Source organism: Phascolarctos cinereus, unplaced genomic scaffold (genome assembly GCF_003287225.1).
Source record: "Phascolarctos cinereus isolate Bilbo 61053 unplaced genomic scaffold, phaCin_HiC Scaffold_5;HRSCAF=322, whole genome shotgun sequence".
Classification (NCBI taxonomy): domain Eukaryota; kingdom Metazoa; phylum Chordata; class Mammalia; order Diprotodontia; family Phascolarctidae; genus Phascolarctos; species Phascolarctos cinereus.
In genome coordinates, this window is record NW_027555958.1 from 142,852,918 (window position 1) to 142,991,362 (window position 138,445).

At 38.1% G+C, this 138,445-nt stretch overlaps 4 protein-coding genes and 1 long non-coding RNA gene across 7 annotated transcripts in view; 2 read left to right on the plus strand and 3 right to left on the minus strand.

The window, feature by feature from the left end:
* Window positions 1-23,956: 23,956 nt before the first annotated feature.
* On the minus strand, window positions 23,957-27,313 carry CALHM4 (calcium homeostasis modulator family member 4). Its single transcript, XM_020971625.1, has 2 exons — window positions 26,753-27,313; window positions 23,957-24,343 (listed from the first exon to the last, which is right to left on the minus strand). Exons 1-2 carry the CDS (start codon window positions 27,311-27,313, stop codon window positions 23,957-23,959), a joined length of 948 nt encoding a protein of 315 aa, XP_020827284.1.
* A 10,511-nt stretch (window positions 27,314-37,824) lies between these two features.
* TRAPPC3L (trafficking protein particle complex subunit 3L) lies at window positions 37,825-94,554 on the plus strand. The gene is made up of 5 exons (XM_078155575.1): window positions 37,825-37,974; window positions 39,105-39,202; window positions 41,221-41,320; window positions 92,363-92,548; window positions 94,099-94,554. The coding sequence occupies exons 1-5, from the start codon at window positions 37,825-37,827 to the stop codon at window positions 94,216-94,218; spliced, it is 654 nt and encodes a 217-aa protein (XP_078011701.1). The 3' UTR covers window positions 94,219-94,554.
* Window positions 79,737-89,452, minus strand: CALHM5 (calcium homeostasis modulator family member 5). Its single transcript, XM_020971623.2, is given in 3 exon segments — window positions 79,737-80,796; window positions 88,359-88,579; window positions 88,582-89,452. Coding segments are annotated over 3 exon segments (1,020 nt in total). The 5' UTR covers window positions 88,898-89,452; the 3' UTR covers window positions 79,737-80,313.
* Window positions 94,555-110,655: 16,101 nt separating the features above from the next.
* LOC110197589 (calcium homeostasis modulator protein 6-like) lies at window positions 110,656-114,769 on the plus strand. Its single transcript, XM_020971624.2, has 2 exons — window positions 110,656-111,395; window positions 112,760-114,769. Exons 1-2 carry the CDS (start codon window positions 110,823-110,825, stop codon window positions 113,123-113,125), a joined length of 939 nt encoding a protein of 312 aa, XP_020827283.1. The 5' UTR covers window positions 110,656-110,822; the 3' UTR covers window positions 113,126-114,769.
* LOC144457555 (uncharacterized) overlaps window positions 112,776-138,445 on the minus strand; it is a 28,140-nt gene continuing 2,470 nt past the window's right edge. The window contains exons 2-5 of one of the 3 annotated variants that reach the window (XR_013486962.1): window positions 136,677-136,832; window positions 130,041-130,271; window positions 128,480-128,938; window positions 112,776-112,869 (exon numbers count right to left, since the gene is read on the minus strand). This is a non-coding gene — a long non-coding RNA (uncharacterized LOC144457555). Of the gene's footprint in view, window positions 112,870-128,479; window positions 128,939-130,040; window positions 130,365-136,676; window positions 136,833-138,445 lie in introns of all 3 variants that reach the window. The other 2 variants (XR_013486964.1, XR_013486963.1) reach the window with 2 other exon arrangements.

Consider the following 138,445-nt stretch of genomic DNA (forward strand, 5'->3'; position numbering starts at 1 on the left):
TAATTTAAAACAGCGAGGCAACACTAATTTAAAACAAATATGTAAGCTATTTGATTTATTATCCTTATATGAAAATCTACAAAAGAGTGGATTTCCTGTATAGAGTTATTTGTGAAGAATCCAGCCTATACATCCCAAACAAAAAAAGGGGGAGAAGGGGCTGACATAAGAGCATAAAGATGAAAAACACCACTACTCTCTATGTGCTTAAGCATGCATACACATACACCCTTGATACTAGGGTTATTTTCTGATCTCTCATAAATTCATATTCTCAATAGGTAGAGAGGAAAAGACAACAAAAAGGACTATATTTGAAATGTAATTCGCAGAGAACAGATAATTTTTTAAAAAAATTAAGATGGTTGCAATTTACTTTCTTGTTTCATAAATGAAAATATAGTCCTCAATAACTTTGCCAGCCGTTTCATGAAGGAAGATACAGTAGAAAATTACTTCATTTACAGGCCCTATTATCTGCAGCCTGAAACACGTTTCCAGTCTAAGTAAGAAGGAGCACATATACCTGGGACATTTCAATCTCCTGGCAAGAAATTAAAAAAAAATATTGATATTATACATCTCTCTAAGTTTGAAGAGCTTACTTGCAGCTTCTTCCAAGAATTCTACACGTTTTTAAGAATAAATGAGCCAGTATGTGTACTGCTGAAGGATGAGTGGAGAAAAAGTATTTAACAAACAAAAAGCCAGGAAAACAGTGATAGCTCTGAGAGCGATTAAAATCCAGCCAGATAGCTAGGGGTTATTAAAGGAGAAGTTATTACAGAATTTATGTTTAAAGCAATTCAATACTTTATAAATATAAGATCATCTGTTTTACAGTTTTCTGTAGTGCCCTACTCTTTGTGACCTTATTTGGAGTTTTCTTGGCAAAGATACAGGAGTGGCTAGATGGGGAAACTGAGGCAAACAGGGTTAGGTGTCTTAGGCTGGATATAAACTCAAGTCTTCCTGACTTCCAGGTCTGGCGCTCTATCCACTGTGCCACTTAGCTGCCCTATCAGAAACATAGAGAGGTTTAATAGGAATAGGGAATGGACTTAGGATTTTGTTGGTATAAGGAACTCCAAGATGAGGAAACACCATCTATCAGTGCATATTGGCACCTTATTTTCTCTGAAAGTTATAAATCTATTTATATCTATTTATCTATTTATATCTCTATTAGACTTCACTACCTTTCAAAAATGTTTAATATAGCTATTAAACAGCTTTAAGATTGGATATGGTTCTAATCCTCATAGTTAGTAAAGTCTTTTGCTTTAATAAATCTCTATCCTTACCTCCAGCTAACACAATACTAAATTGTTCAGTGAGTGTTAACTAAAGAGAACAGACATTCTAGGCTTATAGTCCTAGAGTTATAAGGAACTTTAACCATCTAGTCCAGCTCACATCTTACAGAGGAGAAACTGAGTCCCAAAGATGTTAAGAAACTTACCCAAGGTCACACACACATAGTGAGTGGCAGAGGCAGGATTCAAACTCAGGTCCTGTGACTCCTGAGCAGGTAGGTGGTGCAGTGGATGGAGAGACTCAGGAAGAATCTTCCTGAGTTCCAGTCCAGCCTCAGATACTTCTCATAGTGTGACTCTGGGCAAGTCACTTAACCCTGTTTGTCTCAGTTTCCTCATCTGTAAAATGAGCTGGAGAAGAGAAACCGCTCTAGTGTCTTTGCCAAGAAAACCCCAAATGGTGTCACGAAGAGGCAGACGTGACTGAACTACAACAACCTGTGACTCTAAGTTCAGTGTTTTACATACTGGATCACCAGTACCTCATTTATAACCTTTTTAAATGTGTTACCCATGACATTTTGTAGGAGGATAACTACTTTGTCTTTTACCTCCATCAGGCCAGAAGATAATACTGTATCACAAGGAACTGCAGCAAGGATCTCTTTGGGGGAATCTATACTGATGTTATCCAAGGTCTGGTATTGATCCATTGAAACAAACTGACTCATACAAACAAAGCAAGTCCCATGCAGAATAGCAAATGCTACCTAAGTCACAGACGCCACCAGAGCCGTCCTGGTGATAGAATAAGACTTCAGACATAAGGTTTTCCACATAGACATGCACGATTTACACCTTAATGCAAGAGGGGAAGGTTTTTTTTTTTTAAAGGCAATTGGGGTTAAGTGACTTGCCCAGGGTCACACAGCTAGTAAGTGTCAAGTGTTTGGTCTGAGGCTAGATTTGAACTCAGGTCCTCCTGACTTCAGGGCCGGTGCTCAATCCATTGCGCCACCTAGCTGCCCTAATTGGCAACTTTTGATGAAAGATAAAATTCAGGAAGCAAACATATTGTTCCCTTGTTTTTATGCTCTACTGTCTGCATCTGGGATTCTTTTCTTCTTTCTTTGGGCATCAAAGTTGTAAGAAACAGATGCAGACTTCAGTAGAGAATTAATTTACTAACAATTCACCTTATTTAAAGGAGCCTAACATTTTTTCTCTCTCCTCCTCTCCCACTGTTTAAGAAAAGCTAAAAAAAAAAAACCATTAAAACCCTGTGGTGTCCTATTTTGCTATTGACTGCCTATAGTATTTTATAAACTTGATTCTCTTTTAATAAATAAGTTCTTTCCCATTGTTTATGGGCATTTTATTACTTGAGATCAGAGTGAGCCTGGAGGGACTCTCTTGAGCAGAACCCTAAAATTTGAACTCAGGAACACTGAGATTTTCCCTAGAAGAATGAGCCGTTGGAGCATGGAACTGGTGAGCTCAGTTCCCTTGAGCAGGCCCTGAGGCTAAACTCCTCCTAAGGGATGGAAAGGAGAGCACAGACTCTACATTTAAAAGGAAAAGAGAGCTACAGAGATTCATGGTTTCGTATACAATCCACCTCCCTCCCCATTCTTTATATAATTTTGCTCATTGTATTTGATTCTGATAAGTTTAGAATAAAAGTAAATAAAATAAAAAAAAAATAAAGGGACCTAAAAATAAAGCCAACAAAAAGCACCCAAGATAAGTCTTATGTTCCCTCCCTCACCTTCCCCAAAAGCTAATGTTGTACTTAATGATCAAATCAATCTCTTTAAAGAGGTATTTCATTTTAAAATAGCTCTGACAGATCATTTAATTTATAGCTCTTTTTAAAAAGCATTGTTGTTTGCCTGGCATTGTCAAAAAAGCTTTTGAGCTACCTACCAGATATATTTGATATGTCATGGATTGGATGTTAGTTATTTTAACTAATTGGCATTGATGTTTTTCTCATTATGTTTCCATAATTAAAAATGCCTTGAGAAAGTAGATATACTCTACAAAGAATGTAATTACATTCAGTCCAAGTGGTGAAACTAAAACTAAAAACACCATAATGCCTAGAAAATATTTTCCTGTGGCAATCTAGTTAGTAGTTCAGTATCAATCATCTTTTGAGAAGCACATCAGACCTTCCGACATTGGCAGTGTTGAGTAATGAAAAGTGTGAATTTTAGTTTCAAGCATTAGTCCAATCAATATATATTTTGCTTTTTCTGTTGTCATTTTTCAGTTGTAGCCAGCTCTTCATGACTCCATTTGGGTTTTTTCCCCCCACTTAATGGTATTTTATTTTCTCTAACTATATGTAAAGATAGTTTTCAACATTCACTTTTATAAGATTTTGAGTTCCAATTTTTTTTTCCTCTCTCCCTCCTTTCCCTCCCACCCCCCAAGATGGCAAGCAATGTTATGAAAGAAGAATCAGAACAAAAGGGGAAAATCATGAGAAAGAAAAAACAAACAAACAAACAAACAAACCAAACAAAAAAAGGAGCAAATAGTATGGTTGGTTCTTCATTCAGACTCCATAGTTCTTTCTCTGGATGTGGATAGCATTTTCCATCATGAGTCTTTTGGAATTGTCTTAGATCATTGTATTGCTAAGAAGAGCTAAATCTATCAAAGTCAATCATTGCACAACATTGCTGTTACTGTGCACTGCGTTCTTTTGGTTCTAACATCAGTTCGTGTAAGTCTTTCCAGGTTTTTCTGAAATCTGACTGTGTATAATGTTCTCCTGGTTCTGCTCATTTCACTTGCATCAATTCACATGAGTCTTTCCAGGTTTTTCTGAAGTCTGCCTGCTCATCATTTCTTATAGCACGATTGTATTCTATTACATTCATACACCATAACTTGTTCAGTCATTCCCCAATTGTATTTGGGGTTTCTTGGCAGAGATACTGGAGTGGTTTGCCATTTCCTTCTCCAGGTCATTTTACAGATGAAGAACTGAGGCAAATAGAGTTAAGTGACCCATCCAGGGTCACATAGCTAGTAAGTATTTGAGGCTGGGAACTCAGAAAGATGTGTCTGATTCCAAGCCCAGCATTCTATCCACTGTACCACCTAGGTATCCCCTGGGATTATTTTTTGTTGTTTATTTGTTTGTTTGTTTTTGCTGCATTACATTATTAGAATAGCATCCTTGGTCAATCCTTCATATATCATGTTCTGGATTCACTCTTAAGTATTGAAAAGCCCCCAATACTAACTCTAATTCTTTTAAACTAGAGAAGAGATAAAAATACATTCACCCACAAAATCCAGGTGCCACTTATGAAATCAAAGTTTGCCCCAGTTCTTTATTTTGCTACATCTGCAAAGGGGTCAGTGATCACTGTAGCTTGATTTATAATCTCCCTCTATGTGAAAGTAAGGAAACTTCATGTGGGAAAGGAGAGTCTAGGATATTATTAAGCAGCATTCTTACAAGGCAAACAGGCTTTTTTATTTGTAGCATTAGGTTCTTAATAACATAGGTAATTTTTAATGGAGCATTTGTGGTTGCCGAATATTCTAGGAGTAGTTCTGTTATTTTCCCATATGAAATGCTTTTGTTTTCTATTGCTTTTAGTCATTTGGTCTGCTTATGAGCAATGTGACTAAACTTTAAAACTATCTCTGTGAGGCTATGGTTCCCTAATCTATAAAAGAAGAGAGTTAGTTAAGGTTATCTCTTCAGCTCTCTATTTCTAGTGAATTTTGTTTAGTACTAAAATCATGAAAATCAAGGAGTTTTAGTTTGATGATAGAGTCTTCTGAGTGTCAGCTATTTTTTTTTAAAGCAAAATGAAAGGATGGGAGACAAGAAGCTAAGATAAAATACAACAAACACAACTGGTGAGCTCAGTACTTTTGATTTAAGTGATTGCACAATCAATAAAGCATTATTGTAGGGCTGAGTTAGCTTTTGTTTTGCTTTAGGGTTATTTTTGTTTGTTTTTTTACTTCTTATTTTGTTCACTTCCTATACTGGAATATGTCCCTATTGAATGAGCTTTTGAATAACGTCATTCTGATGATCCTGATGGGCAGCCACAGAGGGAAAAATATTTTAAATAGTTTTCGTTTTCCAAAGAAAATTTTTTTTCAAAAAGAATCCCATTAGTGTCAATATTTCTAACTTTTTAACTGCCAGTTTTTTTTCTCATTCCAGAACTTCATTTTATGTGTACTTCTGAGATGAAATCTTTGATTATGTCTTCTGAATAGTTATTTCTCAGAAGTAAATAAAACTGTTTTGTATATTCCTATTCAGGACTTGAAATGGTATGGAAGGAGAGGGAGCACCCCAGGTTTTCCTCAGAAAGAATACCTGGCACCAATCTGAAGCACCCTCTTTTTTCCCCCCCCTTTTATGTCTCCTCTGGTGAGGGATAAGAAAATGTGAGTATATTTTTAGAGTGAGGTTGGACCCTATATGAGGTATAAGGGGAAAGGAAAGGCAAAGTGTTACTGTTCTTATTCCTTCTTTCCTTCTGTTCTCCACTCAATATCAAGCTCTATTTGCATAATCATATGCAACTAGAACATATTTCTCCTTTTCACCTCATAATTTTCAGGAGCTTAGCTGAGCCAACACCAAGAACTTGACAATAGGTTTATGTCAAGTATGCTTTTTTTAACAGTAAAGTACATGTATCATAAAATAAGATTATTAATAATTGTGCTATTTTTATTCTTCTCTGATTTCCTTTTTTACACTTTTGTTTTGTTTTTACACTGAGTTGAGGCCAAGAGAGAAAATAATATAGCAGAAAGAGCAATAATCTGAAAATTAAGAGCTCTGGATACTTGTCCTAGCTCTTGCAATGAAACTTTTGCCCACTCATGCCACTTTCTGGATCCCCGTTTTCTTTTACCTTCTTTTTTTTTTGGCTAGGCAATGAGGTTAAGTGACTTGCCCAGGGTCACACAGCTAGTAAGTGTTATGTGTCTGAGGCCAGATTTGAACTCAGGTCCTTCTGAATTCAGGGCTGGTGCTCTATCCACTGTGCCACCTAGCTGCCCCCAGGATCCCTGTTTTCTTAGCTGTGAAGTGGTGGGATTGGACTTAGATGTCATCTGATATCCTGTGGCTCTTCCTTGACATTTAATAGCCCTAATTTGGTAATACACTTAATCATTCTCTAGGCTCAGCACATCAGCTATATCTTGGGCCATTTTATTCCTTTTTGGAGCTAAGCCAGCTCACAGAGTTAGGAGCCTTACACTTGTAATACCAAAGGAACTGCAATGGGGAACATGGAGATTTAGAATCACATTAATGGTAGGGGAAATGGGAACTCAACATTACAGCCAAGGGTTTCTTTTTTTTTTAATATAAATTTATTTATTTTTAGTTTTCAACATTCACTTCCACAAGTTTTTGAGTTCCAAATTTTTGCCCCGTCTCACCCCTCCCCCCACCCCAAGATGGCATGCATTCTGAATATCCCTTCCTCTAGTCTGTCCTCTCTTCTATCTCTGCCCCCTTCTCTTACCCCTTCCCCTTCTATTTTCCTGTAGGGCAGGATAGTCTTCTGTGCCCCATTTCCTGTATTTCTTATTTCCCAGTAGCATGTGAAAACTTTTTTTTTAAGCATGTTTTTAAAACTTTAGGTTTCAAATTTTCTCTCTTCCTCCCTCCCCACCCACCCTCATTGAAAAGGCAAGCAATTCAATATAGATTGTACGTGTGCAGTTATGCAAAACACTTCCATAGTAGTCATGTTGTGAAAAATGAACTCTATTTCCCTTAATCCTGTCCTGCCCTCCCATTTATTCTATTCTTTCTTTTGACCCTGTCCCTCCTCAGAAGTATTTACTTCTGATTACCCTCTTTCCCAGTCTGCCCTCCTCTCTATCATCCCCCTGCTCTCTTGTCCCCTTCTCCCCCTATTTTCCTGTAGGGTAAGACAGATTTCCATACCCAATTGAATGTGTATGTTATTCCCTCCTTAAGCCAAATCCTATGAGAATAAGATTCCCTCATTCCCTCTCACCTTCCCCCATTTCCTTTTCCACTGTAAGAGACTTTTCTTTTCTGTTTTTTTTGTGAGATAATTTACCCCATTCTACCTCTCCCTTTCTTCTTCTCCGAGTATCATCCTCTCTCATCCCTTAATTTTATTCTCCAGATATGACCCCTTAATCTTCAACTCACCCTGTGCCCTCTATCTATCTATCTATCTATCTATCTATCTATCTATCTATCTATCTACATACATATAATTTTTTTCCTCCAACTACCCTAATACTGACAAAGGTTTCATGAGTTATAAATATCATCTTTCTGTGCAGGAATGTAAACAGTTCAATCTTAATAAGTCTCTTATGATTTCTCTTTCCTGTTTACCTCTTCATGTTCCACTTGAGTCCTGTATTTGAAAATCAAATTTGAAAGTCCTCTATTTCACTGAATAACCATTTTTTCCCCTGAAGGATTATACTCAGTTTTGCTGGGTAGGTGATTCTTAGTTGTAATCCTATCTCCTTTGCCCCCAGAATGTTATATTCCATGCCCTGTGGTCCTTTAATGTTGAAGCTGCTAAATCTTGTGGTATCCTGATTGTGTTTCCACAGTACTTCAATTGTTTCCTTCTGGCAGCTTGTAATATTTTCTCCTTGACCTGGGAACTCTGGAATTTGGCTATAATATTCCTAGGAGTTTTCCTTTGGAGATCTCTTTCAGGAGGAGATCTGTGGATTCTTTCAATTTCTATTTTGCCCTCTGGTTCTAATATATCAGGGCAGTTTTCCTTGATAATTTCTTGAAAGATAAAGATGATGTCTAGGCTCCTTTTTTGATCATGGCTTTCAGATAGTCCAATAATTTTTAAATCCTTTCTCCTGGATCTATTTTCCAGGTCAATTGTTTTTCCAATGAGATATTTCACATTGTTTTCTAATTTTTCATTCTTTTGGATTTGTTTTACAGTGTCTTGATTTCTCATAAAGTCACTAGCTTCCAATTGCTCTATCCTAATTTTTAAGGAAGTGTTTTCTTCAGTAATCTTTTGGACTTCCTTTTCCATTTGGCCAATTTTTCTTTTTAGGGCATTTTTCTCCTCATTGGCTTTTTGGACCTCTTTTGCCATTTGGGTTAGGCTATTTTTTAAGGTGTTATTTTCTTCAGTATATTTTTGGGTCTCCTTTAGCAAGCTGTTGACTTGTTTTTCATGATTTTCTTGCATCACTCTCATTTCTCTTCCCAGTTTTTCCTTTACTTCTCTTACTTGCTTCTCAAAATCCCTTTTGAGCTCTTGCAAGGCCTGGGACTGATTCATATTTTTCTTGGAGGCTTTGTATGTAGGAGCTTTGACTTTGTTGTCTTCTTCTGGTTGTATATTTTGATCTTCCTTTTCGCCAAAGTAAGATAATATAGTCTGACTCTTTTTACGCTGCTTGCTTATGATCGCAGCCAATTACTTGAGTTTTAAACTTTTTGTTAAGGTAAGAGTCTGCTTCCAATGTGGAGAGTGTACTGTCCCAAGCTTCAGGGATTTGTATGGCTGTTTTCAGAGATACTTGTAGGGACCTGTAAATTTTCAGTTCTTGCAAGGTGGTATGTTAAGGGGCAAGGTGTTTACTCCTTTCCTGCCCTTTGACCATGAGTACTCCCTTTTGTCCTGTACCTGTGAGGAGGGGTTCCTCTTCACAGCCATTACGAGCTCCACCAAGCCAGCGCTCCTCCTCAACCCAGCACCACCGCCCAGAACTGGGACGCAGATCCAAACATGGGCAAAGCAAGAGATTCCTGCCTCAGCACTGGCAAAGAGATCCCTGCAATCCCTCTCTAATCAGCCACTGGATTCCCCCTCAGTCTGTGGGCCAGAAGCTCGGGATGCAGCTGCATAAACCAGGGCCACGCTCTTGGGGAATAGAGCTGAAACCACACCTTCCTGTCTCAGCACCGACAGAAACAGACTTTTCCCACTGACTTTCTAAGTTTTCTTTGGCATTGGTGGATTGAGGAGTCTGGAAACCTCCACAGCTGCCCGCGATTCAGTCCTCTGAGGCCTGCTCCAGGTTCACTGTGGCCTGCGCGCCCACCCCGCGCTGTGCTGCACTCCCAGCCCAGTGTGATACACCTTTCTTATCAATCAACCAGGTTGTCTTGGGCTGGAAATTTGTTTCACTCTGTCTCTTTGTGGGTTCTGCTGCTTCAGAATTTGTTTAGAGCCATTTTTTATGAGTATTTGGAGGGGTTTGGGGGAGAGCTCAAGCAAGTCACTGCTTTCACTCTGCCATCTTGGCTCCGCCCCCCCCAAGGGTTTCTAAAAAACATGTAACCCAATATCACCATTTAAGGTCCTCAAGGATGTATCTACAGTAAAATGGAGAATTAAGGCATATAATTCAAGGAAACTGGCATCTTCCCTTCCCCCCAAAAAATATCAATTATGTCAAGACAAAGGTACAGCAGCGATGATTTAGAGTCAGAGTGTTGCCGGCTGAGAGGTTGAGAGGTTGTGACTCCTCAAAGACTGAAGTACATGGGTCATCTGGAATGAATTCACAGACTCGAGTATTCTTTAAGCTAAGGTGGCAAAGTTTATTGTTATGCTTTTCAGCGGGCAAGGATTCTTAAAGGATCCTGCAACCCTAGAGAGGTACAGTTAAAGTTTATATAGGATAAAATACAATAAAACATGTGCCAAATATGCTAACTAGGGGATTCAGGGTGGCATTAGGGAGTGGTCAGTTCTTAAAAAATATGCACTTCTTGTACCTACTGCACAGGCGTTTTACCCAGAGTTCACTAGGAAAAGCCCACAAAGCCACATGGAGAAGTGGCTTTAGGCCTGCTACGTCACTTAGTCAACCAGAGTTCAGGGTAACTGAGAGTTGTCCAGTCTGCCACCAATCAATGTCTCGTTTGACAAGATCGATGTAGGGAGTAAACACGTGTCTTAAGTCTAGAATACAGTTAATGAGGAGCCCAGGATGTAGATAATAGGGTGGGGCTGTAGGATAGTATATCAGTGGGTAAGAATGTCTTTACGACCCAGTGCAAAGCCAGTTTAAACTAATAAATCCTTCAGGGGCTGTTTGGAACTGCACCAGGGAGAGAGATAAGGGTCTTGCTGGGGCCCACTCATGAGTAATTGCTAAGCACAGGGTCCTTGGGCTGAGGAGAAACTGTCAGGGACAGTGCTTCTGAGGCTAGGGAGAAATTGGGGTCCAAGTACAAGCACCCAAACATAAGCACCACATCAAGAGCACCTGGGTTCAAATCCTGGCAATGTACATAACACCTGACTTAATCACTTAACTACTATGGGCCTCAGTTTCCTCACCTGTAAAATGAGAAGTTGGCATAGGTGGTTTCTGAGAACTCTTCTACCTCTAAATCTATAATCTTAATTCAACAAAACAGCAAGGATGAATATTAAAGCATAGCTGATTTTGTTCAGAGTACTTTGTTTTAATATAAGAATTCTCATATCCTTTGAATATTTATCTATTGGGGAATGATTCTTGTTTGTATATATTTGATTTGTTCCATATTTACCTTGAATATCAGACTTTTATCAGAGAATCTGATTTTTTTTCCAGTTAACTAGATTCTTTCTAATTTTAACTATATTAATTTTGTTTGTATATAAGCTTTTCAGTTTTATGTAATCAAAATTGTCTATTTTGTCTTCTGTAATCCTATTTATTTTGTCATGAACTCTTCCCCTAGCCACTTCCATACTCAAAAGTATTTCCTTCCTTGCTAATTTATGTAATTTCTTCTTTCTAATTTGTCTATGATGTTATCTTTTATGCCTGTCATATCAGCCAATCAACAGAAATTTATTAAGTGTTTACTAGGTATCAGCTATCATGCTAAGAGCTGGAGATACAAAGAAAGGCAAAAGCATGGTCTCTGTCCTCAAGGAGCTCAAATTCTAATAGGGGAGATAATATGCCAAAAAAGAAAGTTGTACATACAAGATATATAACTACTCCCTTTTGCTCTAGGGTTTCTTTTTCCTCCTTCCTTTCCTTTCTTGTTTCAAGGTCATTAAAATATTACAAAGGATTCCCAAGCCTTCAGTCTTATTGAACTTCTTCTATGATCTGTGATGACATTAAGGTTCTTCTTCTTCTTCTTTTTTTTTTTTCGCTAGGCAATGGGGTTAAGTGACTTGCCCAGGGTCACACAGCTAGTAAGTGTTATGTGTCTGAGGCTGGATTTGAATTCAGGTCCTCCTGAATCTAGGGTCGGTGCTCTATCTACTGCACCATCTAGCCGCCCCTGGCATTAAGGTTCTGATGGGACCCTTATATCATCTTCCTCCTGGATTGGAATCTAAATATTTAATTACCTTTTTATATTTCTCTTGATTCCTATGTTTATATTTCAGAGTTTCTATTAAGCTTTTAGTTTCATCAGGATTCTTCAAAGTCCCTTATTGAAGATCCAACTCCCTACAGTACAAGTTTTTCTGAGTAAGTTATTCTTGGTTGTAGACTTTTTTTTTCTGCTGGATTATTGCTTTTCTTGCTCTCTACTTCTTAGTAGAGGTAGTGGCTAAATCTTGTGTGATCCCTGCTGTGAGTCCTTGATAATTGAATTCTTTTTTTTTTCTTTTTTCTAGTTGCTTCCAACATTTTTTTCATCCTGGAAGCTCTGAAGGCTCTTTTTATCTAGGTTCAAGTTCCAGATTCCTCCTCTGGGGCCAGAGTGACCACAGTAAGGTAACCCTCCTTGCCTCAAGGGCTAAGCCCAATTCTGCTCTCCATTGGAATAGAATGATAAGGTTGTAGCCACTGTCAAGGGGACTGAGTCATATAATGGTGAGAGAGTTGAGTTGTCTTGCTTCTTTTAACTCTAACATCTTGACTGGGTTCCTGGTCTAGGCATTTGAACTGATTCTAGACAAGAATAGATATATGCATTGCAAATGGGGCTCCACTTCTATTCCATCTTGGACTCCTGAGCTCTAAAATCCAAATACAATAGGAAGTTCTGTCGTTTCTGATCCCTGCATCATCTAGTCTAAGTGTGCAGTCTCTAAACATAGTGAGATTCCCTCACTACCTCTGTTCTTCAGAGCATGCTTAGGTAATGCTTGTGGCTAAGTCTAAATCCATTTCTGAAGCTCAGATCCAGTGCTAATTCTGTCCATTTATTGAATCACCAAGTTTAGGCATACCTTGGGTTAACTTTTATGGCCTTCCTTCCAAGGAATGGCTAAGCTCAACCCTGCTTTATAAGAAATGAGACAGATGTAGCATAGGGGGTGCTCCAGGAAAGTTGCACTTTTGTTGATATGCCCCCCCTCACACATGCCAAATGTCACATTTCTATTATGCATAAAAGTTGTGGTAGTTATATGTTTTCAATGGGCTAATGAATCTTCACTAAACATGACTTGACACTTTCTATTCAGTTGCAATAATTAAAGTGAGTATGCCATTGATGAAATGAGTTTTGCCTGAAAACTAGTTTTCTTTTGCCAAAATATTTTCACTTTAACTCATTGTGTATTCTTATGGTAACCAAAATCTGTGCCCCTGAGCCCCACAGATGCTGCTTTGTTATAAATTTTTCATTTGAAACAGATGAGAATGTACTTTCTATTTCACTAGAAAAACATAGCTTCTGAAAAATTAAGTTAAAACCTAATTTCTCTCTCTTTTTGGCTTGAAATCTTCCTATGGCTTTGAGTAAAATAAACTCAAATTGCATTTGTAGCCAAAATTAGTATGAGGTTGCAGAATCAGATAATGGTTACACTATGCCTATTAAGTTTGGTTGGCTCTAGTTTCATTTAATTGTATAAAGCCCAGATAAACATTAATGCAAATATTTTCTAAGTCTACCAACATCATTAGCTTTTCTTATTCATTTTAAAAAAGAATTTTCATAAAAACCAAAATGTTAAAATTGTGAACCAGTACTTTGTTCTCTTTCAAGTGAAAGAAGCATTCCAAGTTTTAACCTTGGTAAAAGAAAAGAAACAGAGGTACCGCCTGCTCAGAACCGTACGGCTACAGGGTGGGGGGGTGCGGCTTGGTGATGCTCCCCCACCCGGAAGCTCACAGCACTTCTGGCCTTGTTGGCTGCCAGGAAAGGACTGAGAAATATAGGCCCAGAGGCCCCTTTAAGTGCAATGAAAATGTTTATTTACCAAAATCTCTCCCTTTTAAAATTCTGTTTGTAAAAAAATTTTATAAATAAAAACTAAAATGTTGAAGTTGTATACCAACCTTGCATGAAGATTCAGTGCATCCTTCACTTGCAGGATCATTGGTTCTGCTGGTTCCACAGCCAATTAGATTTTGTCTCACATTAAGCTAACCCCTTTAACTGCTCAAGACTGGAAGAACCAAGGTTCCCAAAGTTCTATATGTTGGATTGGAAAACAGGCGGGCAATATCTACGCATGATCTGCACAACCCACCAAGAAGGACAAATCTGAGCATCCTCTTAGGGCTAGGACCTCAATGGCCAGGCCTCATATCACATGTAAAATGGGCATGATAAGAATTTTATTATGTGCCACACATCATTATTATGAGGAAAGTGCTTTGTAAAGTATAAGACACTATACTGTATATATTATTGCACTAAATTATAGATGTAGATATTTCTCTATGTATGTATATATAACATACTATATTGTGTGTGTACACCCATATATACATATGTAAATTATTATAAAGGAAACTTTCAGTCAACTAGAAGTCAGTATTCCCAGTAGTTGTAACCTTAGCCAGGAAACACAAGTTTTGGTTCCATGATCTTAGCAAATGATTTAACCTCTTTTAAACCCAGTCTCTATGCCTACAAAATAAGAAAATTTGACTAGATCTAGAAAGTTCTTTCCAGGTTTCGTATAGCTCACATTGACTTTACAACTAACAGTAGCACTTTTCTCACCAGTTTTTGAGGCAAGTAGTGAGCAAGTGAATTATGAATTTATTGAAACACTTACTAAGTTCCAGTTAATAATAATATGTTAAATTGTTTTTCAGGCACGTCCTATTCTCTGTGACCCCTTTGGGGGTTTTCTCGGCAGAGATTTTGGAGTGGATTGCCCTTTCCTTCTCCAGTTCATTTTGCAGGTGAGGAACTGAGACAAACAGGGTTAAGTGACTTGCTCAAGGTCACACACTACTAAGTGCCTGAGGCTGGATTTGAACCCAAGTCTTCTTGATTCCAAGTCCAGAACTCTATCCACTGTGCCACCTAGCTACTTTTGTGTTAGTGCTACTATACAAATACAGCATAAAAAGGAGACACTATCTGCTCTCAAGAAGGTTTCATTGTAATAAGGAGAGACAAGACAAATAGGGAAGTGGTGGCCAGGGAAAGGTGTTTTCTTTTGGGAAGTCTCAGGCGTAATGAGTGGAACAACAGGGCAGTCCATAGATATGCTCTTTCCACAGATGATGGAAAATAGCCAGCATATAAGAAAGTATGTGGTCAAAAGGAATTCAAAGCTTGTTAGCTCCTGGTTATCATCTGTTAAAATCCAGTTTGGAGGATGGAGCAGTGAAAGAAAGGTGGAAAGTGCGAGCATTCTTATGTTCATTTAATAGATAAGGAAACTGAGGTTCAAAAACTTCTCTAGCTGACATCCTTGTCTCTCAAGGATGTTACCCTTTATTCTCTGACTTTAATCCATCTGAGAAAGAAGGATTTATTTCCACTTGGAAATACTGTGATCTATTTGTATCTTCTGACATGCATTTGTTGGACCAACCTATATCCAAAAGAACAACCACCTGACTAGTGGACTATTTTCTTCATACACATTGTATGAACCATCACACAACCTGGCGCAGACTCCTTCCTCATCACTACTAAACCCTGGGTTAGATCTCTTTCAGCAACTTGCTTCCTTGTCTCCTGCAGACTTAACAACTCAAAATGATCATAACTGGTTGTTAAGTAATTCTTGGGGTAGCACTATATGCTTCATCCCAATGAGGACACAGACCATATACCATAAATAGGTACACAGTTATTGTAGGATTTCTGGAGTATTACAGAGTTATTATTACCTTGTCTTCTGCTTTCAAATCCCTTGCCCTATAGATACTCATACCTTGCCAAACTCTAACTTTGCAATAGTCCCTATATCCATTTCTTTTATTTCTCCTTACATTCATTGGAAGAATGTTGGAGGCAACCACTCAACCAAACCAATTTATGTCTTCTACAGTTACTTGGGCCCTTATTGAAGAAAAGCAATCCTTTTACTCCTCCCTAATTGATTCTCTATGCCAGCTTCCCATGGAAGCTGTTCCAAACTTTCTTTTCTCTCTTTTACCTTCCCCACAGCCTCAGCTGAGGACCTCGACTCGTGGTATTGTGTTTTTTTGGCAGAGTTGGAAGATTTATTCTCTTTAAAAATCAACACAACTGACCATGAAGATAGGTGCATAACTTAAAATGACATATATGAACCTTGTATAGTGAAAGAAACAAAGTATTACTTAACAGCTATGATAAACTCTCAGTAGAGTGGTTGGAATACTATTTCTAAGCGTTAGGAGCAAAGCTAAGTATTTAATAGTGCTAACTACAGAACTTATCTTCCCAGAATTATAGATACTAGGTCATGGGAGCAAGAAGATGGAAGACTGGATACTTTCTCCAATCTTCATGGCCTCTCAGACTTCTTTTTTGAAAAATTTTTTATTAGTTTATTTTGATTTAACAACAATCACTTCCATAAGCTTTTGAGCTTGAAATTTTTCTCCCCCTTCCTCCCCACTTCCCTCCCCAAGACAGCTTGCAATCTCATATAGGCTGTACATATACATTCCTATTAACCATATTTTCACATTAATGATGTTGTAAGGAAGAATTAGAACCAATAGGAGGAACCACCAGAAAGAGGAAACAAGACACAGCAAAAGAAAAAAATAGCAAATAGTATGCTTCGATCTGCATTCAGACTCCATAGTTCTTTCTTCAGGATAGCATTTTCCATCATGAGACCTTTGGAGATTTGATTTATGTTTTACTGAGAAAATAAAAACCATTCACCATGAATTCCCTTTTCTCTCTTACTCTCCATCTCACAATCTCATGACATTATCAGACATTTATTCCAGTCTCAGATAAAAAGGTGAAAAAACTTCTCTTCATCAAGGGCAATCCCTATATGTATGTACTTAATCTCATTCCCTCCCATCTACACTAGTGGATTGTCCATGGAATCATCCCCACTCTCTAACTTTCAATCTTTTCCTATCTATTGGTTCCTTCACTTATGCCTGCAAATATACCCAAGTCTCTTCCATTCTTTAAAAAAACTCACTAGACCCTACCATCCCCCTCAAACTGTCTTGCTATATTCCTCCTTTTTATAGCCAAATTCCTAGAAAAGAATGACTATACTCCTTGCCTTCACTTCACCTCTTCTCATTCCCTTCTCAAACCTTTGAAATCTCACTTCTAACCTCATACCAATGATCTCTTTAATGCCAAGTGAGTATCCTTTCTCAATCCTCACTCACCTTGACATTTTTGTAGCATTTGATAATGTTCACCACCGTCTCCTCCTGCATACTCTCTCCTCTCTGAGTGTGAAACTACTTTCTTTTGGTTGTCTTCTCTTCCTACTCCTACTCAGTTCATTTGCTGGTTCATCATTCATATCATACTCCTAAACTGTGATCATACCCCAACCCTCTGACCTGGGCTGTCTTCTCTCTCTACTCCATCACTTAAATGAGTTCCTCAGTTTGTATGGTTTTAATTGTCATCTCTATGCAGATTACTTCTCAATCTATATATTCAGCCCTGTTCTTTCTCATGAGTTCCTGTTCCATATCTCCAATTGCTTATTGGATATTTCAAACTGGATGTACTGTGGTAATCTCAACAATATGTCCCAAAACAGAACTCATTATCTTCCCCTTGTCCTGTACTTCTCTAATGCTGTTGAGGGCATTGTCATCTCTATAGTCATCCAAGTTCCATCTGTCTTATCTTCAACTCCTTACACTCACTGTGCCACATGATCAGTTGTCAAATCTTATCATTACCACCTCCACCACATCTCTCATATCCATCCCTTTCACTCTCTCTTCATACAGTTACCATCCTAGTTCAGAGCCTCATCACCTCTCACTTGAACTACTGCAATGGCTTCCTAATTGGTCTCTCAGTCTCAAGTCTTTCTCTCCCTTCCCACCCCCATCCGTTGTTCTCACAGATGTCAAGGTGATTTTCCCAAGGTGTAGATCTAGCCATGTCACTCCTCTGTTCAATAAACTCTAATGACTCCCTATTGCTTTAGTATCAAATGCAGACTTCTTTGGTTGCCCTTCACAACTTAACCCCAGCCTACTCTTCCAGCTGTGTAAAAAATTATTCCCTTTTGCATACTCTGCAGTCCAGCCAGACTGGCCTTCTTGCTATTCCTCACCCATGACACTCATCTCCAATCTCTGTATCTTTTCAGTGTTTGTCCCCCACGTCTATAATGGTCTTCCTCCCCACCTTTGCCTCTTAGAATCCCTTCTTTCCTTCAAAACTCAGCTCACACGCCACTTTCTATATAAAACCTTTTTTGATCTTCCCAGCTGCTAGCCCTTTCCTCCCAAATTATCTTCTTGTATTTATTTTGTGTGTAATTTTGTATCTTTGTATGTTTGTGTAGCATAATCTTTCTTCATAGAATGTAAGCTTCTACAAGACAGCAGCTATTCATTTTTTGTTGTCTTTGTATCACCACTGCCTAGCATAAGACTTAGAAGGTAGCATGGGCTTAATAAATGCTTGTTGATTAATTAATTGATTGAGATTAATTGATTGATGGTGAAAGTACTACCTATTACACCAGATGACATGCATTTGCAGCACCAATTTTATTTTAAGTAACTGGTTTTTCTGCAGAGATGGTACATGTAACTAGAAGGGAAGTCATCTAGGAAATCAAAGGAAGGATAACTATTGTATTATAAAAGCAAATTTAAATTCACAGTAATAATGGGCAGTACTATTTCACTTGAAAATGTAGGGTAGGAAAAGTTATTAGACTTTCACACTCCCAACAGAAACAGGACTTTAGAGAATTGGGAAGTGGGAGCTCCTCTGCTCTTAAACAGGTTCTATGTGCCTATTTCCAAATGTATTGGTTTTCACATGAGGACTTTTCACTTGGAGATATCTGAAAAGAGTGGCTATAATGGAAAGAACTCTAGAATATAAATCAAGAGACCTACCTGGATTCCCATCTCAGCTTTGCCATTAATTCACTTTGTGACCTTTATGATATTACTTCATTTATCTGGGCTTCAGTTTCCTCATCTTTAAAATGAAGAGTATTAGAGTAGATTATGTCTGAGATTCCTTCCACCTCTAATATTCTATGTATTGTAATATCAATAGGCAGCAAAATGATGCAGCAGCCGTGTGAATTCACATACTGAAATGACTAGATTACCAGAATGGAGTGAATATTTTCCCTTGGTTATCCTCCATTCCTGGGAAGCTCTCACTCCTCACTTCCTTGTTGTCTTTCAAGTTTTTTCCAAAACCCCTTTCTGCAAAAAGACTTTCCCAGCATCCTTTAATACCAGTGGGAGTGTCTCCAATTTACCTTGTATACTATATCTTCTTTGGGCATAGTCATTGTATGTTGTTTCCCTCATTTGATTGATAACTCATTGAGGACAAGGACATTTTTGCCTTTCTTTGTATCTCCAGCATTAATATAGTGTCTGACACATAGTAAGGACTTAATAAGTACCTGTTGACTGACTTACTGAATGACTGATTGAGAATTAAACTGTTTGTGTGTCAATGAAGTAATCAGGTACACTGTCAAATCTTGAAGAGCCCCCAGAGCCATTTTCAAAACTTCATTCTTTTAATAACTTGGCTATTATGAATACGTTCTTGAACTTCTAGGAAAAAGAAATTGAGAAAATGTGTTTAATCAGCTAAATTCTGAATTTGATAAATTCTGAAAACTATTCTGAAGAGGTTTTTTTCCCTATGCCTGTTTGAGTTCCCAAGTTTAATTCTCAAGGAGGATGTGAGAATAGCAAGGGAAGACAAATACTTAGGATTAGGAATCTTCTTTTACCATGTTAAGGCAAAGGAAAAAAATATACCAAAGTACCCTTCAATTCCCTTAATCGTTGTTCAGTGCTGTTTGCTTCCTGTGGAAGTTAAGTAATGTCCCTATGCCAACTATTTGTTGAGGCAGCCAAAATGCTTTGGTAGCAAAATGAATAGTAGTATTGACACAGAAATGATTGTAATTAGACTTCATAATTAAAACTCTATTAAGTACAAATAAGGAGGATGCCTACTCTTCATTATACATGTTCTGTCTAACTGGTTGCAAAATAGAGAAAGCAGGTTTTGTGGTTCAACATTTAGAAAAACTTCTTTAAAATGAGTGCTGCTCTAAGGAAGAATAGACCACTTCATGAGGTGTAGTGGGATCTCTATCACTGTATTCACGCAGAATTTGGATAATAATTTCTCAGTGTTGTAAAGAGAATTTATCCATTGTTCAAAGAATCAGACTAGACAGTTTTAAGCCTCATTCCAAGTCTAGGTTTCCTAGTCTTTGTCAAAAGGCATTTCAACTTTCAACTGAAAGAATGCACTAAAAATCACAAGGAAAATATTTTATTTTAACTTTCAAGGCACCGTTTCATGTTTCTGCTATAGAACAGTGCAGAAAACTTTATATTCCCTGCATTAGTAGAAGTTGGGAGACACTTTATAAGTGTTGTTGTAAGTGTTTTTTCATGAAAGCAATTTGGGCAAGTTATATGTCTCAGAACTTTCAAAGATCTATGGTTTCACAAGTGTGGGGATTTTTTTCCCCCTTGGTACAGTGAAAAGAACACTGGCTTCGGAGTCAGAGGACCTGCATTCACTCTGCTACTTACTACCTGTGTAATCCTGGGCAAGATATTTCACTTCCAAAACCTTCAATTTCCTCATCTGTATGTTAAGGACGTTGAAATAATTGAAGCCTCTGAGATTCCTGGTAGCTCTAAATCTATGATCCTATGATCTGCTGACCCAGAGCATGACCCATCTATGCTTTAATGTAGTAAATTCTTCAGTTGCTGTGACCAAGATACCTCATTATTTGGGGATGAGTCTCACTGAATTTAGCTAGGTTGGTCTTCAAAAGACACATACACAGGCTATAGCTGGACTTTCTAGCTTGGTAGTACCTGCCAAAGCTTGTGATTTTCTGGCATAGATTCTAAGAACCCAGGGTCACCTATCTGGCTTTGGAGTCAGAATTTAATGGAGAATTGGAAAGTTATACCATCCTAAATTAACTGGATCAATCTATAAAGAGCATGCCACTGCTTTAAAGGAGTTTGATGTGGAAAAGGCTTCCAGAAGCTACTGAAAATGTTTCCTGGCGTTAGGGTGTAAATAGCTATTAGGCATATTTCTGATGATGTAATGCTTTGAACTTGTTTCATTCATTGATTTTGCTGTTACTCTTTTAGGAGATTCTTTGCAGTAGCATTTTCCATGGATGCCAACTTTAAGTGCAGCTCATGGTGTTGATTTAACCTCCATATCCTAATTCAGGATCTCAGATCCATTTGAACCATAAAACATTAGATGTTGGAAGGAATCTCCAAAGTTATTTGGTGCAACCCTTTCATTTCACAGATCAGAAATCTTCAAAGACATCTTGTTTTGATGGTTCTGCAAGACTGTCGAGCTAGGTGACAGGACAAGGCAACTTTTATTTCCCCAACTTAAAAAAAAAAGTACAACAAAAAGCATCTCTCTGCTTCTGTCTCTATCTCTCTGTTGTATGTGCAGATAGTAAGTAGATATGGATATAGAGACAGGTGGGTACATTCTCTCTGTATATAGAGAATAAATATATATTTATCTATCCATCCATTCTGTAAATAGAGAGAACATGTACTATCTATCTATTCATTCATCATCTCTCCATCTCCCTGCTGATTTAGCTTTATATCCGTATCTACCTATTACATATTGGAATGTCAATCATAGATAGATAGTAGATAGATAGAATATTCAACTATCTATATTTCTATGCCTATCTATTTAGCTCTGTATCTATATCTACATACTACATGTTGGATTGTCAATGAAAGATTAAAGAAGGCTAAATAAAGTTCAATAAAATGACCATATTTCACTGGCAGCAGAGGGCAGCTGTCCATCGTTGAGTCTACCAGCTCACTCAGAATCAGATTGGAGTACTTTACGTAGATTATACATATATACACAGGTCAATAAATCCACACACATTTACTAGGCACCTACTATGTGTCAGGCACTTGCGAGGTGAAGGGAATATGAATACAAAGAATCAAGCAATGTCTTTTCTCAAGGACCTAGAGTCATAGCTCCTAGAGACCTGGAAGAGACCTCAGTAGATCTGGGATAGCCTCATCTGGCTTCAGTATAAGAGGTATTGATATCTCCATTTTATAAATAATGTAGAAAGAGATTAAATTATGTGTCCAAGGTTATTATAGCTAGTGGGTAGGGGTAGGTGTGGGTAGAGTGGGAGAGTGTGCAGCGCTCAAGTCTGTGATTTAGAAATAATTTCTCCTGCCTCTTAGCACAGTGTTGGTTGTTTGCTTGTTTGTTTTTGGTAAACGATATCACTTTCTAACCCCACTAAATAAATACTTTATTTCTCTAAATTTCATTTTCTAGTTGATATCTTGAAGTATGAGGCACAGAAAAGTCATATAAAAAGGAGCAATCAAGGGGCAGCTAGGTGGTGCAGTGGATAGAGCACCGGCCCTGAAGTCGGGAGGACCTGAGTTCAAATCCAGTCTCAGACCAAACACTTGACACTTACTAGCTGTGTGACCCTGGGCAAGTCACTTAACCCCAATTGCCAAAAAAAAAAAAGAGGAGCAATCATGCATGAAAAATATATAAATTATCCCATGTTAATTGCTACCCACAGCTGATCGAAAATTTTAAGTCACTGATCTTGTTGCTCGTTTGTCTTAATGCCTGAAATAGCTGACTTACATTTGCTGTAGAATATGCCATATCAGATTTTACACTTTTTATGACCCACTGCTCAATTGTCAAATATTGAGACTGGAGGGGGGAAGAAGAAAGAGAACAAATTTACTAGTTGATACAGTCATGCATGTATTCATGACCCAAGTCAGGTAAGACACAGGTCAGACACTAATGTCAGGAGTCAATAAGACAAGACAAAAACACATCAGATGCCAGAGGTTACAGGTGACAAGACAAAGCAAGTGAGAAGTCAGGCAGTGACAACTCCTTTTTAGGAGCTGTAGAAGTAGGGAAGCAGAAAGCAAGTGAGGATCTAAGTTTCTCAAGTGGAAGGTGAGCATACAACCTGTGATCTGGTCAAGAATCAGAAGACTATAGGTAATATCAGTATAGGGAAGCCCAGAGCAAAGGTTTTATGGAATGAGGGGGCTTGGTACACCCTGCCTAGAACAAGGCACCCTAGCACACAGGTGCCACATTAATAAAATTTAACAATAATGATGATGATGTAATACATCCTTTTATTGGAGAAGCAGTGTGACTCAGTTTCCTGTATGAGTTTTTCTCTCTTGCAGTTAGTTTAAAGAGGGTTGTCTGTCCTGGTTCTTGAGAGATCTGAGTTTCAAAGATAATTAACAGATAGGAAATAGGAATGATAATAATAGCCCACTTTTTTATAGTATTTTACAGTTTACAAAGAACTTTCCTCACAATGACTGTGTGTAGTGGGCACCTAAACATTATTATTCCTGTTTTACAGATAAGTGAACTGAAATTCATAGTTCTGAAATGACTTGTCCAAGTCACTTATGCTAAGTCACTTGATGTTTGCTGGCCAAGTAATCATCTGAGCCAGAGCTTGAAACAGGTGTTCAGAACCCAAGCCCGGTGTTCTTTCCATGGAGTAAGCTATGGAATAAAGTTTGAAGAAGCAGGAAGAGAAAACAACTGTAGGGACAGGTAATGGGCCTAGAGTCAGGGGTAGGGAACCTCCGGCCTCGAGACCTCATGTGGCCCTCTAGGTCTTCAAGTGTGGCCCTTTGACTGAATCCAAACATCACAGAATAGTTGGATTCAGTCAAAGGGCTGCACTTGAGGACCTAGAAGGCCACATGTGACCTCAAAGCTTCAGGTTCCCCGTCACTGATATTGTACACACACACATGTGTGTATGCCTCTTCCATTATTAACATGGCAGTTCCTTGAGGATAGAGACTTTTTTTGCATTTCTTTGCATCCCAGTGCTTGGCACATAGTAAGTGCTCAATAAATGCTTCTTGACTGACTGAATTTTGGAGAGTGGGAGTTGTATGGGAGAAATTGCCTAACAATGAAATGAGATTGGAAAATATAGAAAATGGTGGTAGAAGAGTCTTGAATATGAACAAAAAGTTTAAATACAAAGAATTGAGTAAGAAGTTAGAGAAGGTAGGGGGCAGTGGGAAGGGAGTTTGAATGAAAGAAAAGTTTTGAATAGGATGTTGAAGAAATGACATTTATGGTGAGGAAATTTGGAGAGGGCAGTGAGTTTTGGCATAATAGTCACTTTAAATCAATTTTGACAGCACCACTTGGGATAGACTTATATAAGTAATCTCAGATAAGGGGAAAAGCAATGAAGAGGTTGAATTACCCATATCATCATCATGACAGTAATGAATTCTTTATTAACCCAACATCATGGAAGATATTTTAGTCAGGATGTCAGTTCAATAGCTTCTGATTTTCCTTCCTCAAAATTCACATCTAATCTCTCCCCAAGGAAATTGTAGCAACCTTGCTGATTATCAGTAATGCACACAACGCTGGGTCTTGAAATGTCCTTCCAGTCCTGACAAGAAGGAATCCGAATTTGCCTGACATCTTCACTCCCAGGCATGAAACCAAACAATTCTTTGATGCGTTGCATGATAAGGATTCTGGAGTGCTGTTCTGCAGCCTGCTCGAACAGTTGCCTCTCATTTCGGATGTGAGTGGACCAATAGTAATGCTGCAAGGAAGTAAGTGGGGAACAGCATCTTGCCAGGCAGCAGGATAGGAAGGCCACTAGAGCTGCCACTGCAATTAAAGTCCAGCCCAACATCTACAAAGCATTATTTAAGAGAAGATAAGGAAGTTAATTAAATGTTGATCAGGATGGAATGAAATTTATCAAATATCTCAAATTTGAAAATCCTACAAGGTTGGTAATGGCAAGGACTTGGTTTCAAAAATGGAGGCAAAAATCAATAATGCTTCATGGATGTTGATAAGTGTTATTATGTTATATAAGGCTTTAGTCTAATGAGAAGCTAAAGGCTCTAGGCATTTCACTTTAGTCTTCAGTTAATGAAATTTGGCCATAGGTAATCTGGAGCAGGTTCAAGCTACTAGCCATAAAATGAGAGATGTTGTAACCACCAATTACCATAACTTAAAATACTGTGCAAAAGTTTCTTGGGGTTTTGCTCTGAGGGTCTTGGTATCAGTATGATACCATGAACCCCATAGGTACTCAATCACTGTTTGATTGTGGTGGTGAATAATAAAGGGAAATCCTGACATGTAATATGTTTTAACCAATAACATATTGTTGTCTCTGATAATATATTGACCAATAGGAACCAGGGCACCAACTGCTAGTGACTCTATCTTTTTATTTATATACTTATTAATTTTTGACTTTCACAAGAAACATTTTTGAATAAAAATTTTATGTCCCTAAATGGGTTTTGTTGATAGCAGTAACCTTATTCTGGTCCCGGAGTATGTAAAATACTGAATCTTCTTTGCAGACAAATTAATTCATTAGAATGTTTTATGACATGTATAAAACATACTTCAAAAGGACCATGAAGCAGTTTTTATGTGGAAACAGCCTGTGATGTTTTCATTAACATGCATAAGGATAAAGGGGAAATAAGGTTATTTTCTTATTATCGTAGTTTTGAAGGCTGCTAAAAAAGTGATTGCTATTATTATTATTGTATGAAGTAAGGAGACAAATTGCTCAAATGTAAGGAAGGCCTACTTATTGCCCAGAGAGTGATGGTTCAATGGGTAGAAACTGGCAAGCTTCTTAATAACTGCTTATAGATCTGGTTTGGTAGGGCATTTCAATAACACTACAGGAGGGGGAAATATTTCATCATTATATGTTCTAAAGGACCTGAGAAAGAATGAGAAAGGTGTAAAAATCATCTCAGACACTTCAGAATGGGACCCTCCTCCCCAATTCCACTGGAGAACTTAGAAGACAACCTAAAAGAGTACAACTTGGTGGGGGGAATCTTCCCCATATGGGATTACAAATGTTGAAGAGATGCCCAAACTGACATCCTCAGTGGCTTTCTCCATACTTCTTATGACATATCTTTCACAATGAAGTACTGATTATGTTTAGTTTCTAAATGGATTCAAGCTAATTATCATTTTGGTAATTTTGATCATTTCATTTTGATAATTTTCATTATCATGAAAAGTTCCAATACCAGTATATCCTACTCTTCTTTGACTTCTGTGATTTTAATCCATATTTATATTTAATTTTAAAGTTTTTAATTATTATTTCTTTCTAATCTTCCCTAACTCACAGACCAAGGTATATACATTGAATGTAATGGCTATTTATCTTAAATTCTAGACATTAGTTTTATTTTGAGGCCCATCTAAAGAAAATCTTGCCCAATTTGAATGAGTGACATCCTATTCTCTCTGTAATTGGAGTTTTATAGAAGGTTGACATTGTTTTTCTTTTTAAAATATCTCCTTGTAATTTTAACTTTGGTCAGGACCATTCTAGAGAAATATAGGAAAAAAGTTTCTCTTAATAATTGCCATCTCATATGAAACTAGGATATTTTTTTTAAAACTTAAATAATTTTCAAAAATATCCAGACCACTTTATATGGGAGGGAGAGGAGAGAAGAAGGAAATGGTAAGGAGCTAAGTATCTTGAATAACCTCTTAAAATATTTCAAATGAATTGCCAAACTATAAGTGTGAAAATATGCCTCTCTAATATCCACCATCTCTGCCCTAATTCTAATGTTTAAGAATTATAGGTCCATCTTAGGATCATTAACTCATAGGAACATAGATTTAGAGGTGAAAGGGAGCTTAGATGCTTTGATAGCATCTTGATGTCCAAATTCCCTCACTTTGTAGATGTGGCAATATTGAGGTACAGAGACCTTAAGTAACTTGTCCAGGATAACACAGTTCATAATTTCTGAGATGGGATTTAATCCCAGGTTTCAGGACTCCAAGTCAAGCATCTTATCTATTGTGCTACATTGCCTCTGCCTCCATAGGAGAAACTCTGATAACCTTTACTGAAAACTTTAAAATTAAAATAAAGCTTTTTTTTTTCCTTAGGGAAAGGTATATAGTTACTTTAGATGAGGCTAGATTGTGTTCTGCATTAAAAACGATATGAAAAAGAGAAAAAAGAAATCTTCTTGGTTTCCTATGAGATGGTTCGTTTGGCAGTAAGAACAGAGACAAAACTCACCTGGGACTGATACCTGAGCTGAAGAACCACTTCATTTCTCACCGTAAGCATGTCAGGAGGAATCTGTTCAAAGCATGGAAATTCAGCCAGGATCTCTTGGCATTCAGGGACACTGAAATTGTTAAACACCTTATATTGTTCCACTGAGGCATATTCACTCGCTGCACACTCATAGTGGGTACCTGTCAGCAAAGCCACTGCCAGCCAGGTCAGCGGAGCTACCAGAGCTCTCCCTGTGACGCTAAAGAACGTGAGGCAGGCGAGCTTGCGTTGCAGGGAGTTCACAGAGCGCAGATGAGGAGAAGAACTACAACAGCTTTCCTTGGATATCATCCATGTTTGACTGCTCAGAGAATAGCCAACAATCAGGAGGACCACAGCTGGAATAATGAGAAAAGCTGAGCCATAATAGAGGTTGTTTCCAGGCTGGCAAGGGCAGTTAAATGTGAAAGAAGAGAAAAGTTGTTGTCCACATATTGTTAGAGCTGCAATCAAGGTATTGATAAAAGTTCCATTCTTTTGTAGAGAACACAGAATGTTGGTGATGCTTGTATCCATCATAGGATGCTTCTTACAGCTGTGACCTTTTGGTCCTTACTGTTTGCTACACTCTGTAAGCATTTTTATAGGACCCTACTGGTTTAACTGGTTGTGTTGAGTTACTCAGCATCTTTGCCTCTTTAAAGGATTGTAGCATCTTCTCTTATGTACTCTATGAATACTAAGCTAGTAAAACAGCTTATTTAAGAGGAGAAAGAAAAATAGGGGGAGCTTAGTACAGTGAGGTGCCAGGAAGGGACTTCAGGGTATCTTCCCACTGAAAAGTGATAATGGTTTAGTTATAGGGAAATGTACACTGTTAAAATTCGGTCCTACAAACATTTTTTAGGCACCTAGTCTGTTTTAAGCACTATGCTAGACACCGGAGGAGAGACAAAGATGAATGGTACAAGTACTCAAGTAGTTTACAAGTTGCCATCAGTCCAACATTTTCCTTTGATCATAAATGAAAACTCAATGATGGGAAGCTTCAGGAAAGGTATTAGAAGCAAAAAGGAGAGTGTTGTATGTGTGGTCTTGGAATACCACACACAATTCAGGGTTTTCACCATTGAAAAAACCCCATAAAAATGAAGGCTAGAGAGGAATTAATCAAGGTGATGGAGACATTACTGTATGAAGCAAAACTAAAAGTTTGAAGTTTCTTCAGAAGATAGAATCAAGCTCCCTAAGACCATAAAATATAGGAGTGGAGATATTCAGCATATCCAATTATTTACTAGACCTATAGAGTGCCTCCTAAAGCTTATCCTTAGGGACTGGCCTCATGATTTCATTCATATAGGAAGCTCCCTGGTATGGGAGCTGCCTCTACCAATGAGGGTTGGCACCTTCTTTGCAACTTATAACCATTTTGGCATCATGGCCCCCTTTTGCAAGCAGTTTGATGAATATAGGAATTAGCAAACTTAAAAAACAGGATGCCAAATTTCTTACGTCAGACATGCTAAGGATTGCATGGGAGCTGAAGTACATTAGAACATGAGAAAGTTCTCCCTTCAAAAATATCACTCCTCATTTATGCTAACTACTAGAAACTTGTTTTGGTTTCTTAAAAATGAAAATCCCCCTAGAAGAGTGAAGCTTATGGCAAAGTTCTTAACCTGATATCTGTGAAGATCTTAATATATCTGTAGTGGGGACTTGGCATAAACCTAAACCTAAGGACTTGCTTTGGGGAACTGGAGGACTTAAAGACTGGAGAACCACAGCATGGATGAACATCCAGTGTTGACTTTTTCCATTGGTTGTTTAGCTGGGAAGGTTTGCCCCTTTAAAATGATCTGACTCAGCAATTCAGGGGGATTCTGCTGTATTCTGTAGGAGAGCAAAAGATTTCCTCTATCATATCCTGTCTCCTAAAGGCCGCCTAAGATCATAGAAGTTCATCACCAGAATGTTGCCATCAGGTCATGATTTTTTTCTCTTTGAGTTACAGTAACTTATAAAACATCTACTGAGGTATGAAAGGTTGTGATCCATTAGTGAAAGAAGCATAAAATCACAGGTCTTTTAAAAAGGGAAAAGGAACAGAGGAAAGGTAGCTTGGAGCATTGACCTGCTTCTGGAGAGTGCTGAGCTGGGCAAGGCAACATGGTGTGGGGAGAGTTGAGGTGAGGCTTTTATTCATCAAAGGGCAGTAGAAAAAAGGTACCAGGATTTGGGGATGAGAGGTTTGAGAAAGAGATGGTTTGGAGTCTAAGGTAGGTTTCGTCTATTATGGCAGTTAGGTGAAGTACTGGATAGGGTGATGGACTTAAAGTTAGGAACCAGCCTTTGAATCCTGCTTCAGACACTTGCTAGCAATGCAACTCTGGGCAAGTCATTTAAACTCTCTGTTTCCTTACTTTAAAATGTGGATAATAGCCCACAACTCACAGGATTGTAGTAAAGATTGAAAGAGATAATATATGTAAGCACTTTCAAACCTCAAAGTGCCATATAAAGGCTAGTTATTACTACCCAGATTTTACTTGGACCCTAGTGATGGAAATCACTACATTTTAACATTTGAGATGATTCTCAGTAGGGCCTTTAGCATGCTTCTATAGACCTACATCACCTGGTAGTAAATTGGACACATGGGGGAAAAAAAAGCATGAGCTATGAGACAATGGTCTGTAAATTCATCTAATTAAATACTCATTGAAAATCTGTGAGACATAATCAAGACCTGTAGAAAAAAAGTACTATTCATCAGAAATACATTTAATATCCAATGTACTAAGTTTGTTTTCATAATGAAGAATTAAAGAATATATCTTGAAGTATTATTAGCTCAATGCCAAATCATTTAAAAATAACCAATTGCTGCAAAAGGTTATGTTGTAGATTAAAAGTTATTTAGAGATGTAAAAAGGTGTAAGGTTCACTGCATAAGTCAATAAATTTAATTATTTTACTTTGTCTCAGTTAATTCACACAATAATATACTTTCTGACTTACATGTCAGCACCACTTCCCCTCCTGCTTTCAAGCTCCTGGAAATATTGCCAAAATGCCTGGTTTCCTTAGCAAGGAAGGTGAGGGGTGGTGGAATCAGAGGGAGGCATAAATAAGCTGCCAAAGCAATAGAGCTGAAGTCCTGCCAAATGTACGTGCATAATGAGTAAATAACTTCTCTATGGGTTCCTAACCTTCCTACCTTTACACAAACCCAAAATCAATGGGTTCTGGGCAGCTTAAGAAATAGCACTTATTGAAAGACAAGAATTTGCAATCCTGGGTGACCAAAGAAAACTCTACCCACCTACTATGCTGAGCAATCTGCACTCTGTCATGCACAGCAATTGTCTGGCCAGATTTAACCTCTGTGTTTTTGTTTGTTGCAGTCATGGATGTATTTCTAAAATTAATAGGAAAGAGGCAAGGGATGGCAGAGGTGGTCCATATGAGTATTAGGCGAATATGGCTTTGGGTTAGAACCTGGAGCTGTCCAGCTAAATTCAATGTCATCAACCTTATTGTACAGCAGCACTTTTCTCCCCAATTTCCTGATTGTTTTTCCTCTTGTCAAGGACCTTGTCTAGAATGCAGAATTATTCCCAAACTGAGTGCAGACTATGATGTCACCTCAACTTGGTTCCTCTTTTTTTTTTTTTCATTTGCCTCCCAAGAGCTACTGCTGCCTTACTTTATCCCTGGAGAGGCCCCTAACACCCACACAAATTTATTTCCCTGGGTTGGCAAATCTTCTGAGACTATAGAAAATGATGCTTATACATTAATTACTCTAAAATTCCATATGTTGCTATCTTTTGGCTTTTAAGTCTCATCTATACTAAAGTCTCTGGTAATTGGACTTTGAAGTGGTCACTAATTTCTGACTTTAGAGTTAGATATTTGCCAAATCAAATAAGGCTAATGGACTTATGCAATGAAGAGTCTGGAGTTACTTTCAAACTGAATTTTAGGTTCTATTTCTGGAAAAGCTTTGATCAAATGCACCTTAAAGTTGTTGAGATAACAGTGTCCGTTGTTTGAACTTTAAATGTCTGTAATGCTGCATAAATAAAGAATTTTTGATATCTGAATATCTTGGGGAATGTTAGAAGAGAGTCAAGAGCTTTTGTTTCTCTATCAGTATCATTATAGATTATTAAACTCCAGAGCATCCATTTGCCCATCAGTCTGATAACCCAATGTCACTGAAGATCCGCTACTCATTACAACATCAGGGACTGTCTTGACTTTTTTTCTCTTCTCTGAGTCAGCTGAGCCATCACAGCCATCATCCAGGGAGACAACTCCAATGGAGAAGGTTATAGCCATCTCCTCCAACTACTATCCAATTGCCACACACAAAACAGGTAGCCAACCTCACTGAAGCAGCAATGTACCTTGAGTGAGAGAAAGGAGGCAGTGCATGCCATGAAAATTAAACCACCATTGCCACCGCCACCACCAGCACCAGCACCTTGACCATTCTTTCTCCTCAAACCCTGATGAAAACAGCCTAGGATTCTGAACACAAGAGCCTTAGAAATAGCAACACTCCCAAACCATCAAGTTTGCTCTCAGCCCACCCCCTACAGGGGAGAAATTATTGTGTGGAAGAGGTCCACCTTTCTCATCACCACTACTACTGACTGCTAACCAAATACCACCAAGAGCACTAGGAATGGCAGTGCTCCCCAGACCATGAAACCTGTTACTAGCTCAGCTATCGCAGTCATCATCTAGGGGAGAAAATCCTATGGAGAAAGTTCCAGGCATCTCCACCAGCTGTCAGAAACCTACCACTCGAGGGTGGGTAAACCTGTGTAGCTGAAGCAACAAAGGAGGGGGAGGGAGGGAGAGAGAGAGAGAGAGAGAGAGAGAGAGAGAGAGAGAGAGAAGAGAGAAGAGAGAGAGAGAGAGAGAGAAGAGAGAGAAGGAGAAGAAGAAGAAGAAGAAGAAGAAGAAGAAGAAGAAGAAGAAGAAGAAGAAGAAGAAGAAGAAGGAGAAGGAGAAGGAGAAGGAGAAGGAGGAGGAGGAGGAAGAGGAAGGAGAGAAGGAGGAGGAGGAGGAGGAGGAAGAGGAGGAAGAGGCAGCATGGACAAATAAGTGATATATCATCACCACTTTGACTGCCATCTCTGCTCAGACACTAACGGAGACAGCTCAGGTTTCTGAGCCTTAGGCATAGCAATCCAGTCTAAAGCTTTCAGCCGTCATTCTGGGAAGCAACCCCCATAGAAATATAGTCTGGTCACTGCTCCTATAGAGGCTATGGCCATAGCTGCTGAAGACCCCCTGAAAAGAAAGTTCTTGCAACCACAGTCTTCGGCACTATTGAATTACTATTCATCTAAAACTGATAATCATTTTATCAGTGAAAATGACTTTTAAAAAAAAGGTATCACTATCTGCTCTGCCTTTGTACCCTAAGGACAATGGGGCTTTTCCATCTGACTTGTAGCCAAAATCTTCCATATGTATTTTCTCTTCCTTTAGAATGTAAACTGCTGGAGAGCAGAAACTGTCATACTATTCTCATTATATCCCCACTGCTTAGCACAGTGCTTCACGTTTAGAAAATGGTTAGTAAATACTAATTTTCAATGAAGGAAGTAATTTCATTCCTTAATAACATCATATTGTGAAAGGAATCCAGCTCATCTAAAAATATTTCTTTTTGAAAATACATTGGGGCAGCTAGGTGACACAATGGATACAGCACTGGCCCTGGAATCAGGAAGGCCTGAGTTCAAACCCAGCCTTAGACACTTACTAGCTGTATGATCCTGGGCAAGTCACTTAACCCTGATTGTCTCCCCAGAAAAGAAAAGTACGTTGTATTTGTGGGCAAGGTAATGCTTTGTTTCTCAACCAACATCTTTCACAAGCATACTAGCTTTACTATTCAGACTTATAAGGGCAGTCCTCTGTCTCTATGTACACGTTGGGCATTATTGGTAGTTTGGTTAGCAGTGGTGACCAACTCATTCTTCCCTTTGCTTGGGGCTCAGCTCAGATGAAGGAGAGAATCAGGCAGTTAAGAGGAAAAGGTGTCTTACCCTCCCCAACCAGTCAATATTTGTTCCCCATAATTGAAGGGAGATACTAGCTTGATATATTTATTCAGTTTTTAAGTAAGCATTTCTCAACCAAATTTCTTGAGGAAGAGCAGAACCCTCCAGGTGTTAAAATCCTTCAAAAGTTTAAGACAGAGAAGTGACCAGAATATAATAAGCCTGACTACTAACTCTGAAGGGACATTATTAAATCTTTTAGCCCTCCCTCTCCATCCCCTAATTTAGAAATCTTCTTAAGATGTTTGTTTTATCTTCTGAAATTATGAATTTTTAAAAATATCTTATTATAAAACTACAATTTTTTTCATTTTTAAAACCAGGACTTGAAACCTATAAATTGGTGATAGTGTCTATCTAATTTATAGAACAGTCAATGCAAGGACTTCATAATGCCAGCATTGAGATTTCTCTTGGACTGTGAAAGTTTGTGATTTAAAAAAAAATCTTGGCATGAGAACAGAATACCACTCACATATTCCCTAAGGCAAAAGAATTCTCAGTATCTAAGAGCTGAGCTGTGCAGCTGGTTCTAACTTCACACAAAGATATTGTGGGTGGAGCAGTTATTTGATCCATATCAAGCTATTGGGGCCAGAAGTCAATTATCCTGTCCACAAAATTTCACCTCCACAATTGAACATAGAGCAACAAGAGTGTGGAGAGTTTGGAAGCAGCCTTTTTTGAATGCTGTGATACTTTAGAGTGAGGGAAGACTGAAAGGCCTCCAACATTGTAGGCAAAAGAAAAGAAATTGATCATACCATTCTTCATTGTTCAACTACCATGTCTCGCCCAGGAAACAGAAGACCAGAATGCCATAAAATAGTAAGATTTTTCTAAACATATCCATATGTTTAACTTAATGTTTTCTATTTCCAAGAATAGAGTTTCTTGAACTCGACCTCAGTTTGCAGGGATGATTAAAAAAAAAAGTTGTTCCATGGAGTACTAGTAATTGAAATTGCTCATCTATCAACAGATATCTTAGTGAAATTGTATGTATGACACCTTTGGGGATATTTATAATTATGGTGAAACATTAAAACTACTCCAAGGGAGTGATAGATCTCATAAAACATTTTGGGGATGCATTTTTCTGTCTAATTAGAGCCATCCTAAGAGGGACTGTGAAATAATCACTAAGGCAAGTTTATTTTACTTGTAACTCTATAATTATAATATAATTAATGAGTTGTTTGATAATGCTGTATTAATTAGGTAATGAATGTGTGCATATATTGTATGTAATATACATATATGTTTCTTAGAAAATTGCTCTAAATTCAGAGTCATTTAAAAGAAAATCTTGGGCTTTTTTAATAGGCTGTGGTGGTGGTGATGGAACTATTACTTCATATTTCTTACTCCAGTGCTGCAATTTTAGGTATAGAGATTTCAGAGATTTAAAAGCTCATTTTAGATTAATAATCCCCCAACTTACACTGCCAGTAGCTGCTGGCCATTGAATCAGATGATAGCAATTTAATCAATTTTAACAGGTGACACTTAGGATTGCTGTTGCAGACTCTAAGATGGCTGTTGAAAATACTTGCAGAGCCTGTTATGATGCCAAATGAGGCTTATACCTATTTTATGCAGCATTCAAAAGGTTTTTTTAAAAAATACAACAATAATACTTTTGGTTGTGAATGTCATTAAGTTGCTTGATGGTATCTCTTAATTGAATGTGACTTAAAATAACTTTTTCCCTAAGATACCCAAAGCATATCAGAGAACCATCAATAATGACGATAATATGTTGTCTTCCATTTGTGAAGATGATAACAAGTAGCATTTATATATTTATATGGCTTAAAAACTGCTTTACAAATATTATCTCATTTTATCCTCACAACAATCTTGAGAGGTAGGTGCTAATATTATTCCCAATTTTACATATGAGGCAGATACAGGTTAACTGCTCTGGGTCACACAACTGTTGTCCAAAGTCGGATTTGAACTCAGGTTTCCCTGAATTCAGGTCCAACAGTCTTATCCACTATGCAGCTGCTGAAGATGAAACTACTGTCCAGTGGGGAATGTGTTTTGAGGAGTTTTCAAAGGAGTAGGATTGAATTTGTTGCCGAGCAATCTTTCTGGTCTCTGTTATGCCCAACAGTGTTTGCTCATTTGTCAAAACAGGCTATAACTCAGGGTATGCTTTATAATCAAGGGACAGAATGAAAACTAACTAAATTTAGATTGAACCTGCAATCTTGGCATCATTGCTGTTATTTTCTAATCTACTGATGATTTAAAACTATTCATAAAATATGGTTACATTACACTTAAGGCTGATCTAATTTACTGCATTTATTTCTCATTGCTGATTTTCCTTTTCAATTGCATATGAAACAAACTGAGAATTACACAGTGCTAGAATCATTGTCATTCATTCTTTACATGAAGCATCAGTTTTGAGCCTCTGCTAAGCAGAAGCTCTCCATCCCTGAATTTTGCCCATCCCAAGTGAGCATTCCAAGAACTTCCAGAATTTTTTATAAGGAGCTTCCTTCCTCATTGTCTCTTAAATACCCTTGGAATGCATACGTTTGTGGTCCCCAAGCCATGCATGGGCTGCTTAGACAGAAGCTATGCCTAGGTGTATTATGGTTAAGCGAGAAAGGGTCACTTTATATAGGGATGTTACAAGGAATAGCATAGAAGAAGCCAGTGTAACAGAGTAGAATCTAAAATTCTGCCTACATCAGGGAACAAAGATATTTCTGAAGTCAGTCCCCCAAAAGTGAAAAATTTGATTGAGATGTATAGTTAACTTGCTAATGTGGTTCCATAAACAGTCTCTCATTTTGCCAGGAGTTAAAGCCCAAGTTTGTGCTTTTTTTTTTTTAAAGGAATGGAATGAAACCTAAAAGGTTAAAATATATGTATGAGTGTATATATGTATATATAGTGCATATATATACACATAATACTTATATAAAATATATTCACATTTGTATTATATATACACACATGTATATCTGTATATATTATATATACATTTATATGTATATATAATTAGCCACAGAATAAAACCAAACTCTAATTATTAATTAGGGTTTGAGAAAATGTTTCAACTTCATATAAATTATAAATTGGCAGAAAGCTAAAGCCAAGTTATGTGGGTACGAATTGAATGTTTGTCCAATCCTTTTCCTTGCATATTGTTACACATTACTTTTCCTTGGCTATTAGCAGCAACATAAAACTATGCAGTATTTGGTCGTTTTTTACTTCCTTCACTTTTGCTTCTTTTTATGTTGTAGGATTGGCATTTACCAGCAATTTCATCCTCTGCTTCAGCACATTCCATGGTAGGCAGAACATTTTGTTTCCAGTTTCAAAACATTTTTTGTCTTTTATGATGGGTTGCACTGCAGGCCTCAGTGGCCAGAACCCACTCCCTGCTATGGCTTGGCAGAGCCCCAGGCTAATCCATTTGTTTCAGTTGGAAATTTTTTCACTGTTACATCTGGATCATGGCTATTCCACATTTTAAATATTTTAAGTATATTCATTGTACTGAATTGTCTCATTAGTGAGAAAACATAGTGTAGTGGCTAGAGAGCTGACCTCAAATCCAAGAAAACTTGGGCTCATAGTCCTACCTCTGACATATGCTCACTGTTTGACCCTGGACAAATCATTTAACCTCTAAGCATTCTGGGTAGCTCTTTAACAAGACCAGCTGCAGAGAAAGAGTAAATTTGCACTACCAGAACGAAGTTCCCCTCATCTGGGAGTTTTGTTCAATTTCCCTGTGTCATAAGAGAAAATAATAACAGCTCACATTTATATGATTTTAGATGGTTTGCAAAGTACTTTTCCTCACAACTAGGTAGGTAGTATAATTATTATCAGCAGTATTCCCATTTTATAAATGAGGAAACTGAAGCTCAGAGAGGTTAGGTAGCTTGCCTCATTTAGTGGCTGAGCCAGATAACCTTAAGTCAAGATTTCTTTCCCATTATGTCAGGCCAATGGCAGAACCAAAACAGAGAAATGACTTGATGGTGGATTGAGCTTCCATATCACATATTCTGAGCATGACTCCACTAATAATGCTCACATTTGCATAATACTTTGAGATTTACAAAATTCTTCCATTACAACAATTTTGTGTGGTCATTATGTCAATACATTCAAAGATTTGTGGCTTTTACCAGTATGGGAATTCCCTGCACCAATGCAGATAGCAATTCTTAGAAGAGTTCTAATTTGGAACAATGTAGAAGTCGTAGGAGGTTTTCTAAGGCTCAGAGAAATTAAGTGACTTGCTTATAGTCATGTGATTATTTAGGGTCAGAGATGGAATTTGAAACCAGGTTTTCTTGCCTACAGAGCCATAAAGAATTTTGACACCTGGGGCAAATTCATTAGAGATGAAGAGGTTTTAAGACTGGACTGTTAACTGTGTATGTGGGTAAGGTCAATTGGAAAGAGAAATCATGGGAGATAAGGAAGACAAGGAACTAGAAGATAATTGTATTTGAATGCAAATAGGGATTGGGGTGGAGAAAACAGTGAATCAGTTATTGAACTTCCTTCAGAAGTGAGAATGAATTTGAGGTTCATAGATGACTATAATGAGAATATGAACAAGATGGAGTAAACAATAAAGCAAGAGATATTATTGTTGAGTGATGGTGGCAGGGAAAATCTGAAAGTGGCCATGAAAAGCAAGGCCAATTACACCTCCTGATTGTTTGCTGGGGGTCTGGGAGAAGGAGCAGCCATCTTTGGAGAGGGAACCAAGCAATTTGGCATCCTGGGAAGAAAGTTAGATTTTGGTGAGCACTGGAAAATGGAAGAAATCTAGAATGAATGGGAACTGGTTAGCAATAGGGAAGAATTCCAGAGGGCGTAGTGGAAAAGGAGAGAGAAAGAGAATTGGGTGTAAGGAGGCTTAGTGTTGAATTTATGATGGGAAGCAGGCAGTCAGCTTTGGGTTCTTGAATTAATCTCATGCTAAATTCAGGTCTCCCATATGGCATGAATCTCCAGGCCAGCTGGCTCCTCAGGGATAGTCAGCCCATGTGGGAGAAGGACATGATGGCCATAAAACCCTGGTGGGTGGTCAAGGGACAGGATAAGAAAGCCAGAAATTACAGGAGGTGGAAGATCCCTCCCTACCTCCCAAATGTCAGCTCTTGGGACAAAAGCCTTGGCCACCCATACAAATTCTAATTCTGATTCCAAGTCTACTACTTAGAATCTACAAGCTCTATCTACTATATTAAACTACTCTGTATATTAAGTAATACACACTGAGAATTAAATAATTCTGTGAATTAAGTAATGAAATTCTTCCCATCTTACAGGTGAGAAAACTGAGCCTCAGAAAGTTGTGTGACTTGTTCATAACTAGGATCATAGAATTAGAGGTCCAGAGCTGGAAAGAACATCAGAGGGCCTCTAATCCAACCCTTTCATTTTACAAATAAGGTTTTTACAAAGAGATTAAATGATTTGCCAGGGTTACCTGGCTAGTAAGTGTAATGGAAGACTGGTCAATAGAGTCCAAGTCCTTCAAGCATGTACAATCTGCTCTGCCTGGTGCCAACCCACATAAATGCTTGGGGAGCCAGCTTTTGAAAATGCTTGATAATATACGATGGAGGGGCCCTGTGCTCAATTCAAAATTTTAAAAACTATTTCTCTGAGATCACATCTCTACTTTTGTAATAGAAATCAATGGTAAGATATGCTTTGATTTATCTTCCCCCCCAAAAAAAATTATTAGTTTTTTATGTCCTCAGGAAGGCTTATTCCTATATGTGTCTCTCAATGGTTACTCAAAAATAAAGCATCTGGATAGTCTGTGATTTTTTTAAGGGTAGGGAACTGCTGTGGGACCTCCCCCCACTAACCAGATCATAACCCATCTGTGACTTAGTAGGGAGTTATCTGAGTTTCAAAGAACTGAAGTGACTTGCTCCAGGTCACAAGCTAGTAAATGTTAGAGGTGACATTTGAACCCAAGTCTGCTTGACTCTAAACCCAGTGCTCTATGAGCTACATCACATTGCCTCTGAAAATTAAACAATGTTGCACCATTCAGTAGGAAGCAGGGCAAATTTTAAAATATTTTGTCCATAGTTTTTCACTGTAGCATAAATGACATTTCCTTTCCTTTTCTTTTCTTTTCTTTTTTTTTCTTTTCTTTTCTTTTCTTTTCTTTTCTTTTCTTTTTTTTCTTTTCTTTTCTTTTCTTTTCTTTTCTTTTCTTTTCTTTTCTTTCTTTCTTTCTTTCTTTTTTTTTTTTTTGACAGAACAGAGATCTCTTTGTACTCACCTATGGAGCTCTGGTGGCCCAGTTGTGCAAAGACTATGAAAAGGATGAAGATGTGAATAACTATCTAGATAAAATGTAAGTGGAGGATTCTCCTGCATTGTATATTAATTATTGGTTTCTCTTGCCTATTTAAAAAAAATAGATTTACCGATTCTTTTCTAAGACTTTAATTTCTATGACCTTCTTCTTAAAGTAGGAAAAGCAAGATTCGCAAAGCCATCATTTGTGTTGCTGACAGAAGTCATTTCTTTCCCCAATTTATCTTCCTAGTGTCTATCCACAAACACAATAACATAAAATGTTGTTTTATCACCCAAATATTTATAGCAAATTGAATTTTGATTCAACCACAAAAAGGTTAGGAGTTAACTACAGGTAGATATAATGTCAGGTTAGGTAGAGAACTCAAACTCTGGCTAAGTATTACAAATTTTTCTTAGCTTGGGGCTTGGAGCAATTGTGACTAAGTGAGGAACTTTTTATTTAAAATAAATTCCCCTGGGGCAGCTAGGTGGTACAGTGGATGGGGTTCCAGCCTAGGAGTCAGGAGGACCTGAGTTCAAATCTCACCTCAGACACTTGACACTTAACTAGCTGTGTGACCCTGGGCAAGTCACTCAACCCTGATTACCTTACCAAAAAGCAAAAATAAATAAATAAATTCCTTAAAGCTGACAAGAAGAAAATTTAGTGGCTATTGGGAGCCATTATAATTCTCATAGACTTAGTACAAGCTAATTATTGTAATAGTATGTTATAATTTTTTCAGGAAAAAAAATTGATAAAAAGAGAGACTGAAACATCATTTTTCTGAATCATTGAGTCTTTCCCTGAAAATATACTTATCTGTATATTTTCAGTCTTTTTTCTTATTTAAGAAGCTATTTTTATTTTTCCAGATTGATCTTATTCACAGTTTTTTGGATTGTATCCTTAACTGGACATGCATATCCCTAGAAGAAACAAAAAGCACAGCTAATGAGATTTGGCAGAGGAAGAGTGGATAAGAACTATAATTGCATCAATTTATTGAATTCCCGGTATGGAAACTCTCCCCCAAGACAATTTGGCAACACAGTAGTAGAGAGTTGACTGGGAAACTGAAAGCTAAATAAATTTGTCCATGATCACATAGTGGAAATGTATAAGATGTAGGATTTGAACCCAGGCCTTTCTGACTCCAAGGCTGGCCCTCTGTTATGCTGAGCTGCCTCTTTTGGTGTTGAGAAGTAGGGACCTTAAGTTAGTTCTTCATTTACCCTTATCATAACACTAATTATCTAAGTTAGTTCTTCATAACACTAATTATCTTCTAAGGATTCAAAAAAATGGACACAACAAAAATCACATAAATTTCACTCATCTAGCTTGTTTTACTTTTCTGAATTAACAATCTTGCATTAAACTTGCATTCTTTTTTTTTAGAACTAAAGCTATAAATGATATCACTATTAGTAGTTATAATAACTAACATTTGAAGATTTGTGAAGAATATTACATATGATATCTCATTAACTTAACGGATAGAATATCCTTATTTTACTCTCATTCTGAAGGGTGGATAAAATAGTCAATAGGGTAGCGAATAATACTGAGATTAACTCTATTTCAAGGCTTCCTGATGAATTCATGTAATCATGCTTGAATGCCATAAAAATGCTCTTGATAAGCAGGTATCTGTCCTGTGCTTTGAGTTAACAATCCAGGAAAGGGGCAGCTAGGTGGTGCAGTGGACAGAGCATTGGGCTTGGAATCAGGAAGACATGAGTTCAAATACAGCCTCAGACACTTACTAGCTGTGTGACCCTGGGCAAGTCACTTAATCCTGTTTGCCTCAGTTTCCTCATTTGTAGAATGAGCTGGAGAAGAGAAACCACTCTAGTATCTTTGCCAAGAAAACCCCAAATGGGGCCATGAAGAATCGGATATGATTGAAACAACTGAGCAACAGCAACCTAGGAAAATGTACATTTACACAATGTGTACGCCAGGCACAGCCAGATGACCACATTTCTCAAACACAATTAACAACATTCTAAATGACCAGATATTGCTTTTGACATTCACCCATATTTCCTTCATCTCATTCACAGGGGTTATGGCATAGGAATACGACTTGTGGAAGACTTTTTGGCTCGTTCTTGTGTGAAAAAATGCCATAGCTACTCAGAAATTGCTGACCTAATTGCACAGGTAAATACTCTTCAGTTCTGTCACACATATTTTCATAGTCTTTAATTCTGTGACTGCATTTAATAGCTTTGAAAAAATCATATAAATTTTGTTTGGATGGGACTTTAGAGGTCATCTAGTCCAACCGATACCTCTTTAAGCCTGAGTCTCCTCTACAACATCCCCAACGAGCAGTCATCCAACCTTCATGTGAAAACTTTCATTGATGAAGAATGGCACCTTCTTAGAAGCCGCTTTATGAAAAATGAGCTTATTGTTGTTACATGCACTTAGAAAAATCTGTGCTAACCTGAAAGGTCTGCTTAGCTGAATTGCCTTTAAGTCCAACATCTGAAATAACCGTTTAAGTGTGGAATGTTTATAAACAAGCCAAGAAATGATGGTTGAATAAGAAGCTGCTATACTGCATATCTTAGTTCTGTCTATCAGCCAGATAAAGCAATTCACTTTATAAATATACCACTCTTGCAGCCCTGTCTTATTACTGTCTTGGTCCAAGATGTTAGGGTCATATCACCAAACATATTTTGTATATGGTTGGAAAACGTAGATGTAACTGTATTCCTTTACCTTAATATCTCTATGCCATAGTTAAAAAAAAACCTAGGTCAATTGTTTTAGAAATAATATATACTTATGCATTTATATTTGTGTGTACACAGAGTATTCTGAAAGTCTCAGTGTTATTTTAATCTATTAAAACTTATAGATAAAGATATATGTGTGTGTAACAGCTCATGTTTGTATGACATTTTAAAATTTGCAAAGTGCTTTACATTATCTTAGTCTCACAGTAACCCTCTGAGGTAGGTTCTATGGCTACTATTATCCCTAGTTTACAGATAAGGAAAACGAGTTTCAGGTTAAATAACTTTCACATTGTCACATAATTATTGTCAAAAGCAGGATTTAAACCCAGGTTTTCCTGACTATAGACTGAGCACTCTATTTGCTATCTCGATATTGAATGAACAGTTTATTCTAGAGTTGGAAGCATATTGAACCTTGAATAAGATCACAAAAAAAAAAGAAATTTATTATAATCTAATGGACCAGAAATTGCTGATTACTGATGTGGCAATCATTTACAAATCAGCTGCCTGTGCACATTCAGCCCACAAGTTTGTTAGAGAAATGATCAAAATCAAAACCAAATTAGAAGAAAGGATAAAAGTCAGAAGATACCGTATGCAACTGAAGTAATTCTAACCTAACCTATTTAAAACCCCAGTGTTGAAAAAAAAAGAGAGAGAAATGCATAAAAAAAATAGATGTTGACAGATTACCGCCATTTTCTAAGCAAGTCTAACTGACGTAAATCAGTTGTTGCCACAGGGGGCCCAGAAACTGCCTCAGCCAGCAAACATTTCATTTACACCCAGCACAGAGATGTAGGCTTCCCAGAGGAGTTTGTACTTTCACCGAGGATATCTAGTACAGAGTTCAAGTGGAAGAGGAACTTTGTACAGATGATGCTTTTGCTTGCAGATCACGTTGTGCTTATTTTAACATTACAGAGACTACATAGATCACTAGCTGCTCAAAAGAGTTCAGTTAATAAAAATATAAAACAAAACAAAAAGATGAAGAAAGATTCTTGTCTAGACTATGATATTTTAGTTTATGGGACAACCCATGGTCCATCAGCATTTCTACCTTGGGCAGACATTGAGGATGGACAATAAATAAGGAATCCAGTGGGATGGATTGTGTGTAGGAAATTGTGCAATGCTTTTAATGACCCCAAGCATCTCCCTGAAGCAAAGGCTAATCCTTTTAACAACCTTATTCTTCTCCTGGTACTATATAACCATGAGTCACAGAATACCATAGCTTATGAAGAATTCTCTTTGCAGGTCACCCAAGGGGCAATGGGCAGTGTGGGTAGGCCATAACAGATTAACAACAAAGAATGGCCTCAGAAAAGTAATGTAAAGGATATCATCAGAGAAGTAAGTGAGGTGGGCAGGTCATGTAGCGAGAGTGAAGAATAACTAGGGGATATCCTACCTGCTACACTAGTATCCATATGATATCAAAACTAAAGGAAGGCCTCTGATGTGTTGGGTGGACCACCTATGGAGGATCTATAAGAGGACATATATAAGAGTTACTCAGGATGAGAAGGTGAGATTGAGATCTCCATCACTTGGGAGAGTACCACATCAGTGAGAGCACAGATCCATCAAAATACAAGAGTATAGTGATCATAGCTCAGCTATTTTTCAATGTATATTGGATACAATAGATACGTTGGCTCTCTTAGTAGATAACATTATTGATAACCCCCGGGAAATCATTCTGGTTCATTCCATTTTCAAGTAGTACTCAGTGTGTTTGTTTTACCATAGAAGCACTCACTGTTGTTGGCCATATCCATAAGTCACACACACTTTCAGCTTAAGAGCCAGTCATTCAGTGATTGACCAAAATTAACTTCAAAATAATCTTGTTCATTGTCTTATTTAACTGAGTCAGGTAATACTGATAGCTGGCATAGCATTAAATTAAAAATAATGCAACCAAAGGAAAAACAGGTTTATAGATCTTTGTGCCAGTGGAATTTTAAATTACAATTTATAGGTTCATGGACTTTAGAACTACAAGGGATTTTAGAGATCACCTCGTGCCCTCCTCTCATTCAGAGGTCCAAGAAGATGAAGTTATTTAACTGAATTAAGTCGTATAATACATAGCAGAGTGATTTTTATTTTTGTTATTCTAAACTTGAAGGATGCTATCATGAACATTTCTGTATAAAAAGAACAGAAAGAGGGCTGCATATATGAAACCATGAATCTCTTATCAAAAAGATCTTGCTTTTTAAAAACATATAATAAATTCAACATGTTAGTTTCAAAGCTGTCCTGATTGTCTAAACTTCTCTCTGTTCTTTTCTATATGTGTTTTTTTAAATGGTTTAATGACCTTTTTCCCTTCTTTTGACATTGCTACCAATCTCCCGTTTACCAAAGTTAAAATTATAAACCCCAAACTAAGCATAAAATATTATATGCCTTTATCTCACATATATGCATTTATCTATCTATCTATATCTCTATCTATCTATCTATCTATCTATCTATCTATCTATCTATCTATTTATCTATCTATCTCTCTCTCTCTCTCTCTATCTATCTATCTATCTATCTACATATGTGGTTAATGAGTATGCAATATAATACATCATACCATTTGCAGCTCATACCTCCTTGAAATTTAAGATTCCTAAGAACAATTATATATTCTTTATGCTATCCAGCACTCTGGGGAGCCAATGAAATAGCTTTTCCCAGTAGCTTAGTTACACAAAGGTTTTTTTTTTGGTTTTGTTTTGATAACTAGGCTAAAAGAAGAGAAGGATGGTTATGGACTTAGTAATCTTTTTCATGAAGAAATAATTTATAGAAAGTGATGAGAAGATATTTTTCCATCTAGTGCAAGAGAAATGTACTTCAATTTCAGTATGAAGGATGCATATAAATTATCCAACAATAGTTGCTAATTTGGTGTATCCTGCTTCAATTAAATTCAACAAGTCTTTGTTAGACACTTACTATGTCACTGAATGACTGGCTCTTAAGCTGAAAGTGTGTGTGACTTATGGATATGGCCAACAACAGTGAGTGCTTCTATGGTAAATCAAACACACTGAGTACTACTTGAAAATGGAATGAACCAGAATGATTTCCCGGGCATTGTGTTAGGATCTGGGGTTTTAAAGACAATCCCTGTCCTCAAAGAGCTTACATACCACTGAATGGAAGTGGGAGTGTGAGGAATGGTACATAGAAGGCACTTAATAAATGCTTGTTAATTGATTAATAGATATATATATATATGTACACAGGAATACTAAATGCATGCAAAGTAATTCAGAGTGTGGAGGAAAATACTTGTGATTATGGGAGAAGGGAATCAGGAAAATTCTTTTATAGGAGGTGAGGTTTGGTGTGAGCTAGAGATTCTAAGAAGCAAAGTAAAAGCAAAAGCAGGTAGTATCTTCCTGGTCTAGGGGGACAGACACTGAAAAAGCACAGAGTCAGAACACAGAATATTTTTTACATCCATACTCATTAAGTATATTAGTCTGAAGCTTTTCCTCTCTTCCTCCATCCCTGATTGGGGCAACAGGACTGCATTTGGGGGAGATGTGTGGATTTTCTCTGGGGGCACTTTTTTCCTGTATTTGTAAGTTCTAGGCAGTTTTCTTGTATTATTTCTTGGTGTTCAGGCTTTTTAAATTGAATTGTCATGTTCTTCTGGGATGGTTTTTAAGTTGTTTCTTTGCTTCCTGTCTTTGATATCTTGTGTTTTGCTTATGTAAAGATCATGTTTTCTTTCAAAATAATTGCTTTTTGTTTCTTTTCTTCCAGATGGTCCTTTACTTCTATATATTTGTATTTCCAATTAACTATTCTCTCTTTCACATCTTTGTAGAGACTTAACACTGGATTCAAGCTGTTTCATTTCTGCTATGCAGGCCTTAAATTTTGCTTTCATGATTCTTTTTTCTCCCTTAAATGATTAAGGGACATCCTGCTGCTGTTCCATGACTTTTTTGGAATCCTGGGTGTCCTTTGTCTCTCTGCATCATTACTTGTTGATTTAATTTCCTTTGTCTTGCAATATTTACTTAGAGATATTTGGACTTATTTAGATGTATTGCTGAGCATCTTCCCTTCTGTTTTAATCCCTTCCCTGTTGATTTATCTGATTGCACTTAAGTTTTATAACTGAGTTTTCTTCCTCCTGACATCTTTGTCAATTTGTCTTTTTTCCTTATATTGCCCTACCACTCACTTTTTGATTCCTCCTGCTCTGATAGTGGATTTCCCAAGGTCTAGACCACAAAATTTCCCTTGTTGGGAAATTCACTTTTCATTGGCCTCAGGCCCTGTCCTAAGTGGCTTTTGCGGTATAGGGGACAGAACTGGCTCCATTTAGATGCCAATCTCATTTCCTTCAGATCTGGTACAGGCCTCTCTCCCTCCCAGACAAACCCACACACACACTAGTGCCCTACCCCAGGTCTCTCTGTTCTCTAATTTTCTGGGTTAGTGGTGCTGTACCTTGCAGCCACCTCCAGGAAAAACACACTTCCACTTTCCTATACCTTCCTTCCTTCCACTTCCTTTAACTTCCTTTTTTCCACTTATGAAGGGGGTGGACAGAGTTGAGTTCTACTGCTTATTACCACAGAACAGTAGGATGAGGGTGGGGGCAGTGTATGCTATAGTATACCCTATAGACTATAGTAAGAGCAAGGAGAATGCTGAGTAGATCCTAGCCAACACAACCCTATGGATTGGTTTGTTCTATTCTGACAGAGCACAGTTTGTGGGAGAAGGGTACTGGCTAAATTTGAATTTAGGGATTAGCCCTCTCTGATGTCAATTCATCCCATCTTTACCTTATTAGGATTCTTGGTGTCTTAGTGTGCCAGCTCAGCCCAATTAATTTATTGCTTGTGCATAATTCTTATTTTGGGGAATTTGGGGAGTTCTTGAGATTTGGAAAAATGTCAAGCCCTCTATCTTGCTTTTCATGCAACCTATAATAAGATCACGTTTGTATACTTCAATTTTCTGAAGTATATGTATTCCAGCATACTTCTTAGTACCCCTATAGCCTGAAAGACTTATTGCCACTTCAAAAGGTTCCTGAGTTCCAAATAATGCATAGATTTGGCCCTGTAAGAATTGGATTAATTCAATGTTAAATTAGAAATTATTTAACCTCTGCTTTTTACATGGCTCCATATCTCAAATTTCTGATCATTGGGAAGTTCTTTCTAATATCTCATCTATAGCCTTCCTGCTGTATCCATTCTTACTTCATATTTACAAAAAAATTAAAATCAAATGAAACAACAAATTATTTAGAAACAACATGGAAAGAACACTGACCTTAGAATTGGAAGACCTGAGTCTGAGGCTTAGCTTTGGACTGTCCTTGCTGTGTAACCTTGAACGAATCACTTAACCTCTTTCAGACTTAAGATTTACCTATACATGCACATATTGTGTCCCCATGATAGAATGTAAGCTCCTTGGGGGCATAGACTGTTTAACTTTCATCTTTGTATCCCCAGTGGTGAGCAGTGTGCTTAGTACATAATAAATGCTTGTTAAGTAATTTAATGATAGATCAGGAGTCTCAATGTTCTCATAAAATCATAGATTTAGAGTTGGAAAGGACTTTGAAGGTGATGAAATCTAACCTCCACATTTTACAAGTGAAGAAGAATTGAGGGCCAGCCCAAGACACAAAGTGTCACAATCGTAATTTGAACTCTGATTCTCTGACTCCAAATTCAATGCTCTTTCCACTGAACTATACTGCTTCTGTAAAATAGGTATATAATATTTTCCCTACTTGTCCCAGAGGGTTGTTATAAAGAGAAAATAAAATAATGAAATAATGTTAAGAATGTTGACACTCTGTAAACTGTAAATCATATATTAATGCACATATAGCAATAGCTCTGACGAGCTACATCTCTACTTCCATCTTGGGGTTCTCAACCCCATGAAGGATTGAGTCTTTCTTTAATGTTATCAGCTTGAGCCCCCATTCTGGTATGGTTTGCTCTGTCTCTGTCTCTCTGCCTCTGCCTCTGTCTCTGTGTCACTGTCTCTGTCTTTCTTCTTCATTTCTCTCTCTCTCTCTCTCTCTCTCTCTCTCTCTCTCTCTCTCTCTCTCTCTCACACACACACACACACACACACACACACACACACACATATTGTTAACCACTATGATAAGCATCTTGGTTCCATTTAACCAGTTAACACTGATTTGCTTTTACAAAGGGACATTTACTGTGAAGATATTGCAAGAACAGAAATACAAAAATTTCCTCGCAACACCTGGGTGCACACACTTCCCTACAACACTTTGGTCCTTACATAGAATGGGTTCAGATTGAACAAACTTTCCACACAGTGCCCACCCCACCCAGTTCACATCCAAATTCAGCATGGCCAGTGGGTGGATGAGTTTGTATCTTTATGACTGCTGGATTGGCTTAGATGGGATAGGTGGTCAGGACTTTGCTCCTCGCCATCTGGCTTCCAGAAAAGCCTGGCATGGAATCCAGCTCCAGAAGAGCTCATTCTTCAAATCTTTCAAAGCTCACAAGGTCATACCTGTTCCTAATTTCTTTCACCTAAGACAGGAAAGGACAAAACAGTGACCTGTTTGTTGGCTTTAGATAAGAAGTTTTCTAGGTCTCTTCCCTTATAGCATTTCTTTCCAGAAAGCAGCAAAGCAGGAAAGAGCCAGTCCAAGAACATGACTCTGGACATTTAGTTCCTTTTGAATGCATCTCAGTTTTGTTACACCTCTTTGTTATGTGGCTAGCAGAATGGAACGTCTGCTCATGCTCCAAAATGGAGAATAGGACACTTCCATTATATATCATCATGCCTTTCCAGAGACAGGCTCCCCAGCATCTTCTACTATGGAAGTGATTGCATCAGCCCTCCTGCAGCACAAAATGCTTCTGTCTCTCTCATGTCAGAGTGATTAACTCCTATTCTTTTAGCCTTCCTTCAAAGCAAAATTTTCCAACCCTTTAATCATTTCACATTCTCATCCTCCAGCTGATGACACCTGATGCATAGATCCTTCTTTTGACACTGATAAAAGGTTAGACTTTAGTTACACACCCAATGACTAATACTTTTTTAAAAATAGAATGCCTAGCATCAAAATGCTAAGTTCTCTTTACCAGTAATATCTCATTAATCCTCATATTGCCCTTATGAAGTGGGAAGCTGCTTGTTTTACAGAAGGGGAGATCAAAGCCAGAGGAAGTTGTCTTGTCACTATAGTTGTATGCTATTAACAGAGTCATCAGCAAGATCAAGAATAGAATGACCACTGCTGATATCAATTGTACTGCATAGAGTCACTAATCAGCTAAAATCCCACCTCCTACAGGAAGCCTTTCCTGATCCCCCTAATTCTAATGCCTTCCCTCTGTTAATTACCTCCATTTTATCCTGTACTTAGCTTGCTTGTACTTGTTTGTATTTTGTCTCCCCCATTAAATTGTGAACTCCTTGACAGCATTTGCAGTCTTTCGCCTTTCTTTGTATTTCCAGCATTTAGCACAGTGCCTGGCACATAGTAGGTGCTTAATCAATCCTTATTGACTGAGTCTCCTCAAATATTAAGAAACTACCACACCTTCTGTGTTCCTAATTTTCCAGTAACTAACTGAATGAAAGGTCAACTGCTCAATAAGGCAAGAGATTTAAAATAATAATGATTATTATTATTAATACAAGGCATTTTTAGATACCATGGTTTCATGAGGAAATTAATACAAGAATTAGCTTGGAGTCAAAAGAGACCAGGCCTCAGATTGTGGATTTAGCACTTAGAAGCTGGGTGGCTGTGGGCAAGTCACCTAACCTTTCTGAATCCCAGTTTCCTGATCTGCAAAATGGAGATAATCATACCCACACTACCTACTTCATAGGATTGCAGAAGGGGAAATGCTTTATAACCTTTAAAACTCTACATACATGAAAGCAATTATTAATATCACAGAATCACAAGATTGGAAAGAACTCAAAGATCATCTGGTCCAATCTATAACTGAAAGATTTCATTTTATAGATAAGGAAGCTGAGGCTCAGGGATGTAGTCACTTACCTCTCTGGCTAGTATGTGCCCAAGCTGGGATCTAAGCCCAGGTGCTCCTGATTCTTTTTTATGTATGTATGTATATATATGTATACACACACACACACACACACACACACATACACACACAGATATATAAGTGTATATATATATATATATACATATAATACTTTATTTTCCCCTCAATTATATGTTAAAATAATTTTCAACATTGTTTGTTTTTAAAGTTTTGAGTTCCAAATTCTATCCCTCCCTCCCTTTTTCCTCTGCCCTCTCCCTGAGATGGTAAGTAATCAGGTATAGGGTACACATGTACAATCATGTAAAACATTTCCATATTAGTCATTTTGTACAAGAAGACTTGAATAAAAAAAGAAAGAAAGAAAGAAAAAGAAAGAAAGAAAGAAAGAAAAAGAAAGAAAGAAAGAAAGAAAGAAAGAAAGAAAGAAAGAAAGAAAGAAAGAAAGAAAGAAAGAAAGAAAGAAAGAAAGAAAGAAAGAAAGAAAGAAAGAAAGAAAGAAAGAAAGAAAGAAAGTGAAAAATACCATGCTTCGGTATATATTCAGAGAATATCAGTTCTTTCTCTGGAGGTGGATACTATGCTTCATTATTAGTCCCTTGGGGTTGTCTTGGATCATTGTGTTGCTGAGAATAGCTGAGTCATTCACAGTTTTTCATTGTACAATATTGCTGTTACTATGTACAACATTCTTCTGGTTCTGTTTGCTTTGTTTTGCATCAGTTCATGCAAGTCTTTCCAGGTTTTTCTGAAATTGCCTGCTTGTCATTTCTTATTGCACAATAATATCCCCTCACATCATATAGCATAACTTATTTAACCATTGCCCAATTTATGAGTATCCCTTCAATTTCCAATTCTTAACCACCACAAAAAGAGCTGCTATAAATGTTTTTGTACAAATAGGTCCTTTTCCTTTTTTTCGTATTTTTGGGATATAGATCTAGCAGTGGTATTCCTGGATCAAAGGGTACATACAGAGAGGTTGGATCAGTTCACAACTCCATCAATAGCGCATTAGTGTCCTAGTTTTCCCACATCCCCTCCAACATTTATCATTTTCCTTTTCTGTCATATTGGCCAATCTGATAGGTATGTGGTGGTATCTCAGAGTTGGTTTAATTTGCATTTCTCTAATCAATAGTGATTTAGAGCATTTTTTCATATAACTATAGATAAGGTGCTCCTGATTCTTAAATACAGGGTCTGCATTAGAACTAGGTACATTCTAGAGATCATCTAGGTAAACCTCCTCAATTCACAATGGAAGAAATTATACCCATGGAAATTAAGTGATGATATCAGTGCTGGGTCTAGAACACATAGTTGCCTCTGTGAGACTAATCTGGAAATTAGGGTAATGCAATGGTTTCTTTCTTTCTTTTTTTCTTTCCTTTCCTCCCTCATTGTTCATATTCTGTAGGTGAGGCATTTGGGGAATAGGAGAAGTTTTCCAAGAGTTCATGTTAAGAATTCTTAAATACTAGGTGAGGATAACCTGTGGCCCAAAAGAAAACCTAAAGCAGAGGCCAGGCTAACAAATAAGCAGGTGGACTGCCGACACTTTTTTTTTTTTAGGCAATTGGGGTTAAGTGACTTGCCCAGAGTCACACAACTAGTAAGTGTCCAGTGTTTGGTCTAAGGCTGGATTTGAACTCAGGTCCTCCTGACTTCAGGGCCGGTGCTCTATCTACTATGCCACCTGGCTGCCCCCGCCTTACACTTTTACAAAGGAAAAATGGCAGAGGAAAAATTTCTGTGCCTCCTCTGCAGTTTGTGACTACTACATAACTTTTTTACTATGTAAGGTCATGTTTTTTGTGATAGTTACTTAAGGGTACAAGTTCAAACATTTAGTAAGACACATAAACCTATAAAAATAGTCAATAGCATAATATAATTTTGAAACATTTTAATGACAGTGTTCCTTTTGAAAGTTTGGAATGCTTTACATCCATTATCTCATTTGTTCTTACAAATGGGATAGAGAAGGGAAGCTATTATTATTTCCATTTTTACAAGCAGGGAGAATGAGGCCCAGATGGGGCTAAATGCTATACTCAAGGTCAAAGAACAAGTAAATTATAGAACCAATATAAATTTTTTACATCCTATCTCCTCAAAATTATGCTTTAGCAGAGACTCCAATACTCCTTTGTAACTGTTCATCTCATTAATGTGGGTCTTTGCCTCCAATAATATAGATGATAAATCATCCCATGTTTTCCTATCCTACGTGACTTTTCTCTGCATTGCAGTATAAAGAATACTGGATGGGAAGGCAGAAGACTTAGGTTCAAATCCTCGATCTTTTACTTTCTACATATTACTTTAGATAAGTCACTAAACTTCTCTAGCTTCAGTTCCCTCATATGTGAAATGAGTAGGTTAGACTAGATGATCCCTGAGGTCCTTTCCAAATTTGTATCTATGACACAAAATCATCAAAGGCATGTCTATGCCTTCCTATGCTGGTTGCTGAATTGTTATCAACATTTTGATGGTCTAAGCAAAACAAAGTAACGGACTGGTGGGGATCAGACTAAGGACAATTCAGCTTGATTCATCTCTTTTGTTAGACTCTGTCTCCACACCAGACACAAGTAGAGATGAGGGTTCCAGGACTTACTGGACAGATCAGCTGAAGCAACTGACTGAATTTAACAATGTAGACTAAGTCAGCAATGTCTGCATAAACATCCAGTGGTTAGCACCGTGCCTGACACCTAGTAGGCACTTAATAAATGCTTGTTGACTGACTGACAGAAATGACCACACTCTTGGAAAGATGAACATTCTGGAAAATACTAAAATATACTGATGTTTTAATGAAAAAAAATCTCGCTGGCATTTATATTTCTTCATGTTTGTAGTTAAAGGCTATGCCTTTAAGTTCTTTCTAAAGTATACACCATTTAGATTTCCTTTAAATGTTCTGTTTTGGGTGATTTAATTTATATTGCAACCTATAAGCATTTGCATTCAATTATATAATTGATTTTTACATCACTCAACAGAAAATCATTGCGTGCATTATTTAATTAAGGTAAAATTTCAACTTCAAATTCATCATTAGATTTAGAGGGCTTCCTTTTTTGCTTTCAAGAGTAAAGACATGCATGACCAACAGGTCCAGTGTATTAGATTTTAGTTCTGTACACTAAAAGTCTGAGAGTCAGACACCATTGGACTTTCTGTGCTGGCATTTTCCTCAATCTTTTCATTCAGTCTGCTGGGAGTAACAATAATATATGACGCTTGCAAAAAAAGACAATCAGTCTCTGTCACTCCGGTCTAAGTAGTCCACAATTAGTATTGATCTCACTCAGGAAAAAGCCCATCCTGCTTTTACATACTAGTTTATGCAAAGAAAACTTTCATAAATAAACTGTCAATTAAAAGGCAAGCTGCTCAGAGGGGAGCTTTATGGCAAATTTACCTACAAAATCTAAACATACCTCCATGACTTTCCAAATCCTCTTCCACGTCTTGGGGCTTTCCACATTTATTATATTCACCAAATTCCATCAGAGATGTAAGGTCTTTCTGAATAGGGTTTATTTTGTTCTTTGTCCTCTATCCACTAACATACCTAACACAGTGCTTAGCACATAGTAGATACTTAATAAATACTTATTGATTGATACCCATGTAATTAAATTATGATATGATTGAACAATGTCTAATATTCCAAGTCAGAGACTCAATCTCTGGATAAAGTAAAGCAAATTTACATTTGGAAATGTTTTAAGTCAGGAGTGGTGGCATGTGCCTATTAGCTCTGAGGCTGAGGAGGCTGAGGCTGGAGGATCACATGAGTTTGGGAGTTATGAGCTGCAGTCATGATAAGCTGATCAGACGCCTACACTTTGTTAGGTACTATTACGTTAGTGGCTGAGGGCCACCATGTTGGCTAAGGTGGGGTGAACTGGATCAGGTCAGAAATAGAGTAGGTCAAATCTCCTGGGTCCCATAAGTGGCAACTACAAATCTAGTCTGGGTGAGATAGGAAGATCCAAGGAAGGAAGGAAAGATGGGGGAAAAAAAGAAAGAAAGAAAGAAAGGAAAGAGACAAAACAAGAAAAGTTTTAATTCCTTTTGAATTTGAAACTATTTTTTCTTTTCCTAAGTAGTCTGGTATCTTCCCTACTCTCGACAGCCTGTGTTTTTCACTGGTATAAACACAAAGCAAAGGAAGTTCAATAAAGGCCCCCATAAATCCTCAATGAATTTACAAAAGGATCTGGATCATAGGGTCAGATTTTAGGCACTGACAAAATCTTGGAAGTTGGGCTCTGGCTTCACTGAGTACCTCATTGCATAGAAGTTACTATACAAATAAAGGCAAATCTATTTTTCTTGACTTTTTCTTTTTTGTCCAGACCTATAATTTCATCTGTGAGGTCAGCTCCTTGCATAAATACAATACTCTCTTCCTCCACACAGATCAACAATGCCTCTATATTTTACTTTAGGGAATTGCCCTGAGGACAATGAGTGGTTAAGTGACTTGTCCTTAGTCATCCACCCAGTATGTGTTAAAGGCAGGGCATGAACTCAAGTCCTTATGGCTCCAAAACCTATCACCATCCATGATGCCATACTGTTTTTGGTTTTACTCAAAATATTTTCACTATGCTGCTTTTACTGCTTGGAGAGACTAGAGCAAATTTATGTTTGAAAGTGTTTTAAGCCATGCCTTGTAATCTCTGCTACTGGTGAGGCTGAGACTGGTGGATCACATGAGCCTGGGAGTTCTAAGCTGCAGTCATGATAAGCTTATCAGATATCTACACTATGTTTGGCACCATTATGATTAACCCTTGAGAGCAGAGGGCCACCTTATTGCCTAAGGTAGGGTGAACTGGACCAGGTTAGAAATGGAGGAGGTCAAAGCTCCTGTGCTGGTCAGCACTGGGTCCCATAAATGGCAGCTGAAAACCTGGCAAATTAACTAATCATTTGTGTTTGTACTGTAGATATGAATCACTTAAAATCAGGTTCCTTTAGGTAGTAGAAGACATAGAGTGCTGGACCAGAAGTCAGGAAGATCTGAGTTCAAATTCTGCCTTAGACATTTACTGACTGAGTGACCCTTAACAAGTGACAACCTTGTTTACTCTGGTTTCTTCATATGTGAAATGGGGACAATAGTAGCACAGAATTGTTGTGAGGATCAAATGAAACTATATTTGTAAAATGCTTTGCAAAACTTGAATGCTAGCTAGTAGACTACAAGTTCAGAATCTCACCAGCCCAGGAATGAAGAAGGCTGGTACAGGGGAAAAGGGAAGTTTGAATATGGCTCTCTGGGTACTCTTACATACCTTTCTGTAATGGAATGAGTCTCCCATAGAGAGAAGTAACACCATTTTTTGCATTATTTTGTTCCCTCTGTCCTAATTATTACTGAGGGTGGGTATTGGAGAAGTCAGTCATTCTATACTAGAATGACTATACTAGATCCTCACAGGATCACAGACTTAGAGTTGGAAGAGACTTCATAGGTCTCCTAGTCCAACTCCCCCACTCCTTTCATCTTAAGCTTGAGGACACTAATGTCCAGAGAGGGTAAGTTAGTTGCCTAAGGATACACTGGCAGTAAGCAGAAGAGTCACCAGGTCCTCTAACTCTAAGTAATTCCATTGAATCGTATTGTCTTTCATTTCCTCATCTAAGGTGGCACCACTTAAAACATTTCTTTGTCACTGAAGTTGATGACTATTCTCTCTTCTTGCCATGGTTCTAGATAAACAAATGAGTGCAACTTTCTCCTCCACTCAGGAGGCCATCTTCTTGAGCCTAAAAGGAAGAATTAGGCTGAAAAAGATTGTTTTAAATATGGGGCCACTTGTCCTGACCTTGGAGTCAGATGACCTGAATTCAAAATCTGGCTCTGCTACTTACTATGTGACTTTAGACAAGTCTCCCCCCCCCCCACCCCAGTCTCTGTACCTCAGTTACCTCATTTGTTAATATGAAAGGTTTAGACCAGTTGACCTCAAAGGTCCCTTCCAGCTCTGGCTCTGTGATCTTTTTATCCTAAACAAAAGACTATTTTACCTGTTAAAAACTGATGCCTCAAAAATGAGAGTTTCTTCCTTTTTTTCTGTACTTGTGATTTCATTGGCATAAGGAATGCCTTCCTTGCTACTAATACAGCTTGGCAATTTTTCTGCAATTTATTATTTATAGCATTGCCTAGGACACTGAAATGTTAAATAATTTGTCCAGATACAAATATAATTAAAATATAGATCATACCCTCATGAAGATTGCACTCTAGAAAGGGGGTTGAGATATAGTATACATTTCATATACTTAATATATACTGCAGTATTAGACATATATAATAACTCTAATGAAAGATAGAAAATAACATGATAAATATAAAACACAAGGTCACAGGAAGGAAGCAAGGAAAAGATAATTCTAGTAAAGAAAGGCTTCACATCTGATTAGAATTATGCAGCCAGTGATAGGAATGAAGTTAGGAAAAGAAGCTGGTTTGAGGTCAGAGGAGGAAAAATGATGAGTTTTATTTTAGAGATCTCCCTTATTGGCCCACTTAAGCTATCAGCTTGAGCTAAACCAATTTTCCTACAGTTCCCAGCACATTTTTTATACTCATTTTACTCTCCAAATCTCTACTTATGCTGTTCCTCCTCAAATTTCCCTTCCTGTCCATTTATTCAAATCCTAACCAGCCTTCAGAGATTAGCTCATCTTCTCTTTGAACCGTCTTCCATAATGTATCCCACAGTGATTTCTCCTTGCTCTGATATATTCAGTTGGTTACTGTCTGTAACCAATGTTATTTTAGCATTTATATATGACCTTATTTGTTACCTAATTTTTTCTTGTACACATTTCTTTCTTTCCAATTACTGTAAACTTCAGTAAAGAATGGATTGTATTTTTTCTTGCTTTTGGAAACATCTGCAGGTTCACAGAATCAAAAAGTATTTGATCTGGAAGGGCCCCTAGAAATCATCTAATCCAACCTCCTTCATTTCACAGATGAGGAAACAGACTCAGAGAAATTAAGGGACTTGGCAAGAGGTCACACAGATAGAAAGTGATGGAGCTGGGATTCATACCTAGGTCTCTGGCTCCAAGTCCAAGGTTCTTTCCACTATACCTTAATCCAGAAAATAGAAGAGGTGAAGGAATTTCTACAAGTGTACATAATAAGTATATACTGGATTGGGCTGTTACAAGAAAGATTCAGTCAGTCACTGAGCACTTATTAAGCACTTATGTGCCAGATACTGTGTTAAAAACTAGGTATATAACAAGTGCTCAGTTTGCTTATTGAATGAATGGAAGACTTTTATTTAATTCGTTAGCAAATTTATTGAACTATAAATTTTCTAAGAAATTCTAAGAAAATTCCAAGAAATTAAATTCTAAGAGTCCTAGAGAAATTCTAAGAAAATTGTAAGAATTCTAAAAAAATTCTAAGAAAATTCTAAGAAAAATAGCATTATGCAGATCATGGAGGTAGGTCATTCATTATATAAGGTTATCAATGTCCTTTAAGCAGGATCCTGGAAAATTTGAAAATATGTGATGCACTCCCATGAACAGATTCTCTAATTTTTTTTAAGTATTTGAGTATTTGTGTCACCTAAAATACTTATGGAGCACTCTCCATGTTTCTCTTCAAAGTTCTCCCCTTTCCAATTGTTTCTCATTCCATATTATGCCAGGGAGAAAGTATTAGTTACCTGGGAATCTGATTTTAACAACTTTTTTTTTAACCCTGTGTGGCCAAGAATGGCTGCTAACATCTCTTTTTAAGAAATAGAGTATGTTGGGGCAGCTAGGTGGCGCAGTGGATAGAGCGCTGGCCCTGGATTCAGGAGGACCTAAGTCCAAATCTGGCCTCAGACACTTACTAGCTGTGTGACCGTAGGCAAGTCACTTAACCACATTGCCTAGCCAAAAAAGAAATAGAGTATGTCCTAGGCATATCCAGGGCCTGCAGATAGCAAAGTAATTGCCAAGAAGAGGCAAGCATACAGCTGGGACCCAGCAGGGCAGCAGGAACAGCAGACATGTGAATCTATACCAAGTTGTCTGGATGCACACTGAATATTTGAACCCTGAATTCTGTTTTTTTTCCCCTCCCTTTCTTTGCATCCCTAGTTCTTAGCATAGTATCTGGCATGTAAGTACTTAATAGATGTGCAGTGACTGACTGAATGTTTCTTGTAACAGTCCAGTCCAATGAAAGAAACATTGTACTTGAGATTCTAGATGCCTCAGACTTAATAAATGATGAAAGTTGAATGATTATGTCTGTTATCCAGTCAGATTCTTTATCACAGCTGTTAGTATATAGCCTTAAGGGCCAATTTTACAAAAAAAATGTACGAATAACTAGCTAATTAATAATGCTTATTGAGCTGCAAAGAAGTATCCACCCATTAGAGTAGCCTATAGCATGAATCTGGGGAGCGTTTCCTCCCAGGATTCTCCAAAGCATACTCCTCACTACCAGAATATTTTTACATCACCCATCATAATCCTAACCATGGGGAATGAGTTTCTAGTGTTTTCTTGAATTAATCAATAACTTGTACCCAGAGAAGCTCCTGCCAGTGATTCCTGGGTGCCTGCCGTTTGTCATAACAACCTGGCCCCAGTAATTTTCCTACGTGTTTCTGAGTACAATGGAAGAAACAAGACTACTTCCTTAAGCACCAATATATTTCACAGTGCACCTCAGCACAGACTGTGTTCTACAAATCAGTCTGTCCTTCTTAAGGCACAGGTTAAATCCTTAATTGACTCACTCCACCTCTCCTCCCCAGTGAGAATACCAGGACTGGTCTTTCAAAAGGGGAAAGCAATTGCTGACTGATTTTTGTTTCAACGATCTTTCTTTCCCACCAAACAAAACAAGCCTGTGTTCTATTTCAGTTTTGTAATCACTTTTTGCAGTGCAATTCTATGTGTGAGATACAAGTTTGCTCACTTCAAAGGACCTGCTGCTAAATTTATTCTTTTGTGTGAATGCTCTCTGTCCATCACACAACTATCAGCACAGTGGAGAAAACTGAGTCGGGACCAAATGTATTGTTTGTTAGAGGAGGAATTTTTAAGGATGAGTGCTTAGTTATAGTTAGTAATGTATTACATATCAAATATATGTATATATGCATATACATATATGCATACACACATATGTGTATGTATATATATATATGTATTATATATATTTATATGAATATAGACTGTAGTAGAACCTTCTGAGCTCATATTGGTTTGATTAGCCACAGTTGGACTCACTGTACCTTGGCCCCATAGTGACGTCATTTTGGTATCCTTGAGAACAAAGTACAATCAACCCTCTCTCTCTCTCTCTCTCTCTCTCTCTCCTCTCTCTCTCTCTCTCTCTCTCTCTCTCTCTCCTCTCCATACATATATACACATATACACACAGGTACACATACTATATATGCATATACACACACACACATACACACACACACAATTAGGTTCCATTGGCCCATTAAATTTACATAATATGTAGGTATATACTTTAATCAATTTAATTGGATATATTGTATAATTCTATAATTTAATATATTTCAACAAATATTGATTGACAGCTTCCCTCCTTAGTAGGGTTGTCTTATTTGTCTTCCCCCCCCTACCCCCAGCAAGAAGAGAAATTCTTCTGTAACTATGTTATATGTTTTTTGTCTAGCCCTCATAGTGCCTGGAATGTAGGCACTCTAAAAATACCAGTTCAAGTGAAAAAAGAAAATTTGTGACTGTTTTCACAAAGTATGCTTCATATTCCATCCGGTAGAGGGGAGTAGCTCACATTCACTGATATGGGCACACCCTTAAATCAGGCTGCTACAGCTTGAGAAAAAAATCTTCGTATAATGAAAAGATACTTAGATAGCATTCTAATATCCACTCATTTAACTCAATCAACAAGCATTTATTTAGTACCTGCTATATACCAAGCACTATGCTATGCATTGTGAGTAGAAGGACAAAAAGTAATAGTCAATACAATGAAATTGTCTTGAATAATATAGTTCACCATTTCAATAAGGGACTGCCTCTGCCCTTGAATACTTGTCCCTTTGTTCCCAAGATACTAATTTCTTCATCTGTAAAACAAGTTGGATCCAATGACTTCTAAATTTCCTTCCTCTTCTAAATCCTACGATCCTAACCCTGAACTTTGGGTTACCCCCACCTATCCAACTCTTAGTACTGTTATTCCTAAGTCTCTAAGCATTGCTGCCTACCTGCCTCCTACTCAGTACTTTCCCTCTGAGGTTAATTTCCATTTACCGTGTATATATCTGGTACATACATAGCTATGTGCATGTTTTCTCCTCCACTAGAATGTGAACATCTTGATATCAGGAAGTGTAATTTTGCCTTTCCATATCACCAGGACTTAGCACAGTGCCTGGCACATAGGTAAGGACTTAATAAGTGCTTGGTGACTGACTATAGAGGGGAATCACGGAACTTTGCTGACTGCATTGACCACACGTTGAAGCTCTCCAACTTTGAATAGGCTTTTACCACTGTACATTGATCTTTTCATTCATCCATGATTGTAGGCCAGTAATATTTCTCATAACTTTCTCCTTACTCTTTAAGCTCCCAATGCTAGCCTCCTAGCATTGTCACTCAGTAGAAAACCTCACCTTCTAATTTACTGAGATTAAAGTCTTTTGTCACACTTAGCTCCAATTCTTCACACTTCAAAAAAACCCCTTTTTATTTCTTTACTCATCCTCTCCTCCCTTACTGCCTTAGTTTCCAAAGATGTATGACACTCTTTACTGATCAAGTTACTTTACTTGTGCCTCTGATACCATCTCCTTTCATGTCTTCAGGACCTTTCTCCCAACAACATCAAATCGTTGTATCTGAAACTGAATTTGACCTTATCTGACCTAGACCTGCCCCTCTTTCCTCTTCTCTGTTTCTTTTTTGGCACCCTCATCCCCAGGTTTGAAAACTTGCGATCAGATTTAGCATTTTCCACCACACATAAAAGTCAGTTGTCCGTTCCTGGCAGTTCTAAATCCACAATAGCTCTAGTATCTACCATTCCCTTCTCTCCAGTCACTCAACCACTACTCTGGTTCAGAAACTCAGCATCTCATGTTTAGACTATTTCAATAGCTTCCTAACTGGTATCTCCAAATCTCTCCACCCAATCTCACAGTGCCTCAGTTTCCTCATCTGTAAAATAAAATGATTAAACTCAGTGACCTATAAGGTCCTTTCCAGCTTGAAACTCATGAATCTATGATTGCATGAGCCTTCAAAATAGTACAAAAATAATTATCATAGTTATTTCATCTGAGTTGCACTTTTTTCTACTCCTCTACTCAAAAACCTTATTTGGCTCTGCATTGCTCATTGAATAAAATAGAAAGTTCTTAGTGTAGTCTGACATTTACGTTTCCTCACCTCCTGACTCCAGTTCATGTTTTCCAGCTTTATTTCATATTACCTTCATGTACTCAACATTTCAACCAAACTGAACTACTGGTTGCTCCCCAATCTCATTCTGGGCCTCTTTGAATTTATCAAATCTGTCCTTCATGCCTGAAATCTAGTCTCTTTGTCTCTATCTTTGTTGAAATCCTCCTCTTCTTTCAAGGCTCAGTTCAGATGCTGCCTTTTCCGTGAAGTCTAACCTCATTTCCCTCCACAGATGTAGGAGGGCCACACAGGATTGAGGGGCATTTTGTATTTTCCTTTATTTCATGGCTTTTCATGGCCAAAGAGGCTAGTCCCAGAAAAGCAGACATAGAATGCTTTTAGGACCAGATTGAAAACCTTCCCAGGCTAGTAGAACTTTTGTTCTACTGGCACAGCCTTTAAGAACCCCTGTTCAACTTCCCACCATTTCAAGACTTTGTGGGAGTTCTGGGCATTTTGTTTCTATCAAAACAGTAAGACAATTCTTACTTTTTTGGCTGCAATATCACACTTGCTGACTCATAGTGAACTTGTGGGGTCCAATAAAACTCCTAGTTCTTTTTCACATGAACCATTGTCTAGACATCTCTCCCCCATCATCATAACAAGATTTGAGCTGTAATAGGATACTTGGCAGAATATATCCAAATCTAATTAAATAATAGATGATTATTTGATCAAATTTTTTTTTCTATTTATACAAGAGTGCAAGCTTTAGGAAAAATAGATAGGATTTGTTCCTATGACTTTAGAAGCAAATGAGAATATTAAATTTGCTGTTCCATAGTCATTACCAAATAGGTGATCACATCACTATGACATTCCAGAGCATCGTAGATTTTTAAAAATTGCATTCACACTGCAATTTTTCATGAAGCCTTGCTTACCTATGGACAATGTACTTTTGTCATCCTGCTCTTTTACCCACATGAAAAGAAAGTAAAGTTCTCCCCCTTTTTCCCTCCCATTAATGATGTTTTCCTTCTTTGTGCTTGTTTTTTCTTCTTTCAAAGACTCTATGAAGTAGAATTTATTCTACATTAGTATAGTGGGTATTTTTCTGTTACCTGATAACCCGAAAGAATATTGGGTCACAGAGACATTTGGTTGGTAACCAATTCTAACATTTGTAAAACACTACATGCAAAGCCCTGTTTGAGGTGCTAAGTGAAATCCATAGATAGGTCTCATTCTTCAATTCAATTCAACAAATATTTATTAAGTGCCTGTTATGTACAATGCAATGTGCTTACAACTCCAGAGGGTTAATGAAATGTATGTACAGATAACTATGTTATAACTACGTACACAGAAACAGTATGGTGTGACGGAAAGAGCGATGGACCTGGAATCAGGGCACTTGGTCTTATTCCAATCCTGCTTCTGACTCTTTCTAGCTATGTGATCTTGAGCAAGTCACTTAACTTCCCTGAGCCTCCATTTTTTCATCTGTAAAATGGGAAGAAAACCACAACACTATTGTAAAAAAAAAGATCATTGTAAAAGTTACAGTTCTATGTAAATATGATTTAATATAAAAGAAATAGGAACAAAATGTGATGGGAAATAATTGAGTTTTCTATCAACATCCCAAATAATGTTTGTACATTTAGTAGAGAATAAATGAATCAAGCAATACTTGAAGGATTTACAGTCACAATTCATCCACCAATGCAGATGACAAACCTTTCTATATCTTAGTAAATGAGAACCCAAGCTTGAAATTTATTGCCTGGTGATCAGTGTTCTGGGGATGGATGAGCTGCTCCCAGTTCAGCTAGACTGGTCCTAGGATGATACATAAGTTCATCACCAAGCTCATTTCAGTACTTTCCAGCTGGGCTGAACTTGCCAAACATTGTACTTTGCTGGCATAGCCTTTAAGAAATTAGGGAAAACAAACAAACAAACAAAAAAGTTAGAGAAACCTTCATACCCCAGTGAGGCATCAAAGAAGAACTCTACAGGAGAAAAGTAAACAAGCTTTCAGAAGATATACAGTTTAATTTAAGAAGTTCACAGAATAATAGAATATTATTGGGTGAAATCACCATGTTCAGAATGTTTTAGACCATTATTAAGAGGGTGGATAAAGCAGTGGAAAGAGTTGTTTGGATTTGGAGTGCTGCTTACTACCTGTGTGATGTTGGGCAAGTCATTTAAGGCTCAGTTTCTTCAAATGCAAAATGAGATCCATAGAGAAGAGGCTCTATGATCCCAGTTTTCAATTAAAAATGTAAGCCAGTTATTTCTTTTTTTTTCCGGCTAGGCAATGGGGTTAAGTAACTTGCCCAGGGTCACACGGCTAGTAAGTACTATGTGTCTGATGCTGGATTTGAACTCAGGTACTCCTGAATCCAGGGCCAGTGTGCCACCTAGCTGCCCCCAGTTATTTCTTGAAGACTAACTTTGGATAAATTCATAGGATCATAGATTTGGAAATGGAAGGATTCTTAGAAGTCATGTAGTCCAACCTCTTCATTTAATTTTATTTTTTATGATTTATTTTTATTCTGAACCTAAGAAATAAAACATTAATTTCCATCACATAGAATAGAAAAAAAGATTCTTGCACATGAAATTGCAAGTCTGTAATGTACAACTTGCTATTCCCATTACATATAATAAAGTTATCATGCACCTTTTGCCCTTCCCCCACCCTAGAGATAGCTACCATTAGACACAAATACATACATACATATATATATATATATATATATATATATATATATATATGTAAAACCATTCTACACATACTTCTATTAATCACTTTTTTCTCTGGATGCAGATTGTCTTCTTTCCTATGTCCTTTGCAGTTAATTTGGGTATTTGTAATAGTCAGAATGACTCTTCATTTTATAGATAAGAAATTAGAGGCCCTGAAATGTGATGTCACACAAGTACTGAATAGCAGAACCAGGATCAGCACAGCCATGTCCTCTGACTCCAAATCTAGAATCTTTTCACCTGCACCACATTTCTTCTCTTTCTCAAACTTTACATTTACAGTGGTCAGTACAATATGCTCCTAGAATCCTTGACCCAGTGTTAGATGAGAATATTGTCTGTAGATGATTATGTTAGCAAATTGTATTCAGCTACCACTTTGTCAGATACAAGGTCAACTCAGTCCAAAAATGATGCAATGTGGTTATATAATCATTTTGTACTAAAAAGGGAATTTTAAAGTAGATTTTTACTTCTCCAAAGCAACACTCTACTTTTGTAATTCTAAAAGTTTTTCTAGAGTGATTGTCCAAATTATCCTTCAGCTATACAAATTTAGCTTATTTAATTAAAGCAACAACTAAAAGTTATGTCTTTCTGTGCTTCAAAGGTTCTATACTTAAAAAGTTGCTCACAGAAATATGTTTAATGGGTATGTAAATGTAAAGCCTATATCAGATTGTGCGCCATCTTGGGGAGGAAGGGGGAGAAAAATTTTCAACTCAAAAGCATATGGAAGTGATCGTTGCTAAATCAAAATAAATTAATAAAATTTTAAAAAAAGAAAGAAAGAAAAAAAAGAAAAAAGTTGCTCACAGTTTTGAGAAATTATAACATTTTATCTAATTACTCTGTTTTATAAACTTTGGTATAATTAAATTAGTGTTGTGTGAAAGAATAGACTAAAGAATGGGATGAAAATTAAAAAGAGGAATAACAATATGTGATGATGTAATACTAGGATGTAAAAATCATTATGAAAGAGAATGTTTCACTAAATGCTTCTTCCATGTGAGAGCTGAATGTCAAAGCTATTTTAATGTTACATAGCAATTTGAGGGGGAAAGAGGGAAGTGAAGAAAATTCATAGGAAAGAATTTCTTTTTGGTGATGTAAATTTGCTTCCAATTCCAGAAGATATTTAGACATCTCAAAAATTGGAATTTCTATGTGAAATATTTTTAGTATCATGTGTCCGCATATATGTCTGGATGGCTTCATAAAAATATGATCTTTTATTTCTATATAACATTTGTTTTATGCAGCCTATCCTGCAGAGAACCATCTTCTCTAACAAAGAATAAAAAAGGAAAAGGAGAGGAGGAAGCAGTTCAACATAAGTAGCCAACTCATCAGCCAAGTCCGATAATATATATATGTATATGTATATATATATATATGTATATATATACATATGTGTATATATATGTATATATACACACGCACATACACAGATACACACACACATACACACACACATATATATATATATACATATATATATATACATATATATATACATATATATATACATATATATACATATATATACATACATATATATATATATATATATATATATATATATATATATATATATACATATATATATGCAGGCTCCCATGCTCCCCAAGTTCCTCATGGCCTCAAGACCACATGTGGCCCTCCAGGTCCTCAAGCACAGCTCTTTGACTAAATTCAAACTTCACAAAACAAATCTTAATAAGAGGATTTATTTTGTAAAACTTGGATTCAGGCCACACTGGTTCCCCACCCTTGTCCCATGCCCATAGTCCCCTGCCTTTGAAAAGAAAGCAAAAAGGTATTTTTTTCTCACCTTTTCTCCAGGCTCAAGCTTGATCATTATAATTACACCATGTTTAGTCTTTTATTTTTGTCATTTCCATTTACACTGTTGCAATCATTGTGTATGTTGTTTTTTTTCTGGATTTCTTTGTATCAATTTTTCATATGCGTCTTCCCCTGCCTTTATATATTCTTCATAGGCCCTCTTTGTGTCTTGCCCAGACTATTGGAACAGTGTTCTGGTTGCTCACCCTGCCTTAAGTCTCTCCCCACTCCTATCAATCCTGCATTCAGCTTCCAACATGATTTTTCTAAAACATAGATTTGCCCATGTCATGCCCCTGCTCAATGAGCTCCAGGGGCTCCTATTACTTTTTTGTTTGACATTTAAAGTTTTTTATTACCTGGTCCTTTTCTACCTTTCCAGTCTTTTTACACTTCACTCCCCTCCACACACTCTATGATCCAGCTGCACTAGCCTACTTGCAGTTTCTCCAACACCACACTCTCTCTACTATCTCTCTTGCCTTTGCCTGGCTGTCCCAGACACCTGGAACCCTCTGCTCTCTCACCTCCACCTCTTAGTTTCTCTAGCTTCCTTCAAGACTCAGCTCATGTCTCATCTCCTGTAGGAAAGCTTTCCCAATTCCCTCAGCATCTAGTGACTTCTTTTCTGAACTTTTCTGATACTGTGTGTATCTTGTATTAATTTAGTTATTTACATGCAGGCTCTCCAATTAGAATGTAAGTTCCTTGAGGATGTAATTTCTTTTTCTTTCTTTCTTTCTTTCTTTCTTTCTTTCTTTCTTTCTTTCTTTCTTTCTTTCTTTCTTTCTTTCTGTCTGTCTGTCTGTCTGTCTTTCTGTCTGTCTGTCTTTCTTTTCTTTCTTTCTTTTTTGAGGGGGGGCATTTTATACTCAGTACTTAGCACAGTGCCTGACACACGACATAAGCTTAATAAATGCTTGCTGACTGACTGACTGACTGACTGACTGACGATGGGAAGAGACAGACTCAACAGGTTATTTTGCAAAGATGTAGTGAAAAGCCCCAAAAGCAGGATTTACATCCTTGTTCTGGTCATTGGCTAGTTGTGTGACCCTGAGCAAGTCACTTAATTTTTTGAGTTTCAGTACCCTCATCTATAAAATGGCAACAATAATACTTGCACAGCTGTGCTACTTACATCACACAGTTGTTTTGCAGGGGGAAAAAAAAACTTTGTAAAGCTTAAAGTACAATATAAATGTGAGATATTATTTACAGTAGAGAAATTTACATAAAAAGTCAACCAGGGCTGACAAACAAGGTATTTATGGAAACACTATCTGCTATAGTAAAGAACTAGAAATAAAATCACCCATTGATTGAGGAATGGATAAACAAATTGTGCTACATGAATATAATGGAATATTACTACACTGTAAGACATTATAAATATGATGAATGTAGGGAAGCGAGGAAAGACAAATGAACTGGTAATAATAGTTATTGGCATTCCTGTAGCACTTACAATGTGCCAGGCACTGTACTAAACCCTTTTTACTAATATTATCTGTTTTGAACCTCACAACAACCCTAGGAGGTAGATGTTATTATCATCCCCATTTTATAGATGGGGAAACAGGTTAAATGACTTGCCCAAAATCATACTACTAGGGAATATCTGAGGTCACATTTGAATTCAGGTCTTCCTGACTAGGCTCAACACTCTATCTATGGTACCACCTAGCTGGCTCCAAAGCAAAACTATGAAAACAATATATACAATGATTACAATAATGTAAACAACCACAAAAGAACTGAAACAAAGCTACAAAATCAAAATGATTAGGCTTGGCCCCAAAGAAGAGATATGAGAAGTCACCTCCTTCCATTCTTTGCAGAAGTAGGGAGATTATGGATATGGAACCCTGCATCGAAAAGTCAGGTTTTGGGGGCAGCTAGGTGGCGCTGTGGATAGAGCACCGGCCCTAGATTCAGGAGGACCTGAGTTCAAATCTGACCTCAGACACCTAACACTTACTAGCTGTGTGACCCTGGGCAAGTCACTTAACCCCATTGTCTAGCCAAAAACAAAAAAAATAAATAAATAAGAAAAGTAAGCTTTTTAAAAAATATATGTTATAGTTTTGCTAAGGTGTTTATCCCTCTTTAAATTTTTAAAATTTTATTTTTTGTTATATTTTAAGCACCAAGCTGTCTGCCTCCCTCCCTCCTCCACCCCTTCTTACACTGGAGAAGGTTACCATTTGACATAGACATATGCATACATACATATATACATACACACAGAGTCATATTTTCTCTCTCTCTCTCTGTCTCTCTCTCTCTCTCTCTTTATATATATAGATAGATATATATATATCTATCTATATATATAATACATATAAACTGTACTATACATATTTCTGTTTATCAGTTCTTTCTCTGTAGGTGGATAGCATCTTCTTTCATAGGTCCTTTGTGGTTGATTTGAATATTTATAATAATCAGAATAGCTTAGTCATTTCCTGTTATTCTTTGAACAATATTGCTGCTACTGTATTCAATGTTCTCTTGGTTCTACTCATTTCGCTATTGATTATTTCATGCACATCTTTCCATGTTTTTCTAAAATCAACCTGTTCATCATTTCTTATAGCACACTAGTATTCTATCACAATCATATACCACAACTTGTTCAGCCATTCCCCAATTAATGGATATCTCCTTGATTTCCAGTTCCTTGCCACTATGAAGAGATCTGCCATAAATATTTTAGAATATGTAGGTTCTTTTTCTTTTTCCCTGATGACCTTGGGAAACAGACCTAATAGTGGTATTGCTGGGTCAAAGGATGTACACAGTTTTGTAACATTTTGTCACAATTCTGATGGCTTTCCAAAATGATTAGGTCAGTTCACAGTTTCACCAACAGTGTATTAGTGTACCAATTCTTCCACATCCCTTCCAACATTTGTCATTTTCCCCTTCTATCATTTTAGCCAATCTGATAGGTGTGAGATATCTCAATGTTATTTGAATTTACATTTCTCTAATCAATAATAATTTAGAGCTTTTTTTATGTGACTATATGTAACTTTGATTTCTTTACCCTACAACTCTCTGTTTATATTCTTTGACCATTTATCAATTGGGGAATAATTCATATTCTTATTAATTTGACAAAGTTCTTTATATATTTGAGATATGAGACCTTTATCTGAGAAACTATCTATAACATCCTCCCCCCAATTTTCTGCTTTCCTTCTAATCTTGTCTATGTTGGTTTTATTTGTACAAAACCTTTTTAATTTAATGTAATCAAAATTATCCATTTTGTATCTATCTTTTCTTTATTTATATACCCTTTTTAAAAAAAATAATTTTTATAAGAGGTAGCTCTCTGAAAGAAGCAGAACTGAGAAAATATATTAGGAAATACAGGAGATATAAAACCAAAAGATATCAATAAAATTTATTTTTAAAAAGTCAACTATAGTCAATACAGTATAGCAGCATATTTATAGCAAAGCTTTTTGTAGGCATAAAAAAACCTGGAAATTCATGTATTATGATTCATTGAATGATCCCTCAGAGGAAGAATCATTTGATGAATTATGATACGTGAATGTCTGATAATATTATTGTACTATAAGAAATGAAGATGAAGAACCATCACTGTTTATAGCTGAGGTGGAGTGGAGAAGGAGGTCACGGGGATTGAATAGATTGAGAAAGAGGGAAGTTAGAATATTTGAAGGGCATCGGTATATATATTCAAATCCCTAGTATGAGAACAAAAGTTGGGAAAGAAAGACTGCAAGCTAGGCTTGAACTCATTGAGGAATGAAAGAGAGTGTCTTAGAGCTTGCTAGATGAGAGCCAGCAGGATCTGGATTGGATGATAAATTTGGCTAGCATGAACCTCAAAGGAGAGGTGGCTTAGTGAAGGTGATAGAGAGACATTATGGAAGTAGCAGTGGGGAGCAAAGAAATATTCCACTATGACCAGTGTGTCAGGGGTAGGAGAAAAGATGTAGTCAGTACTGGATTGTTGAAGGAAGCAAGGTCTTACTGAAGGCCAAATGTTGGAAGGAGTGACAAAGAAAGAGCTTTAAGATAAAAAGAATTATTTAAATTATAGAACAGGTATTCCAGAGGACATAGTGGAAGGGACAGGCAAATTTGGAATGGGACATTGGTAGGGTAGGGTTGAGAGGGGTAGGAATGAGGGGCATCTGGGTGGAGATAAGAAGTAGGATTTGAACATCAGGAGCTTAGGGTTCAGAATCACTTGGATGGGATGAGGATGAAGGAATGGGAGTATATTAACTACTGAGGAGTCATTCAAAGAAGAATATCAGTGGTGGAAGAGGGGTCATTGAGTATGGTATGTGATCAAACTCTGTGAGGTCCTCTATTGTGGTTCAACATCAGGGCAAATGTTTGTGTCGGGAGGGGATGGTTTTTGTTTGTTTGAGGGGATGGGAATCCTCTTTATCACTATTTTTTCTTTTTTTTTTTTTCTTGATCCCTAAGAACAGTCAATGCTGGAGATGGTCTGGGGGAAAGTGAAAAGGGGTTTACATAAACATAACCTGGAATGGACAGTTCCTGTTAAAGCTAAAGAAATGAAGAAGAGAAGGGAGAATTGCTCCCACCTGTATGCAGGGTTAACTATCTGGCTTAAGAGTTCAGTCAGTTGAATGATTCCTCAAAGAAGGCACTAGCGTGGCCTGCAGTACTTAGTGGTGGGGGAGGCAATTGCTTCTCTAGCCTTTCTCTGGGATTACATGTTCCTACAAGCTATTTAAGCTGTCTTAAATAGAATATGCCTACCTTTTTCTGTCTGCATAGCTACAACACACCTATAAGAGGTGGATGGATTGCTGCTTTTTGCTTAGAGGAAAAAGAGAGTAGGGAGGAGATGGTAATTCTCACTTACATTCCTGGGATATATGCATTTTTCAAAGACCAGTCTACCATTAAAGACTAACAACTCATCTGTACTTTAATGAATTGTTTCTATGTGTTGCCATGATCCCTTCTCCCAGACACAAAGAAAGAGCATCTGGTAATCAGTCATCTGGTCATTAGCTTCTCTGAACTTAAATGATGGGGCGCATAAGGTTCATCTTTCTATCAGGGTGGGACTAGAAATATTTGTGTTCTTCTGACAAAGCTTTCAACAAATTAGTATTTCTATACCATTATTAGATATTAGAGTAGGACTTCAGTGGACTTAGGAATGTAGCTTAAAATTTAATACTCAATAAATGTCTGAATTCTATAATCCACTGTTCTGTTATTTCCTCATTGAACATCACTGTTCTACTTGTTTCCACTGATATAAAGTTGTATTGGAGGCTTGGAGTTGCACTGCCCCCAGCTGACAATATGTCCAGGTCAAACATCTCCTTGCAAGGGACTGTGGGGAAAAAAAACCATAACCCTTAAAGATTCAGCATTTCCTTCACCATTCTTATGTTATTTGCCTTTGAAAAGACTCTAAGGGATTAACTACCTCCCTATGGGGAAACAATTTGTTAGGCGATGCATCGTCCTTCTTTCCTTCCTTCTTCCTCCTCTCCTCTCCTCTCCTCCCCTCCCCTCACCTCCCCTCACCTCTTCTTCTGTATCTGTCCACATAGGGTATATCATTACCTGTGGGTGCTCTGCCCAAAGGAATGTTAAAGTTTTTTAGTATTTTGTTTTTATTTTTCCCCGTTCCATGTAAAAACGGTTTTCAACATTAGTTTTAAAAACTTTGATTTCCAAATTCTCTCCCTCCCTCCATCTTCACCCCCCCATCATTGAGAAGATAAGCAGTTTGATATAGGTTATGCATGTGTAGTCACACAAAGCATATCCATAATAGTCATGCTGTGAAAGAAAACATAGACAAAAAGAAACTCAAGAAAAATAAAGTTTAAAAAAAAGTATGCTTCAATCTGTATTCAGATACCATCTGCTCTGTCTCTGGGGATGGATAACATTTTTCCTCATAAGTCCTTCAGAGTTGTCTTGGATCGTTGTATTGCTGAAAATAGCTAAGTCATCCACAGCTTATCATCCTACAATATTGCTATTACTTTGTACACAGCTCATTTCACTTTGTATCAGCCCATGAAAGTCTTTTCAGGTTTCTCTGAGAGCATTCTGCTCATCATTTCTTATAGTACTATAGTATTTCATCATAATGACATACCACAATTTGTTTAGTCATTCTGGAATTGATGGACATCCCCTCCGTTTCTAATTCTTTGCCCCCAGAAATGAGCTGCTATAAATATTTTTGTAAATATAGGTCATTTTCCTTTTAGTTTTTTATCTCTTGAGATACAGACCTAGTAGTGGTATTGCTAGGTCAAAGGGTATGCACGGTTTCATAGCCCTTTGGGCATAGCTCCAAATTGCTCCACAGATTGGTTAAATCAATTCACAACTCCACCAACAGTGCATCAATGTCTTGATTTTCCCACATCCCTCCAACATTTGTCATTACTTTTTCTGTCCTATTAGTCAATCTAATATGTATGAGGTAGTAGTTCCTTAGAATTGTTTTAATTTGCATTTCTCTAATCAATACTGAGTTAGAATATTTTTTCATATGGCTATAGATAGCTTTTATTACTTCGTCTGAAAGCTTATTATATCTTCTGATCATTTATCATTTGGAGAATGGCTTATTTTTTATAAATTTGACTCAGTTTGAGAAATGAGGCCTTTATCAGAGAAACTGGCTTCAAAAATTTTTTTGCTATTGCTAACTGTATTTTCTGGCATCCTATTCTGCCCCCCCCCTTTCACCTTGTCCCTTCTCAAAAGTGTTTTGCTTGGGGTGGCTAGGTGGCACAGAGGACAGAGCATCGGCCCTGAAGTTAGGAAGACCTGAGTTCAAATCTGGTCTCAGACCAAACACTTAACACTTACCACCTGTGTGACCCTGGGCAAGTCACTTAACCTCAATTGCCTAAAAAAAACAGGCGTTTTGCTTCTGACTGCCTCCTCCCCCAATTTGCCCTCTCTTCTATACCCAATTGAGTGCGTATGTTATTTCCTCTTTGAGCCAGTTCTGAGTAAGAACTACCCCTCATCTCCCCCCGCTTCCCCTCCACTGTAAAAGCTTTTTTTTCTTTTATGTGAGATAATTTACTCCATTGTACCTCTCCCTTTCTCTTTCTCCCAGGACAAGGAATGTAGATTTTGACAGCTGAAACCTTGCAAGATATCTTAGGGTTTTGGGGCTAGATTTATTTCTTAAGGACTACACCTTAAACCAAACACTCTGGCTCTCATTGATTGGCCAACAATGGCTCTGAGTAAATCTAAATAGCACATGTTTCTGTTTTGACCAGAAACTATGTTGGTCTTCCCCTCCCAAAAATTCTTTTTCCTTTTCTCTCTTTCTTTTTTTTATTGGATAAAAGAGGCCATTCTTTGCCTCATTTCTTTTCTAGCCTTAATCACTGAACGGGCCTTGCCTCAATCAAACTGAGACCTGGGAAAGATCTTAGCTTAAAAAGGCCAAGGTCTCCTACCGCATCCAGGGCCATCTCCAGTAATCTTGATCTATCTCTTGCCACTGGACCCAGATGCTCTGGAAGAGAAAATGAGGCTGGTGACTTTGCACAGCCCTCCTTCATTCAAATCCAATTCACTTGCAAGTCATGGCATCTTCCTGATGTCATGGTCCTCTTCGAGAATGAAGGACAAACAACAACCACAACACAACAGACCCTATTCCAAAATACGGGACAGAGAGAAAAGGAGAAGCTTAACTTGGAGTAGGCAGTTGGACACCTGAGACAGCTCTGGGACACCCAATGGCATCCTGTATCTTGCCTGTACAATTTCAATGAGAAGAGGCAACCCTCAAAGTTTGAACAATACTCTAAATTCACTCTAAGTTAACATTGTGCATCTAACTCCAGCATTCCTAGGAGCTGGAATGTTATCTGATCCCTAATGTTTTTTTAAGCACTGCAGAAATTTAGTGAGCATTTAATCCAACACTTTCTTTTTACAGATAAAACTGGGTCCCAGAGAGATTAAGTGATTTATTCTAGATCACAGGGCTGATAAGTGGTAGAGCAGGGCCTTGAACCCAGTTGTCTTACTCTTTTTTTGTACATTGCCTGGCAGATGTATTTTCTTTAGGACCATCTATCATTTTAGCACTTTTACAAGGTGCTCAGATCCTCATCAGAATTCCAGACACCTGGGCCCACTGAAGTAGCCCCTGCCTTCTCAGCAGCCATAGACTCTAAAACATCAGAAATTTCTCACCACCAAAGGCCTTAGTACTGTCAAATGGTTCAGCAGATATGGCTTTATCAATGGAAGTGACATTAAACAAGATACATTGCCATCTGCCTTACCACTGTACTCTAAGGACTAATAAGCCTTCCTATCAGATTTCCAATAATCAATCAACAAATATTTATTAATTGTCTACTATAAAGCCAGGCACTTTTCGGTTGTTGCTGATATAGATACAAAGAATAAAACAGGGGGCAGCTAGGTGGCGCAGTGGATAGAGCATCGGCCCTGAAGTCAGGAGGACCTGAGTTCAAATCCAGCCTCAGACCAAACACTTGACACTTACTAGCTGTGTGACCCTGGGCAAGACACTTAACCCCAATTGCCTAAAAAAAAAAAGGAATAAAACACACCTTACTTGTAATGAGCTTGTATAGTTATCCCTTCCACATCATGGAGGTTAGGGGTGCAGCACCTCCATGACCTGAACAATCTCCATAAAAATGTTTGGCCCTCCCTTTGCACTAAAGAGGAAGTCTGAATTATTATGGTATTAAAAGATGAAATATGTTAATATTATACAATATTATACATATATTTTATGCATTTTTGAATTTCTAAACTTTTTCTGTGTTGTCTATTGGCCTTCACATGTGGTCTATGGCTTCCTCAAAACTTCCAAAAAATTATTATTTAATTTCTTATGCTTACCTAAGATATATAGAAACCCATGATGGGAAAAGTCACAGTGTGGAAGGGATAACTGTACTCTAATTGATAAATAACAAATACGTATAAAAAAATCTATACAACAGAAATTTAAAGTAAATATATACATATATGTGTGTGTGTATATATATATATATATAATATATATATTATGTATATATATACACACACACATATATGTGTGTATATGTATATATGTATTACAAAGTAATTAGGAAGAAAAGGCAGTCACATTTGGGAGATCAGGAAAGACTCCCTGAACAAAATGATGCTCAAGATGCACTTTGTAGGAAAAGAGAGACTATGAGGTAGAAGTAAGGAGAGAGTACATTCCAGGCATAGGGGATGGTCAGGACAAAGACGTGAAGATGGGAGATGGAGTGTTGTGCGTGAGGAACTGAGAAAAGGCCAGTTTGACTGGATCTCATAGTACATGAAGCAGTGTCCAAAGAGGAAACATAATATGTTAGGGCCAGTTTGTGAAGAATTTTTGTATACGTATGGCTTCCTACTACTAGAACATCAACTCATGGGGAACAGAAACTATCTCCCTTTTCCTCCTTGTATCCTCAGTATTTAGAAGAGTGCTTTGCAAATAGTAAGCATTGAATAAATGCTTTTTTCATACATCCATTCATTTACTCAGGTCTGTGAGCTGCTCTTTTGTCACAGGAATGTCTTGTTTTGTTTTTGCAGAGCTGTTTTAATTTTGATGGAGAGGGTGAGAAACATCTTCACAAAATAGAAACCATACATGTAGTTTGGAGACCTCAATAGCTCATGAGGCGTTTCATTAGCAGAACTATTTATGGGCGGAGTCCCACAGTGGGGTGAATGCCAGAGAATGAGTAAATACCTTAGAGAACTTTGCCTCACTGTCTCTAATCCTGGAGGGGCTTGATCCAGCGGGCGTGAGGGCTCAGAGTTATTTCAGAATGACTCTCAAAGACCTGGGGTCATGATTCCTGGAAAGCTCATTCAGATCTTGATTGATCCAAGAATTTAACTCTATTATAGCTCTTCTAAGGCAGCTCTAGGGTTTCCCTAAAGTTACAATCCCTCTGAGATAGTTCAGAACTAACCTGTCTTTTTAGAGACTCTGTAAATTAGATCTTCCCAGTATTTAGCTGAACTCTAGCATGATGGAGTGGCACAGTGAATAGAGCAGCCAGGCTGGAGTCAGGAACACTCACCTTCCTGAGTTCAAATCAGGACTCAGATACTACTGTGTGACCCTAGGCAAGGCACTTAATCTTGTTTGCCTCAGTTTCCTCATCTGTAAAATAAGCTAGAGAAGGAAATGACAAACCACTCCAGTATCTTTGTCAAGAAAATCCCAAATGGGGTCTCAAAGAGTTGGATATGACTGAAAAGCAAGTAAACAACAACAACCCTGCTCTATCACTTAGGACTTTCTGTGACTCTAGACCCTCTATTTTCTAATTTTTCACTTGTAAAATGGGATGGAAGAAGTTTGTTGTTGTTCAGTTGTGTTCCACTCTTCATGACCCCATCTGGGGTTTTCTTGGCAAAGATACTGGAGTGGTTTTGTCATTTCCTTCTCCAGCTCATTTTACAGATGAGGAAACTGAGGCAAATAGGGTTAAGTGATTTGCCCAGGGTCACACAGCTAGTAAGTGTCTGAGGCTAAATTTGAACTTAGGAAAATGAGTTTTCCTGACCCCAGGCCCAGTGATTTATCCACTGAATCATTAACTAACTTCTAAGGGTTTTTTTTTCTAGCTGTGACATTATATGTTTAAGGAAACATCGTCTGTTCAGTATAATTGGGAAACAGAACATTACTATATCATTAATAGTTAAAGAAAGGTACTATCTACTGGTTTTGAACTGACAGGTCATTTAGTAAAGAAAATATTTGGAAACTGCTCTTCAGTACATTTTTTTTAGCTCAGCCTGAATTTCCATGGTGGTTTTTTTTTTAAACTTGATCAGATCCAGAAAACACTCTCCATTTGGTTTAGTTATTTTTGAACTATTCTCAGTCTTTAGCTTTTACCATGGTGAAAGCATTGGGAACACTTTTTTTTTTGCATAGTTTCCATCTATGTGCCTCTGGCTCCAGAAATCTGAAAAGAATTTGGAAAGTTACCATAAGACCATAATGCAAAACACAGATCGGTTTAGACAATAAGCTTCTGAAGCACTCAAAAGGCTTTGACTAGTTCAATAATAGAAGTATAGAAGATGTAGGAATGTATACACATACAAACACAGAAATTGTTTTTCATTGATAATAACAAGTTCATATTTTCAATAGAAGGGAAAGAACATTGGACATGGAATGAGAAGAGATCAGAATTTAAAGTGTTTTGAAAAATCATACCTATCAACTGGGTAGTGACTTAAAAAATTGTATAGAAATATATGGAATATTATTCTACTGTAGCAATCATGACTATGAAGAATACATAAAAGCATGGGGAGACTTGAAAACTGATGCAAAGTAAGCAGAAACAGAAATAATTATATACACAGATTGCAACAATTTAAATGGAAAGAAAAATAGTAACTAAATATGGTGAATTAATAAGGGCCAAGTTTGGCCCCAAAGGAGAAATATGAAAATGTATCTTCCCCCCACCTTTTTTTGCATGGGTATGTGGTGATTACGAATGTGGATCACTACATATATGTTGGCTTTGGTTAATGTGTTTGATAGTTTTGTTGAATTATTTTTCTTCCCTTTTTCCTTCTTTATTATAAGGGTAGCTTTGGGGTAGCATCAGGGCATATATTGGGAATGTAAGGTAATGGAAAGACACAGATATCAACAAAAACTTGAAGTCCTACATTAGAATGTTAACAAATATTGTCATTAATATCATCATTCATACTAAGTTTTCAAAGTTCTTTGTGAATATTAAGATAAATTATCACTGTCAAAATGTTCTTCATCTAATATCATTTTCCTGCTGAGATGGAGGTCAAAGGAAATGAAACAACTTGAGTTCATCCATAAGCTTTCTAAATAGGTTAAGGACTCCAGAAAGAGATTGACAGGGATGTTAGACCAGGCTGGGATGGGGGGGATCCAAGGGTCCTCATACACCAGAACGTACCAGGAAGCAAAAGTGACCTCAATGTGTGTTCCTGTTCTAGGAGTTACAACTACCAGCACAGGTGTGATTGACAGATCACTATGATTGTGAATCACTATAAATTAAGACAACATGGCATCATGGACTAGGAGTCAGAAGACACAGGTCCCAGTCCCAGCTCAATCACAACCAGCTATGGCAAGTCATTCCATCTTTCTGAATCTGGCTCCTTTCCCATAACCACTTCTTAGAGTCCCTAGCTTCCTTCAAAGATCTACTTCAGTGCTACCTGCCATGGGGAGGGGGCATTTTCAAATTTTCTTAGTCAGTAGAGTTCCTTTCCTCCTGAAATTACTTTGGAAGAAGAAGGAAGGAGGAGGAGGAGAAGGAGATAGAAGGAGAAGAGAACAGTACTTATCTAAGAGATCTATGGGCCAACAAAGTCTAAGTATAAGAACTAGATGAAAAATTGCAGGCAAGATGTCATCTGTGTGCTTAATTCTCTCCCAAGGAAAGATGCTGGCAACTCTTTGCTACCCTATGACTACTTGTTTGTTCCACAGACACTCAGTGAAATGTTAGGCCTTGGAATTCTCAGAATGTCCAGATGGAGCCACTTCTTCCCTTCATGTAATTACATCAGAGAGTACAGATTTCTTGATTATGTGGTGGTGTAGGGAAGTAAAGCACATTGTTTGTTTGTTTGTTTGTTTTTTTAACAGATATGCTCTGGCATTTGTTTTATTAAAATATAACACTAGAAAATGCCCCACACCAACATTTATGTGATGTGATGACCAGGGAATAACTTAAAAATTACTTTTATTTTTTCCCCTATGAAGAAGGCATAAGGGAGAGGAAATAAAAGTGGTGATAATGATGATAATGATGGTTTTTTGGAATAAATCTGAGATTCCCTGAGTGGATGGAATTCTTGGTAAGGATACTCCCTCTACCAAAGTTGACCGATACCTGTTCTGCTATTGTTCTGCCACAGGATTTTAACCTGTGGCACTGAACCTCTTCTATGGTCACACAGCCAGAGTAACCCAGTTCTTTCTGAACTTAAGACCAGCTCTCTATCTACTTTACTTACACTTCCTCTCAATAATAATAATAATAATAATAATAACAATAATAATAACAATAATAATAATAACAACACTGCCACCAACAACTGATAATACACAGTACTTTAAGGTTTGCAAATATATGCTCTTTTTTTTAACCAGTGAGGTAGTTAATATAGGTTTTATTATTTTCATTTCATATATTAAATGATTTGTCTATGGTCAGAAAGCTACTATAACAGTGTTAAGTTAATCAATTAGCACATATTTTGCTGTTGTTATTTAGTCATTCAGTTGTATCTGACTCTTCATGACCCCATTTGGGCTTTTCTTTGCAAAGATACTATTTCCTTCTCCAGCTCATTTTACAGATGAGGAAACTGAGGCAAATTGAGCTAAGTGACTTGCTCAGGGTCACACAGCTAATAAGTGTCTGAGGCCACATTTGAACTCAGGTCTTCCTGACTCCAGGACCAGTGCTCTATCCTGTGCCATCTAGCTACTCCCTACACTATATTACCTCTCAATAATAACAGTAATAATAACAACATTGCCACCACCAACTGATTTCTACATAATTCTTTACAGTTTGCAAATATACATTCTTATCTGAGCCTGTGTGGTAGGTAATAGAAGTTTTATTATTTTCATTTTACAGATAAGGAAAGTGAGGTTCAAAGTGATTAAATGATTTGTCCATGATCAGAAAGCTACTATAACAAATGCCAAGTCAGTCAATTAGCACATATTTATTTCATGCCAATTATTTATGTGCCAGGCACTCTACTAGGGTCTAGGAACATAAAAAGACAAAAATAACACAGTCCCTGCTTTCACAGAGCTTGTATTCTATTAGGGAAAAATATACACATATAAGCAAATACAAAATACATGCAAAGTAAATACAAGGTAATTTTGGGAGGATGGAAGGCACTGGCATTGTGGACTCCTGGCAAAGGTGGCACATGAGCTGAGCTTTGAAATTCCAAGATATGGCAGTGATGAGGAAGGAGTACCTTCCAGGCATGAAGGACAGCCTGTACAGAGGTGGAAGATGGAATGAAATGCATACCGGACAACAAATAGGCCAGTTTGGTGCAAATTGGAGGAAGGAGTTCAACCCAGATCTTTCTAACTCCAAGCCCGGCCAATCTCTATGTCTCTCTAATCATTATGCCATACTGCCTCTAAAAAGCTTTATCTAGTTAATGAAATGTGAAGATTCCCCAAATGTAAGACATAGAACATTTGTAAAAATACAAAGACGGTGGAAATAATGCTTTTCTGAATGCTGACAACAGCCCGGTCGTCCACAAAGTCCAAAGTGGTTTCTATGTCTTCAGTAATGATTCGCTGCCCATCTTCCACCACTCGGTGGAGGGTGCTATAGTGTTGCTGAGTTCGGTTGAAGGAGTACAGCTCTGAGGCAGCTTCCCAAGCTTCAAAGGTTGGCATGGGGAATGAATCTGGCTTTTTGTTCTCAAAAAAACATTTTAGGTTCCTCTCACTCAGCCTGACTGCATACTCCTGGAAAGTTTTCTCAAACTGCTCCTTCTCCTGGTCTGCATAGGTCTTCCAGAACTTCATCTGAAGGTGGCTGATCTTAGATCGGCATCTGACATAACAGGTGGTGAGCAGAGAGAAGAAGGCAGCCATGGAAACCACACACCACCCTAGAATCTTGGAAAGAAAATGGAGGAACAGTGAATTTTCAATTATTCAAATCAATATAATCTAAAGCACATCAGAGATTTAGAACTAGAAAGAAACTTAAAGGTCATCTTGTCCAACGCCATCACTTGGGAGCCTATGGCTAAATCATGGAATTATAGCTTTAGAGCTAGAAACAACCTCAGAGGTCATCTAGTACAACTGATACATTCTACAGATGAGGAAACTGAAGCCCAGAGAAATTAAATGACTCATCACACAGGTATTGAATAGCAAGGCCAAGAATTGAACCCAGGTCCTACTGACTCTTTACATTGTATGATGAACAGGCAATCTGTAGCTAAATGAACTTCACACTTATAACCCAAGGCCTCAGTTCTTGGGTGACTAAGAGTTGGCTCTACTAAAGAATCAGCCATAAATGAAAGAAACCAAGATGGCATTTTTGCTGAGATTAAGGTGAGGCAACATTCACTCTATAGTCAGTGTTGTATGCCATCCATCTCACTGATATGAGCTCAAGTCACTGTACAGGTACAGGTATTGTTGAAAAGAAGAATTTATACCACCATCACCAAGCATTCCAAGTTTGCTAATAAAAATATACACTGTTGCAATAATAGAAAATAGAAGAGGCTATGACCTCCCCAGTAACTTCCTAATTATCAGTTAAAATGTTCATTGCTTATCACTGTGTAAGGTCTTTCAGTCAATGTAATAGTGTTTTCTTTAAAGGAAAATATCATTTTTACACTGACAAAGGGCTTTGATTCAGGAATTATTCAAAGAAGGCTCTCCTGAAGTTGATGCCTTCACCTCAGTCTTCACACCATATAAAATCTGTATACGCTTTGTGCTTAATTTTCATAAAAAAGTGTAGTACAAGGAATGAAGAGGCAGCTAGGTGGCACAGTCAATGGAGTGCTTGGCCTGGAGCCAAACTCATCTTCATGAGTTCAAATCTGGCCTTAGACACTTATTAGCCATGTGACCCTGGGCAAGTCACTTAATCTAGTTTGCATCAGTTCTTCATATGTAAAATGAGCCAGAGAAGAAATGGCAAACCACTCCAGGATCTATGCCCAGGAAACCCCGAATGGAGTCACAAAGAGTCAGACATGACTGAAATGACTGAACAAAAACTAGAAATGAGATGGTGGCTATTTTCATATAGCCAATTTTTTTTTTTTATATATAGTCAATGTGTTTAGGTCAATAGACATTGCATTTAAGTTGCCTGGAACTACGCAGTCTGCAGCTCCCTCTCTGCCTCCCACTCACTCACCAAGCATAAAGAATACAATGGTCTTTCTTTGGATGAGGTCGGCGTGTGATAACTTGACCTTTTTCAGTAAATCCAATTACATATTAGTTTCTTGATTATCTTCTGGTATGCAGTCTATCCGATCTCTGCATAGGACATACACAATAGATATAAGGGCTACGAGAATGGTTCCTAATTATTTTCTTTTTCTTTTTTTATGTTCTTATGAAGCACTGTTTTTTTGTGCAAAAATATTTTAAGGTCACATCTGGAACATTTAGGTATAAATTTTAATGTGTTAAAAACAAACACTTCCATTTAAAGTACATAGTTCCTCCCCATCCATCCCCTTCATAGTACAACAGCAGAGTGGCTTTCTAGGGATGATAATTTTGAATACGAGTGATCAACTGTATTGTTTTTATCTTAAAACAAACTTTTGTTATTTGTCTTAATATTTCCATGTTCTATCAAAGTGCCTCACACAAAGTAGGCCCTTAATAAATGCTTCTTGATTGAACAAATCATTGAAAGGTAAATACATTTACAGTCAGAGACTGTAAATTTCTCATCAGAATTGCTATTTTATGTTCTAGATCAGGGGTTCTTAATGGGTTTTTTTTGCAACATAGACTCTTTGTCAGTCTGATGAAGCCTCTGGATGCCTTCTCAGGATAATATTTTTAAATACATAAAATACATAAAATCACAAAGGAAACCAAAGGTTAGTGAAAAAAATATATAATCTTTTCCCCATCTAAGTTCACAAGACTCTGAAATTTATGCACGGACCCCAGGTTAAGAACCCATGTTCAGACCGACTCACTACCCCCTCCTACATTTATAGGTATGTGTGATCCCTAGTAGGGTGTCCTAGGGAATACAGGGCCAGCCTTGTAATCAAGACAACATGAGTCCAAGTCTTACTTCTGCTGTATACTAGCTGCATATTAGGGTAAGTGATATTTTTATTGTGCCAAATAACTTTCTAGGACTATAACTTACAGATGAGTGAACAATCTGCATCAATGGAAGGCATTTCCAAATGGCAATTCTCCATACCAATGAAATCATATTTGTGCAACTCTGCCTCACTTAAATCCAGTTCACACTCAAGTCACGACATCAACCTGGATGTCATTGCTCCTTTTGAAAAAGAAGGACTAATAACAACAATGACTAAACCCTACCATTTCCACTGCCCCTAACAAATTAATCTTAAGGTGAGAATGTATCAGGTATTGATGAATTTTCTTAGCAATAATTTTATTTACCACATTACTCTCACTGAAGATATAACTTCAAAATGGATCTTTTAAAATGTCATTATATGCTTCCTGTTCTGTGAAGAAATAGGTAATAATTATAGGTTCAAAATGCAGTATTCAAGGAGCTGAGAAATTAGGGCAATTAGGTGGCTCAGTGGGTAGAGTGCTGGGCTTGGAGTCAGGAAGACTCATCTCCTTGAGTTCAAATCTGATTTCAGACACTTACTAGCTGTGTGACCCTGGGCAAGTCACTTAACTCTATTTGCCTGAGTTTCTTCATCTGTAAAATGAGCTGGAGAATGAAATGGCAAACATTTCAGTATCTTTGCCAAGAAAACCCCAAATACAGTCACAAAAGAGTCAGATGTAACTGAAAAACAACTGAATAACAAGAAAGGAGTTAAGACAATCTGGGCAGAGAAAATCTTTTTTAAGCAGGTGTTCTTCTGATATTGGTGATTTTGTAGCCAAGTTTCACAGGCATTGTGCATGTCTTGCTAAGGTCCTGAAACTTGTATAATGTTACTTTGTGCTCCCACTAAAGTTCTCATCCTGGAATGGAAAGATCTTGGGATCTTGACAGCTGTTCCAGTAGAGCACAAGTTTGAAAGGATTCAAGTAAACAAGCTCAGATTTAGAGAGTGCTTTATGTTCTGTTTTACCTCTATTATCTCATTTGAGCTTCACAACAACTCTGTGGGATAGGTTCTATTGTTATCCCCATTTTACAGAGGAAGAAACTGAGGCTCAGAGTGGCCCAGCAGCTAGCAAGTGCCTGAGATAGAATTTGAATCCAGTCCTTTCTGACGTGAGTCCAACACTCTATCCACTAAACAATTCTGCCTCCTTAAATATAGTCCTAGCAATAGACTATATCTGTCTTATGAAAACTATTCTAGAGTTCCCAGGGTTGATCATCAAAAGATGAATTCTTCTGCCATAGTAACTTATGAAGACCTTTTATGATGGCAAAAGTGGCTAACAACCTGTCTGTGTGAGCAGAAGGAGCACACACTCTAATGAAACCTTAGAGCCTTGAAGTACTAAGTACTTTGCGTGGGTTAAGTATTCCATTTACATAAATTACTAGAGAGAAATGAGATGAACTCGAATGTCTATGGCAATGGGAGACATGTATACGTTTACAGATTCTTTGAGGAAAACTGACCTATTTGCAGATAATAGCTTTCAGCTCTCCCTGTTTGCTTTGAAATGTTTAACATCATTTGGTGTCATTTATATGCATTATAATTTTGACTTTAGCTATCCAGAAAATTTAGCCTTCTACCAATTCATTTATGGTTTGGATTTATTCTTTTTTTTTTTTTTTGATGCTTATCTCAGGAGCTCATTTCACATCTACATTACCAACAGACCTCTTTCTAACATCTCTAACCTTAATTCTAACCCTAATTCTGTATCTATCAAATCCCTTATTTTAATCATTTTCTATCAGACCCCTAACCCCCTATCCAGGGATTAGAGAGAGCTGATTATTGAATTTTTACTGTAAACATTTACACTTTAGAAATTGGTAAACACTACAACTCAGGGCTTGATGTATTGTTTTGTTGATTGTCTAGACTTAGAAACATGATGGGGAAAATGTTATTAATATTGATTAAACTTAAAAGTACATCCTTCCTGCATTTATTTTTTGGTCAGATGTTTGTTAAACATTTACCAGCACATCCTTGCCCTGATCTACACCTAGCCATTTTAGACCTTTATTGGACCTCACATGGCTTTCTAGTCCATACCTATTGGATATCCACCAGATGGCTTCTGATCCCTAACTTTAACCTGACATTTAAGTTCAGAGGCCATTCATGTTTCTGAATTTGAGCAGAGCCCAAAGGGACCTTTGGAAGAGCTGTACACTGATTACCAAATGAACTGATTTCCTCCTATAAGCCATTATATGACCAGATAAACACCATGCCACACCTCAAATGCAAGTTTCAATATTCTAACCATCACCACCTAATCAGCACTGCTAGCAAGTAACTGATGGAAGAACTTGAATTTTAATTCTCTACTCCCCTTGGTGGAAGAACTAATGAGCAGACCTATTAGAAATATAAAAAACCAGGGAAATAAAGGAGAGTTTAAAAAAATACACAAATGGGATCATTCATCTTTCACTTATTAAGATGTATCTAGAATTTCCTTATAGCTATTTCAAAACAAAAGCAAAATAAACAAAAAAAGCAAATGAAAAACCTCAAATCCCACAATAACTCATCAACAAATAATTGGAAGAGTTTTCCACTTGATTGACAATTCAGTGTTGTTGTACAGCTACGAGCCATGGGAAAATTGAAAACAGGGGAGAGGGGGATAGTTCTCTTCAGGTATTTGAAAGGCTGTGTCATTGCAGAAGAGATGAGATTTGAGGCAGAGTACTACAGAGGGAAGAACACACTGACTTAGGAGTTAGAAGACCTGAGTTTCAATCCCTTTTTTGACATGAGACCTTAGGCACATCATTTACCTCCCAGTTATTTCAGTCTCTTCATCTACGAAATAAAGGGGTTGGACAGAGTACTCACCTTTGCATCTGCTCCTTTGCCTGGTTTCAGCTCCATAAAATAAGATCTCCCTCCCAGTGTAAACTCATCACTTCTAATCACCTCATCCTACTGCTACCCTAAACCTTGACTGAAATTACCTTTCTCAGTATCCTCTCCACTCTGGATGGCTGAGTATCAAACTCCCTCCAATGCTTTCCTTTATAAAGGGCAGATACTGGACTCCTAGATCACTCTGCTTTGCATCTGCTGCTCTGCTTGGTTTCAACCACAGGGAACAAGATGGCCTGCCTTCTTTTGTGTGTTTTCTCCCTCCATTAGCTCCTTGAAGCCCAGGACTATCTTTCTTTTAGTTAATTGTATACCCAGAGCTTAACACAGTGCCTGGCACACACTAGGCACTTAATGAATATTGATTGGTTTGGATTCTAGTTTTGTATCTAATTTTTTTTAAAGGAGGTGATCGGAGTGAAGCGGTCAGGGTCACACAGCCAGTAAGTGTCTGAGGCCAGATTTGAACTCAGGTACTCCTGACTTCTGGGTTGGTGCTCTATCCACTATGACACCTAGTTACCCCTTGTATCTGTGATTCTATGAACTTGTTCCATTTGCTCCCAGAGGGCCAACCTCAGAGAAATAGGTGGAAGTTTTCAAAGGAGAAAATTTCACTTTCACATCCGGATCAACTTCCTATCTATTTGAGCTGTCCCAAAGTAGGATGTGCTGCCTCTGAAGGTGGTGGGGACAACCTCATGGGAGAATTTTTCAGCAGAAAATGGATGACCACTTGTTGGGTACGTTATAGTAAAGATTTTTTTTCACTATAGGTTAGACTAGATGGTTACTAAGGTTCCTTCCAACTCTCAAATTCTATAATCACAATGCAATAGAAAGCAGGTTGCAACATTAAAAGAAAAAAAGAATTATGAAGAAACAAAGGAAAAAATGTCATCAAAGAAATGAGAAAAGATGACCTGGTCAGGTGGTAAGAGGAAAGAGTAACAGACAGGGATGGATTATGTTTTACACTCTTGGAAGGAATATCTACATTAATGAAATCACAGAGCTATTTGAGTATTTGGTTATAAAGAAAGGATGAAGCCAGGAGCACATCATGAGTAAATAAATAAGGTATTAAGCATCTGTTATATACTAGATACTTTGTAATTACATAAGCTTTTGGCTATGACTTACATCTCCAATTCACAAGCACCTTCAAATAAAGACATTGATTTGGTGGGAAAGGGCTCTCTGTTATATGTTGGATATTCTAGTGGTGGTAGTTTGTGAAAAGTACTGCAGGTTATGGCTTGAGACTTGTTAATTTAAGAAAAGACCACACATTGTCAAACTTTTGTAAGGATGTGTTTTTTGAAGCCAACTTTCATGAATGATGATGAATGGGGCAAACCTGAGAGGTTTAAAGTTACCAACTTTGTATTTACCGTAAAAGCCGACAACACTCCTGACATACTGTTTTTCTACCCCGTTGGGAATTTTGGCACAGGAATGCACAGTTGGCTTCCTGTTTGCCATCCACAAACAGGAAGTCAAGCTGCAGTAGTCTGAGATTTGCTGCAGGCTGCGCACATCTTCTGGCTGTTCATATACTTCCAACTACCTTCTTCAGCTTTCTCTATATGAAGGGAGAAGCCAAAAATCATTAAGTTAACATTTTCTGGACCGTCCAGAAATATTCCAAATTTCTTATTTCCCGAAGTTGCTACCTTGGCATAAAATTTAGACGTGTAGTCAGTCCACCTGCTCCCTAGAGACTATGATTTCCTTTTATTGGAGGTCATTTAAATAGCCCTTGTTTCCTGCACTTAAAACAACATGGGGACATCAGCTCATTCAAGGAACACTGAATAATGGGTCTATGGTTTTCTGTGTTATTGAAATTCATGATTTAGAAGTAAAGAGCATTCAGAGTAAGAGATCTGGCCCAGTGTTGGAAAGTTGGCCTTTCATTTGGCTCAACTCCATGACAATAACTGAACAGAATCCAGATAAGCTTTTTCTGGGAAGCTAGCTTTTTAAAAAAGAAATGTATAGTTAAAAGCCAGGGATTTCCAGTTACAAACTCTGCCATTAACACTAATTCCTGCCATATTTCACAGTTATTTATGATTAACACAATAAACCCAGAGAGGTTGCCATAAAGTACTTGGGTACATAAATTTTAATAGCTTAAAACTGTACTGAGACTTTGGGAACACCCTGTACGAGATAAATAGGATATCTTCTTTTCAGAAGTGGGAAACACATAATCCAAAAAACAAACTATAATTGCCATTGGGCCGTCTGGTCCTCTAAAAGCTTTATGAGAATTTGTCTTTTTGCTGCATCTGATTGGCATTTCTGCATAATTCCATGACCCAGATGCTCCAATGAGATCATAAGGAAGACTAAGCATCAGCTGCAAGGAGAAAAGACAGAATGGACCAATCCGTTGAACCGAAGTACTGAGAAGAGAACTAAGTTTTGGTTTTGTTCTTTAAATCTTACCTGAGACTGTGCTTGCAGAGTTAGCTTCAGTTCCTGGGTGTCTGCAGAGGACATGCTTGTTTTGCCACAAGCTACTTTGTGCAGCTCTTGCCAGCACTCAGAGGACTTGTCCTTGCAAATTATCTTCAAGAGATGTGGATTCTTAGTGCCGCTCGTGGCACATTCATAAAAGGTCCCATTGAGCAAAGCCACGGAAAGCCACATCATAGGGGCCACCAGGCATTTAAAGTGATCTGACCAAAGACATAAAAGAAATGGCAGCTGTTCCCCTTGGGGAAGATTTTTCTAGGGTTCACACAGCAGCCTGTGAAGAGTCTCCACATCCTGGTATTCAAAAAGTACCCAATGATCAGTAATACCCAGGCTGGGGCAAGGAGAAAGACCAATCCATAGGCAAAGTTGTCATTGCTACATGGACATCTGAAAGCAACAATCGAGAAGAGCCGTTCACCTCCTAGTGTTAGCAAAGCCATAAAGCTGTAACCAATGACATTTTTCTGATTGGTGAGGAATTTTAAAATGCTCTGAATCCCATCCATATTTGAAATTCACAGAAGGGAGGGAGGAGGCGTTGTTTGTCTGCTGAGCAGGAATCTGGTGTCCGGGTTTGCAGTAGGGAGGATCTTGTCTTCAGAAATAGTAGTCTTGTTTCTCAGATTTGGTACAGCCACAGATAAGGAAACAATGTCATTCACCAAGAATGAATATTTCTGAGTGAGTGTGTTCAGATATTGCCTCCTGCTGGTAGGAATATTGCCTTCTAAGTGAAGCAAAAGCCAACTGGAGTCCAGCCAAGTGAAAAGCTCACAGAAGACAAGGGGTGGAAGGGCTTAAGTACAGTGGACTTGCAGTAATGGTTTCGGAAAGAGAAATAGAGAAGTGCACACTTACACAATCATCCCAGGTTTTTTCCAGTTGTGTAGGCACTGGCACATGCAGAAATCATTTTCAAATATTTCATCGCAAGCCAAAAGCCAAGCCCAGCATGTCTTAATTCATTTTCCTCTACCATTTTATTTAAAGTTTGGAAGAGAAGGGAATGTTTTAAGCCCTCTCGAAAGTTTCGATATTTGAACCAAATCTTGGTATTTTGAGGTTTTTAAATTGTATCTTTAAGAATCTTAAGAACATACAAACGTATTAAAGGAAGAGGATGGGTATTGGAGTTAAGAAAAGCAAGGTTTAATAACCGAGTTTCTGTGTGTGCAAAACCATATTGATTTTAGCCTTTTGCAAAATGTGCCTGATACTACTTAAAATGCAATGTTTCAGACCTCAATTGTAAAGAGACAATAGCTGTTTGAGTTCAGAACAAAGCTTGTGTACTTTTGAGATGTCAATGAATTGAGAACAAAAGGATCTGATTTCTCCCTCCACTACTCATGTTTTGATTCTTTGATCAATCTGGAGTTTCACTGATTTTCTTCCATTGGTACAAATCACAATTCCCTTGAGCCTCCACATCTTGCATGCTCTTTATCCACGTCTTTCTGTAAATCCTTCAGAAAAGATCCCCCTGATTTGCTGGAGGTCTTCCTCTAATCCTTTTAATATCTCACAGGTGTTCATGTACCACCTGAGGTCTCTATTTGTCATCTTGAATCCTTGCTATATGACAGACCCATCCTTCTTTCCTCAGTGATATCTTTTTATGCCACTTCTCATATGCAAGTGATCATTGGAAATGCATTCTACATGAGTTAACAAATTAAAATGGATTAAAAACCCTTAGCAAATGGCAGCAGATCATGATGAAGAATGATTCTAAGGTGTATATTACTTATAACATACTATGTAAAGAAAGCCTTGTTCTTGGAGGGAGAAGACTCGAGTTCAGGTGCCTAGCTATAGTATTTCACAGGAAGAGAGCAAATCTTAGGGACCTTGTTTTTCAGTTGTATGTGATTCTTCACGCTCCCTTTTTGGGGTTTTCCTGGCAAAGATACTGGAGTGGTTTGTTGTTTCCTTCTCTAGCTCATGTTACAGATAAGGCAACTGAGGCAAATGAGGTTAAGTAACTTGCCCTGGGTCACATAGCTAGTATCTGAGGATGGATTTGAACTCAGGTCTTCCTGACTAGAGGTCCAGTGCTCTATCTACTGAGCCATCTAGCTGCCACAGACCATGTAGTCCAACTTAATTACCTTACAGATGAGAAAACTAAGGCTGAGATCTGTCAGCCTTAAGTGATATGTCAAAAATAACACAAGTTGTAAGAGGCATAGTCAGTATTTAAGACCAAATCTTTTGACTCCAAATCCAGATTTTTTTCCCCACTGAACCACAGGACTGTTTGATAACTGTGCTACTCTGGGGAAATTTCTTGAGTTCTCTGTGCTTCAGTTTCCTCACCTGTTAAAAAAAAAAAAAGGAAAAATGTGTACTATCTACTTTTCAGGTGCTCTGTAAACCTGTAAGCTCTATAGAAATGGGAATAGTTGTTATATTTCTGTGTGCAGGGCTGGCGCTAGACAACATTGAAAAGGAGACAGATTTGTCTTCAAGGCTTCTCTACTGCTCTTTAATCAAGCAGCCACTCAGAACTACTACCACTGAACCAGGGGTGGGGAACCTTCAGCCTCGAAGCCACATGTGGCCTTCTAGGTCCTTAGGCCTTTTGATGGGTCCAAGGGGATTTGTTCTGTGAAGTATGGATTGAGTCAAAAAGCCGCCCTTGAGTACCTGGAAGGCCATATGTGGCCTTGTGGCTTCAGGTTCCCCACCCCTGAAACTGCTATCTAGAGGTTGGTTTCCTTGATTGTCCAGGCCCACCATCCTTCCAAATAGTCTTCAAGCCTGTTCTCTATAGAAGAGTTCTCCCTCTACTTACTCAACTATCTTAATTAACTTAACTAACTCAACTATCCCAAGTTTCATTTGCAAGGTCCTATTATCTACTGAGGTGGTGGTGGTGGTGGTGAGCCAGCAAATTAATTCATACTAAGATGTTAATGACTGATAATGATTTGGTGAATTAGAGTCTTAAAAAAAAGGGTACAATAGTAATCTTGGAAATAGAAAACCTACGTTCAAGTCAAAGCCTTAACACAGTGATATGACCCTAGCCAAGTCTCTTAAATTTCCTGAGCCCCAGTCTCCTTGCTACAAAATGAGTATAATAACATTAGAACCAACTACCTACTAAAGTCATTGTGAGGAGCATGTTTTTTAAACCTTGAGAGGCTATAGCAATAAAAGCTTTTATTAGGATTCTAAATTTAGAGCTAGAAGAGATCTTGGGGACCATCTAGTACAACCCCTTCACTCTACAGATCAGGAAATTGAGTCTCAGAAAGTTTAAGTGACTTATCAAAAACCACCCAAGGAAAGTGGCAGAGCTAGGATTCAAACTCAGGTCCTCTGAATCCACACGTACAAAATTTTCATCCAATATAACATTTCCATGCTAATAGATGCCTCCCGGGGGTAATGACTTAGACCAATAGAGTAATTTATGATAAAGATTATAGACATTCTCTCAGGCCAGTGAAGGGCATGTTTGGTGGCAGTAGGAACAGGAAAAAAGCTTTTAGGACTTCTCAAATCACACTTTGCAGACTGCGTCCTGTTCCACTTACATTCAATGACAATCTTGGCCATTTCCTTTAGAAGGAGGTCCTTTTAGACAGTTTGTTTAAAGACATATTAAGATTGAAACATATGTTTATGACTCACAAAATATGGTTTCCGTACATTTAATATATTCTAGATATCTTTTTTTGGTCTATGTGGCCTGGTTATAGTATTTTTGTAGTCATTTCACTCTAAGTACTGTTGAACAATTAAAGAGAATTTCAAAATTTGGAAAAATTGAATTCTTTTCCATAGATCATTCAGAGAATTAATTTTGTTACTTTTCTCATAGCCCATGAAAAAGGTAACTTCATCGGTTTCTGCTCTAAAGAGTCTATGACATTACTAACATACCAGTAGAAACCTAAAAAGTAAAATCTAAGATATTTGTTTTACCAAAATGTCAACAACTGTATTTCCTCCCTTTTCAGGTTGCTTTCAAGATGTACCTGGGAATCACACCTAGTGTGACACGTAATGAATCAAGTAGAAATGAATTCTCCCTAATTCTGGATAAGAATCCTTTGGTGGAGTTTGTAGAGGAGCTCCCGGCTGGACGGTCTTCTCTTTGTTATTGTAATTTGCTGTGTGGAGTCATTAGAGGTGCCCTGGAAATGGTAAAGCACACCATTCATTTTTTTCCTGGCTAGAGACATAGTGGTCTATGATACAATAATTATCTGTGTGCACTAATGAGAGAGGGGCACAGGAAGTCATATAAGTGATCAAAAAGCATGGAAACCCCAAACTCATTTACTGTCTGTCATTCACACAAACATGCCCTTCCAGTTGGCCCTAAGACAAATAGCCTTGGGATCAGTGAGAGGTAACAGGAGGAAATTAGGAAACTGATGAACAGTAGGAAGTGACTCTTGGACCTGACTTGGTAGAGGAGGAGGGAAGGCTCTAGGTTTCATGAATAATAGAAAGTGAAATAGACAATAGGAGTTCATGATGCAGGCTAACATCAAGCTTTATATGGCACCAAATGTCAAAGTGACTTTAACCTATACCAATTCACAGGATCATAGAAATGAGAGTTGGAAGAGACCTTAAAGGTCATTTAATCCTGCTTCCTCATTTCATAGATAAGAATACTGAGGTCCAAAGCGATTAAGTGAGTTGTTCCAGTTTACCCTGGGTAGTAAATGGCAGACTTGAGAAATGGCAGGTCGGTAGTATGTGTTAACCTTATAAGAGAAAGCACAGAAACACTGGTTTATTTGGATGTGGATGAATACAGGAAGATATACATTATAGTTGCATACTTAAGTACTTCAAAAAAAGAAATGTCTTAGAAAGGAAATGAATCTTGAGTATCAAATATTTATGTTTGTAACTTTAATCTTTACTTTTATGTTCATATTTTATTAGATACTTCTATGCTCTCGAAGACTTAAAAGGTCTCTAATTTGCTATATCATTTGATGTATGACGGAATAATTTATACCAAATCTAAATGAGAGTCATCATTTAAGTCTTCACATTTTTTCACTAAAGGCCTACCTTGAACCAGTATCATATTTTCAATTAAAGTAACCTAATTACTTACTGATAAGCATACTTATTCTAAATAGCCTCTTTTTTTTAAGCTAGAAACCTTGGGAAGTGTAGAAATATAACACTGATAAAAACATGTTAAAAATAACCCCACATGTTAATTTTTATAACTCTCTCCCCCACCTCCATAGACATACACTTCCTTAATTCTTACTTTTAGCCAGCTGCTACTACGCATCTGCAGAAATTGAGATGAATTCATTTCTGATTCCAGGAGTTTTGTATTCAGATTGGGGTAGGCCTAGAGGGAGAAAGAAGGTTGTTTTTCTACTTTAAAGTGGAGAATCCCCAAGAAATACCTACAGCTCCAGATCCAGGGTCATCCACAGCTCCAAGTTCAATTTTGATTCAGTTTGGGGGGTATAAATCCATTCTGAGATAGAGACACACTGACACCAATCATTGGCCTAAACCAAACCCACAGGAATGGCCTCGTTTGGGTCAAATCTCTGGTTTTCCTCAGAGCCATTCTAGATTTTCCTGGTCCTGTAGACTAAGCATATAACCAGCATTCTCACTTTAAGGGGGGAAATGATAACTGAACAAGAAGATGGGGTGGGAGTGGGTTAAAAATAAAATGACTTAACCCTGGGTTTTTCTCTCCTAGATTCATTTGACTGCAGATGTTACATTCTTACAAGACAGACTTAAAGGAGACAAAGTTACAGAAATAGGAATAACATTTCTGAAGAAGTTGGAGGAGAAAAAATGCAGACGGAAGAAATGAAGAACAACATACAAAAACCACAGGAAGTCATTTTGGGGAGTGGCTAATGGCTGACTATACATGGCCCTGCAGTTTTGATCTTGCTAAAGTCATGCAAGCTTTTAAAAAAAAGCATAATAATTTAGCCAGAAAAAAAGGAATTACTTGGTATCAGACATCATACCACTTTTTTCTGCTTGTAAACATATTTTCTTTCAATCTGCAGAACTACAAACCTTTTAAAATAAGTTATTCGTTATGTAATATAGTGAGCGTGAATTCTACAATATTGCACAATCCTACCTATACTCCTAGGAATGAAGAAAAGGATTAATAGTTTACATGTCTCCTCTTATTGTGCACATGAGAGGAATTAGGTATTATTGGTTTTGTCTTATTTGTATCCCAAGTGCTTAGCACAGTGCCTGGCACATAGTAAGTGCTTAATAAATGTTTGTTGATTTACTGACTGACACAGTCTACTATTTTGTACCAATAATCAATGAGAATTTATTAAACTAGACACTGGGGATTTGAGTACAAAGAATGAAACGATGTCTGCTCACAAGGCGCTTACATTCTAATAGAGAAGACAATGAATACATGTACAAATATATCCAGCCTAAATAAAAAGTAGTTTGGGAAGGGGAACCCTAGCACTTGTGGAGAACAGGAAAGGCTTCCTACAGAAAGTGTTTGAACTACACCTTAAGGAGGAGAGAGACTCTATGAGGAAGAGGGGAGGAGGAAGAATATTCCAGGTATGCCAGTGTGAAGATACAGAGAAGAGAGATGGTGTATCAAAATAAAGAGAATCAGAATGAGGTCCTCTGTGGTAACACTGCCAAAGTTGAAACACTTTTCCAAATGTTTTAGGAAGGCAATAATGGGATTTAAGACTTCTTCCCGGTGTCTGACTGTCCATGACCCCTTTTGGGGTTTTCTTGGCAAAGATACCGGAGTAGTTTGCCATTTCCCTCTCCAGCTTGTTTTACAGGTGAGGAAACTGAGGCAAAGAAGGTTAAGTGATTTGCTAATGCTCACACAGCTAGTAAGTGTCCAAAATCAGATTCAAACTCGTGAATATGAGTCTTCCTGATTCTAAGCTCAGTGCTCTATCTGTTGTGTCACCTAGCTGATTCTTTCTTCCTTATAGTTTACCTATTTTCATTAACCCAGTAAAGTGGTATTTGATTTGCAAGCTTCAAAGGCATGTTACTATGTCAATGTCCTCTTCAGAATGTGTTGATTCCAAGATTATTAATAAATGATATCCATCTATTTGGTAACTTTAGATGTTTTCATAGGATCATAGATTTAGAGATGGAAGGATCTCAGAGGCCACTTAGTCCAATAACCTTCATTTTACAGATGAGAAAACTGAGGCCTAGGGGGAGTTCACATTTTATTGTAATTCAGTTGTTTTCTTTATGATCCCATTTGGGGTTTTCTTGGCAAAGATACTAAAGTGGTTTGCCATTTCCTTCTCCAACTCATTTTACAGATGAGTAAACTGAGGCAAACAGGGTCACACAGCTAAGAAGTATCTGAGAACACATTTGAAATCAGGAAGATGTGTCTTGCTGACTCCAGGCCTGGCATTCAATCCACTGTGTTACCTACCTGCCCCGGAATTATGTTCTCATAATAAATAACAATTGCTGGAGTTGGGATCTGAACCCAAGTCCTCTGACTCCACTTCCAGCACTCTTTCCACTGCACTATATTGCTTCCATCATAAGAAACAGTCTATGGTAACCTTGGCTTACCAATGATGTATTTTAAATAATATCCTAAAAATTTTAAAGAACTAGATTTCATTTGTGTTATTTGAGAAAAACTGAGATATGATGCTAGATTGCTGAGAATGCAAGGGAAAAAGTAATCTGTGTTGATTCTTCAGAAAGTGAAATGTCCCAACCACAAAGTTGGGGATTTTAAATAATTTACTTTGGAAGCACTTTCTTACCTCAAAATTTTCACACCATATTTGGCTAGAATTTGTAGTATTGTTTTTACCTTTGGAAGCCATAGGCCAGAAGAACACATCTAAGATGTAGAATCTTTCCTGCTTGAGAAAAAATTAAGGAATCCACAAAAGAGAAATAGATGAAACGTGTAATGCATTTTCATAAATGGCACCAGACTTCATTAGCTGGTGTCATGGAGATGATGATTGAAAATGCCCAGAACTTGTGAGGAGTTGGGAATTTAAACAGAGAGACAATCAGAAGCCTTTTTTTTTTTAAGGAGAGCAGGGGTGTTATATGAGGAAAGCAGCATTTTAGGAAGGAAGAGTGACCCTGGATATTAGAGTGTGATATTAATAACTGATGTACATAGTGCTTTACAGTTTACAAAGCAGTTTACATACATGACCTCAATTGATTCTCAAAGTGGATAGAGTGATGGATTTGGAGGCAGGAGGATCTGTGTTCAAATTCCACCCCAGTCACTTACTAGCTGTGTGACACTGGGCAAATCACTTCTCCCTATGCCTCATTTCCTCATCTGTAAAATGAGGGGGTTGGACTTAGTGGTCTCTAAGGTCCCTTTCAGCTCTAAATCCTATGATCCTAGGTAGGTGTTATCTGCATTTTACATATGATAGAGCTGAGGCACAGACAGAGCAAGTGATCTGCTCATGGTCACACAGCAAGTAGATAAGATAGGATTTGACTTCAAGGATTCTAAGTCCAAGTCCATTTCTCTTTCCCCAACTCCATTGTTCTAGCCTAGAAGACTGGTATGGTGATGATAGCCATAGATGGCCATGGTATTGAAAGATCTTTAGTTAAAATGCACACATATCACCTGGAAAGAGTAATCCAGGTGCTATGTTATCAGCTTAACTCACTTCAAAGAGTGGGAGCTTGAGGGATGGAATATAAGCAAAGTCATTTTTGATAGGTGGGTCAGAAGTAGGAAAGATCTAAAGCATGAAAGACTTGTAGGAAGAGCAGGTGGGTTGGGTGTTGCAGTCCTGGACCCCTGGGAGAAGCATGAAGGTACTGGGTACCCTAAAGGAAGAGATTGACAAAAGATTGAAAAAGGGAACTAAACAGAGAATAGAGAAGCCCCCCAGCTTTGCCTACTTTGCCAAGTTGTTCCTAGAGATAAGCATGTTGTCTGGTGACAAGAAATAAATAACACTTTGAGGTCATAAGGCCCTTCTAATTTTAGGACACGTCATCATTGGTTATTCAACACAGAGGATTCTTAGTAAGAATGGAACAATAATTGGTTATATTGTCCCCTTCATAGAGAGGGGAGGTACCTCAGGGAAGGACTGTGTGTGTATGTGTATGTATATATATATATGTGTGTGTGTGTGATGTATGCATGTATGTATAGGCATATATTATATATGTATGTATGTATGTGTACATATACACATACATACATACATACATACATACATACATACATACATACATACACTGTTGTGTATATGGCAACCTGGTACTATAATGTACCCATGATTTCCTACAGCAGGCCCAGAAACTGTGTTAGAGAAGTGAAGAAGGAGAAAAGGAGACATAGGATATTCCTGGGTATGAGACATGGTTTTCATTTAAAGAAATTTCTCCTTACCTAAAAATGAAGAAAAAAATTCTAGTTTCTAGTTCTATTACTTTCCTATGCTGAAGCAGTTTTGCTGGAAACACAGACCATTTCCTTATGTGTCTAGCGCCTAAAATACCCTCTAGCATCAAGCACACTAAAGCTACATGAACCTTTCAGCTATATGTTCTAGGAAATACACATTCTAGGGATGTAAAAGAGTTAATGCAGCATCCCAAAGTGCCTGTTTTACAAACTAGCCTAAGCAATGGATAACTTTGGTTTAGAATTTCATCATTATTCTCACATCATTTAGCATACCAGGAGGCTCCATGGAATAATGGATAGAATGCTGGACTTGGCGTGAAGAAAACTTGGATTCACATCCTCCCTTGCACACTTACTGTGTAACCATAGGCAGGTCACTTACTACAACTGCTCTGAGCCTCAGTTCTCTTATCTATAAAATGGTGATAATTATAATATCTCTAGTACTCTATAATATCTCATATGGTTATAGTGAGGTTCAGATGAGATAATGCATGTAAAAACCCTTTACAAACTTCAAAGTATTATACGACTATTAGTTATTATTATCTTCACACTGTCAACATCCTAGAAGCAATCAGTAGCTAAGGCTGATACAGTATAAAGAATGCTCTGGGTTTAGAATCAGAGGACCTAGGTTCTACTTCTGGCTTTGTCACTATGTGACTTTGCTAATCAATCAATCAATTAACAAGCATAAAGTACCTACTATGTGCCAGGAAATGTGCTAGTTGCTGAGAATAGAGGAAGAAAGGAAGAAAATAATCCACATTCTCAAGAAGCTTACATTCTATTAGGAAAGATATATATATATATATGTATGTATGTATGTATGTATGTATGTATGTATGTATGTATGTATATATAAATGTAGTATTTGTTGTTGTTCAGTTTCGTCTGACTCTTCATGACCCCATTTGGGGTTTTCTTGGCAAAGATACTGGAGTAGTTTGCCATGTCTTCTCCAAATCATTTTGCAGGAGGAAACTGAGGCAAACAAGGTTAAGTGACTTGCTCAAGGTCACACAGCTAGTGTCTGAGGGTAGATTTGAACTCAGGAAGATGATTCTTCCTGACTCCAAGCCTAGCAGTCTAGCCACTGCACCACCTAACTGCCCTTTACATTTAAATATCATATCTATAGTTATCTATCCATATACACACATATGCATATACACATATACACACACATGTATGTATATGTGTTTACATACTCCATAGAAAACAAATGTTTATAAAATAAACATCAAATAAGTATAAGATACTCAAATACAAGAGAGTTAGGGAGGGAGGCAGTAGTAGTTGGAGGAATCAGAAAAGGCTTCATAGAGAGCATGCCTGAGATGAGTCTTGAAGAAAATGAAAGATTCTATGAGTTAGGGATTAGAAGAGTATGTATTTCAGGCATGGAGGATGACCGATGCAAGGCAAGAGATGAAATGTTATATGTGAAGAAGAGATAAAGCCAGTATAGTTGGATTATAGAGTGCTGAAAGAAGAGTAATGTATAATGAAGCTGGCTGAGAAGGGCTTTAAAAGCCAGGTAGGAGGCAGCTGGGTGGTACAGTGGATAGAGCACTGGCCCTGAAGTCAGGAGGACCTGAGTTCGAATCCGGCCTCAGACTAGACACTTACTAGCTGTGTGACCCTGGGCAAGTCACTTAACCCCAACTGCCTAAAAAAAAAAGAGCCAGTAAATTTACATTTAATCTGATGCGGAAATAGAACCTGTAGTGTTTACTTAGGGAATGACTTGGTAAAACTTACACCTGAGAAAAATCACTTTGACAAGTTGCTTCAGCTCTCAGTTTTTTCATCTATATAATGAGGGGTTTGGACTAGATGGCCTCTGAGATCCCTTCCAGCTTTAAGGCCATAATCCTATAATCCTGTGATCCTTTACATTGGCATCTCATGCTGATAGATAGAGTAGATAATGAAAAACAGACTTCTGTTCCCCCAGAAGAACATACACACATGCTTAGTTAGGCACTTCTTAACTGAGATTCTTCATTGCTTGCATCTGTGTCCACAACACCTTATTTTTGAAGCTGCTTATAGCCTAGACATAGGAAGTACTACTTCGGAAAGTCACTAAGAGGCACAAGGTGGGAGCCACCAAAACTTTTAATACATTTTTAGCAATGATGTAAAAGAAATGACAATGGTAACCTATCAGGGAGATTTTCTATGGGTTCACACAAAATTGTGGGGAAAATTTCCATGTGTTGCTGTTTAAGAAATACTCGGAAAATGGGGAAGCAAAAATGATTAAGAAAAGGTCCCTGACTCAAGCAGTTTGTAATGCACAATAAAAGTAGACTAACTGATTTTTTAAAAAGAAATATCCAAGAAAGAGCAGCACAATCCGAGAACCATGAGATAAAACATCCCTCTGCTATAGGGATACTTAAAAGCTAACAGAGAAAAGAATTCCTATTTCCACTGTTAGCAGTCTCAAAAGGTGATAATTGGGAACTGTCTTGTAACTTCCTAAGAAATTCCTAATAACTCAGACACACTTCGCATCTCCAATGATGTGTTTGCTGCTCCTCATCTCACCCCAAGGAAAGTAAATTCAGTAAATACTTTTAGCTGAGCATCTGCTGAGTCGGGGTGACTGTGAATCTGTCAAGCTAAATTGTAGAATAGAGGAGAACCTCACAAACAAGTCTATCCAGTCTAGAATCACTCAGGGGGAGATTTGCTGCCAATAAATCTTTTTTTTTTCTAAGCACACATTTGGAACGAGGCTGGTATTTATTTCTCCCTATTGGCTGGGGCCATTGCTCTTAGGCATAGATTTGCTGTTTCTAGGTTGGAGTTGAACAACCCAGTTTCACTGAACCTAATAGAGCTGGGGGCAATCAGCTGTTCTTTAGAAGGCAAGAACTCTGCAATTCTTTGAGAACTGGCATGTTTCTCTTCAATCTAGAAGAACCAGAATGGTTCATAGATGGAGACATGACCACTACACAAATTCTGAAAGTCCCTTCCAGCTTGGTGACTCTTGTCTCTATAGCCTGTAATGATGTAGCATTCATGGCCTTTTCACCATGGCTGAAACAATAGCACAGTGTTTGAAAACAATACTTATCCTTTCTCTTCTTTAAAATTTTTTTTTGTAATTTTAACAAACATTTTCAGATGCAAAGAACAGAGAAGATTGTATAAGAACTGAACTCACTTTTTTTTCAAAGATGTAGCTGTAGATATATGTAGTATGATTACATATATGGTATAACCACATATTTTTGCCAGGTTTACTGAAATCAGTCATTGAACTGTCCTCCCAGTTGCCTTCTTCTAAATTTTTTTGAATTTGTCAGTGATTTTGCTAAAAGGTGGTGCCCCCAATAAAAGAATAAAAAAGAAAAAAAGAAAAAAATTAAAAACAAAACAAAATTTTTTATAAAAAAGGTGGTGCCTCAAACTAAGCATTTGTGGCCCAGTCTGTACCAGGTACAGTGGCATTATTTCTTTTTTTCTTTTGCATTATTTTCTCTAATCATTCTGAGATTACAAAGTTGTTCAATAATTTCTTCTTCAACTTATTTTTAAATTTATTTTATTAATTTATTTTGATTTATCAATAATACTTCCATATGCTTTTGAGTTTAAAATTTTTCTCCCCTTTCCTCCCCACCACCCTCCCCAAGATGGCACACAATCTCATATAGGTTATACATTTACATTCCTATTAAACATATTTTCGCATTAGTGAAGTTGTAAATAAAAATTAAAACCAATAGGAGGTACCATCAGAAAGAGGAAACAAAACTCAATAGAAGAGGAAAAAAAAGATAGCAATTCAACTTCCATAGTTCTTTCTTTGGATGTGGATAGCATTTTCCATCACATGGCCTCTGGAGATGTCTTAGATCCTTGTATTGCTGAGAAGGGTTAAGTTTATCATTATTAGTCATCGTACAATGTGGCTGTTATTGTGTACAATGTTCTCTTGGTTCTGCTCACTTCACTCAGTATCAGACCGTACAAGTCTTTCCAGGTTTATTTGAAGTCAGCCTGTTCATCATTTCTTATAGCACAATAGTATTCCATTACATTCATATACCACAACTTGCTCAGCCATTCCCCAATTGATGGGCATCCTCTCAATTTCCAATTCTTTGCCACCACAAAAAAAAGAGCTGCTATAAATTTTTGTACATGTGGGTCCTTTTCCCATTTGTATGATATCTTTGGTGTACAGCCCTAGAAGTGCTATTGCTGGGTCAAAGGGTATGCACATTTTTATAGCCCTTTGGGCATAGTTCCAAATTGTTCTCCAAAATGGTTGGATCATTTCACAACTCCACCAACAATGCATTAGTGTTCCAATTTTCCCACATCTTCTCCAACATTTATCATTTTCCTGTTTTGTCATGTTGGCCAATCTGATAGGTGTGATGTGGTACCTCAGAGTTGTTTTGATTTGCATTTCTCTAATCAATAATGATTTAGAGCATTTTTTCATATGACTATAGATGGCTTTAATTTCTTCATCTGAGAACTGTCTGTTCATATCCTTTGACCATTTATCAATTGGGGAATGGCTTGTATTCTTATAAATTTGTCTTAATTCTCTATATATTTTAGAAATGAGGCCTTATCAGAGAGACTGGTTGTAAAAATTCTTTCCCAATTTTCTACCTTCCTTCTAATCTTAGTTGCATTGGCTTTGTTTGTGCAAAAACTTTTCAATTTAATGTAATCAAAATTATCCATTTTGCTTTTCATAATGTCTCTATCTGTTTGGTCATGAATTCTTCTGTTCTCCATAGATCTGATAGGTAAACTATTCCTTGTTCTCCCAGTTTACTTATGTATCAGCCTTTATATCTAAGTCATGAACCCATTTTGACTTTATTTTGGTATATGGTGTGAGATTTGGGTCTATGCCTAGTTTCTGCCATACTCTTTTCCAGTTTTCCCAGCAGTTTTTTTCAAAGAGTGGGTTCTTATCCCAGAAGCTGGGGTCTTTGGGTTTATCAAATAATAGATTACTATAGTCATTGACTACTGTGTCTTGCATATTTAACCTATTCCACTGATCCACCTCCCTATTTCTTAGCCAGTACCAAGCAGTTTTGATGATTGCTGCTTTATAATACAATTTAAGATCTGGAATTGCTAGGCCACCTTCCCCTGCATTTCTTTTCATTAGTTCCTTTGATATTCTGGACCTTTTGTTTTCCAAATGAATCTTGTTATTTTTTTCTAACTCTATAAAATAATTTTTTGATAGTTTGATTGGTATGGCATTGAATTGTAAATTAGCTTAGGTAGGATTGTCATTTTTATTATATTAGCTCAGCCTACCCATGAGCAACTGATGTTTTTCCAATTATTTAGATCTGATTTTATTTGTGTGAAAAACGTTTTGTAATTGTGTTCATAGAGTTCCTGGGTTTGTTTCGGGAGGTAGACTCCTAAATATTTTGTAATGTCTACAGTAAGTTTAAATGGATTTCTCTTCCTATCTCTTGCTGTTGGGCTTTGTTGGTAATATATAGAAATGCTGATGATTTATGTGGGTTTATTTTTTGCCTGCAACTTTGCTAAAGTTGTTTATTATTTCAAGTAGTTTTTTACTTGATTTTCTAGGATTCTCTAAGTATATCATCATGTCATCTGCAAAAAGTGATAGCTTTGTTTCTTCTTTGCTTATTCTAATACCTTCGATTTCTTTTTCTTCTCTTATTGCTAAAGCTAATTCAATACGATATTGAATAACAGTGATGATAATGGACATTTGTGTTTCACCCCTGATCTTATTGGAAATGCTTCTAGCTTGTCCTCATTACATATAATGCTTGCTGAAGGTTTTAGGTAGGTGCTATTTATTATTTTAAGGAAGGCTCCATTTATACCCATGCTTTCTAGTGTTTTTAATAGGAATGGGTGTTATATTTTGTCAAAAGCCTTTTCTGTGTCTATTGAGGTGATCATGTGGTTTCTGTAGGTTTTGGTGTTGATATGCTCAATTATGCTGATAGTTTTCCTAATATTGAACCAACCCTGCATTTCTGGTATAAATCCTACCTGATCATAGTGTATTATTCTTGTGATAAGTTGCTGTAATCTATTGGCTAATATTTTGTTTAAAATTTTTGCATCTATATTCATTAGAGAAATTGGTCTATTTTTGCTTTTGCTTTGTCTGAGATCAGGATAGCTAACCCTGCTTTTTTTTACTTCAGCTGAAGCATAATATATTCTGCTCCAGCCTTTTACCTTTACCCTGTATCAACATATTGTAGGATTATGGTTTTTAATCCATTCTGCTATCCGCTTCTGTTTTATGGGAGAGTTCATCCCATTCACATTCACAGTTATAATTACTATCTGTGACTTTTTCTCCATGCTTTCCCCCCATTTTGCTTTTCTTTCTCCTTTCTCCTTTCCCTTCCTCACAGTTCTCAAGAGTTGCAAGTGTCATCTCCCCTTGTAGGGATGTAAACAGTTCGCCCTTATTAACAACATATTGTATCTTTCTGTCCCATTTACCTTTTTATGTCTTTCTTGAATCTTGTACTTGAAGATCAAATTTTTTGTTGAGCTCTGGTCTTTTTATCAGGAAGGTTTGGAAGTCCCCTATTTTGTTGAATATCCATCTCCTTCCTTGAAAAATCATGCTCATTTTTGCTGGGTAGTTGATCCTTGGCTGCAATCCAAGCTCCTTTGCCTTATGGAATATCATGTTCCATGCCCTGCAGTCTTTTAATGTAGAAGCTGCAAGGTCCTGTGTAATCCTGACTGTGGTTCCATGATATTTAAATTGTTTCTTTCTGGCTGCTTGCAGCCCTTCTCTTTCATCTGGTAATTTTGGAATTAGGCTACTATATTCCTTGGCATTTTGAATTTGGGATCTCTTTTAGAGGTGATTGGTGGATTCTTTCTATGGCTATTTTACTCTCTGGTTCTAGGACTTCAGGGCAGTTTTCCTTTATGATTTCCTGAAAGATACTGTCCAGGCTCTTTTTTCCATCATGATTTTCAGGTAGCCTAATAATTTTTGAATTGTCTCTCTTGGATCGATTTTCCAGGTCGGTTATTTTACTGATGAGGTATTTTATGTTTTCATCTATTTTTTCATTTTTTTTGTTTCTGTTTGACTGATTCTTGTTCTCTCATAGAGATTATTTTCCATTTGTCCAATTCTAGTTTTTAACAGATTGTTTTCTTCTGTTAGCTTTTGTACTTCGTTCTCATATTGGCTAATTGTATTTTCAAGGGATTTGTTTTCTTCAGTGTAATTTTTTTCCAGTTTGCCAATTGTGTTTTTTAGGGACTTCTTTTCTTCAGTGTACTTTTTTTCCAATTGGCCAATTGTATTTTTTAAGGACTCTTCTACCTCTCTCATTTGACTTTTAAATCCTTCTTGAGCTCTTCTAAGAAGGCTTTTTGGGCTTCAGACCAGTTCATATTCCCTTTTGATGTTGCAGATGTGGGTTTGTTGACAATGTTGTCCTCTTCAGAATTTCTGTCTTGATCTTCACTCTTCTTATAATATGAATCTATGGCACATTTCTTTTTACTCATGGTTTCTTTATTCCCTGGCCTTTAAAGATGTTGAGCTCTCCTGCTGGGGAACAGAGGGCACTGACCCAAGCTTCTTGTGTTGGGAGCCTAGGTCTTGGTCACTGGCTTTGTGTGCTGGGGCCTCTTATGTTGGCAATTGGAGGCTGTAGGGTTCTGGCAGCTTACCTTGTGTTGGGCTGGAATCAGCAAGGCTGGAACTTTCAGGCAATTCTAGGTTGCCTGCTTTTCCTTTCCTTTAATTTTCTTCAGCTCCTTTTAGATGGCTGCTGCAGGTTGTTTATCTGCCTGGGGCCCTTTGCAGTGCTGCCTCCCTCGTTTCTGCTAATGCAGAGTAGAGTGCCGAGGCACTGGCGGTTTTCTGAGCTGGTTTCCACCTCTTCCCCCTGCCCTCACTGAGGCACTTGGAGGTCCAGGTGTTGGTGTTTGCCTGCTCTATTGGGCTTCAAGATCTTCTCCTGGTTGACAGTTGGAGGCTGTAGGGTTCTGATAGCTTACCTGGTATTAGGTTGGAATCAGCAAGGCTGGAACTTTAGGAAGACTCTAGGTTGCTTTCTTCAGATCCTTTCAGATGAATGCTGCAGGGTGCTTATCTGCCTGGGGCCCTTTGTAGTGCTGCTTCCCTTATTTTTGCTGGGCTGTTGCACTGTTTCTCCCTGTCTTTCTTCTAGTTCAGCTTTTCCAGGGTTTTTTTTCTGGGGTGATATTTTCTGGATTTTCAGAGGTTCATACGGGAGGGTAAGAGCGACTACCTTTTTACTCCACTATCTCGGCTCCCAGAAGCAGAACTCCTTCAACTTATTTTTGTGCAGCTGATTTTTTGTACCAAATCTAAGACTTTACCATTACCTTCACTATTATTAAATTTATTAGTATGGGATGGATGGGAAACATTTAGCTAGATGGAGAACAGAGAATGGGAGAGGTTAAAGTTGTAGAAATGAAGAACAGCCTGAGCAAAGCCATGGGAGTTATAATAAACAAAACATTTGATATCTGTAGCACAAAGAGGTTTCTAGCAGAGTGCCCTCAAGAACCTGTGCTTCACCTTGTTTAATATTTTTATTAATGACTTTCAATTAGAGATATTCAAATATGGAATGGGTTGCTTTGTAAAATAGTCCATTCTTATATGTTTCAAGTTAAGACAGAACAATAAGAAAAGAAGGAAATAAGCATTAAGTGCTTGCTATGTGCCAGTCCACAAAGACTACAAGCCAGTCATCTCAAATGTTCCATGGACCCTATAACTGGAACATCCTTATTCAAGCCAGGGCACTCACTTAACCTCCTTCAGCTGCACTGAGCCCTGGCCAAGACTACACAGACTGCCAGCCATGGCCCCTGCTCACTCACTCTTCAGCATCAGCCTCATCTTCTGCCTGAGGGCCCATTCCTCATGGCTACCATAACCTCCTTCACTTTGGCACTTCTCCCAATCTCACCCCTCAACTGAGCATCCCATGGCCTCCTTGGGAACTCTGATGCCCAGTATAGCACTTGTCAGCTAGGGTCATGGATTTATTCCACAATACTCAAGGGTTACAGTAGTGAGAGAGCAAAGTACTGACGTGTTTGACTTAATAAAGATATTAAAACCCTGGAAAAAAAGCTAGGTGCTTAACAAATATTATCTCATTTGATCCTCATATCAGCTCTGGGATGTAGGTGCTATTGCTATCCTCATTTTACAGTTGAGGAAAACAGAAGTAGTGACTTGCCCAGGGTCATGTAGCTAGGAAATGTTTGGAGGCCAAATTCAAACTCAGGTCTTCCTAACTTCATGCCAAGTGCTCTACCTACTGCACTGCCCAGCTACCTCTTTAACAACTTAAGCATATCCCAGAAAGAATTCATGCTGGGTATAACCTTCCAGGTTCCTTTCAAAACAAATTTCATCGACTCTAAGTATGATTTCAACTGAGATGAAATCAGGGGCCATATTTTCAGTAATTCAAATCCTCTGAAGTATGAAGTTTCATACAAGTTTCAGATCAACATTAAGATGAAATACATTCTGGTGATAAGGCCAGGACCTTGGCTATTGAAAAAGATATGTGTTTATTCTACTTAGAAGACAAAAGCTTTGAAAATTCTCTTCCATAATGAAACCAATGGATAGAATGATGACAACTGACTATAAAGTGAATTGGTAAAAGAGCACTATTCCGCTAAAAAATCATAGTTATGTCTGGATTAAAATATTCCTAACAAGTATGCTTTTAACCACCTGCAGAGGACTGCTATAATAAACATGGCAGAAAAAATATCTGAGTTTAGCACACTGTCAAGAATATATTTTAAGGCAGACAGAACATGAACACTGACTGTTCTTTGTCAAAGAAGGATTTGGGACACAGGAGCATATCTACACAACCTGCCTAAGACAAAGAAAGAGTTAGGATAAAAGAGAAATGGACATAATGGAGCCAGATTCAAGGGCCAAGGAAATAACTAAGCTAGTAACTTCTCAACCTATCCTGAAAAGCTACTTAAGATTATAAGGTACCAAGGTCTTCTGGTTCTGAAAATATAGTCTTTGGATACCTTTCTTTTTTTTCAAATAATGTTTTATTTTTCCAATTACATGTTAAAACAATTTTTAAATATTTTTTAAAGTTTTGAGTTCCAAATTCTATCCTTCCCTCCTTTCCCCCCTCCCTGAGAGGGTAAGCAATCTAACATAGGTAATACATGTACAATCATGTAAAATGTTATGGAGATACCTTTCCTGAAGAAGCTGAGAAGCATGGAAGTAGATTCTGTGAATTTTTCCTATGATGATTCCACAGCCCACTCATTCAGTTAGAATAGACCAGTTCTCATTCTGAGTTTCTTGTTCATATGAGCCTTGTATTCCTCTAGCAAACCCATTCTTGTCTGGTCTTAGAGGTCTGATGACACCTTTGATGCTCGTGCTTCCTATCACCAGTAGCTTCTATCTCGTTGTAAATTTCTTCACAGGAGATATGCCATGTCAGGATGGATAAGTATTCTGTTAACATGAATAAACTACAGTTGGCCTCAATCAATGCGGACACCCCAGAGATGTTCACCAGTTCCGGGCCAGAGACACATAGTTTACTTTTTTGCTGATACCCACAACTCTTTAGGGAACTTTAAGCTCCCACTGATATAGCCCAAATATGCTGGTCTTTCTCACTCAGACAATAGCTACCATAGCTCTTGCACAGGAGTTGAATTGCCTTTCAGGTGTTTCACAAGGTGACTAAAATATAGCTGTCACTTGAGAGACTTTATCCAGGAAAATAGAATGCTATACAATTAAATCCTCATTATTCCTGTTTCCCAAGATCCAATGAGTCCATGTGGAAGGACCTGGGAAAGGCTGTTGATGGAATACACTTATGTTTGAGTCTGATCCAACTACCATTGAAGACTGCTAAAGGGTGCAGTAGATAGAGTGTTAGTGTTGGACCCTGAGTCAGGAAGACTCAAGTTCAAATCCTGCCTCAGAAACTTACTTGCTTGTGTGACTGTGGGCAAGTCAGTTTACCTCTCTCAGCCTTAGTTTCAGCTTTAGGTAAACCAACTGTGGATTGACCACTCAAGCGCCTCCAGCACTTAGATATTTACCTAGTCCACAGATATAATAAAATAAACCTCTGTATCTCCCCTGTGCCCTTCTGGTAATATTTGTACTTCAGGCTGTCATGACCTCTGGTCTCATACTCCTTTGCTTGTTTGAGGGTTCTGCTTCAATATTTGACATTACAGTGAATAGACTGAATCAATTTCTTTAAGCATTGACTGATGTGATCTCCTTGTTGTCCAAGGGACTCTAAAAAGCCTTCTCCAGCAATTCGAATTTCATACGCTTTCAGAAAATTGAAACAGTTGATTCTTCATCACTCAGCTTTCCACATAGTCTCTCACAGTCACACATTGCTAATGGAAAAATCATAGCTTTGGACATGTGGACCTTTGTTGACAAGGGGATATCTGCTTTTTAGTATGCTGTCCAGATTTGCCATAGCTTTGTTTCACGGCCACAGTCACCATCTACAATGATAGTTGACCCTAAGAATGTAAAATCCAACACTACTTCCATTTCTTCTCCCTTGATTTGCCAGGAAGTGATGGGACTAGTTGCCATAATCTTAGGGTTTTTTTTAATATTAAGTTCAAGCTAGCTTTTTCACTCTCCTCTTCACCTTCAGCAAGAGGCTTCTTATTTCCTCTTCACTTTCTGCCACCAGAGCAGTGTTGTCTGCATATCTGAGATTGTTGCTATTTCTCCCAGCAACCTTAATTCCAGCTTTTGATTCATCCAGCCTGGCATTTTGCATGATGTATTCTACATATAAGTTAAATAAATAAGGTGACAATATACAGCCTCATTATACTTTTTTTCCCAATCTTAAACCAATCAGTTGTTCTGTGTTCAGTTCTAACTGTTACTTTTTGGCTGGCATACAGGTTCCTCAGGAGACAAGTAAGATGATCTGTTGGTCCCATCTCTTTGAAGTCTTGCCATAGTTTGTTGTGATTCACACAAAGGCTTTAGTGTAATCAATGAAATAGAAGTAGATGTTTTTCAGGAACTCACTTGCTTTTTCCAAAGTCCAGTGCAGGTCAGCAATTTGGTCTCTTGTTCTTCTGCCTCTTCAAAAAACAGCCTGCTCTCCTGGTAATTCTCCATTCACATACTGCTAAAGCTTAGTTTGCTGAATCTTAAGCATAACCTTGCTGGCTCATAAAATGAGCACAATTATTCAGTAATTTGAATAACTCTTGGCATTGCCTTCTTTAGTATTGAGACCTAAACCAATTTTTTCCAACTAATGGCCACTGTTAATGTTTTCCAAATTTGCTGCATACTGAATGCAGCACCTTAAAAGCACCATCTCTTAGGGTTTTAAATAACTCAGCTGGAAATCCATCACCTTCACTAGCCTTATTATTAGCAATGCATCCTAAGGCCCACTTAACTTCATTCTCCAGGACATCTGGCTCTAGATCAGTGTCAAGATGTTAGGAAACACCCTGTTTTCCAGAGCTAAAGGCCTAGCAAACCAGCTGTGCCCTGAGCTTGGCATAATAACAGTTCTTTGCACTTACCCTCTGGCTTATCTCAGCCACAGCAAAATCCCAGACTTGTTTCTGGTCATAAAGACCGCTATGAATCAAACTTATCACATTGTTGCTGTTACCCCTCATTGTCAGGGCTACAGCTCACTGTGTAGCCATTGTGTAAGTATTGAGATTTCTCAACACTGCCTAGTCTTCACCCCCACCCCCAACTAGGGTTACATTTTTACAACTGTTGAGGTGAATGCTACCAAAAAAGAAAGCAAAACTTTAAGGCATCTGTAAGAGGAAACTGCTTTTATAAAGCAGTAGCATTTCATTTCCTTTCCCTAGTAATAAAATTCAGATACACTGAGGAAACAAGGTAGAGGCAACGGGAGATCTGCTTGACCAGGCCAGGAGTGAGGAGGAGAAAAGCCATGGAAAAGTTTCATCTTTTGTTGGACGTGCTCATCAAACACCACAAGGCCGTGACCATGAGCTTCTGGAGTCTGCTGACAGCTGGTGGGCAGACCCTCTTCTCCAAGATAGTGTTCCAATGCCCCTGTGACGATAGATACAAAATGCCCTATTCCCTTTTATTCTTCTTCGCTCCAGCCCTGGTCCTCTTCCTTCTGCGCTACCTGCTGAGCTTTAAGGTAGGGCGGGTGGTAACTGGCTGCTGTACCAAGGACCAGAGAGACACTGTTGAGAAGATATACACTCTTGACAAGAAATCCTGCAAGGCTAGCCCAGAAACGCCTAGCAAGAGAGTGATGTTCTGTAAGGAGGTGGTATGTGGTCAAGTGACCTTGACTGCTCTCCTGGCACCCTTCATCTGGATTACAATGGCACTGCTCGAGGGTAATTACTCTGTGTGTCTGTTCAGTGCAAATGAGCAGCAGCAAAGGAGCTTGTGTCAGGAACACAACTGTTTTGAGAAAGAGCTGCAGATGCCTTGCCAGCAGACAAGCTTGACAAACTTCGAGCAGAAGGTCAGGGCTATATCCCAGGTAAGATCTCAGGAGAAAGTAAAGTGATTCCTATCAGATGGGGTGGGGATAGGGAAAGAGAAAAGGAAATGGTTGGAGAGATAGGAGAGGATATAACTCGACTGGACAGAGGAACACAGTGGAGGCTACAGAAGGTCCAAGTTGGGAACTAGAAACTTGTGATTTTCAGAGGCTAATTAATGCCTTCCCTTTTTCTGCATACATTATTTTGTAACTTCTTTCTAGGTAGACTGTATTCAACAGAATGTGTAGACATTGTTCCTCCTCCCCCTCAATTTCAGTAGAAAGTAAGTTTCTAGAAGTCAGAGATGATTTCATTGTTGTCTTTGTGTACCCAGCACCATACTTGGCACATTTTAGGAGCTTCAAAAAATGTTTGCTAGTTGACTGATTGATGGAACCGTTCTAAATCACCTGTTCTTACAATGCCTTTCCTACCCTTCTTTAATCTGTCGGATTGCCACCTATTCTTTCAAAATCAACTTAAAAGCTACCTCCTCAAGGAAGTCTGACACGGAAAAGAATGGATCTTGGTACCTCAGACTTTGTTTTGCACCTCCCTAATGTTCTTATCTTAATGTAATCTTGTGTATTAAAAAGGCCAGGTCAGGGGGAGCCCCACTCTCAGGCTTCAGTGGAAGCCTGGTTACATGATTATTTGTGTTTGCGTCTCACCCTGGACAGGGACCATGACTCTGCTAAATTCAGTATTTTCCAACAAGTTTAGCATACGACAGATATTTAGTAAAGTAATCAACAAGCATTTATGAAACACCCGCTATGTTCCAAGATTTGTCAATGATGACACAAAGACAGACCTTGCCCTAATGGAGCATTTGCTGATTGAATGAATGAGGTTAAGCCCCAAGTTTCCCTAAAAGAAAGAATTGACATGACTAGTTAGAGCTTATCCTTAGAATCCCATCCTTAGAATCCTTCCAACATGCAAAATGATATTAAATCAAATGAAAGACTAGAATTAACAAGTCTAATGTTCTAGTCTACCTTTGCCTGGATTATACTGAGTCCCACAACTGCTTAGGTTTTGAATTTCCATTGGATTATATGGTTTAGGTCCTTTCCCTGGGGTCCTTCCATTCCTGGGAACATGACTGACTTTCCAAGTAAGCAGTTATTACCTGTGAATGATAACATTACTGATCCCAATCTGGATTTAGCCCTTTCCACTTTTCAGGTTGTGGTTTCTCCAGCCTCATGAAGAGTGAAAGAGTAATATCTATTTTTGGGGGAGGGATTTCTTTTCTTTCTTACTTTGTTACTGTCAGTATCATCATCTTGTCATCATCTTCCTTGCTATAGCTAAATTGTAACCCAGCTGTGTCATGTTGGTCTCTTTTCCAAAGATAATAGGTTGGGGACTGATAGCTGGTGTCATGGTTTTATTCACGATGATCAAGTTCTGTTGCTGTTGCACATCTCGAGTTGGTTTTCTTCAGCTCCAGTTCCAGAAAATCTACATGAAAAAAGAAAATGAGACATTAACTGCTGAATCGAAGAAGTATGCTACTGAATTGGCGGAAAGAAATGTCAAGTGCTTCTTTGAAAATGTCTGCCATGACAGTGTGAGAATTCCAAGAACTGAGGAATGGAATGAGATTTCACTAGTGATTAAGCCTAGTGATACAGAATATAGTAAATTGCACAAGTATGCTAACAACAGGCCAGTGAGAGAAGATACTCTTCAAAACCCTGCTACTGATTGCATTTAAGGGGTTGAAGCAATTCTCCACAATACTACACCAAGGAAATGTCACCAATGATCCTAAGAACATGGATTTAAAGTTGGAAGGGACCTTATTTCACAAATGAAGTAACCAAGGCCCAGGGATTTTGATTTCCATTTTGTACACAAATATTAATTTTGCTAATAAACTGGGGCCAAATCTTATCACAATTTTTCTTTTGGTAATGATACTATTTTTATATTTTATAGAATCATAGAATGTTTCAGTCAGAAGGGACTTCAAGGAAATGGCAAACCACTCTAGTATCTTCACCAAGAAAACCCCAATGGAGTCACAAAAAGTCAGACACGATTGAACAACAACAGCACTAATTTGTTTCAATGTTGTCTCCTCTTGCCATCACATTCTCCACATTACACCGTGAGCTCTTTTTTAAACAGAAACTGCTGGGTTTGGGGGTTTACTTTTTTGTTTGTTTTTGGGTTTTTCCTTTTTTGTATCCTCAGCACATAGCTCCTGGAACATAGTAGATGCTTAATAAATGCTAGTTGATTGACTGACTAACTGAATGCTTTAAAATCCGGGATTTAGGAAAGGTACTAAGACAGAGAAAGTAAAAATAAACTCAGGGATCTACAGTTAAAAACAGAAATTTCTTATGACATTTAGATGCTCAGAATAATGTCACATGTAAAGATAACAGGAAAGATCAAATAATAATGAGTAATAAGGAAGAGGATAATAAAAATCTAACATTTATATAGCACTTTAAGGACTGTAAAATATCTCAATTATCACTTTTTTATCTTCACAATGGCTCTGGAATGTGCTGTTATTATCACCCTCATTTTATAGATTTTATAAATAGGGAAACTGAGGCAGACAGAAGCTAAATGACTTGCCCAGGGTAAAAAAAAAAACCAAAAAAAACAACAAGCTGATGTGTCTGAGACTCTATTTGAATTCAGGTCTTAATGACTTCAGGTTCAACACTTTATGCACTGTGCTATTTACTGCCTCAGTGAATGAATGAAAGTCAAACAATTAGAGTTAGCATATACTTTGTTTTTTTATGAGGAGGAAGAATGTATTCAGAAATAAAGATCATGTAATAAGCAAATGACATCAACACAAATTTTAAAAACAAACAAAAATCTTGCACCTCTACAATATCTACTCATTACTTCTGATTATTTCTGGTAGGTCAAACAGAATAAGTTTAATCCCTTTCCCCCATGGCAACAGTATACGTGTTTCAAGCAGCCATAATGCCCCCCCCCCATGTAGTCTTGGCTAATCATTTGTAATTCTTTCGTCTCTTTTTTTTCTTTTTCTTTTTTGTAGGCAATGGGGTTAAGTGACTTGCTCAAGGTCACACAGCTAGTAAGTGTCAAGTGTCTGAGGCTGTATTTGAACTCAGGTCCTTCTAACTCCCCGGCTGGTGCTCTATCCACTGCGCCACCTAGCTGCCCCCAATTCTTTCATCTCACTATCTCCTTTTTTATATTTAATTTTTATTTTGATTGCAAGTCATGCCAAAAAAAGAGAATTTCTACATATGAAATAGGAAACATAAAGAAGATTGTATATGTAACTGAATCTCTTTGCTGTATTGATTGCCTTTTTAAAAAGTGTATATAATAAATTCACATGCTATTTCCAAAACTATTTTGTCTTCATTTTTTTCTGAATTTCATTCTGTTCTCCTCTAAGCATTTTTTCTTTTTTTTATTTAGTATTTTATTTTTCCCCAGTTACATGTAAAAACAATTTTAACATTCATTTTTAAAACTTCAAGTTCCAAATTCTCTCCCTTCCTCCTTCCCCACCCCTTCTCATTGAGAAGGCAAGCAATTTGATATGGGTTATACATGTGCAGTCATGCAAAACACTTCCGTAAAAGTCATGTTGTGAAAAACTAACTGTATTTCCCTCCATCCTATTCACCCTCCTGTTTATTGCATTCTCTCTCTCCTTTCACTCTGCCCCACCTCAAAAGTATTTTGTTTCTGACTACCCCCTCCCCCAGTCTGTCATAAGTTCTATCACTCCCCCCACTTCTTTTACCCTGTTCCCCCTAACTTTCCTGTAGGGTAAGATAGATTTCTATACTCAATTGAGTGTGTATGTTATTACCTCTTTGAGTCAGTTCTGATGAGAGTGAGGTTCACTCCCTCCCTCTCACCTTCTCCCCTCTTCCCCTCCACTGTGAAAGCTTTTTCTTGCCTCTTTTACAAGATAACTTACCCCATTCTACCTCTCCCTTTCTCTTTCTCCAAGTACATTCCTTGCTTATCCCTTAATTTTATTTTTAGGTATTATCCCTTCATATTCAATTCACATCTGTGCCCTCTGTCTACGTACACTCCTTCTAACTACCCTAATAATGAGAAAGGTCTTATGAATTACAAATATCATCTTTCCATGTAAGAATACAAGCAGTTTAACTTTAATAATTCCCTTATGGTTTTTCTTTCCTGTTTACCTTTTCATGCTTCTCTTAAGTCTTGTATTTGAAAGTCAACTGTTTTATTTAGTTCTGGTTTTTTCTCAAGAATGCTTGAAACTCCTTATCTCATTGCATATCCATTTTTCCCATCCTTAATTATACTCAGTTTTGCTGGGTAAGTGATTCTTGGTTGTAACCCTAGCTCCTTTGGCCTCCAGAATTCCAAGCCCCATTCCAAGCCCTCAGACCCTTTAATGCAGAAGCTGCTAAATCTTGTGTTATCCTAATTAAGGCCCCAGCATACTTGAACTGTTTCTTTCTGACTGCTTGCAATATCTTTTCCTTGACCTGGGAACTCTGAAATTTGGCTATAATATTTCTGGCAGTTTTCATTTTAGGATCTCGTTCAGAAGGTGATCGGTGGATTCTTTCAATTTCTATTTTACCCTCTGGTTCTACAATATCATAGCAGTTTTCCTTGATAATTTCTTGAAAGATGATATGTAGGCTCTTTTTGGGGGGGGATAGTCTAATAATTTTTAAATTATCTCTTCTGGATCTGTTTTCCAGGTCAGTTGTATTTCCAGTGAGATATTTCACATTATCTTTTATTTTTTTCATTCTTTCGGTTTTGTTTTATGATTTCTTGATTTCTTATAAAGTCATTAGCTTCCATTTGCTTCATTCTAATTTTTAAGGAAGTATTTTCTTCAGTGAGCTTTTGGACCTCCTTTTCCATTTGGCCAATTCTGCTTTTTAAGGCATTCTTCTCCTCATTGGCTTTTTGGACCTCTTTTGCCATTTGGGTTAGTCTATTTTTTAAGGTGTTATTTTCTTCAGTATTTTTTGGGTCTCCTTTAGCAAGCTGTTGACTCATTTTTCATGATTTTCTTGTGTCAGTCTCATTTCTCTTCCCAATTTTTCCTCTATTTTCTCTTACTTCCTCAAAATCCTTTTGAGCTCTTCCATGGCCTGGAACTGATTCATATTTTTTGGAGGCTTTGGATGTAGTAGCTTTGACTTTGTTGTCTTCTTCTGTTGGTATGTTTTACTCTTGTCACCAAAGTGAGATTCTATGGTCTCACTTTTTTTGCACTGCTTTCTCATGATCCCAGCCAATTACTTGAATTTTAAACTCTTTGTTAAGGTAGGGGTCTGCTTCCAGTGTGGAGAATGTACTATCCCAAGTTTTGAGGGTTTTGTGCAGCTGTTTTCAAAGATACTTCTAGGGACCTGTACATTTACAATTCTTCCAAGATGGTATGATCAACAGCAAGGTATTTACTCCTTTCCTGGCCTGGGCCCTGGTCCTTGAATGACCACAAGCACTCTTTTCTGTCTTGGAACTGTGAGGAGGATCTTCTCTAGACTGCCACCACAAGCTCCACCATACCAGCACTCCTCCTCTCCCCAGGACCACCACCCAGAACTGCAACCCAGATCCAAGCATGGACAAAGCAAGAGTATCCTGCCTCAGCACCAGCAAAGAGATCCCTGTAATCCCCCTCTGATCAGCCACTTGATTCCCCTCTGTCTGTGGGTCGAGAGCTCCAGAAGCTGCCACAGCACCAGGGTTGTGCCGGGCCTGGGGCCAGATCAAGCTCCTCTCTCACTGAGGTCAGACACACCTTTCCTATTGACCTTCTAAGTTGTCTTTGGTGTTTGTGGGTTGAGAAGTCTGGAAACTGCCACAGCTCCCTTTGATTCAATTCCCTGAGGACTGTTCCAGGTTCACTGAGGCCTGGCATGGCCCACGCTAGACTGTGCTCCTCTCCCAGCCCTTAGCAATAGACCTTTTCGATCAACCATTCAGGTTGTCTTGAACTGAAAATTTGTTTCACTCTGTCTTTTTGTGACTTGACTTGTGACTTTTTGACTTGACTGTAGAAGGCAATCCCACAGATAGAGGGGATGGAGAACCACCTGGGAGGAACACCAAGGAGGCTAGTATGGCAAGTCTATAGAGTGTGCTGAATTCTGTGAGTACTGCTTGCTAACTGATTGCACCCCTGGAGCTTGATGATCTTAGAAGAACATGGATAGACTTGCATGAAATAATGGAGAGCAAAATGAGCAGAACCAAGAGAACATTGTATACAGTAACAGCAATATTGTTTTAACAACTTTGAGTGACTAAGTCATTTTGACTATTATGAATACCTAAATTAACTACAAAAGACCTATGAAGGAAGATGCTATCTGCACGCAGAGAAAGATCTGATAAATAGATATATAGAATGATTGTACATATATGTATATGTATATATGTATATATATATATATATATATATACATACACATATACATGTTTGTATCTAATGTTAGCCATCTGTAAGGCAAAGGGAAGAGGGAAGAAAAATAAGGAAAAAAAGTTACATGATAACTTTGTTGTATATTTTGGAAATGCTTATTTCTTGAATTCAGAATAAAAAAGTAAAAATTTTTAAAAAGAGAAAAGAGAACACTATTAAATATTGTGGGAAAAGAAGTTTGAAGGATAGGGAGGGGGCAGCTAATAAAAAAAAAACTCCAAATACCCAACAGTGAGCTTTATTAGTTTTTTTTTTTAAAGTATTCAGACTGGGATGGGTATAAGAGAGAAAGAGGGGAGGATAATATAAGGGAGGGAAAAATCTGTAAGTAAAACAAACTTCCAGAACCTAAAGGAGACAGTCCCTTAGACTGCCTTCTAGAAAATTGAGGAAATTACTAAACAAATTGTGGTTTATACAAGTAACCAAATATTATTTCTGGCTCAACAAGCTATAGTCCAAGACTCTGTGGTGTTTGTTGCATAAGCCCAGCAGGTGCTACTAACTTCTCCTCTCCACCCCTAAACCTCAGGAGCTGTTGCAGGAAGCACCAGCTACTTCTGCCTGGTTTCCTCTGTTGCCTCCAAATTGGTAGAAAAAGAAGGTGATGTACTGGGGAAGAGCAGTGTAAGGGAATTTCCAATTCTTGCAAAACATTGCTGTGTTTAGCAGAAGTGGATTTATTTATTTTTACTTTCTAATCTGGTGAGCTTCATTTCAAACCACACAGGCCCAGGAAAACAATGTGACCCTGGACAAGTTATTTACCCTAGCTGCTCCAAGGGCGGGGTGGCGGGGTGCTGAGAGGTTAAGTATCAAATAGTATGTTTGAGAGGTGGGGAACAGGCACAAGTCTTCCTTGACTCTAAAGCCAGTCCTCTATGCACTACACCATATTGGCTCTCTGTGGAATTACATAAATAAGACCAAAATGGTCATGTCCTTTGATTTGATATTCCTTCACCTACCATTATTTATCATCTCAATTTTGTTTGTATCTGTTTGCAATCTTGCTTTTTATTTTTATTTTAATAGCACAAATGGGAATGCACATTGGGCAACTTCTACAGGACATGATCATTGGTCCTTTGCTAAAGGATTCATGGAGTGTCTCACCTCCTCCTGCCTGCTAATGAGGAATCATATGGAAAGTGATTGGCATGAATGTTAAAAATTCTTTTTACACATAATCAGGAAAAATAAAATACTAATTAAAAAAAATAAAATGATTGGCAATTGATCCAGAAAGAGCAGCCCACTTAGTAACCTCTAAAAGGAAAGGAAAGGCTTTAAATGTCCTTTTTTCTTCTAAGCCTGCCACTCATGCAAGGGTGCGCTGACAAATGATTAGTAACCAGCTCTCCAAAAACTAACTACACACTTTAAAGTTTAATTTGCATTATTAACATTTTTTTGCCATCACTTTCTTAAGTCTAGACAATCAACAAAACAGTAAATTAAGCCCTGATTTGTAGCTTTTGAGGTATAGGTGCTCACATTAAAAAATATAATCATGGGCTTGCCAGTCAGAGATGGCTCCAGCACACCCTGGACTCCAGCATCTTTTCCCTTGGATTTCCAACAAGGGGAAGAGAGAATTTCTATTTCCTTATTGCACCACCCACTTACCCATGCCCATCCAAGAACCAGCAGCTTCAAGACAAGTATAGCATGGCAAGAATCTATGCTTCTATAGGTGAGTCTGAGATCTGACCTCACGTGCTTGACTGCTTCTTTTGTGGTTCTTTTCCTGATCACAAGGATCTTGAGAAATGGATGTTTTAAGCCTTGGTAGCAACTTCTTGAGAAGCTCTTGGCTTGCTCAGCCAATGCTAGCTGCCTAGTGGGAGGTGCTTCTTTCAAGTACATATCCTATTTCTTTGAGAAGAAAATGACCACCTATAGGATTGTGGAGAAGATAAAAGGACAAGACCTTTTCCCTGTGTTTCATTCCACAACTACTCTGAACCTTGACTGCTTCATATTCTTGGTCTCCTGGATCATTTAGTTGTTCTTTTCAATCATGTCCAACTCTTGGTGACCCCATTTGGGGTTTTCTTAACAAAGATACTGGGGCAATTTGCCATTTCCTTCTCTAGCTCATTTTACAGATGAGGAAACTGAGGTAAACAGGGTTAAGTGACTTGCTGAGGGTCACACAGGTAGTAATTGTCCAAGGCCAATTTTGATTTCAGGAAGATGAGTCATCCTGACTGCAGGCCCTGCACTCTATCCACACCACCCTGTTGTCTCTCTGAATTGACTCCCTTGCTTCCAGAAACTTCTATGGCTGATTTGCTGAGACCAGCAAATATTTAATTGGGTGAAAGTCATAAAGTTGTAAGGAATTTTCCTAAAACCCCAGAGCAAAGTGTAAAAGAGCATAAAGTGTTGAGGAGTTATATTTTTCTTTAATCCACAATTTCTCAATCCACTGAGAGGATTATTAGACGTTAACCACTGTATAAAGGCAAGTGAAACTACACAGGAAATATCTAGAGAGTGCCTGAGAGAATCAGCCACACCTTGTGCTCATATGTAAAGAGGAAGGTACCCAAGCAATTCTAGGGTGGGAGGTAGTTAAAGCTCAAAGCAGTTGTGGAGTGAAACCCTGAAAGGTTGCAGGGAGGGGAGGAAAGAAAACACTCTCTCTTTGTTCCACTCACCCAGCAACAAAAACTTCTAGCAGATTTATTCACTCAAAGAGACCCCTTTTCCAGTAGGAGCAAAAGGGAAAAGCATTCATTAAGCACCTACTATGTGCCAGGCATTGTGCTAAGTGCTCTGGAAATATTATCTCACTTGATCATCACAACAACACTGTGAGGTAAAGGCTATTATTATCCCCATTTTAAAGTTGAGGCAACTGAGGCAGACAGAGATTAAATGTCTTGTCCAGGGTCACACTTCTAAAAAATGTCTGAAGTGAGTTTTGAACTCAGATCTTACTGACGTCAGTTTCAGCACTCTATCCACTGTGTTATTTGCTGTCTCAGTGAATGAATGAAGGTCGAATAATATAAATTAGAGTTAACCTATACTTTAAATAAATATATTGAAATCTTAGTGGTCATTATTGGATCCATGGTCATCCTTTCCAGAGCTAGCGTACCTTCTGTAGGTAGCTAGATGGTAGAGTAGACAGAGTACTGGGCTTGGGATCAGGAATACCTATGTTCAAATCCTGTGCCGGACACTTACTAGATGTGTGACCCTGGGCAAATGACCCTGAGCAGTTTCTTCATCTGTAAAAAGGAAATATCACCTACTGTCATAAGTTGTTGTTGTGAAGATCACATGAGTAAATATACGTAAAGTGCTTTGTCAACTTTAAAGTCCCCTAAGACCTTGGTCCTGGAGAAGCAATTGGCATACTCCGTGTTCTCCATTGCCACTTCCAGACTCTCCTTTCCTTTTTGACCATCCCTCCTTTGAGTGCTTTTACAGCAATGCGGAGGATAGTTAGGAGGGAAAAAAAAAAAGATGAGATAGGAAGCCCAGTTAAGAGACTATTACAACAGTACTTTCTAAGTCAGTGGGGGGAAACGGTCCAACTATACAATACCTATTTACATATACATATGTGACACATGCAAGGTAGGTAGAATTTAACTTTAGAAGATGCTAGTCCCTAGGGGAAACCAGAAAAGGCCTCCTATTGCATGGTGGCCCTTGAATTGACTCTAGAAGGCAATCCCACAGTTAGAGGAGATGGAGAACCACCTGGGAGGAACACCAAGGAGGCCAGCTTGGCAGGTCTATAGAGTATGCTGAATTCTGTGAGTACTGCTTGCTAACTGATTGCATCCCTGGAGCTTGATGGTCTTAAAAAAACATGGATAGACTTGCATGAAATAATGGAGAACAAAATGAGCAGAACCAAGAGAACGTTGTAACGGCAACATTATTTTAACAACTTTGAGGGACTAAGTCATTTTGACCATTATGAATACCTAAGTTAACTACAAAAGACCTGTGAAGGAAGATGCTATCTGCATCCAGAGAAAGATCTGATAAATAGAAGTATGTATAGAATGATTGTACAAATATATGTGGATATAGATATAAATACATACACGTACATATATATAAATACATATACATGTTTGTGTCTAATGGTAGCCATCTGTAGGACTGGGGTTAGAGGGTAGAAAAAGAAAGGAAAAGAAGAAAGTTACATGATAACTTTATTATGTAGTTAAAAAGAATAGCATGCAATCACCTTTGTTCTAATATTTTATGGAAATGCTTGTTTTATTTCTTAAGTTCAGAATAAAAAATAAAATAAAAAAAGAAGAAAGAGTATGCTGTTAAATAATGTGGGGGGAAAGTTTGAAAGACAGGGAGGGTGCAGCTAATGTAAAACTCTAAATGCTCAACAATGAGTTTTGTTAGTTTGGTTTTTTTAAGTATTCAAACTGGGATGGGGATGAGAGCAAGAGGCGAGGGTAATATAAGGGAGGGGAAAATATAAGCAAAACAAACTTCCTGAACCTAAAGGAGACAGTTCCTTAGACTGCCTTCTAGAAAACTGAGGAAATTACTAAACAAACTGTGGTTTATACAAGTAATGAAATATTATTTCTGACTCAACAAACGATAGTGTAAGACTCTGTGTGTTTGCTGCATAGGCCCAACAGGTGCTATTAACTTCTTCTCCTGATCTTAGGAACTATTTGCAGGGAGCACTGGCTACCTCTGCCAGGTTTCCTCTGTTGATTTTGAATTAGTTAAAAAAAAAAAGGAAGAGGATGTATTGAGGGTGGAAGGGGTATTCGAATTTCCTATTCTTGTAAAATATTGCTGTGCTTAGCAGAAGTGGCCTTATTTATTTTTACTTTCTAATCTGGCCAACTTCATTTCAAACCACATGTTCCCAAGAAAACACCTTGGCTGTTCCATACTCTCGGTCTCCTAGTAGTTTTTCAGTCATGTCCAATTATCTGAGACCCCGTTTAGGGTTTTCTTGACAGAGTAATTTGCCATTTCCTTCTCCAGCTCATTTTACAGATGAGGAAACTGAGGCAAACAGGGGTAAGTTACTTGCTCAGGGTCACACAGCTAGTAATTGCCTGAGGCCAAATTTGAGCACTAGAAGATGAGTCGTCTGACTCTCTATCCACTGCACCACCCAGCTGTCCCTCGATTGATTCCCTGGCTTCAAATCCTCTATGGTTGATTTGCTGGGGCCAGCAAATACTTAACTGGGTGAAAGTTATAAAGTTGTTAAGGAGTTTTTCTAAAACCCCAAAGAAAGTGTTGTTATTTTTTTTTAAATCCACAACGTATGAAGAAGTTCCTTAATCCACTGAGATTATAAGACCTTAACCACTGTATAAAGGCAACTGAACCCACACAGGAAATATCTAGTGAGTGCCCGAGAGAATCAGCCACACCCTTGTGCTCATATGTAAAAAAGGAAGGTACCAGCAATTCTAGGGTGGGAGGCAGTCAAAGCTCAAAGCAGTTGTGGAGTGAAACCCTGAAAGGTTGGGTTAGGGGAGGAAGGAAAAAATTCTCTTTCTGTTCCACTCACCCGGCAGCCAAAACTTCTAAGAGTTATTCACTCAAAAAGGAGACCCCTCTTCCAGTAGGAGCAAAAGGGGAAAGCATTCATTAAGCACCTACTATGTGTCAGGCATTGTGCTAAGTGCTCTGGAAATATTATCTCACTTGATCATCACAACAACCCTGTGAGGTAGAGGCTATTATTATCCCCATTTTAAAGCTGAGGCAACTGAGGCAGACAGAGATTACATGTCTTGTCCAGGGTCACACTTCTTAAAAATGTCTGAGGTCAGATTTGAACTCAGGCTTTTCTGACTCTAGGCCCACCACTGTGCCACCTAGCTGCCTCTGTAAATGAAAGTCTAACTATAAATTAGTTAACATATATCAGTTCCAGATGGTATGCTACAGAATTCTTGGAGAGTGCCAAGGAGAGGCATTTGCCTCTTGTCATCAGCATAGTTAACCAAACCGTAGACTCACCAACTTTGGTGCTTGTTTTAGGCGCAGATCTAGCTCTGGTCTGGCAATCCTACTCTCTACTTGCTCTCTTTTCTCCTTTCTGCCCATCTGGGAGTTTATCTGCTGTTATCTAATCTCTCTCCCCCGTTTAATCTCCCTCCCACGATGTTTCTTTCTCACTCTTCCTTTTCCTATTTTTGCAAAGAGCAGAATGGCTCTTTGCTGTTGAAGGGTTTCTAGCGTTTTACTTTTTTCTTTTGGAAATACTGAAGAATGATCTGGGCTTCCAAAACATACAAAAGCCTAAGTAAACAACCACTGAGCACTTTTTCTCATAAAGAGACACAGACTCCAGAGACAGTGGGATATGAACAAGTCCCTGGACTTGGAGTCAGGGAAATCTGGGCTCAAACACCACCTTACGTTCTTACTAGCTGTGTGATCCTAGGCACATCACTTAACCTCGATTGCCTCACCAAAAAGCAAAATAAAATAAAAAGAGTTGGATTTGATTGCCTCTAGGGTCAGTTTTGCTCTAATTTGTCATTGCTGTTGATGATCTTTGACCCTAAAACTAAAAAAACCCCCCAAAACTCACCACTGCAAAGGAACCTAATTTATGTGCTGAATTCTTTTACTTCTCTGCCCCCTTACTTAAAAAAAGAAAAGTAATAAGTACATAATTTTCCTGTGGTTTCTGAGACATCAACACTGAATACATCTGAAGGGATGTACAGGTAACAAAGGCTTTGTTTTGTGCATGTCCGGATCACCTAACATGGAGGCACTCAAGCGAAAGGGACCTGCTTCTGAGAGAAGATGTTCTGCGTTGCCATCATATGGGTAGGAACATCCCCTGCCCATTCGCTTCATAGACAGAACAGGCTCCATCTTGAAAACGACCAGACTGAGACTGTGTCTTTTTTTCTTTCCTTTGGTGTCCTGAGGGGTGAAGATTCCATTCACCTGAAGCTTATTGTCGTTTTTCAGACCATGTGGTTCCATGTCTCCTACAGACAAGCTGGTTCCCTTTGTTACTTTGCCCTTGCCTCTCCATATCTACCACCTTTGGGACAATCAGTTGTCTGGTGAAAGGGCTTCAGGAATAAAGAGAATCTTCTTTCCAGGGAACCCAAATTAGTTCTTTTGAAATCTCTGACTTCGGGGTGGTGGGGGGAGAAGGTAAGTGACTCTCCCTCATCTTTAGGCCCTGTGGCCCCAAGAAATGGGTTTGGGGTTTGCTCTGTTGCATCTGTCCTTTTCCGCAAGTGGTGGAGTTCCAGGACCTGAGAGCTCAAGCTTTGGCCAACCTTGGATCAAGACTCCAGGCCGGATATTGTTCCAGTCTGTCAGGCAAACCTGAGAAACTATGCTGCCCAAGACTCAAGCCTGAGGCTGGGGGGAGGAGAGGAAGCTTGGACTTGAAACTTGGTGGGACTAAAATAGACAGGACCTGAGTTAAGCTATGAACCTAATCTACCTCCTAACCCTAGTCACTGAGGCAGTGAATTATTGATTATGTTATTTATTGATGATGATGATGATGCTGATGATGATTGATGATGCTGATATATGAATTAGTGATTGTGTTATTGTGTTATACTGACTACTCTCCACCTTACTGCCTAGATGGCCAAGTAGGTTACATCTCCCTTCTCCAGGGACCTCAGGAACCCTTAAGGGGGATGAGGATATGTAGGCTCTCTACAAATGTCTCCAACACCCACAATGGTATTTCCTCAAGTATAAGGAGGAGATGTCCTCTGTACCTTAGTTCCATTTAGCCACTGACAAATTTGCTTTTACAAAGGAATATTTAATCCAAAAGGTATAATTACAAGTATGCAAACTTACTCCCCTGACAGGTGGGAGGCAGAATAGCTTAGCCTCTTTCCTATATAGCATAGTCCCAGTTCTAAGCCAAACCTGCCCCCCTTGGGTTTGAGTACTAGACACCCTGGATTCTCTGGGTTTCCCTGCTGGGCTGGCTGACAGAAACATTCTGTCTGGAATCTTGGCTCCAAGTTCATCATGGCTTGAACTCCCAGGCCCAGTGGGAATCACTGCCAGCACCTGAAACTGAAAACAAAGGACACCACACAGAAAAAGAGGCACACACACACACACACACACACACACACACACACACACACACACACACACACACTTCTCAGAGCCAAGGAGTAAAAGGGAGAGCAGGGCAAGGAGCCCCAACTCCTCTCACTGGTTCAGTTCATAGCACTGCACTTTGGCCAAAGTAGAAAAATTCAAGAAGGAAAAAACAATAGCTAGAAAGTGAACAACTGTCTCAGTTGCACCAGTTCTAAAGATGTAGGCTTTCTGGCTGTGCAGCCAATCAAACACTACCTCATTCATGTGGAAGAGGAAGCAGAGTGACTCTAACTTAGGCAATGTGGGCATGCCCAGAAAAGACTCTTTACATTTTTATATTTGTTGAAGTAAATATTCTTTTGTAAAAGCTGATCTGACTGTTAAGTGATTAAATGGAATTGGAACACAGAGGAAGGGAAAAGAATAAGTATTTCTATAGTACCTAACTGTGTGCCAGGCACTGTGCTAAGTGCATTTTAAAAATATTACCTCAGGGCAGTTAGGTGGCGCATTGGATAGAACACTGGCCCTGGATTCAGGAAGACCTGAGTTCAATTCTGGCCTCAGACACTTACTAGCGGTGTGATCCTGGGCAAGTCACTTGACCCCATTGCCTAGCCAAAAAATACATACATACATACATACATACATACATCTATATATATATATATATATATATATATATATATAATATATATAAAATCTCATTTGAGCCTCACAACAACATTTTGAGGTAGGTGATATTATTGTCCCTGTTTTACATTTGAGGAAATTGAGGCAAACAGAGGTTATCTGCCCAGGGTTACACAGTTAGTAGGTGTCTGAGGCCAGACATGAACTCAGGTCCTCCTGAATCCAGGGCCAGTGATCTATCCAGCTGCCTCACTGTGAAATCCTAAAATTGAGGGAACACAACTGATTGGCATTGGAACCAATGGCGGAGGGACTGGATACCCCTAAACTCCCTTAAAGGTACTGGAGAACCCTGGTGGAGGGGTAAAATATAACAAACTTGGCCTGGCAGTAGTGGCCAGAGTAGTCACTGTTAAATACATTATGCATAAAGTAAATCATCCTTGTCCTCAAGGAGCTTACTATCTAGTGTGTATGGTAGTGGGGGAGGGGGAGTGAAGGAGGAGCAAGAAAAAAATTTGGGTGTGTGTGTATACACACACACACACACACACACACACACACACACACACACACACCCCAATAGCTACTATACTAAATAAGATGTGGGTAAGTATATGCTAACTTGTAGCCCTGAGTACCCCCTCTCAGTTTATACAGATAACATAAAATCTTGGAGACTTCTCATGTATCATTCTTGGATCATGTCCTAAATCAGTATTTCTTCTGGGAACTTCAGAATTTGTCTCATTTTGTTCTCACCCAGGGTCTCCCCTGTGAATATCAGAATATAGCTTGAGCCTAGGGCTCTACAATTCTAGGTAAAAGGGCCCCCAGTACCCATGCAAGCACATAAGCTAACAACATATATCAACCAGCCGGGCTTCTTAAATGTTTTGCATTTTTGACCTCTTCAGTGCTTCTTAAACTGTGGGTCGATTTCATATGGGGGTCCTGAACTAGAGAACGGTCTGTATTTTGCCCCACAGAAAATGCAAGGTACAAAGGAATAAAAGAAGCCAATGAACAGTCCAGGACAAATCTCCTTCCATTTCTGGTGAGTCCCACTTGAGCCATTCCTACCCCCAAAACTCACCAGGGACTTAAGCAGACTTGTATTTCCACATTGCGGTTTAAATTTCTTTAGAACAAAAACACATTTGAGGTCAATAAAAATATGCACCCTTTCCCTTGGTGAGCACCCCTTTGCTCTAGAAACCTATTCAATGCTCCATACTAATAGTACTCACTTGAGATTTTCAGTTTACCTGAAGATCATTTTATTGGAGTAGCATTCATGTGAAGCCTAAACCCTGGGCTTTCTCTACATGCCTTATAAACCTCTTTATACTGGAAGCTCACTCAGGACCTGGAATTTTCACAATGGAAATACCCTCTACCCCTTCAGCCTCTTCCTCCTAATTGGATAGCTCCTCCAAGACCTTTTGTTTCAGAAGAGTGCCCCAAACCAGTCAGGTCTTCATTCCTCTCCAGGATGTACTCTGGACTTTCTCTATTATGCCCCCTAGTGCCGGCTATTTTCATCACTGCCCCCTTCAGCTTTCTTTTATTTGTTGTCTTCTCCCATTAGAATGTTAGCTCACTTAGAGCAGAGACTTTCTTTCCACTTACGTTTGTATTCCTAGAACTTAGCACAATGCCTGGCACACAGTAAGTGCTTAAATAAATGCTTGTTGAAATGCCTGCTGTGATGCAAGAAAGTCAAAATCCCTTTTCAGAAAAATACCTGCATAGTCTCCCTAGTAATATGAGGGTACTAGGTTTGTTCTGCCACATTGGGCATTAATGACTCCAACTCTGAGGACATAAGTTTGCTCATTTTCTTTTCACAAGGCTAGGTCCAAGAATGCTTACCATTATGCCACTGCCCTCAGCTATTACCTTTTTTCAGACCATGTGGTTCCATGCCTCCTACAGACATGCTGGTTCCCTTCTGTTACTTTGCCATTGCCTCTTCATGTTTACCATCTCTGGGATAATCAGTTGTCTGGTGAAAGGGCTTCAAGAATAAAGAAAATCTTTCCAGGGAACCCAAATCAGTTCTTTTGAAATCTCTGAACTCTCTCACTTCTGTCTGCTCTAATTTATAGGTCCAGGCCCAGGAGTTTTGCTTCATTTCTACAAAAGCCATCATCCTCAATGAGGATGAATACGTATGTCCACAACTTCCACAGGGGGATGTGTTCAGAGGCAAACTACAACTTTATACTTTAACTTGGTTAAGTTGTCCAGGCTGCTTATTCACATTCCTTCAAGGAAATGCCATAGATCATCTCAATGGCCATGTCTATCCCTTGTAAGGAAAAGAGTCTTCAGGCTGCTTCTGATCTCACCATCAACCTGTTCAAGGGAGGTATATTTAATTAGATCTAGGAGAATGCAGAGGTCATTATTTCTTGGGGATATTTGAATCAGCTTCATAAAGAAGGTAGTATTTGACCTAGATCTTGAAATGTGGCTAGAACAAAAAACAAAAAAGAAAATTTCCAAGAGATTCAGAAAATATCTAAAAGAAAATGACCTCTGTCCTTGTCACTGACTGTAACCCCAAAATCCCAACTTAAACCAGACTTTGAACAAGCTTTGTTGTTGCAGCTGTGGATTTGTCCAATCATTCTGGAAAGCAATATGGAATCAAGCTTACAAAATGATTAAAATGCCCCTTGACCTGGGAGAACTATCTACCAGGATTCCCACAACATAGCCTAGATTTAGTTTTTAATTTCCCTAAAAGTCAAGGATTCTGTCCCCAAAACTTGACTAGTCCAGGGCACTAATACTCCAGGCACTGATATTGCTTCCTAGTCACTTAAGGGCATAAAAGAGGTAAGAGCCAGTGCCACACATATATGGAAGATGTCCAACTGCTATTTAAATCACCACACTATCTATGTTTCTTTTTAGAAAAGAGGAAGGCTACAGCTACCTGGACCAGTGCTGTATCCTTTCTGTGTATGCTTTCCATGCTCCTTTTGTTAACTGTTAGATGAGCTACAAGCATTTCATTTTATTTCAGTCTCAAATTTGAACAACCAGTCTGGTTTGTTTTGGGCCTAGCCTAGGACACCACTATAAGACATATACGCCCAAGGAGGTCAAGGATAAAAAGAAAAGTCCAGTATATACCAAAATATGTATGGCAATCTTTTTGTGGTAGCCAAAAACTGGAAAATAACGTAGTTGTACATCAGTTGGGGAATGGCTAAACAAATCATGCTACATGGATGTAAAGGAATATTACTACTCTGAGAAATAATGAATTTGAAGAATTTAGAGAATTATGGGAGAACTTGTATTAACTGATGGAAAGTAAGCAGAACCATGAAAATAAGATACAAAATGATTAGAATGATGTAAGTGGAAAGAACAACGAAAATTGAAATGAACATTGTGAAATTATAGTGATCAAGCTTGGCCCTAAAGACAAACTGTGAGAATTTACCTCTTTCCTTCTTCGCAGAAGTAGACTCTGGTCTCCCACAATATCCAGGGCCATCATCATCTTGACCTATGTCTTGCCACTGGACTCCGATGACTCTGGAGGAAAGAGTGAGGCTGATGACCGCACAGCTCTGCGTCACTTAAATCCAATTCACTTGCACTGATGTCATCGGTCCTCTTCAAGTATGTAGGATAGGGGCAACTAGGTGGTGCAGTAGATAGAGAACTGGCCCTAGAGTCAGGAGAACCTGAGTTCAAATGTGACCTCAGACACTTGACACTTATTAGCTGTGTGATCTTGAGCAAGTCACTTATTCTTGGTAGCCTCAAAAAAAAAATTAAAAGAAAGAGAGACAGAGAGAATGAGGGATAAACAACAACAACAAGGAGACTATGGAATATAGAAAGCACAATCCATTCTGTAAAGAGGTGCAGAAGGACTATGGAGGTGGAACACAGCACATATTGTGGGAATTTGATTGATGAATTGATTAGTTTCATTGAACCAATTTTTTTTCTTCTTCATTCTTTGTTAAAAGGGATAGCTCTACAAGAAGGGTAAGGGAATGATATATTGAGAAATAAAGATGATGGAAAACCAAAAGATACCAACAACAATTTTTGTCTAGTTTGGAGTCTCATCTATGTTTTCAAATTTCTATCTCTCTTGACAGTTTTGCTCTCTTTCAATTTCTCAGCATCTTTAGACAGAAACTGATATAAGGGAATCATAGCACCTCAGAGCTAAAAGGGTTAGATTAGTCACAAATTAGGAAATTGAAGCCAAGGAAATTTAAAAGACTGTTCATGCAGGTAGTACAAGTAGTATCAGGATTTGAACCCAAGTCCTCTGATGCTAACCATTATTCTTTTCAATGTGACATACTGCTTCTGGGTGGGGGGCGGTATGAAACTTGTTTAGCTTTGTTTTCTATTATGCCAAAGTAATTTCTCTGCATATATTTGGGGCTTATGGAGTTTTGAGAAAATAATTCTAGAAATTTTAATATTTCTGTCTATAGTCATAGACTCCATAATCCCCAAATTATTCCAAAAGAAATTTCCATTCTAGGACCGATATTACAAGTTTCAAATTAATGAAATTAATCTGGGTTAAGAAATGAAAATTTGCTTTAGGGTAGTGGCTTAGAAAACCTGCTAGAGGGCACTAGTGTACTGGAAGTGCATCAGTAAACCTTCACAAACAATATTATAGTTATTTCATTAGCTATTAGCAGTTGGATAGTCAGATGTTTGTTAGGCTATTCTCTCTCTCTCTCTCTCTCTGCTTGATATATGATAATTAATATAAATGAACTTATAAGTTATTACTATAATAACATCACAATCCAGATCTTATTAGAAAAGCTAGTAGTGATGGAAACCATTTTTACCAGATCAGATGTAACACCACTGGTGTAAGATCCATTTCTGCCTGTTTTCCTGGGTACAATTCTAGAGAGTGGAAGTCCATGCTATTAGCAAACTATGGTAGCAAACAAATGAAAGGAGCACATTCAGTGGATGGCAGGCAATTGCAATGTCTACTGCAGAGACGTCCTGATATAGAGAAATGCCCAGCAAATTCAGTTTCTTTCTCTGTAAAATGAGAGAGTGAAGGGACTAGATGGTCTCTGAGATTCCTTCCAACTCTGAATCCTATGAACCTATATAGGCAAGCAATCAAACGAATGTCATCTCCAAAAAGAGAAGAATTAGTATTTATTAAATTTTGATTGCACTAAATAGGGAAGGAAGAGAGAGAGAGAGAGAGAGAGAGAGAGAGAGAGAGAGAGAGAGAGAGAGAGAGAGAGAGAGACAGAGACAGAGACAGAGAGAGAGAGACAGAGAGAGACAGAGAGAGACAGAGACAGAGAGACACAGAGAGAGACATAGACAAAGACAGAGAGATGGAGAGAGACAGACAGAGACAGGCAGAGACAGACAGGCAGAGACAGGCAGAGACAGACAGGCAGAGACAGAGAGACAGAGACAGACAGACAGACAGAGCCTGGCTTACTAATTTCCCTCTTATCTATAGGACACCATCGCCCTCCCAGTCTACCAGACTTGCAGCCTAGGTGTCAGCCTCAGCTCCTTACTCTCTCTCACTCCCTACGTGCAATCTGTTGCCAAGTCCTGCAAATTTTACCTTTGTAACATCTCTTATATATGCCCTTTCTCTCTTCTGACATTGCTACCACCCCAGTTCAGGCTCCCATCACCTCAGACCTGGACTGTAGCCTGCTGGTTGGTCTCCACTCCACAAGTCTCTCCCCATTCTAGTTCGTTCTCTACTCAGCTGTCAAAGTGATTTTCTAAATTTCAGGTCTGACTATGTCATCCTCCTACTCATTAAACTCTAATAGGTCCCTATCACCTCCAGGAATGTTGTTTAGCATTCAGAACCCTTCTTAACCTGGCACCTCCTACTTCATCAGTTCTTACCCTTTATACTGTACCCCCCATAAAATACACATACTATGATCTCCAGACACTGGCTCCCTTGCTTTTCTTCACAGAAGATACTCCATCTCCTGACTCCATATATTTTCACCAACTGTTCCCTTTGAGAACACTCTTTTCTGTGCATCTCTGAATCTCTACCTCCTGGTTCCCCCAGCTTCCTTTAAGTCCAGTTAAAATTCTCCCTTATATAGGAAATCTTTTCCATTCTCTTTCAGTGCTAACACCTTCCTTCTTCATCATTGTCTCCAGAAACTCATCTTCCTGCAAGATTAGATCAACTCTGAAACTCACACCTCCTAGGTACCTCCTGACCCTTGTCCCCCTCCCATTGGAAAGGATGAAGGGTGGGCATAAGAGAGCTCCTTTGAGATTCTCTATTTTAAGACAGGGCTCAGGGCAGACATCTCATCAATTCTCATGAAGTCCTGACTGCAGGACTTCATCATGTCCTCCCCACACCTTCCCCTTTCCTCCTCACTTTCCAGTTTCTTTTTATGTGTTATCTTATTCCATGACACTGAGACCTCCTTGAGGACAGGTAATGACTTATCTTTTGTTTTTCTTTGTATCCTCAGCACTTAGCAAAGTGCTTAACATGTAGTAAGTAGTTTTAAGAATTGTTTATTTATGGCTATTCCCAGTGTATCCTTATCTATCTTGTTTGCACTTGGTTGTTTGCATGCTGTTTCTACCCCCTACTGAATCCAGATGGCTGTGGAGGAGAAAGTGAGGCTGGTGACTTTGCACAGCCCACCCTCACTTAAATCCAATTCAGTTGTGTGTCATGGCATCACTTCCCTGATGTCATGGTCCTCTTCAAGAATGAAAGATAAACAACTACTTCCTACTTCACCTCCCACCCCCATTAGACTTTGAGCACCTTGGGAGCAGGAACTCTTGGTCTTCTTTGGATTTTTAGCACTTAACAAAGTGCCTAGCTCATAGCAAGTGCTTAATAAGTATTTATTGACTGATTTTTTTTTTTGGTCTCCACAATTCAATTTAATGAAATCCGGTGTTTACTTCCAATCAGTGCCCAATCTAAATCACATTTCAAGCATAAAGTGTGCTTTTAAAGTAATTATAACAGTTTAAAAATCTCACACACACACACACACACACACACACACACACACACACACCTATTTCCCACCCCGATGATCTTCTGGTCCTCATCTTCTGGCAAGATTGAATCAACTTTGTAACTCACTCCTCAGTACTCCATGGCCTTGGGGGTCTTTCCTTCTGACTGGAGAGGGTGGAGGGTGGACATTAGAGTGCTCCTGCTGGATCCTTTAATTAAAGAAGCAGGCCAGTGCTGCCACCTCATCATTCTACCTAGCTACAGGTCTTCATTATGTCCCTGAGCTAGGTACTCCCCCCCCAATCTCTTTTCAGTTTCTTTTTGTGTGTTATCTTCCTCCATTAGATTGCAAGCTCTTTGTTGGCAGGGACTGCCTTTTGTCTTTCTTTGTATTCCTATCACTTAGCAGAGTGTATTGTACAGTAGATGCTTAATAATTTTTTTGACTGACCCAAATCAGATTCTGTCTATTCAAATGAGTGATTTAATGAAATTACCTTGGAAGATAATTCATGCATCCCCCAAATGAGAAAAAAACTAGGCTAATTAAAGTCTCACTTCATTTACTCCCACTTGACCTCAACATCCTACTACTGTTTCTGTTCTGGTTTCACATCTGCCCCAGCTGTCCAGCATTGCTTGTAACAGTACTCACTTCACCCTCTTGTCACAGACCTTCATGTTGCAGCCACTACAAAATTTCTTTGTATTTATGCTTGTCTGGGTATATATATGCACAAATGTTGTCTCCCCTGAGAAAATGTATACTTCTTTAGAGCAAGGTCTTTGCATCATCTAGCAGACTGCCTGCAACATTGTAAGTGTTTAATAAAAGCATGTGGATTGATTAACTCTCAAAAATCTCTTTTGCTATGAAACATATTTCCACAGTTACAACCATTGATTGAATCCACTGGGCCTATAGTGTTTCATGATTCACCTGTGCCAGACTCCTGAATCTCCAACAATAGGCAGAAGTTAGTCCTAGAGGAAGCTTCTTGAACGTATATAGATAACACACAAACTATACAAATAGCTTTAATAGCCTCCACTACAGAGACAATGGATACTGATACTGTATATCTAAAAGACAATAGAATTTTAGGGAATGGCAATTGAACTGGGAAAATTATTCATTATGAAGGCTATAAAGAGACTAGAGAGGATAGAGAGAAAGGATTGAGAACTATTTTAACACGAAGTGAATTCTTGGAAAGAGACTTTCATTGGCATTCTGACAGAGATGAGAGGTGGAGTTGTGTTTTTGAGAATAAGGGAGAATTTTAAAAATTATTTAACATTCACTTTCAAAAATTTTGAGTTCCAAAATTTTCTCCCCTCACACTCCCAAACACATTGAAAGGCAAGCAATATGATATCAATTATACATGTGAAACATATTTCTGAATACTAGCCATGTTGCAAGAAAAAAGCAAGAAAATGAAAAAAAATATGCTTCAATCTCCATTCAGAGGTCATCAGTTCTCTCTCTGGAGGTGGATAGCGTTTCTCATCATGAGTCCTTTAGAATTGTCTTAAATCATTTTCTCTATCAGAGTAGCTGTCTTTCACAGTTAATCATCATTACAATTTTGCTATTATTATGCACGACGCTTTCCTGGTTCTGTTCCCTTCACTTTGCCTCAGTTCATATACATCTCCCCAGGCTTTTCTAAAATCATCCTGCTTGTCATTTCTTAGAGCACAACAGTATTTCATCACAATCATATACCACAACTTATTCGGTCATTCCCCAATTGATGAGCACCCCCCTCCCATGTCCAATTTTATGCTACCACAAAAAGAGCTGCTATAGCTATTTTTGTACATATAGATCGTCTTCCCTTTACTTTGATCTCTTTGGGTTACAGGCCTAGTAGTGGTATTGCTGGGTGAAAAATTTGATAGCCTTTTGGACATAGTTCCAAGTTGTTCTCCAGGGTGGATAGACCAGTTCACAATTTCAATAATATTGCATTAGTGTTCCTGTTTTCCCACATCCCCTTCAACATTCATCATTTTCTGTTTCTGTCATCTTAAATAATCTGATAGGTGTGATGTGGTACCTTAGAGTTATTTTAATTTGCATTTCTCCAATCAGTAGTATATGACTATAGATAGCTTTAATTTCTACTTCTGAAAACTACTTACACCTGGGGAGAAATTAACAGTTGTTGAGAGGGTTAAAGTCAACCTTGGCTGTGATCTTCCTCACTGCAGAAACAATATAAATAATTGTTTGTCTTGGTTTTATTGTTTGTTACACTGTTAGTAAATTGTATAGCCAGCAACCTTGATATTTATGTCAGCCTATGAAATTAGGTAGGTAGCACAGTGGATAAAGCACTGGGCTTGGAGTTGGGAAGACTCATCTTCCTGAGTTCAAATCTGGTCTCAGACATTTACCAGCGGTGTGATCCTGGGCAAACCACTCAATCCTGTTTGCCTCAGTTTCCTCATCTTTAAAATGAGCTAGGGAAGGAAATGGCAAACCACTTCAGTATCCTTGCCAAGAAATCCCAAATGGGGTCAGAAAGAGGCAAACGCAACTGAAATGACTCAACAACAAAACAATGAGATTAGACGGTTTTAGATTTTGAAATGAGCAAACACATAAAAAGAAGCTTCATTAGTTTGTTTTAATGAACAATATTTAATCAACTGGGGCGGGAGTCAGAGCTAACTGATTAATTAATAACAGATTTTGCAATTTTAGTAGTTAATGGGGAAATATCAAAAAACACTTCCTGAAGCCAAGATACTCTTTCATCTTAGACCCTGGATTGAGAAATTAAATGAAATTGTGACAGTAATAGCAGATAGAGAGGATGATTACCCTACAGAAGTGACATTTGAAGGTCATTGTCAATATAAATTAAAAGCCTGTTAAATACAAATACAAAAAAGCCTGTTAAATACAAAAGCCAGGTGAGGGGAGAGGGGAGAGAAGGTACAAGCAAATATTTCTTTTGTGTGACCCCTGTCTATATAAACAATTTGATTAAAAATGTGCTACAAAATTCATGGGCCCTGGATGACGTATACTAATTTGTCAGTGAAGAATAATTAACTTAGAATATTTACCTTTTCATAAGAAGTATTGTGATTGAGGGCAGCTAAGTGAAGAAGTGGATAGAGCAAGGGCCCTGGAGTCAGGAAGATCTGAGTTCAACTCCGGCCTCAGACCAGGCACTTGACACTAGATATGTGACCCTGGGAAAGTCACTTCACTCCAATTGCCTAAAAACAAAAGAAAGAAGCATTGTGATTTTAAAAAACTGAATTGTAAAGAGTCAAAAACAACTGTCTAAATTGGATTACTATTGTAGTGTGCAGGACCACTTGAACTGATAGTGAAAGAGTGAATCTTTTCCCCATACAAACTTCTGTCCTTACCCACCTTCTCTTTTCTTTTGAAATTCTCTTTATTAGTGATTATAATCAGTTCCATGATTTTAATTATGAAGATAATCACTAAAACTACATGTCTAGTCCTAATTTCTCCCTCAACATCCTATCTCTAGTTGCCTGCTGGAGTTCTTAAACCAAATCATCCATTACCACTTTAAACTCAAATACATGTAAAACTGGACTCGTTACCTTCCCTCAAAAAATTCACCCTTTTCCTAACTCCCCTGTTTTTGTTGGTCCCATCCTACATCCTCCCAGTCATCTAAGCTCAAAACCTCAGAATAATTTTTGACTCTTCCTTTATCTTCATTCTCATATCTAATCATCTTCCAACTCTTGTTCGTGCTGAAATATCTCCTGCATACATGCCCTCTCAGACTGCCATCACCCCATTTTATGTCCCCATCACCTCTTGCTTAGTTATTATTTTAGCCTCTTAACAGACATTTCTGATTCTTATTTTTCCTCCTTGAAATTAATCACCCAGAGAGCTGCTAAAATAAACTCCCCAATTTGCATGTCTGAATATGTAACTCCCTGGCTCAAAAAACTTCTATGGCTTTTTATTGCCTCTGGGACGGGGATGGGAACCTTCAGCCTCAAGGCCCTCTAGGTCCTCAAGTTCGGCCCTTTGACTGACTCCAAAGCTCACAGAACAAATCCCCTTAAAAAAAGGATTTGTTCTGTAAAAGTTGGACTCAGTCAAAAGATCACACCCGAAAACCTAGAAAGCCACTTGTGGCCTTGAGGATGCAGGTTCCCTATCCTTGCAGAATAAAGATTGAATTTTTTAACTAGATATCAAAGCCCTCCACAATATGGCTACAACCTAACTTTCCTGCACCATTCATCATTTTTCCCTTTTGTATTCTCTACATTTCCAGAAAACTGGACTACTATTTGTTCCCTAAATTCAATATGCTATCTCCCACCTTTTTGAGACTCCCCTTTCCCCCATGCTGAGGACCTCCTTTGTCCTCATCTATGCAAGCTGAAAGCTTTCTCTTCCTTCATGATCCAAATTAAGTATCATTCCCTCCATGAAGTATTACCTGAATCTTTCCCTACATTCACACAATCTGAAATTGATCTCTTCCTCTTCAGACTTTGTCTGGATTTTTCCTTTGCCTTAATCATAATCTACTTTGTATTATCCTTATTAGTGACAGCATCACATTTTATGTTAGACTGTATGCTCCTGGAGGATAGGAGATACATTATTTTTCATCTTTCTATTCCCAAAGTTTAATGCAGTGTCTTGCATTTAGGGGATACTTAACAAACACTTCTTGAATTGACTCACAGGAAGACCTTGGTTCTAGTCTCACACTAGAGTCTGCCTCTGACAAGTTGATTGTCTTTTTTGTACCTAGAATTATGCTAGGCATTATGAATGGCAGCTAATAAGTTTACTTGGGGAGGTCAATCAAAAAAATCAACAA

What these genes read in the sequence shown, in the direction of transcription:
- CALHM4 (XM_020971625.1), bottom strand. Translation starts at nt 27,313, where the DNA reads ATGATGGATACAAGCATCACCAACATTCTGTGTTCTCTACAAAAGAAT. An exon ending in AGCTCAGGTATCAGTCCCAG is followed by an intron (nt 24,344 to 26,752) that starts GTGAGTTTTGTC and finishes AATGCTTTGTAG; the next exon opens with ATGTTGGGCTGGACTTTAAT.
- LOC110197589 (XM_020971624.2), top strand. Translation starts at nt 110,823, where the DNA reads ATGGAAAAGTTTCATCTTTTGTTGGACGTGCTCATCAAACACCACAAG. An exon ending in AGGTCAGGGCTATATCCCAG is followed by an intron (nt 111,396 to 112,759) that starts GTAAGATCTCAG and finishes TCTTTTCCAAAG; the next exon opens with ATAATAGGTTGGGGACTGAT.
- TRAPPC3L (XM_078155575.1), top strand. Translation starts at nt 37,825, where the DNA reads ATGAATCTCCAGGCCAGCTGGCTCCTCAGGGATAGTCAGCCCATGTGG. An exon ending in TCCCTCCCTACCTCCCAAAT is followed by an intron (nt 37,975 to 39,104) that starts GTCAGCTCTTGG and finishes TTTTTTTGACAG; the next exon opens with AACAGAGATCTCTTTGTACT. An exon ending in TTGCTGACCTAATTGCACAG is followed by an intron (nt 41,321 to 92,362) that starts GTAAATACTCTT and finishes CTCCCTTTTCAG; the next exon opens with GTTGCTTTCAAGATGTACCT.